Source organism: Mixophyes fleayi, chromosome 11 (genome assembly GCF_038048845.1).
Source record: "Mixophyes fleayi isolate aMixFle1 chromosome 11, aMixFle1.hap1, whole genome shotgun sequence".
Taxonomy (NCBI): Eukaryota; Metazoa; Chordata; class Amphibia; order Anura; family Limnodynastidae; genus Mixophyes; species Mixophyes fleayi.
The window spans coordinates 9,233,916-9,339,096 of NC_134412.1; the positions used below are offsets into that span (position 1 = coordinate 9,233,916).

The following is a 105,181-nucleotide window of genomic DNA, read 5'->3' on the forward strand; positions in this document are numbered from 1 at the left end:
AACTCCCCACTGTCACCCCCGGCAACCACCAACCACTCCCAACTGTCACTTCTCCTTCAAAAAATATATAGGTCAGTGTATAACTCTGCCCAGCAGGTGGCGCTGCAGCTTGGGGGTTTTTTTTTCACACACGCCACTAGGCATTTATATAGTACAAACTGAGGGTGGAGATGTTGCCTATAGCAACCAATCAGATTCTGGCTGTCATTTTATAGAATGTACTGAACAAATGATAACCAGAATCTGATTGGTTGCTATAGGCAACATCATCACTTTTTCAAACCCGCAGTTTAGTAAATATACCCCCAGGACAGACCAAGTACAAGCAATCATTGTGGTTCATTAGATATATTATTGCAATAGATTAATCCTTCATTGTAATTTACAAATTAACCCTCTCTTATATCGCCTGGTTAACTGATTTACCACATGTCAGTGTTGCTAGCAAAAACAGTTAACTCTTTGGTGTACGGAGTCACCAATCCACGGTTTATCGTACCGCTTGGCAGTGCCGATTTTATACAACCCAATTTACTGATTAACCCTTTGTCTAGCAATATCGGTCTAATATTTATTATAAATGCCAGCTTACCGGCTAACGATTTGATACCGAGACTACCATTGCCACTTAACCCTTTCCACGTGACTCTTTATCCTAGTCATTCAATCTTATAGATTAACCCTTTTGCTACAGACTAACAGTACTGAAAAAAATCCTTATTATGCAGTACAGATTAGAGAATACTTATTACCGACTTAATAAACTGCTTGGCAGCCCCAACCCCCTCTTATTAAACAGACAAGCGGACTGATTAACCATAGGCTACATATAGCAGCATTAGCAATTAACCCGTTACGTTGATATAGAGAAAAACAGTTCTTATTAAGCCTTTAATGCAGATTAATCCATTATTATAGAACAAGATATAACTAATTGACCATTTACAGCAGGGTCCAATTTGATAATCCTCTATTGCACGGTTGTTAGTTGTGCTTATACTTTATAATACGGATAAGATCCAGTGATTAACCCTGTATTATAGATTCCAGTGACAATGATTAACCCTTTGTACTACAGCCCTCCAATACCCCCCATAGCTGTTGTGCATAGTAGCCCCGATAAGACCTTTTTCATGCGAGCTGGAAGGACTCATTAACCTTTGATTATCCAACCAAAGAGTGTTGTTTAACCCTTTGCTATAGCTGCAGAAAATAAATATATATATTGCCAGTTACACAGCAACGCTCCTTAACCCTTTGTTGATCCTAGCATTATTAGTAAACAGTAAAGCTCATTACCCCTGGACACCGTCTACAATAGGACACTAATTACTGTGTGCACCTAATCTAGTTTTATCCTAATTTGCTTCATATCCTGTAACATCGTCAGGTAACCAGAGATGATCACAAAATACAGACATTTTGAAACAATGGTTCCATCTACAATACTGGCAAATAGCTGTGTGTGATGTGTGCTCAGGGGAGAGGGGATGGAGATGGCAGATTTAGACCTGACACATGACGGCACAAGTCTGCTCTCTCCCTGGGTATATGATGGAGAAGTGGAGACAGAGGATATAAGACGAGGGCGAGGAGAGGGATCAGCAGGGATCTGGAAGAGGAGAGAATTAGTGATGGAAGAGTGTCAGGGATAGATGGAGAGAAAGTGGCAGAGAGAGAGAGAGGGTCTGGGAGAGAGAGGGAGGGTCTGGGATAGAGAGAGAGAAGGTCTGGCAGAGTCTGGGAGAGAGAGGGTCTGGGGGAGTCTGTGAGAGGGAGAGAGAGGGTCTGGGAGAGAGAGAGAGAGAGAGAGAGGGTCTGGGGGAGAGAGAGGGTCTGAGAGAGAGAGAGGGTCTGGGAGAGAGAGAGAGGGTCTGGGAGAGATGGAGAGAAAGTGGCAGAGAGAGAGAGAGAGGGTCTGGGAGAGAGAGGGAGGGTCTGGGATAGAGAGAGAGAAGGTCTGGCAGAGTCTGGGAGAGAGAGGGTCTGGGAGAGTCTGTGAGAGGGAGAGAGAGGGTCTGGGAGAGAGAGAGAGAGGGTCTGGGGGAGAGAGAGGGTCTGAGAGAGAGAGAGGGTCTGGGAGAGAGGGAGAGAGAGAGGGTCTGGGAGAGAGAGAGAGGGTCTGGGAGAGAGAGAGAGAGAGAGAGGGAGAGGGTCTGGGGAGAGAGAGGGTCTGAGAGAGAGAGAGGGTCTGGGAGAGAGGGAGAGAGAGAGGGTCTGGGAGAGAGAGAGAGGGTCTGGGAGAGAGAGGGAGAGGGTCTGGGAGAGAGACAGGGTCTGAGAGAAAGAGAGAGAGAGGGGGAGTCTGGTAGACAGAGAGAGAGAGAGAGAGAGAGAGAGGGTCTGGGAGAGAGAGAGGGTCTGAGAGAGAGAGAGAGAGAGGGTCTGGGAGAGAGAGAGAGAGTGTCTGGGAGAGAGAGGGAGGGTCTGGGATAGAGAGAGAGAAGGTCTGGCAGAGTCTGGGAGAGAGAGGGTCTGGGGGAGTCTGTGAGAGGGAGAGAGAGGGTCTGGGAGAGAGAGAGAGAGAGAGGGTCTGAGAGAGAGAGAGGGTCTGGGAGAGAGGGAGAGAGAGAGGGTCTGGGAGAGAGAGAGAGAGGGTCTGGGAGAGAGAGAGAGAGAGGGAGAGGGTCTGGGAGAGAGACAGGGTCTGAGAGAAAGAGAGAGAGAGGGGGGGTCTGGGAGAAAGGGAGAGAGAGAGAGAGAGGGTCTGGGAGAGAGAGAGAGAGAGGGTCTGGGAGAGAGAGAGAGGGTCTGAGAGAGAGAGAGAGAGAGAGAGAGAGGGTCTAGGAGAGATAGAGAGGGGGGGTCTGGGAGAGAGAGAGGGTCTGGGAGAGAGAAAGAGAGAGGGTCTGGGAGAGAGAGAGAGAGAGGGTCTGGGAGAGATACCCTGGATCGGCTCACACACTAAGAGAACGCTCAGCCCACGTGGTATAAGCTTCATGGTCCAGTGACTAAGTGGATGGAATGCTGCCAGCACTCATGGGCTCCTGAGAACTCCTATGTGATATTTTTCGGTAACACCCGATACTTACACATCTTTGCTTAGTTCTTATATTGTTTATTTCATTTATTATTTTATTTAGCGAGGAATAAAGTCAATTTCTTGGTATATTGGTTTTTTTGACCTATTCCTAATCTTTTCATCTTGGCTTTATATTAGAATCATGTCCATGATGACCCCTGCCACATTTAGTGTCATCCATCCATACAGTCATCTCCTGTGCCACCTTTAGTGTCATCCATCCATCCAGTCATCTCCTGTGCCACCTTTAGTGTCATCCATCCATCCAGTCATCTCCTGTGCCACATTTAGTGTCATCCATCCATACAGTCATCTCCTGTGCCACCTTTAGTGTCATCCATCCATCCAGTCATCTCCTGTGCCACCTTTAGTGTCATCCATCCATCCAGTCATCTCCTGTGCCACCTTTAGTGTCATCCATCCATCCAGTCATCTCATGTGCCACATTTAGTGTCATCCATCCATACAGTCATCTCCTGTGCCACCTTTAGTGTCATCCATCCATCCATCCATCCAGTCATCTCCTGTGCCACCTTTAGTGTCATCCATCCATCCAGTCATCTCCTGTGCCACCTTTAGTGTCATCCATCCATCCATCCAGTCATCTCCTGTGCCACCTTTAGTGTCATCCATCCATCCAGTCATCTCCTGTGCCACATTTAGTGTCATCCATCCATCCAGTCATCTCCTGTGCCACATTTAGTGTCATCCATCCATACAGTCATCTCCTGTGCCACCTTTAGTGTCATCTATCCATACTGTTATCTCCTTTGCCACCTTTAGTGTCATCCATCCATCCAGTCATCTCCTGTGCCACCTTTAGTGTCATCCATCCATCCAGTCATCTCCTGTGCCACCTTTAGTGTCATCCATTCATACTGTCATCTCCTGTGCCACACTTAGTGTCATCCATCCATACTGTCATCTCCTGTGCCACCTTTAGTGTCATCTATCCATACTATTATCTCCTGTGCCACCTTTAGTGTCATCCATCCATACAGTCATCGCCTGTGCCACCTTTAGTGTCATCCATCCATACTGTCATCTCCTGTGCCACCTTTAGTGTCATCCATCCATCCAGTCATCTCCTGTGCCACCTTTAGTGTCATCCATCCATACAGTCATCTCCTTTGCCACACTTAGTGTCATCCATCCATACAGTCATCTCCTGTGCCACCTTTAGTGTCTTGCATTCATACTCTCATCTCCTGTGCCACCTTTATTGTCATTCATCTACTTTCCACCCATACATACCACCCTTTCTTGGTAGCTTACACCCCCAATACCTTCTCTTCCTTTGTCACCTTGCATTATCTCCTTTGTATAACCACTAGTCACCGGGCACTGCTGGATCTCAGCAGAGGTATTGTGCGATGTGTTAGCATCTGGGCTTTAATGCATCCGGATGCTCAGAAACTTTGGAAATTTTTGTAGCGCAGATCACTTATTAAACCATCTGTCATCTGGCTGTATCTATAAACCTGTACCAGCCACACACCTCATATAACATAACATTGTTGTGTGTGTATTCATTAGAAAACACATGTACCACGACCATGACACCTCAGACAGCAGATCCTGGCTGTCACTCTGTCTCAGCATCTCTCTCTCTCTCTCACGTCCTCCATGTGCCATACCTCCCACCGATGTCCCATTTTCCTGTGATCTCCTGCTCCTCTCATGTCTCTGATGGGATTTCCTCTCCCTGCCCCTCCTCTCGCATCCTTAAAACCCCATTGTGTGATGTCCTTCCATTGCATCCTGCGCTGGCCAGCACTGAGCTGCAGATCTCCACTTTCTCACACTTGGATTACAGAGCTCCAGAGCTGGCAATGAGCATGAAGATCCAGCAGCACTGCTGGGGTGATCTCACCAAATAGCACCACAGGTAAGAGGGTCCTGGCACCCCCCAGGCTGCCAGCACAATGCAACTGGGAACTTCACTCAGCCCTTTGTGGTACAATTATAATTAACCATTTCACTGCTAAAGTAACCTCAGTAGCCTCATGTCAGCTGTGTGATTCTGTCACTGAACAGGTTAATGTTCACTTACAGAATGTTTCTACTGAATTCAGATTTTATGACTTTTTGTCTATTGATTGTGGGGATTGCAAAAAGAAATCAGTGTATGATTTATTGTGTAAATGCATAAAATGATGATGCATCGTGAAGTTCATTTTGTCCATCGTTTCCTAAACACCATATTGTGACTAAATGACAACGTGCCAGTTTTAGGACTAGGAAGCGTCAATGACAGTAGTGTAGTATGGATTATAGTCATGCTGTGTGTGATGTCACACCTAGTTGAAAAATACTTTTCCTCTTTCATCGTTTGGCATAGAGCATGCTAGGAACACACCAGTTGTGTAGCACTGTTGAGTAGTTCAGTTGTGTAGTACAGTCGTGCAGCAGTAATGTTGTGTAGTACTGTTATCTAGTACTGTTGTAGATTCCATTTGTGCAGTGCAGTTGTGTAGTGCAGGTGTGTATTACAGTTGTGTATTTCTCTTGTATAGTGCTGTTGTGTAGTACAGTGGTGTAGCAGAGTTAGGTAGTACTATTGTGCAGTCCAATTGTGTAGTACTATTGTGCAGTACAGTTGTGTAGTAGGATTGTGTAGTGCTGTTGTGTAGCACTATTTTGCAGTACAGTTGTGTAGCACAGTTGTGTAGTACTGTTGTGTAGGACAGTGGTGTAGCAGCGTTATGTACTATTATTGTGCAGTACAATTGCGTAGTACTAATGTGTAGTACTGTTGTGCAATGCTGCTGTGTAGTGCAGTTGTGTGGCACAGTTGTGTAGTACTGTTGTGCAGCAGTACTGATATGTAGTACTGTTGTGCAGTGTAGTTGTGTAGTGTTGTTGTCTAGCATAGTTATGTAGTACTATTGTGCAGTACAGTTGTGTAGTAGGATTGTGTAGTGCTGTTGTGTAGTACTATTGTGCAGTACAGTTGTGTAGCACAGTTGTGTAGTACTGTTGTGTAGTGCAATTATGTAGTGATATTGTGTAGCACAGTTGTGTAGTACTGTTCTGTAGCACAGTTGTGTACTACTATTTTGAAGCACAGTTGTGCAGTACTGTTGTGTAGCACAGTTGTATAGTACTATTATGCATTAAATTTGTGTAGTACAGTTGTGTATTACTATTTTGTAGCACAGTTGTGTAGTACTGTTGTGTAGTGCAGTTGTGTAGCACAGTTGTGTACTACTATTTTGAAGCACAGTTGTGCAGTACTGTTGTGTAGTGCAGTTGTGTAGCACAGTTGTGTACTATTATTTTGTAGTACAGTTGTTTTGTACTATTGTGCAGTACAGTTGTGTAGCACAGTTGTGTATTACTATTTTGTAGCACAGTTGTGTAGTACCATCGTGCAGAACAGTTGTGTAGCACAGTTGTGTATTACTATTTTGTAGCACAGTTGTGTAGCACAGTTCTGTAGAATGTCTCTTTCATATGGAAGTAATAATTAGAGCCTGTGTTCTACTCTCATTTTCTACCGCTCGCGTAGTGACTATAATTAGTTTCCATGAACCAATTCCCTTTTAGGTTTGATTACGGCACTTTCTGTGGCATAGATATATTGTGATATTGTAGCTGTTAGTGGTTTGGCCAGGTCGCAACTTTTGGCTCTTCAGCTGTTGATTATAAAACAGAATCCTGGGACTTTTAGTTCTACAACAGATAGAGAGACAAACCCTGGTCTATACTGTTTGTGAGCTGAAGCCCAGCTGTATACGGACCTGTTATCATAGTTTCATTGTAACACTAGAAGGAATCACTACCTGATAGTAAGATTGCTTCATTCCACAGAAAGCTTTTTTCCTTGCAAATTATGGATTTATTTCATGATTGATCAATGCACCCTGAACTGTTTTACTGCTGACACCGGGATTGTTCTAAAGCTGAGTAACTGAAGAAATAATAATAGATTTTTTAAACTCTGGTGACAAAATCAAGGAGTAATAATATAATTATTGGGGAATAATAATTTAGCAGAATCTGGACAATTGTTCTAGGACATTGTTGTGTTATAATAGAGAATCTAAGATCACCATCGTATCACTCAGAACAATTTATCAGTACGTAGTACCAGCATATACATGAGTAAGCCCAACACATTTTCTTCCACAGGCTCATTTAATACTTTATATCACAGCTCAGGTGTTTTCTCCAAACAATGAATCAAACCAGTAACCTCAGCAAACTTTCAAATTGCACTATTTGGTGCTGAACATTTGTTCCTTCCTGAAAACGTTTTCCTTGTGATAAATTTTCTGCTTCAGATATAGAAAGTGACTGTCATTTCCAAGCATCGTAATTATAGCCATGGTAGGGCAAGGGGGGGACTATAAGTCCCACAAATCCCCCTCTCTTGGCCAGAATGCTGATAAAATTTGGATTAAAACTACAGCACTCTCTGGTACCATATATATCACCTTAACAGAAAACTATTATCAAGACACAGATTTTTAAAACCTTTTTTTTTTTGTATCTATACATATTATTTTTAGCTTTAATGCCATGCTTTAATTCCTTGGGGAAATATGGATTTTTTTTACAAAAAAATAATTTAAAGTTGACAAGTAAAAAACACATAAATGGGACAGTGGTTTCTTTGTGCTTTCAAATGATCTGTTAGTATGGCTGCCATTAATTGTGCCTGACGTTTACACACAACAGAGGCGTTTTCATGAGCTAAATCAATATCCCTGACCATGCAGTCTAATCAATCCGCTGTGAGCCAGTGACATCCCTGAGGCGTGAAGTACTTTATGGAGGCAGACATTTTGTGGGCTGGACCAATCGTCACCGAATTGCAGCCTATCAACTCACTAGGAACCAGTGACTCGCGTGAGCAATGGTTTAGGCCAAACAATGGCTACCTCCACTTTCTGTAGGTGATAGGTACTGCTTAGATGGTCACTGAGTGGACTTGCGGATTTGCAGAGGATGCTGGGATTTGTAGTTCAGCAAACAATGGAATTAGTTGTGCTATATAAATAGCAGCTGGTGCTGATGATGATGATGATGGAGTGCTGACAGCTACCTAGGTCCATTCTGTCTACTATCAAACCGTTCCTATAATTTAGATTGACATCAAGTTGAGTTTTCTCTGAGCTGTTCTTGGTTTCAAGCCCAACTTCCCTCCACTGAAAATCATCCTTACACTTCGCCGTTATCCGTACAGTACGTTGGTGTCTTGTAAATAAAGGGTAATAACTCTCCAGGCCAAATAAATGTGCTGGAAATCACACTGTCTGCGATCGACCCTTTCATTAATAGCTAATTGTAGCAGACATCGTGTAATGCTGACACCTCTGCAGGCGTCGGAGTGTAAGGGAAGTGTTTTGTGTTACAGAACCTCTCTCCGACCACAGGTCAGCGTGTGGTTGTCGCTACACTGCGTGATCAGACGCTGGGCAATAATATTGAATTGGCTTTCGCTTCCATCCTAAACAGGATAATTAGGTATTGTGGCAACATTCATGGGGCTTGTTAGGGGCATATTTTATAAGTCCGTTTGCGTGTTGTATCTTGCATGAACTAGCTCTGCGTGTGCTCATACACGGACCATAAGCCAATGAACGCAACTGCACGCAGTTCATGACTGGACACAAATGACACGACTGCCTATTCCTTGAAGGGCGGAATGGGGTTGGGAAGGAGCGGATGAATGTACGGATGAATGTACAGCAGCGGCGTGACGCAGCAGATGCGGCAGATTCAAGTCCTGGGTTTCTCGTAGGTACTCCTGGTTTTAACCCTATCATTTGCACCTGCTACAGGTCTTTGTATTAGAAACTACACGCATGCGTGCCGCTAGCTAGCACAGAACATGTCTATGCAGGTAAGATAGACTTTAAAAAACGCATTGTATGTACAATACGCCTTAAAAGAATCTTTATTTATGTATTTAACGCAAATAAAAAACAAATATTATATTTTTAAAATCAATGTTTTTATTAATGATTATATTGTTAAGAGTTGTTCATTTATTTTGAACAGACGCTTGTGCGTATTCTGCAGTCTGTTGTGTCTGTTCACATATGGCAAGTAGCGCTCAGGCAGAGCACAGATTCAAACTGAAATGTATCTTCGGATGCGCTTGGATTTGAATATAGTCGGAACTATGCTGAAATTACAAGGTGCGTGCAGGCTGCGTCTGAACATGAATTAGGGCCCATGTGTCATAAGTTTTATCACATATTACATATTACCATTTTCCCCGCCACTTCCACCGCTCCTTATGCTAAGGAGAGAACAGTGTGCACAGTCTAGACCAAATCGCGATCAAAAGTCATTTTTATGTAATACACATATAGTAGTCACTGCTTTTGTTAAATCAGCACTCGATATTGAAAAAAAAAAAATAGTAAATGATCTTGTCTTAAGAGAACAAATAATGACTATTGAAACGTCTCCTTTCCTTACAGCGCCGCAAAAAATCTAAACATTTTGCAAAAAACTTTTTAATAAAAGATGGCGTCAAATTGCATAGATGTTCATACATTTGGGGTAACCGCTGGATGAAAATAAGTAACGGCTGAACTAAAATAATCTATAAAAAGTCAGGTGGTCCGGTGCAGAGTGAGGACCATGCTAGTTTGTGCAGTGTATCTTGTGCAAAATCGCTCTGCGCATGCTCAGAAAGTGGGCACACAAATAGATTTGCGCCATTCGGCTATTTATGCCAACTCGTACCTGGAGAGGCGGGAGAGGGGTGTTCTAGCATGGGACGAGTACAGTAAGGGTGTTTTCACGCACTTGCGATCGGATGCAGACGTTTATACACCTGAGAACGCTGTATTATTTTAAGAGGTGCAAATAGCAGATAATGATGATGATGATGGTCTTCGGCACCAGCGAACTACGTGTCACTGGCAGTTTGCGATTGCACCGCTAACACTGATCTGTGCTTTCTTTGTCGCTCGGGGATATATTATGCAAGACAGGTAGTTGTGTCAGCTATATTAGATATGTTTTTTAAGTTTTATTGATATATAAAACGGTATAAGAGATAGTAAAATAGTAGCTGAAATCTCAGATCATTTCTACCGTCAATTGAATTCCCCCCTAACTGTGCTAACGTGTTTCAAGGTTCGTGTCCATTTTCAGATCTTCAAAAACACCCAATAATACCACCCTTCATCTGGGGTTTGCGGGCTTGAAGAACCAGCTGAAATGCTTCTGTCTAACACTAACCACTTACCTAATGCGCATTAAATAATTATTCCAGAACTATTCTGCACAAATGACTGAATAACAGAATGGAATATGTAAGTATCCTGTTCTTCTTATACTACCAAGTAAAGTTGAGATAAATGTCTCTGCAAAGCTTGAATTTCTACTGTTCCGATGCCAGCGAATCAGTTCCATAAAGGACAACCTGAAAGAGATTGGAATTCAGAACAAAATGACCTTTTTAAATGCCATTTTTTGACCAACAATTTAAAATGATGAATATAATACATTTACTTTTTTATGCCCTTCAAAGCATATTTTTAAGTGTCATTTTATTTGAACCAGTAATGTAAGATCTGTGCTCTCCCAAGATCAGGACTAGTTCTATCAATTATCATCTGAATTATCAGTTGGGAGATGGCGGAACGTGTCATCAGGGGGGAGGTTTGGAGAAAGGGATATGCTATAAGTGTTCCTTAGAATGCTAAATCCCGCACTACCAGCTTCTATCTTTAAAAGCTGATCTCACCTGTTATTGACAAGTACAATCAATAAATGCTAAATCCCTTTGAAAGTGAAGAAGTTCAGGCTTTATAACCTCACGCGTTTCTCTGTTATCAGCGTAGAATGTGGCATTATTTCCGAATAACAAGTAAACTAATTATAAATAAGTGGGTAAGTACGTTATCAATAGAGCAGCAGTAAGTGGATTATAAGTGCAAAATATAAAGGCCCACAATAGAGAAAAATGAAACATGTTATGTTGCTTTTCACGCTTCAAAGAGAGAACAAGATTGCTTTCATAAAGCTCTGAGTCTTTGATGTCTGAAATACAAAACAAATGTCCTTTTGTGCAGGTAAACATCCAGCGAAGATGAAATGAAGCTGCTGGTTATAGTGCTGTCTAGCACATGGGTTCATTTGCTAACACAGAAAATGCGGACGCTCTGTGCATTTTGACGCACTTGCACGCATAGCCCATACGTAGGTGCGCCCTTATATCCCGGACATGCCCCCATGCAAGGACATCGCGCAACTGTTTGCAGCATAGTGGGTTACAGATATAACTGAGCATAGTGGGACGTCCTGTCTACTATTGCTGCAACACTACCTCCTTTATTAATGGATGTTTGTTCCTTTTTTTGTCCTAAAATACTTTTCGGTCAGTCCTTGTTGTGCCTTTAGTAACTTATGAGAGTGAGGGGAAGCATGGACTGTCTATATTATTGTACATTTCAATGTTTTTATTGCATTGGTAGATTTGCATCTAGTAGTCCCCTTCACAGTATAGACAGATCTCCGACACCTTTGACGACTTGTAAATATCACGTTATTTGGCAGAGAGATAAAGGGCTCTCTGCGGCCACCCACTATTCCAGGAACACCCCGTAAACGAACATGCTCCACCACCCAGCAACTTATTATAATATCTAATTTTACAACACAGAATCTCAGTTTTGCTTGTAGGCACAGAGTGAAGGTCTTCCCTATGACTTGATTGGGACAGTTTCACCTACAAAACGAGCAAAATCTTACACCACTGTCACTACCTTCTTGACCTGCTAACAAATGCATGAACCTGTACAAATACAATATAGGATTGTTAATTCGGTTTGACTCATTCTCAATGCGTGCTGTTAAGGGATCATTAAAGCTCAATGTGAGTTCGGATTCTTGTTTTGCTTCTTATATCCTGAATGCCGGGCAACAAAATTAGAGTCAAAAACTGTTCAGTGCTCATGCCAGATTACTGTATGTATTCCAGTATCACCGGAACGTGTTATGGAGCTTGGAAGATGATTTCATCTGTGGTCATTCTCAGACCTCATTTACCAACATATCTGATAATGATCTAGTCAATTTTCACTGTGATATTGCTCCAGTTGTCCAATATATTGCAGCGTTCGAGGCCAGCGTAAAGGTAAATAGAATGGAATTACCAGGGAAGGGTGATGGCCAATCCATTAACAGGGACTTAAACATGTACAGGTTTCCTTTCTCCTAAGAAAAGATATCTCTAGCCGTAATGATTACATGAGGATAATTGGGATAATTTACAGTATTAATACAGGTACCGTTTATGGGGTCAGGAACCAATTTTTAACCACTGTGATCTGAATCACTCGAGCTATGTTTTCCCTTCTTCTACATCAACACAGCCAGAATTTAGGAAAGGTTTGCCTTGATGGACTGTTGTCTTTTTTTTTTAACCTTACTAATTATGTGACGCCTGTACTTGTTTTGCTTTTTGTTTTATTTTTATGTTATTTTAGGGGATTAAACACTTTCAGATGAATGTAATTTAATGATGGCATGCAGTGGGTGAAAAAACAACATGGAATAAAAATAGAAGCTATAAAACAATTAAGTTAAAGTTGCCTGAAGGTGAAAAATAATGGGTGTGTTGGATGGAGGACATATACAAGTGCACTATATAGTGGTTTGTGGTGCTTTTATTTATAGAACTTCCTGTTCAGCTTTTCTGTTTAACATATTTTTTAGATTTTTTTTTAATATTAATAGATCTGTAAAACTTTATTGTAAAGCCCTTGTATGTGGACAAAGCGGGCACATTAATCCCGTATATTCTCGTTTCCTATAGAAAAGCTGACAATTTCTGCTATACTCTTGCCCCCAGGTCTATGTGCTTTGCAGCAATTCATTAATATCAGGAACCATTACGCTTCTATTGTACTTCTTTCTCATTGAGAACGAGGCATTACAGGAATTATGAATCACTGCTTTATCCACAAGGATCGCATTACCCGGGAAGAATGGAGCCGATAATTTCATATTACGCAGATATTAGCAGTGGTCGGCTGCACAGAGAGTTTTATATAATCTAACAATTATTGAGCTATTTGTTTACAATTAAAATAAAAATGTTATAGTCATAATTAATTGGCAGACACAGCTTCCTATTAGCGAGTGGGAACACTGAATACAATTTGCTGGCAACAATTTATATACATTTGCAATGTTGGCTTACAGCTATAAAAAATAAAAAGTGGCTCGTTCATAAAATATGGCCTGTTAGGACTATTATGTTTTTCTTTTAAGGTGACCATAAATAAAATGTTGTTTCCGGTTTATATAAGCTCTTACTCATTGGTGTCAGAAAATCATGCTTCTGTAGGCATTTTTTTTATGCTGTATCACTGAGGAAACCACAAGTTACTGTGGAGAAACGCGTCAGGTTTTGATAATTTGGAGGTACAGGCGCCGTTGGGCTCATTGTCTTTTTTTCGTGGAATAAGAGAGATAAGTTTTGATGCAGCCATTTAAACTTGATTGCTGTGCCCTATCAAGATCAACTATTTATACTATGGACATCTGATTGAGACTTTCACCATATACCCATGATTACCACCTACAACCACACCACCCTGAACAAGTCCTATCTCGTCTGATCTTGGAAGATAAGCAGGGTTGGGCCTGGTTAGTACTTGGATGGGAGACCACCTGGGAACACCAGGTGCTGTAGACCGGGGAAAGAATATAGCCAACCACTGTCGCCCTTGGAGGCGAGATCGGAAGATACGTCACCCACAGAGCTGGGTAATAAGATGGCTGTCTTAGTGAGTATAATCCTAAATATGAGACAATCTGTGGACTGCTAATTCAGGATGGTAAGCTCACGCATACAATTGTAGGAGGGACTTATAGTTCCATAATTATTGGAAGCTATCGTTTTGTCCATGAGTTATAACTTGTTATATGGCACAGATTAAGAGTTAATCTCTATTGGACTGCTGATAAAGTTAAATAAACCTCTTTACTATCCACTATTTAATAGACTATTTTATCTCATGTGCACCATACAGTCAGAGACCATAGGCAAACTGAGGGGGGTTACCTAGTGCCTGGAAATCCCCCTCCAAGCCTGGGGCACTGCAATTAATTGAGGTGGCTGGACCCTGTTCCCGTTTTACACGGCTCTGCTTGAAAGGGAGCGCTATGTGCACCTAACAGTAGTGCACGTAGCATTGCCCGTGTATATTATGGGGATAGGAAGAGTTGGAGAGCAACCAAGCACTGTCTAAAATTATAGCCACGCCCCCATGCATGCTGGTCACGCCCACTGGCGGCGTTGTGTGGAAACTCCCCTCTACAAATCCTGCGTTTGTCCCTGGAAACTGTTATATTCAATACCTGCTTTTTTTCTCTTTTGTGTATTTGAGCTCTGAATTTTATTACTGCTTTTTCCTCCATTTTCCTATGAGCTATCCATAATTTGATTTATGGTTATATATATAATTGTTTTTTTAATAAAATGTTTTAATTAGAATATTATGTTGGTGGTGTATAATTGTCGCAGAGAATATATTTTTTCCGCTTCTATTCTATTCTAGTCTATTTATTTTCCAATAAGATTAATTACACAACAATCTCTATAAGACGCTGCTTAAGTTCTTCTCCCCGTCAATATAATGGTGCCTACAAATTTTACATATTTTATATGGTTTATGATATTATTATAAGGTTTAATTTTTGGTTAATCAGCGCCCAGGGATATTCTCCTTTGTGTGGATATAGTATTGCTATATTTTTTTTATGCTAGTAAAAGCATGTAAACTGGTATACACATATTGGTTCCAATGACCTCGTACCCGCTTGCGCCAGCAGTTGGGAGCGATGGTGGCACAGTTGCCTCCTGCGGTCGCTGTCTGCTCTATTTGCTTCGATTCACTGCAAGTGAACATGAGGGGGTTAATGGACAGTCCTCTATAACCCCCGACTGCAAGTGCTGGTGACCACTGCGCGTCAAACGCGTTAGGCTACAGTGTCATTGGCAATTTCCATACACCAGTAGCCAACCAGCCTAAGACACCCTTTACTTTATTTTGGTAATAAAATATACTAATACTGTTATAGGAGCATTTTGCAATTAATTAATTTAGGCTCAATCCAAAGTATGTCTATTGTGAAGTACAATGGGCTTGATACATGTTCGGACGTACGTCCAATTGCGTAGCATATCTTGTATGAAATAGCTCTGCGTGTGACTCAGCAATGAACACAAATTCACGTCTATTAAGCATCCTCCTGCAGAGATCAGCAATGTTGTACCTTTCTACAGTGTATCAAATATTACAAAGATGTTTGGTATTGCTGACCTAAAACTCCACAAGAAACTTCATCATCATCATCATCACCATTTATTTATATAGCGCCACTAATTCCGCAGTGCTGCACAGAGAACTCACTCACATCAGTCCCTGCCCCATTGGGGCTTACAGTCTAAACTTCCTAACACACAGACAGACTAGGGTCAATTTGTTAGTAGCCAATTAACCTACCAGTATGTTTTTGGAGTGTGGGAGGAAACCGGAGCACCCGGAGGAAACCCACGCAAACACGAGGAGAACATACAAACTCCACACAGATATGGCCATGGTCGGGAATTGAACTCATGACCCCAGTGCGGTACAGCAGAGTGCTAACCACTTAGCCACCGTGCTGCCCGAACTTAAATTTAAATGGCACCGTCAACTTCACACAGCGCAGGCGGACATTTTAAAAGCACCACGAATCATTACCACAAATATTCCATCTACAACATGGCTGCCTATAGTGTTGGCGATGGGACCACTTTAAATAAACCCCAATATTTCAAAAGTCATTTTTCATGTCACAAACCCCTTACAACTGTAATTCTATATGTGTCTGGGAACCAATCTGTCAGTGATACATAGTGCCGTCTGTGACTGAGGTGATCAGCTGGTGAACGTACCGGCAGCCATTTTAAAACTGACATAATTGTTAAGATCTACGAAGCCTCATGAAGAAATACCTGTAAAAATACCTCAGAGAGTGACTTTATTAGATGGAAATTACCCGATAATAATCCATATTCATGTTTCGCAGTGATATCATTTGGAGTTACGAACAAATATTTAACAAAATAAATGAATCATTTCTAGTATACTGCTAGTATCGTAAACATAAGTTATCAGTACAGTCCATGTTCTATAAAGAGAAAGGCAATGAGATTTATTTAGTCCTTTGGGGGTTGACAGCCAATAGATTCCTCATTGTCTGAATGTAAGAGATGGAGAGAGGTCAAATCTCTGTTGCTGTTGACCTTATGCTCTATCGGCGGGTCAATATCCCTCTTGGTTAGCCATTGTCTTATTCATGGAATACGCTATACATTATCGTATTAGAATGTCTTGTTAGAAACCTACGTTTTTATCATTTTCTGTCACATTAAGTCACAAGATTCCAGTTTCTCATATCTGATGACTGATCAGATCAGAAAATGAAAACAAAATGCAGTTGTCAGTGATTGAATGGCATATCTGCACACAAATCATTACATTTTATATGTTGAAGAATGGTTCTGCCTAGTCCTGCACATTTCATTGAATAAGAATGCTGATGACAGACATATATATCGAGAGAAGCTCTGGAAAACTAGTTGAAGTTTTCTGTTTTAAAAGCTGTCTTTCCACGTTGTGCGGCTCAAAGGAAGAACTTGCCTACAGGGTCCCTGGAGTGACTGGATAGAGTGGGTGGTCCTCCTTTCCTTTAGGCCGTTTCTGGTCTTCTGGCTACCCAGTCAGATAAATAGATAGCTTCTATAGCGCAGATATGAAAGGGTGAGACGGCTCATTGCCTGAAAAAAATCATGAAAGGCAACCCAAAGATCACTGACCTGTAAGCTGGGAGCACTTGCTTCTTGTAGTTATCGTTTTGTGCGGACTTGACACTTGGTTCTCCCATAAGTAGAAAATTAACCTTTGGATGTATAGTTAGAACTCAACAGGGATTTACTTTTTTTGTCTTTTTTTCTTATTTGTACTTTACACGATTATACTAGCTGCCGGCTAGTTTTACCCAGTTGCTGGACTTTGTCTCACGCTTAGTTCTGAGGCATCACAGCAACTTTATAACCTATAAGGCAAGCAAATTTGGAAGAGCAAGTAAACCTATTAATACATGATAGAAATGAGGTATTTATCTGAAAAGTGAGAAATTTTTCAAGGAAAAAAATTATCTTAGCACAAATCGTTGCCCTTATCCGCTCCCTTACTGATTATTGCAACTTTACTTTGTTTTATGCAGTGTTTATGTCGAATTGTTTCTGTTCACTTACAGTGGTTTTTATGATCCTTCCTTTTGGGATTTATCCATAAATAATGTACATTTCTTCTCTACCTTTTAAAATTTAATTTTTGCTTTTAATTGTGTCCTGAAACTATTGTCTACAACCAAGAATACAGGTTCCTGTGTTTCATAGTTTGTGATGACAATTCTAAACTTTGCAATTCATGCCTGTAAATCTGCATTCACAGAGGAAAGGATGCAATATATTGGATAATGAACGCTCTGCTGTACATTATACTTATATTAGAAGTCACCCAGAAGTCCTGATGCAGGACATAGAAATCCGAGGTGACTTATAATATCTCTAATAATTTACAGTAGGGGAATCCGTATTCTTTATAATACACATGTTTTTCTATTGAGCACTGAAGTCATGGTATCAGAACTTACCAATTATAAGCAATGGCATAGAAACTTATTAACATCACCTGTGTATTTTATACAGAATTATAAATCTTGGACGTGATTGGTGGTTAAATTAAGAACATTTAAGACATGGATTTGAGTGTGATTTTTTTTTTTAACTGTACAGAAATGGCGCAATTTCAATAATTAGGTAAAAAAAAAATACATATGTTTAGTTTTTACTTTTTTTTATCTTTTGCAGAAAGAAAAGTTATTTCGAGCCCAATCATAGGTAGTATGTCGAAAGATGATGGTCGAACTTAGGCCTTATCCTGATTTAGAGAAGATGGTAATGAAGATATATAGATTGCTGGTATTTGGACAGCAGTGTGAATCTGAATCTGCAGTAATGGGATAGTTTGAAACATGCCTTTGAGTGGTGTCTACATGTATGCAGTGGTAGACAAATGCCTATTAAGTATGGCATCACCATCTCTAGAATACCAACATTCTAGAACACTATAGCTAGAATCTGATTGGTTGCTATGGGCAACACTTCCACTTGTCCTGTTTAAAAGGTTTGATAAATCCCCCCTTCAGTGTCCAATGGTCACAAAAAGCATTTAGCCATCCCAGTTTCAAGGCAATGTTACAAAATAAGGAAAAAACAAATCTGTTGTGTAATGCATTGCACTCATTTATCAGTAATATCTGTTAATGTCTTTATTCTGAAAGTCACAGGATCTAGGCAACACACACAGTAATCCATAGCATTGATCGGAAATACTAATGCACTTGGGAGCTCATTTTAATTAATCACCTCAGTGCAAGCTTTATTGGTTTTTACTTGTATTGTGTTATTTATTTAATAGCAACTTTCCCCTTGAAGCTTAATAAGGACCAATACGATGACAGATCAATTAAAGTGATCACAGCAAGATAAACACTGTGCAGCTTGCCACAAAGGATCAAAGGATACAAATACGAGTGCCAAGAAAAAGTAAACTTACATTTATAATGTCCCAGAATATACAAAGCTTCTTCCTTACACAGAAGGGCAAATGATTTCAAAAACGTTTGTAATTTCCTTTAAGCTGCAATACGGTAGATGGGCAAATTGATTTGGTTGATTCTGAAATTCTGACAAATTTAAGAGACTAGCGAATGAATTCACAAAACGACCCTACTCACCAAAAATGTTGATAATAACAACACTGAGGGTGGGTACCAACTACAGTGTTTTCAGCCGATTATGGGGTCAATCGGATGATAAACTACCGGTAGGCTTGATATCACATTAGCACATTGTATCGTTGAACAAGATTTTTAAACCGGACTAAAAATCTCGTTCATCGCTGGAACAATGTTATTCCAATTCTGCAGTGTGTATACACTCGCAACCAACAGTGTCCATAGATCTCCATAAAGTTTACAGAGTCACCATCTTTTCAGCCGATGGTTATGACAGATGAAGAGTACAGATCTGAAGGCAAATCTTGTAAAACGTGTATAGTGTGTACACATGGATCGGCTGCTGATCGTGACCTTTTTTTTTCAATCAGTCGTTGGCAAAATCGTTAGAGATAACACATCGGGAAAAAAATACTGTAGTGTGTACCCATCCTTGCTGGAGAACCGGGCAATCCATCTCTGTTTTCAAAGTAGCCGTTCCACTTCTGGAACACTTACGGGAACTGCAGGAAATTTCCCACAGGGTCCAATTTTGTTAACCAATATCAAATGGATGCGGAGGGTTGTTGGGAGTGTGGGGTCCAATTACAAGCCATAATATTTTGATTGTGGCTTGTGATTGGTCCTCTCGCTCACACCCCCCAGGCTCCAGCTAACGGGAGGGACCACCATATTTTCCGATGTAGGAATTCAGCTTTAATGTCTAGATATTATGTTTAGTATTCCTGTGTAAACATCAGATCGCAATTAATAATATCGATGCATCCGGATATTCTGCAGTCAGGCAAAATCGATGGTGTCTGCAGGATTATTTCGGTCACAGTTCTGCACACCCCAAATAATTGTCCCTACCAGCGCTACAAATGATAAGGCAAGAAATGAAGGCAAATTGTAGGGTGACTAAGTAATGACTAATAATTAACTGAATAATAGCGTTGAACATAATGCTTTGGTTATCTCCAAGTAATTACATTAGGTTTTCATTATGGCCGTTGCTTGTAATTTGCATCCTCATTACCAATTATAACTGAACGTACTCAGCAATTTTGGGAGAGACGACTAGGACACACAGCTCTTTTCAAATGTGTCATTATAAGCATGAATAAACCGGCAGAATGCTGCAGTGTGCAAACGTTCCTATGTAACCGCTATTGTCAGACAAAGGTACACGCACCATCCTGCTTTTTGGAAGGGCCTTCATGCAGACAATCAGCCCCCCTCCGAGGGGCGCATGCAGGGGGTGTTTCTGGTTCTCCAGAAACCCCTCCCCTCCGCGAACGGATGGGCGCTAAACATTGCCCCTACACAGCAGCACTGTACTGTACAGCAGCCGCGGCTGCTGTACAATTCAGCATCGCCCAAATGGATGCGCGGTAGCATGCGCAGCAGCTCTATATATATATTTTTTTTGTGGTGGGTGGGGACCCCTTAAAAATCCTGCGTTTGCCCCTGCCTCCCTTGACCATTTGATGAATTTACCCTATGATAAGATTGCACATGCCGTAAAAACGTTGCTTCAATATCCGGCCTAACGTCTCTTTTCGACAACCCCCTTAATTAATTCTAACTTTCCTCTTTTCTCCTAAGACAGAGCTTGTATGAGTTTCATTTATGTCCTCATTAATTACTGAGAGTGAGAGGACGCCTTGACTGTCTTTATTTTATATGTCATATCCTATTTGTTGCTCTTTTACATGAATGACCTTTCACGTATGTACGTGTGACTGTGTGGTGCCATGCGGACTATGTAGTACGTAAGATAAAACTGGGTTCCCCAGGACAATATTGTCGCAGGAGAGAGCATTTTATTCAGCACATTATGTTTTCTCTCAAGCAAGCGGCCATCAGCCAATATAACAGGAAAGCCGCAGGCTGTAGAGGAAGCCGGCTTGGCAGGGAACACACTCAGGTGGTGAGTCAGACTGTCAGAGTAGTGAGTTCGCTCTGGGTTGGCATCCTCTATACCTCACGGGGACAGACCTAGACTTTATTTTTAGGGGGGGGGTGATTTAGCATAGTCATGCCCCCTTCATTCTGATTGGTTGGTCCCTGTTGGCCCTGACCCTGGTCCTGATTGGACCCGCCCTTTGATTAGTGTCTTGGCAATTTAAAAGGTATGCTTGTGCTGCTGGGCGGGGGCGATTGATCCGATCGCCGCCAACTGGATCCGCCACTGTTCACAGTCTCAGTTGCCCTGCTGTGCAAGTTAGAGGGACCCTGCCCCAGAGAGAGCATAGAGCTCTTTGAATAAAATGCACTCAAAAAAAATATTTACATGATAGGTCTCCTTTAACCATTTCTATAATATCTTACTGATTATTTCCAAATAACACAGACTCCTCCTGTAAAACACATTGGGAACACAACGTACCTCCTCAGTATTGTGTAAGCTTGCGATATCTTGCATGCATTTCATTAAATATTAATCCCCCCTCCCCCCAGGAATACTAAGGAGGTTCCTTCCAGCCATTCAGAGGAACTTTAAAGTATCATATTGATTCCTGTGTCGTTTAATTTATTGGTGCGTTACATTTCCATTCCAATTTGTTTGTTATCTGGACTGCCACAGGGACTGACCTCAGTGGGAACTAATGGATAATGATATCCCCAGATAGTGGCAATTTCACTTAAGCCGAGTGTTCAGTTGGAATACGGAATTCTGAGGTGTAATGTCAATAGGATGCAACAGTGCACGATGCATTGTGGGTAACAAGACATAGACGATAGCTCTAACTGCATAACGTCGGATTTAATATCATAATGCAACATGGTTGGTACAGAGGTATTTAATCAAAGTAATGCATTAATGTAAACCATTTTCATTTTATTCTGACATTAAAACATTTGGATTACAGTTCAAGATCATCTTTGCTCAAACTAAAAACATTCCGCTCAAGATTAATAAAAACTATATATTTAAAATACCAGTATTTCATAGTTGCCAAACATTCCTAATTTCCAGGGACAGACCCAGGCCATAAAGGGTAGTCCATGGAACTTTTAGTCCTAGGAAATACTCCTGTTTCATAATACTGACCAACTGTACAATAAAATGTCTAATATTCTGTATATTGAATGATATTTTCCTATCAGCTAAACTTTATATGGCCATATTTATTGAAGAGGAGTATTTAAAATGACAGAAAATTAAAATCTAACCAAGTGCAGCAAATATTATGATGAGGAATGTAGTGCAATAAGGTCTGCTGAATCTGCATTGTATGTGACGCACTTAGATCCACCGGCCCAGACAGGGGAGGAGGGGAGGGATGGCAAATTTTAGCTCGGGGGGCAAGACTCGACTCGTCAACCTATTTTAAAGGAAAAAAAGGCATGTGGCCCAGTGCCCCAGCCAAGGTAGCCCACTATGGGACCGGCTCAGGGGGCAGATTCCCCCCCTGCCCTCTAGCCTAGGCTGCCCCTGTGCCCAGCAGTATATAGCAGCTCTTTAAATTATTTTAAGATGAGGGCAACTATGGTATTTGAACATGCAAATATATTACATCTTAAACTGTACTAATTGCCTACACTCTGCGGAGATAGACATTTTGTAGTCTAAACCAATATTAATGGAAGACAGCCTATCCATTCAGTATGATATTACATTATATGGTATATTAGAATATATCAATGATGTCTCTGAAGCAGGTGCTTGTGCATTAATAACATTTTCATGGTCAAAACATTGAAATAGGGTCATACTCCGTTCTTGTCTTACATGGCACATAGATCCTAGTGAATTTATAGGCTGCCTTCCATGAATATTGGTACGGTCTACAAAATGGGGTGATGGGTAGACATTGTACCAAGTGGTTTAATGAAATACTTTTTATTTTAATCGCTGAGTTCACTTCTTTTCTGCTACAAAGGACCGTTTGCAGCTTTTCATCCTCTATACTCCCCTTGTTACATAGTTTGCAGAGGAGCTACTTAAACCCAGTATAGTTTAATATAAGTGACGTATTTGCAGTGCTTTGTTTACACACATATTTCATTCATCTCCAGCACAAAGGGGCAATCTGACAAATATCCCCTCCTCCACCCAGCTCAACCTCATTGTGTTGTGTAGCCCTCACAGAGAGGAAGGGAACTCTTGACAGGCCATCTACATTTCTGTCTTTGTTCCGAGATCTGTGCAACACTTTAAACCTAAACGGTTGCATAGACAGAAACCATCTAGCAATCCAGGCATTTCTGTCTTTGTTATTCTGCTTCCACTTTAGAGACGCTTGCTCGGCCGCTAAAATGAACTCGTAGGTAGTACTTGAGGCTGTCAACTGAGCATTTAATTGCCAGACATTCTCTTTCTACTACAGCCTGTTTTTGTTCTCTTGAGGACAATTTTCTACCAAGACAGAAGAGTAAAAGCTCCTCCTTTGCTATGGTTTGAGCCAAAACCGCCCTTAAGCCATTGTATGTGTTTCAAAACTGTTCTCTAAAGACTGGAGCAACTGAATTTGGCGTGGTATACTACAATGAACAAAGGTTTTAGAAGGCTCCCCCTTGTCTCACCAGCCCACTATAACACATGGGCTTCTAGCTTTCATCAAATATGTCACATCTGCTGCTCCAGGACCGAATTTTCGAGTAAATCTTTGGCAGTTACTCATGCCTGCAAATGCTCTTATGCTAGAGTTGTTAGTGCCAGTTTCTGACACCATCAATTTTGTCTAGTTGTGGTTTAACCACTCCACAACAAACCACATAAAACATAATACTGTGTTGCTGATCCAATCGTTGTTTTTACTGGATTAGCTGTAAAATCTGATTTATTTCAGGACCCCTTTTGTAAATGAATATCCCAGTTTTCACAGTAGACGCCATCTAATGTCATCTAAATATACAGCAGCATATCTGAGGTGTGATCATAAACGTTAATCCATAATCCTATGAAAACTATCCCGAGCCCCTTGTAATCCAAAAATCCAAAGGGCAAAGGTGTCTGTTGGATTATCTGTTACAGTGTAAGGAAACCAGTTTTTGGCTTCACACTTTCTCTTAGAAGGATCTTACTATATCCATTAGTTAGAATTAAGGTTCTGATGAATTTGGCTCTCTGCAGTTTATCTATTAACTCAGGATTCGGTTGAGTATGAAACTTAAATCATTATAAAATCTAGTAGTGCCATCTGGTCTAGGGACTAAGTTGTTGGTACTGGATCATCTACCGTTTGACTCTTCTATTATCCCTAGTTCTACCATCTTTTAGAATTCTCTACTAACCTCTTCTCTTTTTGCCTCAGGTATTCTATAAGGTTATTGATTAATTCATAAACCTGCCTCTGTAACAATGTTGTCGCTAATTTCAGTTGTCCTCTCTGGCTTATCAAACATCTCTGTTTCTTTTTAATTCTTTTATCAGTCTCTGCTACTGGCTTTGGAGTTAGCTCTTTGGAAAGCATGACCCCCACAAGCATTATCACTTGGCCAGGTTACATTGACCCCTAGTACTTCTTTTCCCACTGATCCTTAAGTCACAATGCATGAATGGCATACTAAACTATAGGTTTCCATAGTCTCAAGAAGTTAGTAGGGCAAATATGCTCATTATTCTTATGTTTGGGTTGTTTTATGTTATAATTGACTTCACCTACTCTTTCTTTGACCTCATATGGTTCCTGTCAGGGGGGGCAAACGCCTACTCTTGCAGGTTAGGAGAAGAACTTTCACTCTATGGTTTGGTTGGCTGGCCCGACGCAATTTTTTCTTTTGTAATACAATTCTGGAGCACTTTGAGCTTTCTCCATATGGGCTATTACAATAAGTGTGACTTGATTTATTCTATTCCTAATCTGATAAAAATGTTTAAATACATTTAGGACATAGCATGTTTCCTCTTCCCGTATGTCATTTACCAATTCTAAAATATATTTGGTTCCCAGAAGTAGAGGAACTGAAATGGAGCAAAGCCCATAACGATAATCAGAACGACCCAAGCGGCAAGCATCAGATAAAATAGATATACATCCCTGTCTTTCCTATCCTCATAAACTACCCTTCTTAGCATGGTCATGAGGGTTCGATTTAACCTCTCCACAAGACCATCACATTCTGGGTGATACACTGAAGTATGTACATCATAAAAATTCATAAGCCTGTAAACCTTCTATAATCCATATCTGAAAGGGTCGCCATACATATTCATTACCTGGGGACAGAGTCACATCAAATATGTTAACCATATCTACCAGCCTGAGGGAGAACAGATAGGAATATCTTGTCTTCCTAAGGTATTTATATTTCATGATATGTGTTTATGCAGCAGATCCTGTTCTGCTTATTGGATGTATTATTATATTTTTATGATGTGTCAAAGAAAAGATATATTATTTTATGAAATCCATAATATAAATGTGTTTTGAACAAAGTTCAGAAAACGGTTCATAATACAGATTAGCATGCACACAGAGCTTCTTCTAGTGACTTTACAATGAAGGGGGTAAGAAAAGCAAAATAATACTTAAAATACTAACCTGATGTCATTTATTGGGGGTCAATTTGTTATTAAAGATCTTTCTATGTTTCAACCTCCCCTGACACAATCACAGTTTCTGTTTTTATGTCTGTTTATTTTATGAAACTGTTTTGCAATAATATTACTGTAGGTCCTTTTGCTATTTTTTTATATACATTAACCATTGTGACTTTCTTTGCGATATTAAACTACATTTAATAGTGTTATGTCTTTGTGTTCTCAAAGAATTAATGTGCCAAGTTAGCTTGGTTGTTTATAAATATTATATTTAAGGCAGATTTAAATTGTGAGTGCAAATGTGAGTGAATTAACAAAAGACTTTCGCAGAGTCAGCTTTGGAACTAAACCTTAGTGGTGGCAAAACTGGGTAGGTAATACCCAGTGAGTTATACTTTTGGGGCAGTTTAATCAGACAGACCAGTAGGGCTTCTTTTGAGTACTCCTTTCTTACCCACTCATCCCACTTACTCAAGTAAGTCTTTTTGGGACAACTTCCTAAATTTGAAACACATTTCATGAGAATTAATAATAAAAATCCACTGGGAAGTAGTGACATCCCCGACTTCACTTCTTAATGAATTGATGGGCTACATCCTCACGAATCTTGGCTCAGGTCACAAAATGGCTGCAGTAAGCAAATAACAGGTGCGTTTTAATAATTCTGTAAGTTTCCACCTTGCTATTTTCCTCTGAAGGAGTGACACAGAAAGGCGTTAATTACCCATGAGCTAGGCCATCGTAAACCCAGCAAGACGATTTGGTGCTTTGTGTGAGTAATGAAAGACTCTACGGTCCACGGGGAGAATGAGCTTTAGGTATTCTGAGAGATCACTGCAATATTCCTATATATTGATTTACTACAGAAGCTTCTTCTTTACACAGCAAAGGCTTAAGATCTCACATGAAGGGGATTTGCCTGAACATTAGTAAATTATTAATACTGAAACCTGACTTGCAAGATCCAATCATCAGCAACTGCCGCCTCAATAGAAAATAATGTATTCCTTCTTTTCTTCCAGTATCTAATGGAGAGGCTATGTCTATATATAAATCTATATATCAATCTATATATATATATATATATATATATAATTTATTTTTATTTTTTTATTTTTTTAAAGAAATTGTTCCAATTAGTTTTCCTATTTATGGTACTATTTTAAATTCCGATTACATAAAGATAGCATTTACTTATTTTGGTAACTATAACATCACTTCCAGTTGTAGTCTAACATCTACCCCAACATTCTAATACGAGCAGCTATATTCATTGGTAACTATTACGACAACCCCAGATGTAGTTTTGCATCCTTACGCAAGGTTGTTTAAAACGGAATGTTGCGAGTTCTCGAAGAGAACGCCCACTTTGATGACATCATCGGCCTCTGCACACCCTTTACTACCTGTGAGTACTTTAAATAATCAGGCTCCTTATGTATGCACCTGCCTCATACCATTAGCCAGGGGCTCTCCCCCAAATGTTGCAATGTTACCCAACATTTCCGATCATGTGTATGGGCCGGTATGTATGTACCCTTTAATTCAAAATCCTGAATCCTCAGAAATGGATAAGTCTGTGCTGAATGTTGTTGAAATCTTACCTGTTTTCTTTGGTTTTTTTAAACATATATGGGCATCATAATATTGCACATTATACCTAAAAATTACCACATTTTACTGAACTGCATTTGATCATAATTCTCTTATCTAATAAATAGATCATTCTCACCAGGTGTATATATTGCAGATAAATACTCTTCATCATCATCAGCAACATTTATTTATATAGCGCCAACATATTCCGTAGCGCTTTACAATTGGGGACAAACACAGTAAACTAATAAACAAACTGGGTAAAACAGACAAAGAGATGAGAAGGCCCTGCTAGCAAGCTTACAAACTATGGGACAATGGGGGTTTGACACACAAGGTTAAGTCTACCTTTTGCATTTCGGCCCAGCCAGACTGCAAAGGTAAAAGTGACTCATGAGCTAAATGATCCTGTCACACAACAATGTTGGTCAAGGGGTGGTTGTCTTGTGTGAAATTGTGTAACGGATGGTAATAGGGTAATGTAGTGAGGTTAAGAGGGTGGTTGAGGAATATTATAAGCTTGTCTGAAGAGGTGGGTTTTCAGAGAACGCTTGAAAGTTTGTAGACCAGAGGAGAGTCTTATTGTGCTAGGGAGGGAATTCCATAGAGTGGTGCAGCCCAAAAAAAGTCCTGTAATCGTGAATGGGAGGACGTAATGAGGGTGGATGAGAGACACAGATCTTGTGCAGAACAGAGTTGCCGAGTTGGGAGATATTTTGAGACAAGAGAGGAGATGTATGTTGGTGCAGCTTTGTTGATGGCCTTGTAGGTTAGTAAAAGTATTTTAGATCTCACCCAATTGAAAAACTGATATTGCAGAGAAATATCTTACAATTATAATAATTAAATTAAATAATATTAATATAACAATTTGAACCTCCTACTTTTAATCTTACTGGGCCCTTCAGCATGTACTACAGTAATGTGTCAGTAAGAAGCAGTACAATTTTAAAATTTTCCGAAGTAAAGCAAATGCCCCAATCCAACAATGCGATATTGTAAACTGGTGTAAGTTAATACATATTACGCACTTTCAGAACAAATGAATACATCCTTCATACATGGAGTTTACGCATTAATTTCCAGGGATACCCAGCAGTCTATGGTAATTTATAGAAAGGATAAATGATTTTAAGCAATTAGGGACCTATTTATTAATTAACAGGTTTTTTGCCCCGTTAATTATCATCTGCTATCGCAACGATGTCAGATGACTTTTTGGCTCCATTTACCACTGAGTCATGTCTGGTCAGCGCATCTGATAGGAGGATCTCCCGGCGATGACTTTTTACTTATGAAGACTGCGGGGTTCAGTCTATACCGCGCATGCGTGACCTAGTGTTGCGCATGCGCAGAATCCATTTGTGGAAAATAGCGCAGGGGAGAGCAGCGAAGCATTCATAGAGGGATCCAAAGATCGCTCTCCTGCGAGGCTCTACCCATACGATTCAATAGATAACACCATCTTTAGATGGAGTTGGCCATCGGGGTCAAGCTCCAAAAAGCTAAGCTTGGGGGACTTGGTAAAATCACCCAGACTGCAGTCCCCATTGAGTATTACGGGGACTGCGGTTTAATGCGGTAATTTGCCTAGTGCAGGGTATATCTCTGTGATCTCCTGCGTTAGGATGTTCTTAAATGAACATTTTACTTAAAATTGCCTAAATCATGCGGACATAGTGTGTGTGCTCTGCCGAGGTGTAGTCATGTTCTCCACCTGTCTGCAGTAGATGAAGGGTTAACGCCAGCACATTATGGCTGAGGGACGCCTGCTCTTGCGCTTAAAAGTCCTTGAGCAGCTCCGGTGTAATCTTACCAAAGACAGAAGCATCCATCATCTCAGAGGGGTTTATTAACACAGAAGAGACAGCAATTGCTGGGAAATCACAGTCCCCGGGAGCAGATGAAGTGTACAGAATGTATAGTTATGTTATCAGTCCTGCAGGATGGTGCTGGGAGCCGGGTGTTATTGATCCGCAAGAGAAGATTTATACTAACACTATCACTGCCGTGTACTGCTGTATATGTGTATATCTATCTATCTGTATATCTGTATCTATCTATCTGTATCTATCTATCTATCTATCTGTATATCTATATATATCTATATCTGTATATGTGTATATCTATCTATCTGTATATCTATATCTGTATATCTATATCTATCTATCTGTATATCTATCTGTATATCTATATCTATCTATCTGTATATCTATATTTATGTATCTGTATATCTATATCTGTATATCTATATCTGTATATCTGTATATCTATATATCTGTATCTATCTGTATATCTATCTGTATATCTATATATCTATATCTGTATATGTGTATATCTATCTATCTGTATATCTATATCTGTATATCTATCTATCTGTATATCTGTATCTATATATCTGTATCTATCTATCTGTATATCTATATCTGTATATGTGTATATCTATCTATCTGTATATCTATATATGTATATCTATATCTATCTATCTGTATATCTATCTGTATATCTATATCTATCTATCTGTATATCTATATTTATGTATCTGTATATCTTTATCTGTATATCTATATCTGTATATCTATATCTATCTCTCTGTATCTATATCTATCTCTCTGTATCTATATCTATTTCTCTGTATCTAGATATCTCTGTATATATATCTCTCTGTACATCTATCTATCTGTATCTCTATGTATATATCTCTCTCGGTATATATATCTCTCTGTATATCTATATCTATCTATCTATCTGTATATCTATCTCTCTGTAAATCTATATCTGTATATCTGTATCTATCTATCTATCTATCTATCTATCTATCTATCTATCTATCTCTCTGTATCTATATCTCTCTGTATATCTATCTCTCTGTATATCTATCTCTGTATATCTATATCTGTATATCTGTATCTATCTATCTATCTATCTATCTATCTATCTATCTATCTATCTATCTATCTATCTATCTGTATATCTATTTCTCTGTATCTATATCTCTCTGTATATATATCTCTCTGTACATCTATCTATCTGTATCTCTATGTATATATCTCTCTCGGTATATCTATCTCTCTGTATATCTATATCTATCTATCTGTATATCTATCTCTCTGTATATCTATATCTGTATATCTGTATCTATCTATCTATCTATCTATCTATCTATCTGTATATCTATCTCTCTGTATATCTATATCTATCTATCTGTATATCTATCTCTCTGTATATCTATATCTATATCTATCTATCTATCTATCTATCTATCTATCTATCTATCTATCTATCTGTATATCTATCTCTCTGTATATCTATATCTATCGATCTATCTCTGTGGGGTCTATGTATCAAGCCTTTTTGACACTTAAAAGATACGGAATGTTTGCTAAATGACTATCGGAGGAGATTTCACAGAAATCTCTTGCGTTTAGGCTAATACCGTGCAGCATCACAGTCCCCATAGATTAATAAGGGGACTGCGCTGTTCTGCAATGCATCAAGCTTTGCTCAGCTGTGCATTGCGCAGACAGGTATCACCATCTCAGGATGGCGTCACCTGTCCTTTCCTATGAGGTCATGCTGGAGCCTCTCTGGCTTCGCAGAATCCGTTACAGTGTTAGTGCTGTGCTGAGCGCATGCGCACAGCATCCTCCTGTCACTGGCAGCGCTAAGCTGCTGGTGAAAAGGAAAAAAAGATTGCAGGATAGGGGTCATTTTGCCGGGGCCCCCAGAGAAGCCCCGGCATGGAGCATCTTAGCGGTGCGTAAATATCCATCACTGCGGTTTCCAGCGATACATATTTAGGAGAAGCGAATCTTATTGGTGTATAGACCCCACAGAGATAGATATCAGTGATAGCCTCCACATTTAATTATGAATTTACTTTTCATAGTCTGTAAATTATTTCTAATACACATCGGCTTGAAGAATGGCAGCATTTACCTATATATAATACATCCATGGGTGTCGACTCCAGATCTTTCTAAATGACATATTTATACAAATCGTTGATATATATTAAGCAATTCCCCATTTAAACATAGAAAAAAAATCTATATATTCAGCACCTGAGGTAACAAATTACCATTTAAAAGCAATTTCCAGAGGCTAATCGAATAGAGTTATCTCAGAAATCAATGAAAAAGACGTTACCCTAATGATATATATTGAATGTGAATGTATATGTAACAAATTCATCTATCGTCAGAAACAACTTAATGTCAAGTGCACATTTTCCTATATAAGTGCCTGTTTCTATTAGAGTGTATTACATGTATTATAATGGACTATATTACCTTTCTAAATAATTTGAAGCCTATTAAACGCTGATAATTACCGGCAATATACTTTCTACAGCAGTGCGCTGCATTTATCAGCAGAGACATGATGTGAGGAGGGGAATGGAGGCAGCAGGAAGCCACAGACTGAGAGTTATATAGTGGAATGATCAGGTTCCCCAGCAGCACAGAGTATATCAGGAGATGAGCAGTGTGTCAGTGAGGACAGGGCTGCATGTGACGGGGGCAGTGACATGATGTGAGGAGGGGAATGGAGGCAGCAGGAACCCACAGACTGAGAGTTATATAGAGGGAGGAGCAGGGTCCCCCAGTAGCACAGAGTATATCAGGAGATGAGTGATGTGCTAGTGAGGACAGGGCTGCATGTGACAGAGGCAGTGACATGATGTGAGGAGGAGAATGGAGGCAGCAGGAAGCCACAGACTGAGAGTTATATAGTGGAAGGAGCGGGGTCCCCAGCAGCACAGAGCATATCAGGAGATGAGTGATGTGTTAGTGAGGACAAGGCAACATGTGACAGGGTCTATTGATCTATAGCTCATTGTTTGTAAAAATTGCAAAAAAAATAACCGATGCAGTAACTTTAAAGTGAAAGTTAGTAATGCATGGAAACATAGATTTTCCGTAGGTATCGTTAAAAAAATTATTTTACATTTTGGTTCAAAAGATGCAGGCCTTTCCAAAACATCCTCTCCTCCCCTACCGTAGTCTGCACTCATCAGGCTTATACAACTGTCACAACCGAGGATAGAGATATCAGCTGAGACACCGTGAACCATGAAACCTATCCCCAGCAGCCTGAGAAGACAGTGGATGCCTCTGGTACCGAGACCTGCAATAAATCCTGGGAGATGCTGCTATAACTGACATGAAGCATGAGAACTACAGAGGGTGTAGGCCTATACAGATCGTAAATAATATTGAAAACATAAACGAGCATTCCAGACCTCTCACCTGTGCCGAATTCAGAGGGACAGTCCTGATTTTAGGGTTTTGTGCTGCTGTTCTGTCCGAGGACACATTTATCCTGCAAGTGTGAATGTTGGGGGAAGGGAGGTATGTAATGGGCAACTTAGTGATTTACAGCGCTAGGCAGCGCTCTTGGGGCGTGGCCACGGCCTCATTGCGATGTGACCACACCCCATTTTGCCGTGACCACGCCCCTACACTGCTGCCGGGGACAGACATGTTGGGAGGTCTACATTTTATAAGAGAGACAAAAGTAACATTTTGAAATCACTGAAGGGAGTCAGAAAGTGGGGTGTTCACCGTTCTGCCCAAACTGGTCTAGAAATCCCACAGAAGGTCGCACCAAATGTATTCACTGGGGAAATTGTCATGGGGGAATCAATAATTTTGTCTGCAGATCATAAACAAAATTGAGTGTAAACTAATTATATAGTTTATGTAGATATATTTAACATTTTCCCCAAGTTTTGAAGGTTGAAGGCGAGAAATACGGATTTAACCCTGTGCTGTTTCTCATTTATTTATCAGACAGTCGTGTGGAATGCCAGAACGCTTATAATATTGCGGGATACGGTAATATCTCACCGCGTTTGGGTCTCGCAAGTGTAGGGTTCTAACGACTGTGTGAAATAACGCAAAGATTAATCTTAGAAAAACTTGAAAAGTTTTAAGTGCCAGTTTGAACTGAAAGTTCCTGGGATACCAGACTATATCTTACCACCCTCTAATACAGTAAATGATGGGAAAAATTGGAATTTATAGGAGCTGAATCTCTCAGAACTGCGTCATTATCCGTTACTAGACGGAATCCCAGGATTAATCCAGAACAGGCAGTTCTAGCCAAAATGTCATGTTTGTTCTGGCTTGTCCTCAACGCATTTCACAGACCAGCCTAGTCTATAAATAACAGAGGAATTGGGGAAAGGCAGAAAAGGATGATTTATTTCCTTGGTTCAATCACATATGTGTCTTCTTGTGTGATCGATTGCTACCTAGTTTCTGTTACCCTATGGGGGGTAGTTATTTTTCAGTACTGGCTACTAAATTTGGAGCTACTCGTCCCCAACCTCCAAACCAACATTAGCTGACATATAATTATCACAATGTAAGTTTTTATATTTATGTTTTGATACTTTGTTTGCTTTTAACTTATTATGTTTGCTTATGTTTTTGTTATATATTTCATAAAGAATATCATAAAATGAAGGACTAAGAAGTCGACTTTATTATTATTATATTATTTTTTATCTTTTATTATTATTATTATTATTGTTGTTGTTGTTGTTATTACTTAGTAGTTTATATTTGTTGTTATTATCCTTTTTTGCTTCTTATGGTGACATTGATAAATGACTTTGACTTCTAATTATTTTGATGTATGTCTTTGAAAATCAGATTGTTCCCCTATATCTTTACCCTCCAGTGTTTCCCTTCACCTTCCATTATTTCAGATTTATAATATATGTCATTTTAGGGTCGAGAACTAGTGCATAATTGCACAGTGCCCGTGCTATTTCCTCGTCCTTGTCACAATTGAATGTGTAAGGGGAATATAATTACTAAACCATTTTAATATATTATATCTTTTATCTTTTAATATATATTTTTTTTACTTTGTACTTATGCTGCTGAGATAAATGTGCTTCTGAGTACATCAAAGTAAAGGGACGGGCCAACTAACATCATTTAGACGCCAGTCCAGCTTCCCTTTAACACGAGTGTTTATAATATGGCATTTAAATAAGAGGTACAAAAATGTACTTAGTTATGTTTTTTATTATTGTAAATGTGTGTTTCTCACAATGCAATAATAACACAAAGAATCATTTGCATGACATCTTTTCCTTTTGCACAATACCTAGTTAAATTAATTCAAATGTATCTCAGTACATGATGGCCCCAAAGCTGACAATCTCTCATACTAGAATTATCACTTTGCCTCTTGCTCTTCAGTCTCAGCTGTATCCTAAACCTAAAATGTGCACTTTTGGGGGGCAAACAGTGGTGGAAGTGTGCTGGTATATGGTGGTATGCTATGCCGCCACTTCTCCTACTGCTTTGCCTGTAAAACTACCAAATTCCATTCACCTGTATTTTCCATACCGCCACATATATTTACTAAACTGAGGGTTTGAAAAAGTGGAGATGTTGCCTATAGCAACCAATCAGATTCTAGCTGTTAGTTTGTAGAATGTTCTAAATAAATGATAACTAGAATCTGATTGGTTGCTATAGGCAACATCTCCACTTTTTCAAACCCGCAGTTTAGTAAATATACCCCCTTGGTGTCCTGACACTCAGCAAAACCAGCAGGTTACATTTTGGGAAAATTCCCTCAGGGTGCACTTATTACCTAAAAGTAATGGGGGGCAGAATATTGGAACTATGTGTTTTTTGACAAAATGTGCCCATTTTCCTTATACAAAGTAAAATAAAATAGTTATTTCAGCAAAATTATTCCTATCAAAAGAACAGCCTACCAACCCCCCAAAAATACAATATAACTAACTGCCCCCTGTGATACGGACACATGACAGAAATTAAACTCACGAGGCAGACAAAATGGAGGATGGCAATGACAGCCTTAAGTCAGAATTTCTCTATAGTAGGGAAATTGATATTTTCAGCACAATAAGTCCTTACACATCCGTGAATCCGCTCTGACCTATAGGAGATAAGATCCGTGTCTCCATACATCTCCCCTGACAACGATGCTTTTAGACATACAGTAGGTCAATTTTTATAACCGCGTTCTGCTTGAGCAATTTATCATATCCCAGTTTTAAAGGATTAGTCTCTTTTCTTTCATTAGAAAGACCTGTTTTCCACAGTGCTCCAGATCTGCGGAGTTATATGAATTACAGTCCCATCATGCAGTGCTGCGGTAATGAGTTATCGGAGCAGACACTTTAACTTGCTTCTCATTAACTTTTTTTCAATAACTTTTCCTCCTTTCAATATAACATAAGAAAAAGTAATTTAAAGTCTGCGTTGTCATTGGCAGTTTTCCCCTGATTTTGCAAATCAAATCGGTGGCAATTTATAACGCTATTAGTCTGAGCTATTGCTTATTGTAGTGTTTTTTTGTTGAGTGTGTTGTAAAACATGTCTGAGAAATGCTTTGCTCTAAAGTTATAGGGCTTGAGTCATTAAGTAAGGCAAAAAAATGAAAAAATGTTCTCTGGGACAAACCATGTTACAATGCAAGGGGTGCCAATTAGTTTATTATTTTGCAAATAAGTTAAATACTGTCTGTTTTTTCATCTAGCATACAAATACTTAATAGCTTTATTTGTACACTGAAATTTAAAGTTGATTTAGGACATGCCCTACCCCAACTATAAATCTGTCCCCACATTTTACATTTACCTCCCCTCCAATGCAACATGGTTTTGCCCAGGTACAAAGTTACTCCTTTTTTATGCTTTACTCTCCTTAATGGCCCATAAAGTTTAAGAGGGCCTGTCACCTATACACAGTGGAGGCAGCCATTTTGTGGCTAAGGCAGTGCAGTGGTCGTGACCAGCTTAATAGGCCCAGGAGACACACGCAAAATGTCACCCAGACTACAAGATGGCGGCCGTGCCCTTACACAGCGCACCTCCTGTCCTATTCTCCTCCGGCTATCCATGTTCTGATTGGTTCGTGTTCATACTGGGAAGCCACTAAGAGGAGGGACACCTGGGCAAAATATGAGAGAGCTGACATGTTCATGGAGCTCTAGTCAAACCATGAAATAAGGATCTTGCAATAACTGGATTGTCAGTTATTCTTAAATCTAGTTTTCAGTGGATCCAATAGTGCTGGCAATAGAGGGGTGTTAGAGTGACATTTCAAGTTCTCCCTTGACTTGAAAAAAATAGTAAATATATATATATATATATATATATTGTAACAAAAGGAGGCATTTAGCTGGCAATATGCAGAGAAAGCAGGGAAGTAAAGTAAAACATTGGCACAGTTATGTACCTAGGTGGAGATTAAACCAGGTAAAAACAGATGTGTAGTTTAAAATTGGTTTACTTACATGATTTAAAAGCTGCTTCCTCTCAGCAAGCAAACAGGGTGGGTCTGATAGTCTAAACAGAGCCAGGGATGGGCGTGTCCTTTTAAAGAGAAGGTGGGTGTGTCACCTGTCCATCAAGCTAGGCCTGTGGGAGGAGTGTCGGGTATAAAACCCTGCTTGTTTCATTGTTCAGGGAGATCAACGCTGGGATAGCTGGCTGATCTGGACAGAGAGCTGGACTATGTATAGTAAGCATTGAGGGTCTCCATAATTGCTGTGCAAGTATACGGTGTCAAAACATTATTACCATCCTGACAATAAAGAACCATAAAAAGGAAGTTGTACGCGTGTGCTTCTGCAGTAGCGGGCTCTTGCCACAATATATACAAAACATTTTTTAACAAAATAAATAAATAAATAAACAATGGAGGATGCAGATGTGTATTTAACTTGCAGTAGCCAGATTCAGCCATATTCTTGCTAATAATATTATTATTAATAATAATAATAATAATAATAATAATAATAATAATTGTCCAGCCTAGTCTTCTGAACCAACTTAGCTATTAAACATGTAAAATAAAATGTAATATATATGTGAAATGTTACTTTTTCATTTACATAAGGAAGATATAAAACCATTACATTTATATTTTAGTAAACACTTATCACAATAACGTCGCCATCCCCCAAAGCAATATCTCAGGACAGATTCTGGCTTTTGCAGAGTTGATCTTTGTAAGAAGATGGGAGAATTCAGCAACACAGCGACTAGCGAGATAACAATCTTATGCGATGCTTTGAAGAACATGGCTACAAATAGATGTGGGTGTTTATATGAGATCATCTAACACCAGCCCGGCAGTGGGGATCCGCGATTTCTCTCTCTCCACCATCTGCGACCATCTCGAAACCTTCTCTGTAAAGTGTTTGAAATCCCAAAGTATAATCCGATGTCCGCTGTATCCCACCGCTATAACAGATGGCTGTCTACAATTCACCTCAATGTTATACGCCAAGTAACGTTCACTCTATTTCCTTGCGTTATTATATATTAGGGCATATATTGATCAGTTGTCCTTCGCAATTACATATATGGCCCATGTATCTCATGTCTCTTAGACCAAGATGTCAAATTTAATGTCATACCTTCCAATAGATAATAGGAAAATTTGCCAACATTGTTATTATTGTTTCCGGGATGGAAAAAGTGGAGATGTTGCCTAAAGCAGCCAATCAGATTCTAGCTGTCATTTATGTAGTAATTCTTCTCTGCAACATTAAGGGGGAATTCAATTGTCCGCAAGTTTTTTCGTTTTCCCCGCAGCATTAAAAAAAAACCAAAATCTTCCGCGGGTTTTTAACTGCAATAGCGACCATTTTTAGTTAGCGCAGCGGAAAAACTCGTGCAATTCAATTGAAAAAGAGGAAACGCTGCCCCCGCCCGTTGATCATTGTGTTTACAAGTTTTTAGGGGAGTGAAGGGGAGTTTTAACGCGGTCATGTATAACACAAAAAAAAGGTTTTGCATACATTTCCATACATTAGATTGCATTACACATTGATAATATCTACATTACAGTATTTTCTTTGGCATATTTTTTAATTAAACTATTTTTTACCATAGAATCATCTATACCATGTCAAAACACATTACTACATTCATATTTGTACCAAAAACATACATAAATATAATTAATTAGTCATTTTATTTTATTTATTTTTTTATGTTTATTTTATTTCATTATTTTTTCACAAGAAAATAAACTTTTACATGTTAGGCATTAGTGATAAACATAAGTTTAACTTTTTTTCACATTATTACATGATTTCAAATACTTTTCAGTTTTTTTTTTATTTTTAACACACCCCGAAGAGATGCGAGATAAAACTGCATATTTTCCTGTTTAACGCGCCGCGTTAAAAACCAATTGAATGGCTTTCAACGCGGCTGCCTCTCACACACCCTATACTTTCAATAGACCTTCTACTGGAGCGCGAGAGGACCGTTTCATGAAAAAAACCTGAGTGTTAAAAATGGAATCGAATCGCGGGTAAAGTTAACCCGCTCGAAAATGATAAAAAAATAGCATTAAAATGACTCAACGCTGTAAAAAAACATCAACTCGCTGACAATTGAATTCCCCCCTAAGAGCTACCTGCTTTGCAGAGAGTGGCAACATTGTTGCAACAGGACAGAAAGTTCTCTGGGAACAAAGAGATGAGCTCAGACAATTATCTCTTCAAACGAAATTGATAGAATTCATGTGTTTTATCCATCTCAGAAGTAGATAGGTTGAAAACAATTGTTTTATATCTTATTTCTCAAACAAAAGGCAGCAGAAAAGTAAATTTTTTTTTTGTTTCATTATCAATTGGGCTATAAAAGTTTAACTAAAAAAATCTGTAGTCATTCAGAAACAAGTAGAGGTAGACAAGGCTGAGAGGAGTGCCCAGTGTCTGCTGTGAAGCACATAGCTTAAAATAGGCTTGCAGGTAGAAAGCAAAGCTCAATGTCTCCTGTAAGTGGTGTGCTCTGGAAATTAAACACTGTTACAAGCTTAATATAAGAACTTCACCCTGAAACATTGCAATGGGATTTTGCTGTTCAGTGCAACCCTGCACAGTAGACTTGGATAATTTAGCACGTCTAGCAAGTACCAGGACCATCTCCTAACGTTGATTCAGCTGTGGGATCGGGGCACCACCAGTGCAGAGCTTGCTCCGGAATGGCAGCAGGCAGATGGGAGTGCATCTGTATGCACAGGGAGACGAAGACTTTTGGAGGATGGCCTGGTGTCAAGAAGGCCAGCAAAGAAGCCACTTCTCTCCAGGAAAACATCAGGGACAGACTGATATTCTGCAAAAGGTACAGGGATTGGACTGCTGAGGACTGGGGTAAAGTTATTTTCTCTGATGAATCCCCTTTCAGATTGTTTAGGGCATCTGGAACAACGCTTGTCCGGAGAAGGAAAGGTGAACGCTACCATCAGTCCTGTGTCAGGCCAACAGTAAAGCATTCTGAGACCATTCATGTGTGGGGTTGCTTCTCAGCCAGGGGAGTGGGTTCACTCACAATTTTGCCTAAGAACACAGTCATGAATATAGAATGGTACCAAAACATCAACTTCTCCCAACCAAAAATTTTGGGTCCATGGCCAGGAAACTCCCCAGACCTTAATCCTATTGAGAACTTGTGGTCAATCCTTAAGAGACGGGTGGACAAACTCTGACAAACTTGATTAGGCAAGAATGGGCGGCCATCAGTCAGTATGTGGCCCAAAGGTTTATTGACAACACGCCAGGGAGGATTGCAGAGGTCTTCAAAAACATGGGTCAACACTGCAAATATTGACTCTCTGCATAAACTTAATGTAATTGTAAATAAAAGCCTTTGACACTCATAAAATGCTTGTAATTTTACTTCAGTATACCATAGACACATCTGACAATAAGGTCTAAAAACATTGAAGCAGCAAACTTTGGGAAAACCAATACTTGTGTCATTGTAAACACTTTTGCCCATGACTGTACTTAACGTTTAAGACAAACTGTTATTGTAAATATCCCTCTAATCCTATGGACCATTCAGCACCAAATGCACAGGAGAGGCTGTTTTGATGATTTAGTGGCTCAGTGAATAAAATCACTATACAGAACACCTGTTTGTGACTCACCGCATACAGAATGTCCCACTTTTCTGTGTCCTGTATCTAGTTCCTGTGGAATGAACGTGTCAGCGGGTTTGATAAATTCATCCACACTTTCCATGATGCTGTTAGTCCTAAGCTCAGCCCGCTGACCTTATACTGGCATCTGTTATGCTGTAACACTTCCCAGTACAGTCATTGGGATAGTGACTACTTAATGATGATTATAAATGTTATTTTCTAACTCAGCTTGTCTGCTAAGGTCTGATAAGTAGTACATTATTATGTTAAATTGTTCCCACTATCAAATAAATTGCTCCCACTAATAAATGAATATCTTACGCTCATAGAAAATGATTAGCATCCACCCTCACCATTAAATTAACCCACATTCAGTAATAGCCCTCCTTCCTGACACACTTACCTTCTTTCATCCAGCACTTTACATAGGAGGGGGGGTTTCCGGGCAACTGGAACCCCCCCCCCCCCTAAAGGTGCATCTGCTTTCATACTATGTTTGTAAACTAAAGTCTGTTTATGCTGATTTTTTCCATCAGTAGCAAAGCATGAGGGTTAAGAGGAGCAAAATTTTCGTAAATGTTCCGCGGAAAATTCGCCCCATCCCGCATTTTGTTGTGGACTTTTTCATGTTTATTAGCCAGAATTTGGAATTAAGTTTTCCTTGCGGAGTTCCACCTTTCATTTCCAGATCCATCCCAACCACAATGTGCGCTAAATTCAATTCACATTCATCATCACGACTCTATTCATACACTACAAATTCCGCAAAACCCGAGTGTACAAATACAGGGGCACATTTATCATTAATCGGCAAAAGTGAGAAATAGTTATCAATCCTTATCGCAAGGATAAGGATTGAACTAATTCTCACATTTATTAAAAAGGGAACACAGAAACAGCAGTTCCGAAAAACTGCTGTTTCTGTGATAGAAAAAAATCACACTTACCCCCCTCTTCGGACGCGCTGTCTCGGGATCTCCTCTTCGTTCCTCTTCTTCCTTCAATTGCGCATGTGCAGTGCACATGCGCACAAAGTCCCCACTCTGTCTCTGCAACTATCGTTGCAGAGAGAGCGCGCTGAGTGACAGGGAGGGATCATGTGATCCCTCCACACATGCGCTGTCCAGCTCTGCTCTTCGTAGCAGAGCTGACAGCAGTGGATTTCCTCAATTCGGATGAAGCTGGCGTACATTATCAAGACAAGTTCCCGAAAAAAATTTGCGGCCAGGAGCAGTCACCATACTGTTGAATGGTGACTGCTCGCAAAAACGATCAGGAGTGCAAAGCATCAGATATCCATGATATCTGCTGCGATGCACCTTTAATAAATTTGCGGAGGGCACATCGGGACTTTAATTCCACGGTAAGTGCACAATAGTGCACTACCGTGATTTGTTAAATATGCCCCACAGTGCGTAACGGGCGTTTGGCGGACAACTTTGCACCTCTGTGATAGCCCCTGTTCCTCCTTCCCCCCCCCCTTTGCTCACCTCTACCCCAGAGATATTTATAAAAAAAAAGTGCGCACTATAATTTATATACATGTCATAGTTTTACCATCATTTTCCACGGGCACATTAGAAGCAATCTTCCTTTCCCTACCAGTGACTTTCTATCTCTTATCGTTCCTTCTCTCGCCATTTAAGGATTCTTTGTGCTAATTGATTTATGCAAATTTATATCTTTGGAAGCAAAATTAACAGAACGCGCTGGTTCCCAGTGACAAGGAAACATGGTTAGGTGATGACAAGTCAGCCTGTAATGGGAAGTTGCTGATTTTAAATCATTTGCAAACATATTACCATCCGCCTGCAACGACAGATTGGTTCAGAGGACGTCAGGCTGCCAGCGGTTGATAATTACATTTATTGCATTTAGGTTGGAACTTGTCACCTGTTTAAAACCAGAAAAAAACCAAGTGGTGAGGACATCTGACGTCCTTTCCTCACCTCCGCGTTTAAAGTCTATAACTGCAGGCATGACGGCAACGTGTGACTGGAATAAGCTGTCTGTGACTGTGAAACATCATTTATACAATAATAGACATTCAAATACTATTACATTTCTGTACAAAATAACTATATAATCCTTCACTTCTGATGTGAGAAAATGTTATTCTGTAACATATCTCCTAAGTGTCCTGAATGGCGGACCTTAAAATGGGCAGAGTTTCGTTCCAAAGTGCGCGTTTGGGGGTGATCTGGGCGAGGTTTAAACAGATCGGGGCCTTGTTTTGTCCGAATTCTGCATGTCTCAATGTTGTTCTATCTCTGCACAAATACAAATGTCTTATCAGTAAATAATATTCCAGTGTTTTTTTCTGTACAGATATAAAATAGGAAAGCAAATTAAAAATGACATTGTATTACAAACCACCTGTGAGAATATAATTTGCAGCCAGTAACACCAATTATTCTGCGGCTCTAAACCAGGGGATGTGTGAGGGGATGAAAGAACAGCAGAAATTATTTTATGATTATCAGTTTTCTTCCTTGCTGTTTAATTCTTATTTCATATCCTGCTTTGTTAAATCTGACAGCTCTATACCTCAGTATGATACCATATACTGCCCTGTTACATCCTGTATCATGCTGTATCGATATTATGTATATCTACCAATATTCACAACTGAAATATCAGAACAAAAGAGGCCACTCCCCACTTCACCTAAGCCACACCCACATCCATTGGGGTCGGTTGGAAGGTATCTATTAGGACAGGGTTGGCTAACCTGTGACACTCCAGGTGTTGTGAAACTACAAGTCCCAGCATGCTTTGCCAATATATAGCAGCTTATTGCTGGAAGGGTATGCTAGGACTTGTAGTTTCACAACACCTGGGGGTAAATGTATCAAGCTGAGAGTTTGCCGGCGGGTTTGAAAAGTGGAGATGTTGCCTATAGCAACCAATCAGATTCTAGCTGTCATTTTGTAGAATGCACTAAATAAATGACAGCTAGAATCTGATTGGTTTTTCAAACTCGCCAGAAAACTCTCAGCTTGATACATTTACCCCCTGGAGTGTCACAGGTTATTCAACACTGTATTAGGATATGACTGACAAGTATAATTTTGCAATGGGACCTTGAAAGTTGTATTTATTCCCGTTCTTCCTACACCTAAAGCAGCCAGCCCTAGCGTTACCATCAATGGGATGATAATTTATTATTATTCTTATTATCCGCAGCCATAACAGATAAATGTGTTCTGAGTTTCAGTTTTGCTCTCCAGTACTTCCCCTCCCGACACGTTTCGGGTTAGTCTAATAAGGCGGAGTGCTTCTCTCCTCTGGCTGTGTTGCATAAATTTGTTTTACAACTTGATAATCACCCCCTTGGAGAAGACACAATTACACGAGGACCGGATTATCAGCTTCTCGCTGAAGTCCTGCTTTGTCTTAATGCTGTTCAAGCCCCATTTACAGCAATCAAAAATTGTGAGCGCTAATGTAAACCATCCCAGTTTGCGGTGGGAGTTATAATGATACTATGAGATATCCGACGAATGGAGAAAGGATTCGTGTTAACATGTCTGGGGAACATGTAGGAGCTGTTATGTGATGCCCTTGTCTAGCAGTAAAATTTACAGGAAACTGTATTAAAACGATGCCAGTTATGCCAATATAAGGCTAGGATATTGTCCTGATTGACGACTGAGAAGCCTGAATTTAAATACGGTGATGTTGGACTCTCCTGAACAAGTGTGCCGGCCCGCTGGAGCCACCTAATAATTGTTATGGTTTGGCCCAAGTCACCAACTGACCCGCCACAAGCTGTATACCAGACGCAGAGTTCAGGAAGAGTGTGGCCGCAGGACACATTATTGCGGTCTCCTTACTAACAATTGGGGTTCAGAGCAGGGAAGACATCCCCTAGCCGAAATTTAGGTTGGATTCAATAAATTGTAAGCCCCCGGTAGTCCTCTTTCCTCCTGTCTTCTTCTCCATTCCAAACTCGTTAGGATGTGCCTCCTTGTCCGTACTTCATTTACGCTTTATGTTTGTCCAGTATTTTCTTGTTTAGTTTAGTATTTTTGCTATGTTTTATGTATAACACGTGGTTCCCCATCGCACAGCACTGCAGTTAAGACCATGACTAGTGTTTTCTGTTTGCTGTCGATGAATTTAGCTCAGTGGGGGCTGGGTTGCCTTATTGTGCGGACGATGATATTGTTTTGCCAAATTTTGGGGGAATATACTATGATTCATGAATTAATCAGCCTGATTCGCCCGTCTCTAACCGTGGCCTCACCATGAAAAGTGTTGTTTTTTTTCAAGAGAATTGCGTAACACTTAAAAGGGCTGTTTCTGCTTCTAAGGTAACAGCTCAACTCTTTGATTCCAATATGGCGTGTAACAAGTTCACGTCAGTGGTGGAACTCTCATCATTGCAGGGGGGTGCAGCGGCTATATCGCCTGGCGGTGCAGTTGTCCCATCTATAATGATTCACCATTCCAGGGCCCGCCCTCTCTACTTCTGAGCATATGCAGAAACCGATGCATGCAAAGTGATGGGTAGGGTACATTATTCCAACACTGTAAATGTCGGCACTCAACATGCCGACATAAACATTTGGGCAAGCTAAGTGCCAACACTTGCATTGTGTAGAGAGGTGGACAATGTCGTAAGTGTGATTGGTAATATTCAAAATGTCGCCAGTCAAAATGACGACATTAAAGGACCAATGCCGATGGGTCCCGGGTATAGCCACTGGACCCGGCGGCATTGGTCTTTTAATGTCGTCATTGTGATTGGCGACATTGGTAATGTCGACAATTACACTGACAACATTGTCCACCTGTCTAAACAATAAAAGGGCCGACATTTACAGTGTCAGAACAATGGCGGCCACCGACAGTGATGCCCAGGTTGACGGGCCTTCACCAACATTTTACTAAGGGTGACCAATGATGGCATACTAAACCCTGGCTGCCCCATATTATTTACTGCAAGACAAATGGGCTGGATGAGAAAGGCAGAGTTTAGGAAACTTGCAGGTCTGCCCATAAACAGGGCCTCATATTGGGGTTCACTGATGGCAAACACGGGCACTATTAATGCACAAGTCAGAGTAAAGAGCCTGCACTTGACCCTTACCCATTGAACATGGCCCGCACTTAAACCGGTCTGCAACTCATCATAAGTGATCAAACCCACTCACACCCCTGAGCCTGCCGATGACATCATATTAAATTGCCATAATATTGAGTCTCCGACCTCTGTTTAGAGCCCCCAGCATTAGACTGGAGGCCATTACTGTAATTTATCCAAACTTGCCAAACTAATGGGTAAACCCGTGGATTGTGGATTGTGACAAAGGGAGTGGAGTGCCACAGCCCTCTAAGAGAGAAATCAGCTATTCTGTTGACAGCCTTCTGGTCAAAGCAGTACAGCTAAGTTCAGAGATAAAGAGTTTGAGGACATGAGTGTGACAAAATGGTGATAGAGTGTGATTTAACTTACATGTTTTTCGGAATGGTTTGAAGGTGTCTTTTTCCACAGCTACAGCAGGCTGACGGGGTGTGTCTGCATTGAAGAGGGATTACAGAGCACCTTCAGAGAATGTCTTTGTAAAGGCAAGGTGGGAGTGTCCCCTGTCAATCAACCTGGTTTGTGCTACTATGCATTGGGACTGGCGCCAAGTAGAGGCCGGTGCCCAGAGGTGGAGACTGGGACTAACCAGAATTAGGTTGCCTGGTGTCATCCTGACAAAGGTTTGCTGTGTTGTTGTGATATGAACAATAGAGCACCATTTATTTCAAGCAAGAAGCTGTCTGTGACTGATGGCTGCTGTGTGTGCATCACCAAGAGAGTGCCCATGTTCCAGGATGTGTCATTGGTGGGCACAGTAGGCAATTGCTAAAGGCATTTTGCTGATAGGGACATCATTTCGGTGCACATTTTCTACAATCGTTGTCCTGGAACATTGAACGTCCTCAAGAGTGCGACATGATCTCAGTATTCCTCTAGAACTGGCCTGGCCAAACTGTGACTCTCCCAATGCTGTCGTGGGTATCGACTGGCAGAGCGTGCTGGGGCTTGTAGGCTCATAACACCCGGAGAGCCACAAGTTGGCCAGTCCTGCTCTAGAAGCTTGAAATGGCCCATGCAGGCTGCCCACCGCAAAACGACTAATAAAAACTTTATCTGTCTTAACTTTACTTACACTTCACTGCCTATTGGTGGATAAGACATTATACGAGTTGTGTTCCTTAGAGATTTGTGCTGCTCCTACAGCTGAACTCATGCACTGAGCTGTAAGTTATCCGTGTAATTGACAGAATACTTTCTTCAGCTCCTCCGCTCTCTCGCTGTCATGCTACGATGCAGCAAACACACAGAGCTTGATCTTAATGCGTAGTGTCTGAGCTATGAGGTCCCCCTAAGGACTGTGACGGCGGCTGTCAGCTGCTCTCAGTTTTAACAAGTCCTGTTCGGGGCTAGAGTCGTCTAGTTCTATATCCTGTGCATGAATATGCCACGAATTGCTCAGCGACACTAATTGGAGCAGAAGGTCGGGAAACATCTGGATGGTGAAGTGGATGGGAAGACGCTGGGAACGAGGCAGCTGATTGAACAAGTTATCTCGGCAAAGAAATACGTTTTACGATGGCTTAACTGGTTCATTAACAAGCAGCAGATGGATACATGCTCACGAAGGATCTTTATGTTGCAATTAATGTTTTTTTTGCACCTTAATAGCATGACACATTTTTTGGGATCAGCTGGGAATAAGCATTTCTTGTTAGATTTAGGGGATGGCCACCCAAATAAAAGATTTTAAAGTAAATGCAGCACAGAAGAGGGGACGCTTTTTATTTGTATGTCATTGTGAAATGCTTGCGCTACTACACAGCCGACGTATCGTCTTTGGAAAGTGCGGTGGCTCAGTGGTTAGCACTTCTGCCTCACACCGCTGGGGTTGTGAGTTCGATTCCCAACTGTGTAGCAAGAGGAGTCGCCCACTTGGTGTGGTCACACCCCCTTCGGCAGCTGTTCCAGGGCCGGAAACTCCGATTGGCTGCCCTGCCTCCCCCTACATTGTATACGAGGAGTAGAGAAGGGGATCAGGACTAGCTGAGGTGTAGGTTAGTTGCCAGGACCTACAAGCAGTGGAGCCCACCATGGAATTTCCCGGTTGCCCTGGTGGGCCAGTCCCACACTGTCTAGATGGCACCTGTGCCCTGTGATCATTGATTGGACAGCTACAGGCCACAGTGACTTGTATCATGAATGGAGCAGGTGAAGGAGTATCTCTCCTGCCTCTACTCCATTCAGTGTTTTTATTACCGTACCCCTAATCCTTCCTCTATAATCAAGATTTGCTGACACTAGCAACCATAAACATAAAAGAAATATGGGTGGCCCGGGGCGACACTGATTAGCATCATTGCCTCACAGCTCTGGGACCAGGCCACAGTCTGTGTGGCATTTGTATCTTCTTCCCTCGTTGGCGTTGACTTTCTCTGAGCGCTCCGGTTTCCTCTCGTGCTCTAAGGACATACTGGTCGGCACCGAGGCAGAAACTGATGTGAATGTTCAAATATTGTCCTGCATAATATATTGGCACTATATAATTAAAGGATAGCAATTACGGACATCAGGACTCCTTCCTTACTTCACAAGATTCCAAGAATGTATCTCCTACAATGCACCACACTTTCTCCAGGGTGTATCTGGCAGCCACATTTGGGGACTATTAACAGACTCAGCTGCAAGTCACAAACAGACAGAGCTGTACGGTTCCTGCCATCCGCTCAGAAGGGTAAACACGTCATAAAAATATAAATTTGTTCAATGTGAGGTTGTTGTCCCTTTAATGGTACGGAATCTGAGCTCTGCTTAAGATTACAGAAATTCCGACCAACTTTTTATGCCGAGTGATTTTACATGCGATCGATGATCCGATCGCTCGGTCCATGGACTGCATACACACTAGACTTGTTTAGGACGATAAAGGGAATAGCGGACATCCCTTTAGCGACTTTTTACAGCCATGTTGTCGTATGCAATGACTGTAATTTCGTACTCACTGTTGTGGATTGGTCGGAAGTTTATACACACTACACAGCGGAAACGAGATTGGAACGAAAATATTAAACGGTACGACCAACCAAATTAGGCGATAATCATCCATTTGGGCAGACTTTCGACCATCGTGTCACTGTACACACTGACCCGACTTTCGTATGTCGGCTGTTTGAGACGATTATTGGACGAAAACAGTGTAGTGTGTACCCAGCTTAAGATAGTGTTCTAGGCTGAGCTTTGCTCGATATATACGATAGCTGAGGCCACTCCAAAATATTGTAGATTGTCACAATGACATAACAATATCTAATCAGTAACTTGATCCCAATAAACTATAGATATCCATGTATATAAGAATTCATTTAATTTTAACAGACTCAACAAAGAATTCTAAAGTGTATAAAGTTGAGACACTGGGCCCGAGTCATTAAGGAACGTATCTGCCACAAAAATCACTCTGCGCATACTCAGAATCGGACTATACGCAACAGAACGCAGCCAGGTCCAAGTCAGTTTTGAGCACAGTGACACTTACTATAGCCTATAATTCCAGGGAGGGGAATAGGCGGATGCTCGCAGGCAATATACAGTAAGGTCGTTCCTGTGCAGCTACATCCAAGTCAGACTCAGGTGCACAGGCAGAAGTACGCTGGTTTTCTGTCGTATCTCTTGCTCAAGCCAGAGGTCTAGTCTAAGTCCTGAGTCCTGGTTAAGTAAGTCGTGTATGCATGCTATAACATGTGTTTGCAATGAGGAGCAATTGTAAAAATGTCTGTTACGTACAGTAGACAATAAGGACTCCCTAATAAATTATTTTCTGGAAATAAACCAAAAAAAAATAATTTTTAAATGACTATAGTATTGAAATGTAATATTAATTGAATATATATATATTTTTTCTTTAAGATTTTATATTTCACATAGGTATTGTACGTATCCTGCAGTGTCTGGTCTAGTATCTGTTCCTTGTTGATTTCGGGGGTACGCAGAGCCGAGTTACGTGCAGTTTAAAACAAACATGGGCCTGATCATTAAGGAGAGTTAAGCAAAAGAAAGGAGTAACTTTGCACCTTGGCGAAACCATGTTGCATTGGAGGAGGGGGTAAATTTAAAATGTGGGGAGAGATTTATAGCTGGGGTAGGGTATGTTCAAGATCAGCTTTACATTTTAGTGTACAAATAAAGCTATCAAATATTTGTGTGCTACAGGAATAAAGAGCCAGTATTATCCTCATGTGCAAGATAAAAAAACTAATTTGCACCCCTTGCATTGTAACATGGATTGTTCAGGAGCAAAGTTACTCCTTTTTTTGCCTTACTTTCCTTAATGACTCAGGCCCACTATCTGCTGAAATAAATTGTATATAATTACTTCAATGCTACATTGTGCCAATTTACAGCAGAAAAAGACAAATATTAAGTCTATAAGTGGCATCTGACCAATTTGGCATATGCAAAACGCAGGCATTCCCTGTTAAACAATTATTGTTCTTCATTTTCATCTGCCAAATATATAAGGGCTTTTATTCTGCACTGAATGCCTGGACGGCTCTTGTTGTATTACTGAAACACACAAGTGCTGATTGCAGAACCAGCACGGCCAGTACAACCATCTGCGGGTCCTCTGCTGCCAGACTGAAGCTTCGGATGAGGTCTTCTATCATCCTGAGCCTAAGGGCAATGCCACCTGGTGCCAACCAGAATACCCGCTGAGGGCAGGTGCCGCAGGGCTTGTGTGTGTGTGTGTGTGTGTGTGTGTGTGGTTGTGTGTGTGTGTGTGTGTGTGCGCATGGGGATGGTAATAATTTCTGTATAATCTACTGAAACATTACTGAAAGTCTGGTTGTATGGATTTAATCATCATTAAATAATAATAATGGCATTGCATGTAATTAGAATGATTTATACAGATGAGATTTTAATGATGTGTCTTTTAATGCCGCCAACATTTTCAAAGCTTGGCATAATAAGGTCTGCGCAGCCACACCCACATCCTTATAAAGCCACGCCCCTCTGTGAGTCCGAGACTCAGAACCCCGGGACTGTTTGAAGGCATGTTGTATAGTGAAGGGTTGGAGGAGGGGAAAATCATAGTTGTCTACTCTGCCGGAATGTCCAGGAGGCTCCCGAATTTTTGGGAATTCTCCCGGGAGAGCAGGGCAACCTCCCGAATTCTGCCCACTTCGTTAGTAAAGTGAGTGGGGGTGGGGATAATTGTGTCATCCTGGTCCCTCCCTTGGCCCCATCCCCTGCTGTTATAGGCTGGAATTTGTAAAGTTTCACATTGGGGCGGGGCCTAAAGATGTGATTTGCATGGCCGCGCCCCCAGGATGCAGCACTGCTCTCCTGGAGATCTTGCTGCCAAAGTTTGCAAGTATGGGGAATACAAACATGGCCTAGGATTACATAAAAGTGAATTCCAGTCCTTATTGTGAGACACAGTAATAACCACGGAATGATTGTTTTGTACATGTATGTCTGCTGTTCAATTTTACCATTTAATTCACATTTTCACCTTTAAATCTGCCTTTGGTGCCCATGGCATTGTATGGGTGTTTGGAGGGAAAGGGAGGGGGCTAAGGGGCAGCCTAGCTCTTCACAGCACTAGGCATATCCTCGGGGGTTGGGCCACATCCACTTCATCATGTGCTTACGCCCCCCGTCCCGAGTCTGGGATTTCAAATGTTGGGTGGTATTCACGTATGAAATACACACATTACTCTGAAATCCTTTGGCTTTTAGTATGATGTTGTGTTCGTCAGGGCTGCCATTAAGGGGGTACGGCCAGTACAGCTGTAAGGGGCCCGGACAGACTATGGGGCCCAGACAGACACCTCCATCTGTCCGGGCCCTCTGGACTGTCCAGGCCCCTTAGTCTGACCGCCCAACCCCATATTCCTCCATAATGCAGTGACTCCCAGGAAGTGATTAGCAGGGAGCGCACAGCATGGTGACATCATCACTGCGTGCCACGCTCCCAGTTTATCAATGATTGGGAGCCACAGCATCGCATCATGAGCAAGGTAAATTAATTGGACATTTATTATGATATGGGAGTGGGAGCGGAACATTACTTATGATGCGGAGGGGGGACGGAATATTTATTATGATGGGGGATGGGGGGAGCGGAGCATTTTCTGTGATGGGATGGTAAGGGGGGAACGGAGCATTTACTGGGATGGGGAGGGGGTGAGTGGAACATTTACTATGATGAGGGAGGGGGGAATGTACTGTGCAGAGTGAGGGGGGTGCGCTGCCAGATTAATTAGTACTGGGCCCCACAGAGTATGATGCAGCGCTGGTGCTAGTATTGCAATATCTACAGTAGTTCAGTATTGATAAGTGACATATCACTCTTATTTGACTTGTAAATTCTGGCACAAACTACTGTGCAGCTGCTATGCAATTATTTCACATCTCTGCTCACTCACCATGCTAGTCATGTAAATACCGACACGTGACATTGTCATGCTGCATGGCTGCATTCAATTAGTTCAATTAGTTTACCGTATGTTTGTATTGTGCACACTGCAGGCATGAAGCCTGCACTTTATGTGTTCACAGGGTGATCTGAGGGAACCAGTACATATGACTGTATAATAGCTGGTCAAAGATTCTGCATCTTCCAGTAATGAACGTGAACAGAAGGAAACTGGATTACAGAGTGGAATTATGGGAGAATTATAAAATTGTGACTATAACTTTCACGCACATAATCCCTCCCTCCCGAGCCCTTGAGCCCCCGTTATTGTCGTCTTCCTCTTAGATGCAATTTGTACCTTATATTCTCTTTTGTAGACTTTATAAGTTGATATTAATGGAGGAGGAGTATTAAATATGCAACAAACATGTCCTAACGAAATTTGTTAAACGTGACTTGATGGGTATTCAAGTGCCCCAAAATCCGTAGGGACTCTCATGTTCATGATGGGCTAGAATGTGCCGATTCAGCAGCAAATTGTCTCTTTTGAAATGTTGCTAACTATGAACATGGCCGCCACCACTGTGACCTGTACAAAAAACAATAAATAATATTGATACATTTTTTTTCTTTTAAATAAAATAAATCTAAACTTTAATGACATCTGATCCCACACAACATACTACATAATTAAAATGCAGTTTTAGCTCATATTTTAGCATCGGGTCCTCTTTAAAAACAGACAATATATTCTAATACTACAGGGAACAATGTAATTTCGGCACGTTGCACAAACAGTACGTTATATTTTAATAAACAACCCCTTTAATATAATTACTTCAGAATAAATGCCATCCTCTATTACGTTTAATTATGTTTCCAGATGAAATAAATTAAATTGGCACGGATTCCAGGAGAATATGCATAAATATTTCACACTCAATGGATGTTAATTAAATGGGATTAGGTGCAGGATATTCTGATTTCAACCTGTAACTGATCTCTCTTCTGCTAAACAGTAATTCCTAAGAATATTCTTCAAGTGTAATTGTCTCCTCCAACACACCGTGGAGGCTGACATTTTGAGGGATGTACCAAAAATCCGTTTATCGACTCCCAAATAACTTCTGTTATCTCATGAGGCCTGAGGCAGTTTGTCATAAGTTCCTAGGCTGCAGTTGAGGCATCCCATCAAATGCTGAACACCTTGGCGCGTACCTTTAAGTACGCTGGATATACCATCTAGACACACTGGTGCCGAGACAAGGCATTTTGCTGCGCAATCCAGTGCACTTTGTAAATGGTCCATTCTTTTGCTGTTCTATAAACCGGACAACTTAGAACAGTATTTGGAAGCATTTGAGGTCAGTAAAGTATTTTTGTCACAAAACTATTCTTCATTGACAAGTACAACTAGAGGAAGAATAGATTTTGTTGACTGGAGCCCGGAAGCCTTTCAACAAACGATGTCCTTCTAACGCCATATCTGTATTCCCTGTCCAAATGGCCACACACATGGTAAAGGAAAGGCAAACATTTGGATATTCAGAAGTTGGAAAAAATATAAGCCTGGAGTTTTTGAGTTTACTTAAGCTGGGTACACACTACAGAATTTTCTACCAACTTTTTACGCCCGATCGATGGTCCGATCGCTCGGTCCATGGACTGCATACACACTAGTCTTGTTTTAGACGATAAAGGGAAGAACGGCCGTCCCGTTAGCGATTTTTTACAGCCATGTTGTCGTGAGCAATGATTGTCATTTCGCACTCACTGTCGTGGATCGGTCGGAAACTTATACACACTACACAACATAAACGAGATTGGAACGAAAATATTTAACAGTACGACCAACCAAATGAGGTGACAATCGTCCATTTGGGCAGACTTTCGACCATCGTGTCACTACACACACTAACCCGACTTTTGAACGAGCGGTCGTATGTCGGCAGGTTGAGCCAATTATTGGACGAAAATCCTGTAGTGTGCACCCAGCTTTAGATTGCCCCTATGAATCATTGTCGGCCAACATGTAATAAACATTCTATAGATCCTTCTAAGACTCAAAAGACCCAATTCTGGTCAGGGTCATTAACTCTCCCAGATGATGATGAGGATTACGTAAGAGACTAATCCTAACTCAGCACAAACAAAGGTTCAGTCCAACCCCACGTGGAGACCAATCACTGCTCATAAAAAGCTCAACCAAAAGGCTCAATCCCTACCTTTCATCCGTGTTATTGTTTTGTGCTGTTATGTACTTTTAGCCATTTTCTACATGATAAGATGATTTGTACATTTTATTTGTTATTTGCCCTATGGCTCAAAACATTTACACCTATCCAGCGGCGGACCGCAGTCTAGGGGGACTTGGGAGTGCGATCTGGCATTGCTTCCAGTGATGGAAAATGACCCTAAGGGGGGGTATTCAATTGACCGCAGGTTTTTTTTTTCCTGCAGCTTTAAAAAAAAAAAAAAATTACCCGCGGGTTTATAACTGCTATAGCGACCGTTTTTAGTTAACGCAGCGCGAAAACTTGTGCAATTCAATTGAAAAAGAGAGAACGCTGCCCCCATGCTTTATTCATTGTGTTTGCGAGTATATAGGGGAGTGAAGGGAGGTTTTAACGCTGTCATGTATAACACAAAAAAAAGGATTTGCATACATTTCCATACATTAGATTGCATTACACATTTGATAATATATACATTACAGTACTTTCTTTATCATATTTTTTTATTTAACTATTTTTTACTATAGAATCATCAATACACGTCAAAACACATTAGTACATACATATTTGTACCAAAAACATACATAAATATAATTAATTAGTCATTTTTATTGTTATTTTTTTTAATGGTTTTTTTTTTCCATAAGAAAATCAACTTTTTACATGTTAGGTATTACTGATAAACATAGTTTATCTTTTTTTTTCATTATTGCATGATTTCAAATACTTTTCTAAGGTTTTTTTATTTTTATCACACCCCCAAAGAGGTGCGAGATAAAACAGCATATTTGTCTGCTTAATGCGCCGCGTTAAAAAACAATTGAATAGATTTTAACGCGGCTGCCTCTCACACACCCTATACTTTCAATAGACCTTCTACTGGAGCGCGAGAGGACCGTTTCATGGAAAAAAAGTAGCGTTAAAAATGGAATTGAGTCGCGGGTAAAGTTAACCTGCTCGAAAATTATAAAAGAACAGCGTTAAAATGACTTAACGCGGTCTTAACAAAAAACTCACGGTCAATTGAATACCCCCCTTAGGGTTTAATAAAATGAAATATCTAAATTCCAAACAGAGGTTTTATCCTTTAACTATTTTCCAGAACGTTACAACAATCTTTTGACAAAGTAAAAGAAATAACAAACAGAAAAATAGAAACTAGAGAAGGCAGAATGACTGTAAAAGCTCAGACTATTATGTTTTCCAAATGTACTTGATACATGTGGGCTGACATTCTCCAACTCACAAGTAGAAATTATCGGCATTAATTCCTGCAGAAGGCAACAGAACACGGGATGGTTTGCAAATCATCTTATTCATTGGGGGATATGAATTGATGCACTCTGTGGAGTTGGCGTTTGAAGTATAGTATCTATCATAGACCTGATACTGCTATGTGACCCATTTACAGTATATTAGCATGCAAGATAAAAGACATAATGGCATATTCAAATTATTTTTCAAGCAGCTGGAATATGTAGGTAATGACATGTTAACACAATCCCCATTAGATGCCACAGAATCTCCAGGTAATATTCATATCTCACATACGTCTCTCCAGCACTTGGAGCCCTTAATCCTGCAAACATCTGCCCACTTACACACGTTCACGCTGCATAAAAATGCAATGTAGACGATTTCCAAACTTTTTAAATATCTAATGCGAGTAGGGAGAGGGTTCTCATGTAGCCATGATAGATTCTTGCAGTTAATTATTTACATTAGTTAATTATTTAAATTAATTAAATGTACAGACCCTTACTGCCTAATTCAAAAGTCTTGTAAGATTAATTAGCGCTGACTGAAATATCTTTTATTAAAAAGGAATTTGCAATAAAAAAAATACCCTTAAAGAGAAAGCATGGTTTGTTTTCCTTGTAGTTTTCTATATAGAATTTATAAGAATTCTATAAGAATTTGTTTAAATCTTTGTATTTATTTCCATGATGGTAGCTGCCATATTGCTTTCTCTGGCGTTTTTATACTAAAATATCACTCATAAAGGATATTACTAACACTGCACTTGGGTGAACCAATTGCAACCAATCATCTGTTATCTGTGTATAATTAAAGCAAGCGTTTGATTGGCTGCTATAGTTCAGTACAAAATATACACCTGCCTGTTAGTATATGGACCTTACACACTCCAGTGGACCAGCGCCCCCATTGACCAAATTATCACTGGAAAATGCAAAATATTTGCTATTGCAATAACCATTAAACAAAGAGGATGCAGTTCCACCAAAAACCACAAGGGAGTGCTGTTCTTGAACCTGTGTCTGTTTTGTTACATGTGTTGCTTTAGTGCAGACTTTTAAGACCTCGATCAGGACAATTATATCTATACAAGAAGCACAGGACAGTTCTACTCCAGAATGAGGTACTATGCACATACGATTGCATAAGCCTTTTAAAAAGTAGCCTAATAGTTACAAGAGAACAAGCTAGTACGTATGGATGGTGGGTGATTTTTGTTTTTGTGTTCAAGCCAGAAGGTAATTGAAGAAGAATATCAGGATACCAATGTGCAACAGTCTGTCCTGACATGCTGGGTTTATTGATCAGGTCTTCTCTCTGGTGGTTTTAATCTTGCTCGTTCCAGTTTTTCAGACACCTCATACATCAATACTCAGACAATTACCAAGCTGTAGCTGGTAGGATCATTGTGGCATTATTAGGAGAGTGAAGATAACACTATCGTACAGGTCATTAGTGGCTTCTCTGTAGATAAGGACGCCTAGTGGTTATCTTACATTACATTTCTATGTTTAGAAAATGGCACCGGCACAGGTGAAGTTTCTATAAATGGGTCAGCATTAAAAAAAAACTTAGTATTACAATAGTTTTTTTTCAAGCAAGTCTGGTTCTTTAGTTTCCTAAAAGTCAAACTTTGACGGACATAAGTTTAGTCGGGTTCTCTTCCATTGAGTTCTTTTGGCGCTCTCTTCTTTAGCTACAACCTGAGCCTATTGCGGTCTCCACCTTCATCTCCAAGTTGGGCTGGAATCCCAGCTGTCCATCAAGCCTATTTAAGGCACATTTGGGTGTGGCTCACAAGCCAGCCCTTGCTAGATGTAAACCCCTATACCTGGGAGGGGAGTGTATCTGATTTTAACTGCATTTTAATTGTGTTTAAAGCATATATAGGTCAGTGTAGGACCTGCATCTAATGAGGTGCCCTTGATGCAGGCTTAAATGTTTTGAACAAAATATGAACTAATACCTCCTGTTTTCATTTTGCTAGGCACATAGATATGCAGTGTTTAGGATAAGCGCTGACAACTGTCTTTTGGTTTTGGAAACCCAGATTAACGTAAAATCTCAAATCCACCACTCCTGATATGTAAGCGTTTGACCTCTCTGGTGTCAACATTGTAGATTTGTGTGTTCTCCTCTTAGGAATACATTTAAATGATGGTCTTCTCTAGCATGTAACATTAGGTGATCACACACGCCTGCATCTCATCCCATGGACGTCTTAACTTTTCAGTGTTGCAGTCCTTGCCTGGCACTTAGTTGTATGTTACGGGACAATCTTTCTGAACCTGAGATGCTATTATATTCAGACTGACAATCTTTGTACCGATCACTGCTTGTTTTGACTGAATTCTGTACTTCCTTGCTAGTAATATTATTGACCAAGACTTGGAGACTCACTTCGGCTTCCATTCCTGTTGTCTTCCTCATCTGTTCTATTAAGAGTCACATGGACTATGTGTTGTAAGATCTGAGGGCAACCAAGTACTATTGAGCCAACTTTCTCTAAGGGAACAGGGTTTGCTACAGGATTATACCGCAGGAGATGTTGTCTTAGTGTGGTGGTTGAGACTGATAGGATTTCCTTCCCTTACCTTGTCCTCCAGACACGATTCAGGTTCTTTTTTATTAGGACATCCGGTGGTCAGGAGATAAATACTTCAATGAGAGGGACAAGGATTGGTCAAATAACTTGGGTTTATTAATAATGCGGTAAAGATAATTTTGGTAAGCCACCGCGCCACTGACCCCTTCAACTCAATGGTAATGACAAAATATTTATTTGATCAACATAGAGCACAATAGCATTTAACATATAATAATAAATCAATTTTCAGGTAAATCACTTAACATTAATATTCAACTAAAACATTTGGTGCACCAATATTATCCCTGGTAACGTTACCATATTTTACACTCAGTCCTGGGTTGAACTGTGCACAGGAATTTAGTAGAAGTGGTGCACGTGGTTGGGGCCCATAAATTACTTTTTCACGCCAAATAAACTGATGATCTTTTGTATTACACGGTCTCTTTTGTGTGTATTCACAGACCTCTCTATTCTCTCTCCTCTCACACTGTTCTCAGTACATAGCTCAGTCTGTTTAGTGTGATGTCACAGATCTCTATACTGCTTATTTGTTTTCAGCACTTTCCTTGTTACTCACACCTCTCTGGCTCACTTCTTATTTTCTTCTCTCTCAGTCTATGCAGACACAGGGATCTCTCTCCCTCAGAAGTCTAGAACTTTCCTCTTCCCACTGCCTTCTGGGAGTTCACAGTTATTACCAAAGTTAGTGGACTTGTTGCTATGCCACACACTCCTCCTTCCTGTTACTCCCGGCAACCACCAACCACTCCCAACTATCACTTCTCCCTCAAGAAAATATATATATTTTTTTTTTAAATCTTTATAAACACTTTTAACAATTAACAAATTAAATTAACAAATTAAAAACATATAGATACACCCCAGGGTACTCAGATTTTGGGGCACCACATTAGGTGTTCCTGGATAAGGAAAGAGGGCTTCTGTAGTCATGTAGGGCTCAAAATTTCGCAGAATACCCTGTTAAGATATAATGTGCTCGGCCCTTAAACATTACCACATACTTTTCCTTGTATTTGAAGATGAATCAACTTCATACATTTTTCCGAGTTATAGATTTCAAGGGATAAGAACTATCAATGTCCCATGTAAACTTGAAGAAAGGCGGAACTTTGGGTAAAAGGTAGATACATCTCAAACACATAACAACTCAAATGGCTCATTACTCTGTAGTCAACCAGCTGTTGAAGAGATGCTAAATTACATTTTATAAGACTTTTGTAAGCCATCCTTTACTTATCTTTACTAAGACACTAAGATTTCCCAAAAATTGGTCTTTAATGATTACTGTCCAAAGCAGAGTTATAACTGTGACAGAAAGATGAGACAAAGGTGTCTGGGAAAAACCTCCCAAACTCTCTGAGTTTGCACAGTCCATAAAAACCACTAGATGATTCCTTTTAGATGCTACTACAAGTAAAATAGGTATTATTATTATTATTATCATTTATTTGTATAGTGACAGGGATTCCGTAGTGCCTAACATAGTAGTACAAATATAACATACATGAAAACTGTGAACATGACAACATGGCTACAGAGCAGAATAACAAACGCATGGATGCGAGGAACAAATCGCATGGCATACAAAACATTTCAGCATAAAACATGACAGGAAAGACTGAGACTGGACACTTAAGACATAAGGAAGAGGACTCTGTAATTTAGAGCTTACATTCTAGAGGGAGGGGGGAAGAGAGAGACAATATGAGCTAAAGGGACACTAAACTTTGTGGTCCAGGATTGTAGCAGAGGAGGTGGAGGCTGAACAGTCGAACTGGCAGAAGGGTGGTTTGAATTTGGTAATGATATTTGGCAGGGAGGGGAAGGGGAACACTGGAGGAGATGTAGGATTGGAGGGAGGAAATGAACAAGGGGCAGTGTGGAGAGACGTGGAAAGCAGTCAGTGTAGTGTGGGCAGAGGTACTTGGTAGTACAGATGAATAACATGGTGATACAGATGAATAGAGTAAACATATTGAGAAACAAAATAAGAGACAAGGTTTGCAAGTGGTTCATTAAATCAACAGTGATCTTATCCATGCTAGCAGGTCAGTAGGGAGGGTCAAGGTAGTGTACAAAGCAGGTGTTTGAGATGGAGGGTAGCAGGACTCCCTCTAGAGCGATGGATTTTGTCTTCCTGTAGAAGTGATATCGGAAGAGTGTCCTTCACCTTTTTACCTCCTGTTTAACTCCGGTACAACTCTAAATTATGCTATATCAATCTTATTCTTAGTTACAGGAAGTTATTACACCTAACCTTGTGTTTTAAGCTGACTCAGGAGATTGAATTTGTCCAATTCTCAAATTTCAAGATGCAGTGGAGGAAACTGGAATATGTAAGAGCCATGGAAAAATGTTGGTCTGTAAAGGAGTCCTTTCAAATCCAACAAGGTCCCCAAGCGTGACATCGCTCTGCAGTGCACAAGCTGTTGAACAGCACCCCCCACAGCCAGAAGAAAAGTCCTTATTGCCTTAGAGGGCTGAAAGAAAGGATGTCAAGGAATTGAATTCCCAAAATAATCAGCATTTCAATTAAAAAGTGTATTGGTTCAATAAGTGTTTGTGTAACAAATTAACCATTTACTCTTCAATGAGTTTGTAGAAGACATCCTTTTAATAAACGTTGCAGGGTGAACATCTCCAAGGCTTTGGAGCAGGATAATGTTATGTACAATCTCTGTGTGAGTTTATTTCCAGTCTATCCGATTAATTAAATGTTACGCCACATTCCGCTACCATTGCAAATACAATGAAGGTTGAATGTCTGCCTAATTAATTTAGAATGAAATGTGTTCTGAATTTAAGTGCAGATCATTTTTAAATATTTTTGTACAAATATGTTAACAATTCCCTAGATCAATATATGTAATTTGTTCTTTAAGATTATTAATCACTCCAGGCTCTGCACTCTGCAGCTGTAGATAAAAGTTCTCGTTTGAATTATTTTATCCTAATTGTACTATGTTTGTGTCTTTGCAGGGCGGGAGTGATTGTCCTCCACTCGCTTTGAATTTAAGATGAACACGTGCAAGTTCATGGACCAGGACATTGAAAGTAGAGGGATCAAGATGCCGAAACAAGCACAAAACACACCGGTTGTGGTTACAAACCGTACGATGGTGATAGCGGAACCAGAGAAAAGACGGCGGCAGAGGTACGTTGAGAAAGATGGAAAATGTAACGTTCACCATGGAAATGTCCGGGAAACATACAGGTATCTGACAGACATATTCACCACCCTGGTGGACCTCAAATGGAGATTTAACTTGCTGGTGTTCACTATGGTCTACACCACTACATGGATTTTCTTCGGATTTATTTGGTGGCTTATTGCCTACATCCGTGGAGACCTAGACCATATTGAGGATACAACATGGACGCCTTGTGTTGACAAGTTGAACGGTTTTGTATCTGCATTCCTCTTCTCCATTGAGACGGAAACCACCATAGGCTATGGATATAGGGTCATCACGGACAAGTGTCCAGAGGGAATTGTTCTCCTGCTGGTCCAGGCCATTCTTGGCTCCATAGTCAATGCTTTCATGGTGGGCTGCATGTTTGTCAAGATCTCCCAGCCAAAGAAGCGGGCAGAGACCCTTATGTTCTCCAATATGGCCGTTATCTCGGTGAGGGATGGGAAGCTATGTCTGATGTTCCGGGTTGGAGACCTGAGGAATTCTCATATTGTAGAAGCATCTATCAGAGCCAAACTGATCAAGTCTAAACAAACCAAGGAGGGAGAGTTTATCCCTCTCAACCAGACAGACCTTAATGTGGGTTTTGACACCGGAGACGACCGTCTGTTCCTCGTTTCTCCTCTAATTATCTGTCACGAGTTCAATGAGCAGAGTCCGTTCTGGGAGATTTCGAAGGATCAGCTAGGAAAAGAAGAGTTTGAGATTGTGGTCATTTTGGAAGGCATGGTAGAAGCCACAGGTGAGATAGTACGACCAACCAATTTATTGGATAGAATGAACAAAGTGTCTCGCTCCAGAAAATGATGGTGGTTTAGGGAACTTTGCTTGGATATTTATCCTTGTTTCACAACGAGAGCCATGTTTTACACTTACAGAGAGGTGATATTGTATGACTCTTGGTTCTTCATAACACTGTATATGCTATCTCCATATTGTGAGGACAAAGTGGGCAAGTTCACATAGCCTAATCATTAGTTTAGTAAATTAGATAGAAATCATCAGAAACCTCAGATATAGACAAGGCTGTACAAAGCCCTCTCTTCTGCTCCCATAAGCTTGTACATCATCTCGATTAGAGATGCTCACCGACCCCCGTGAACTGGTTTTGGTTTTGTTTTTGGACCTGGATTAGCTTCGTGTTTTGGTTTTGGCAAAACCGCCCTCGTGTGTTTTGGTTTTGGATTTTTTAGAAAAAATCCTAAAATTTGCTAAAATCACATAATTTTGCTCTTTTTTTGTCCCTACATTATTATTAACCTCAATAACACTAATTTCAAATCATTTGCAGTTAATTTAGACCACCTCACAGGTCACAATATTATTTTCATACACTTTCGGACAAATACTCCAGCGACCTGGCTGGATGGTAAGTGACAGAGCAATGACTCAAACACACGGCAGTTCTTAGCACATCTAGGACACATTGGCATACAGCAGTGGCAGAAAATAAAAATGGGGTCAAAACTCGCGAGATCCGACGATCTTTTTGCCTCGTTTTCAATTCCGAGGGCACGCGACAGTACCGAGCCGGCTTGGCTCGGTACTTGGATCCCCTAAGTTCTGCTGTGTTTGGTTCTCGAGGAACCGAGCCTGAGCATCTCTAATCTCGATGCTTTAGGACGTCTTTGGTAGTGTCTAGATGGAGGTCCTACTCTTGAGAGCCCCTTCCTAAGAGCTCTATGACCCCTGATGGTATCAGGCCTTCACAATGGAGGCCCAGTCTTCAGTTTAGGCCACATCATGTTGGGTTCATCCCCGCAGCATCATAACATCGTAGCATTTTCAGTTGGATAACACAATGACACATGAAACTCCCAGCACAGTTACTACTCTGTCTGGGCCTTCATTATGCAGGTCAGATTTAAATGTGAGATCCCACAGTTCAGAGAAATGGTGCCCTATGTGAGGGGCCCCTCAAAGCACCAGCTAAGAGAGATAAGTACATTTTTAAAGATTTTTTAAAAAGTGGAATTGTCCGTTAAAATAAACAGTTTCTCGTGTCTTTATAAGAGAATCCTTCCTTAGGGGCGATTCTAGGAAGTTGTACAGTAATGCAAAATCACCATTAAGGTTACACTGAGCAGTAGGAGTTCAAAACAAACATTTCTAGAGTGCAAATTCAAGTTTGCTACCCGCAAAGCCGAGCCCACTGGGGTAGTCTCCCCCAGGTCCTCTTCACAGCGACATTACTTTTCGACGGGTAATTTGGACTCATAACTCAGTCTCCTCTTCCTGTATAGAGAGCACTTAGGAGGTTTACCGTACAGACATAGCCCTCTCTTCTCATTATCATCATGCACTTAGTGGGATTGGTTGGGATTACCCTGAACCATCACAAAGTAATCAAAGAACATAAAAGAGATGGTGAAATAAATATTGAGATTACTATAGCACTACTGAACCTTGCTACTATCCCACCACGATTTTTGTCCCTAACTACTTGAATATATTAAATCTGGAGATGATTTAAACTTGTGTTTTACTGATAATTATTTGAGCAGAGATCTGGAGCCGTTCATATCAGAAATTCACTTCTGGATGACTATTAAAATCTACCAGCTGTAATTTGGCTTACCAATGCCATTAGCCACTAATTATTTATTGCTGCCAGAGGTACCCATTATTTATTACCTACTTTTATTGGGTAAATGTGTTGGGTTACTTAATATATTTGGAGAATAACACATGTATCTAACTACTATGGAAGATTGCTTAACCACTGCTTACCAGAGAATACTATCTACCAGGATATACTGTCATGTTCTAACTGATATTTTGTTAATAACTAATGTCATATACTAAAGGAACTTATCAGTTAACACTCTCATAATAGTTTATCGCATTGATTCTAAAAGTAAAGATTGGGTACTAACTACATTGTGACGGACAGTAACTAGTAGGAATAGATGACTCCTGATGACTATTTATTGCTAGAATACACCCTTATCTTAACCAATATGCAACCAAAACAACCAAAAGGCGTATCCATGCTCTGATCATCTCCCGTCTCGAACTACTGCAACCTCCTCCGACCTTTCACCATCTATCATTGCCGCAATAAAACTGACCTTCCTCTCTTGCTGCTCCATATCCACCGTACCCACTCTGCAAATCCCTGCACTGTCTCCCCATATCCTCCATATTACTCACTCTCAGCTATAAAGCCCTCAACAGCATCCTCCTTTCATGCATCTCAGCCTCATCTTCAAACACTCTCCCAAACACCCTCATAGATCTACCTCTGACCTGCACCTCATCTCCTCTCTTAATATCATCATCATCTATTTATTTATATAGCGCCACTGATTCTGCAGCGCTGTACAGAGAACTCACTCACATCAGTCCCTGCCCCATTGGAGCTTACAATCTAAATCCCCTAACATACACACAGACCGAGAGAGACTAAGGACCATATAGTAGCAGTCAATTAACCTACCAGTATGTTTTTGGAGTGTGGGAGGAAACCGGAGCACCCGGAGGAAACCCACGCAAACACGGGGAGAACATACAAACTCCACACAGATAAGGCCATGGTCGGGAATCAAACTCATGACCCCAGTGCTGTAAGGCAGAAGTGCTAACTACTAAGCCACCGTTAATATCCACCTCTCATTCCTTACAAGATTTCTCCCATGCCTCTACCACCTATGGAATGTCCTACTGGGCCTGATTAGAGTCTCCCCAAGCTTTCAAATATTTAAACACTTTCTGGAAACAAACCTCTAAACAAGAGTCTACTCTACTATCCCCGAATCTCTTATGAGCAGGACCCTCCTTACCCTTTGTTTTCACATCTGCACTTTTGTGTATTTTGAATCTTCCCTTTTTATGTATGCCCTGTTCTCTCGCTATCTGTCACTGAGGAGTACTGTGGAGCCTTATATATCAAGAACAATAATAATAATAAATAATACTATGGTTTGCTATGAAATGTAGACACCTAGATTGCTGTCGGCTACGCAGATCCCAGATTCATGGCGGTGTATTGGAGAATGAGAGCCATTTAGAATGTTGACTGATCAGAGATTCCTTTATTAAATGCGAAACACAAATACAAAATTCATTATAGAGCAACCTGACATAGTGTCCCCATCATGTTTAGAAAGCTCTGAATAAATAGGTCTTCCTATTCCTTTAAAGCATTGTTGATAAACATAGCACAAGTCATGCATAGTACTTCATAATATTAGTAAGCACAGCAATTATATTTATCTGTTATGAAAAGAAAACAACATCTGCACTAGAGCTGCTCACTGACCCCCGTGAAGTGGTTTTTGTTTTGGATCTGGATTAGCTTCGTGTTTTGGTTTTGGCAAAACCGCCATCGTGTGTTTTGGTTTTGGATTTTTTAGAAAAAATCCTAAAATATGCTAAAATCACATAATTTTGTACTTTTGTTGTTCCTACATTATTATTAACCTCAATAACACTAATTTCAAGACATTTGCAGTCAATTTAGACCACCTCACAGATCACAATATTATTTTCATACACTTTCGGACAAATACTGCAGCGACCTGGCTGGATGGTAAGCGACAGAGCAATGACACAAACAGACGGCAGTTCCTAGCACATCTAGGACACATTAGCACACAGCGGTGGCAGGAAAGAAAAATGGGGGTCCGCCCTCCCTCCCACCTCTCGCTATGTTGGATCTTAAAAAGTAATTCAAAACTCACAAGATCCGACGACGTCACAATGACGTTTTGCCTCGTTTTCAATTCCGAGGGCACACAACAGTGCCAAATCGGTTTGGCTCAGTACTCGGATCCCCTAAGTTCGGGTGTGTTCGGTTCTCGAGGAACCGAGCCTGAGCATCTCTAATCTGCACATACATCAAAACATCTACGTTGAGGTTTATATCACCCACACTAATGATTCGCAGACAACTGAACTTCCTTATTCTGTAAGAATCAAGGTGAAAATCTGTGGCTTGATGTTATCGTAGAGACTTGTCGATTTATTCCCATACATCAATCTCTCTAATAATTAAATTAGAAATGTATTAAACATCAATTTAACTCTTATCGTGCAAATATCCCTTACACTCCCTTATATTGTGCTTTGAAGCACAATACTTGAATATATTCTGCAGTCATACGTTTGTTTATTTCACTTTCATGTAACTATTTATCTTTTTGCACAGACAGGAAAATGATGACTACTACTGATTGTTAGCTTGTGGTGTCAAAGGAACATCTTGTAGATTGATGTTATTACCCATCATCATTTGAAGAAGGCAATTTATCTAGTTAAAAATTGCAGTGAAGTTTGTACTCCACACATCAGAAGCTAGATTTCTGTTTCAACACTGGCCTCTAGTGTACGCAATGGAAACTGCATTACTTCTGAAAATAGCGGGACTGGTTCATTAAGAAAAGTTAAGCAGAAGTAAGCAAGTAAGGCAAAACCATGTTGCATTGGAGGGGGAGGTAAATTTAAAATGTGGGGACAGATTTATATTTGGGGTAGGGCATGTCCTACATCAACTTTAAATTTTAGTGTACAAATAAGCTATCAAGTATTTGTGTGCTACATGAAAAAACAGACAGTATTTTCCTTATGTGCAAAATAATAAAATAATTTGCAACCCTTGCATTGCAACATGGTTTTGTCCAGAAAACTTGAGTAAAAAAACTTACTCAATTTTTTGCTTAACTTTACTTAATGAATCAGGCCCAGTGACAATATGCTATACGTGTAAATGTTTCAGAAGCTACTCAGAACCTATTACAATGCAACTGCGATCGTGGGAGTTTTTCCTTTCCTATAAACAGCAGACTACCTGTATTGAAGACCTGCCGTAGGACAGTTCCAAATTCCAGTCTCCCAAAAACAGACATTTTCTGAAAGTGGATTTTTTTGGGGTAGATCAGGTTCATGACCTAAAATGTACTGATTTTACAAAAGGGAAAGTTGACAAGTACGCTCCCTGAAATGGATGATAAGAGAAAAGCACAGCTTGTACTCGGCTAATATAAATTCAATGTCAAACATCTCAAGTTTTGTAAAAGTCTAAGAATTTTTAAATAAACATCTGTGAATGTTATAAGTGATGAATAGAGAGGAGCAAAAGTGTTGGTTATAGTTGGTGCACACAGCCATTATATTTTGAAATTGCCGTGTGTTGGACATGTAACCCTTTTTTTTTACATTAAAATTTTACTTTTATTTACAATTACAATAAAAAAAATGTTATTAATAAAACAGAGAAATATTTGTGTAATAAAATGATTTAAAATTGCTGTGTGCGCTTCACGATCTCTTTGTTATTTCAAGTTTCTCATTAATCTGGATCAGGAATTGTTGTAATTTTATTGTTTTTATGTGATCGTACAATATAAAGCGAACATGTTGACAACCTTCATTTTTGTTAATCGTAAATTTCCTGAAACGTCCAGACTATGAAGGGTTAACTACAGACAGATATTCCAGTCTGGAAATTTAGATTTAAAATGATTGATTGGCCCTTGAGAGTTTAAAAACCCAGCTCTTCACAACAACCGGTTTGCTTGGAAGACGAGATCCCGGCGAAACGCGTGTCACTTAAAAATAATAAAAATCATAGAATTGAGACGTTCATGAATGTGAGTTCCAAGCCCCCTAAATAACTAGGAGCGGCAATCACGTTCATCAGGGATATTTAAAGGGCTTGACACTATTAGGTACTATAATATAGGCTACACTCTATTAGAACATTATGGAAATTGATTAATGACACAACATATTTACAACAATTCCTTATCCAGATTTATGAGAAACTTGAAATAATAGCTGAACAACACGGCAGCTGCAACTGGTAACCCAGAGGCTCCAACCACCGGTTACACAGCTGAGCTCTACCTTCTCCACATCTCCCAATAACAGCTCTGCAGATTTCAAAGTAATTTTTTCAATCTAAAACTCATCTTGACTGGCCATCTAGCAAATTGGGAAAAAGTGTTTTATTTTGTTTTTAAAGATGTTTTTCTCTTTCTTTCCCTTTTTTCCCTCTCCCTTTCACTCTGTTTCTGTCTGCCTTTATCTCTCCAATTTAGTTTCCTTTTCTCTTTCCCTTTCACTCTCCGTTTCACTCTCTGTTTCTCTCTACTTTTCACTCTCTGTTTCACTCTCCCTTTCACTCTCCATCTTTCTCACCCTTTCTCACTATCCGTCTCTCTCTCTCCCTTTTTCCTCTGCCTTTCACTCTCCGTTTCTCTCTCCCTTTCATTCTCTGTCCCCTTCATTCTGTTTTTCTCTGCTTTTCACTCTCCGTTTCTCTCTCCCTTTCATTCTCTGTTTCTCTCTACTTTTCACTCTCCCTTTCACTCTCTGTTTCTCTCTGCTTTTCACTCTCCCTTTCACTCTCCATCTTTCTCACCCTTTCTCACTCTCCGTCTCTCTCTCCCTTTCTCTCTGCCTTTCACTCTCCGTTTCTCTCTCCCTTTCATTCTCTGTTTCTCTCTGCTTTTCACTCTCCCTTCAACTTTGTTTCTTTCTGCTTTTCACTCTCCCTTTCACTCTCCATCTCTCTCTCCCTTTCTCACTCTCCGTCTCTCTCTCTCCCTTTCATTCCCTGTCCCCTTCATTCTGTTTCTCTCTGCTTTTCACTCTCTGTTTCTCTCTCCCTTTCATTCTCTGTTTCTCTCTGCTTTTCACTCTCCTTTTCTCTCTCCCTTTCATTCACTTTTGCTCTCTGCTTTTCACTCTCCCTTTCACTCTCCATCTCTCTCTCCCTTTCTCACTCTCTGTCTCTCTCTCCCTTTTTCTCTCCCTTTCACTCTGTTTCTCTCACCCTTCAACTCAACCTTTCACTCTCCGTTTCTCTCTCTATCTCTCTCTCCCTTTCTCACTCTCCGTCGCTCTCTCCCCTTTTCTCTGCCTTTCACTCTCCGTTTCTCTCTCCCACACATTCTCTGTTTCTCTCTGCTTTTCACTCTCCCTTTCACTCTCCGTTTCTCTCTCCCATTAACTCTCCTTTTTAATATCCTTTTGTCCCGACTTTTCACACTTTCTGTCTAAATCCACTACCTTCCCACAGCAGCAGTCAGTGTGGCTTATATAGATTGTGCTACTCTGTAACTGGGATAGCAGTGGTAACTATGATCCATCTATTGGACAGGATGTTGACCAACCCCAGTGTAGAGGAGTCTTCCCCAACCAAGAGAACAACTGACACTTTAAAGGAAAAAATGTTTATTACTGGAGAGTAGAAAAACGAATAGAGGATTTTGTTTACATTCACTCTCAGAAGTGGTGGACGCAGACCTTGCAAATGTAGACCGTGAAGCAGAGTACCGACAACTGTATCTTTGAAGCTTTGTCTCTACTGCGTATAGGTTCTCTCTTGTCTGCTCCATTCCGACAGCTGATTGGTGCATCGACACAGCTTTTAATGCCCCTGCTCTCTGAAGGCCTCCTGATTGGCCAGAAGGGTTGGAGTGGCGGGAGACTCAATCCTACCACATGGGGGAGTTGTACAGCGTAAGCTGCTTTGTGTATGTAATGTTTCTACGGAGCAGGTTAACCCATGACATGCCAGGGGCAAACGCAGGATATGTAGAGAGAGGTTTCCACACCATGCCGCTAGTGGGTGTGACCAGCACGCATGGTGGCTATAATTTTAGACAGTGCTTGGCTGCTCTCCAGCTCTTCCTATCCCCATAATATACAAGGGCAATGCTGTGTGCACTACTGTTAGGTGCACGCAGCTCTCACTTTTCAAGCAGAGCCGTGTGAAGCGGGGGCAGGGTCCAGCAACCTCAATTATACAGCGCCCCAGGCTTGGAGGGGGGTTTCCAGGCACTAGAAACCCCTCCTCTTGGTTTGCCTATGCATGCCCAACAATATTAACACCTCATGCACTCATCACCAAAGTTATAACATCAAATACTATCAATATAATTTTTTATATAGTATCTTATCTCTTTACATTTTAATATCCTTATACACTAAATCTAGAGACTGGATAGGACTTAAAGGCATACAGGTGTGTTCCGCATTTCACATTTTGATATGATATGAAGCAGAATGGAACCAATAAAAGTAGAAGTTCAGGCAGATCAAAAACAAAAAAGCAGGAATTCCTCATGGGACATTTAAGGACTAATTCCAGTGGAGAAGTGTGCAAGACTCTGCAACCAAATACAGAATGTGGCAAATATTGAAAAATGTGCTAAGCTCTAGTCCTCGTTATCTATAATTATCTTACACTGACACCTAGTGGCTAAATGTCATATTGTCCAACTGAAATGTAATTTGTAAGTAACTGTTCCAACATACTAAATGCTAGCATTGAACAGGTGCAGCACAAGAGATAAAATGAACAAGACCCTTCCCTTCTGCCTAAATATTTAAAGGCCAAAGGCTCGTTCATTATATCTGTATATCAGACAGAGATTGAAAAACTCTGAAAACAGAGTATAAGTCCTGACTATACTCCAAGCTCATGCTATCAACTAACAGATCTGATTTTTCCTGCACAGATTTTATCAATGTAAAAAACCCTGACACAGCACCGTGTGTATAAGTGGCTTGTGTCAATCCAGTTGTTGCTATGAATAAATCACTCTCCAACACACACAACTGATTTCTGAATGGCTGGATAACTTTTGGTGTTAGTCAGGACCTGTTAGTCTGGTGAGAAGAGGACTGAACTAACAGTTGAATTTCAAAGGATCGTTATTGTGACTTAATATCACAGTGCGTCGCAAATATATGTAAGATACAGCGGAAATACAGCGCTACGTAATATGATTGCGCTATGTAAATCATTGATAATAAATAATCTTCCTTGATCTTTTTTTTGCAGGCATGACTTGTCAAGCTCGAAGCTCCTACGTGGAGAGAGAGGTTCTATGGGGCCACCGCTTCATGCCCGTCCTCACGCTGGAAGAAGGCTTCTATGAAGTAGACTACGATACGTTTCACAACACCGACGAGACGCCGACCCCCACGTGCAGCGCCAAAGAGCTGGCGGAGCTCAACGAGAAGGGCGAGGCCTTGCAGCTCATGTCCATCAACAGCAAAGGCAACCAGACGATGGACAGCGACCTGCAGGAAGGGTCAGAAGGAGAGGAGACTCCTGCGCTAACCAACGGGGATGTTAGTAAAATAAAGCTGGATGGCTGTGAGTGAACGGGGAGGAACATTATGATCGCTAAAGAAATAAACAGACTTTTGCCAGCAATATACTGACGTTGCCTCTCCCAGAATACTGCAGCGGGCAGTGTCTCTACGAGTTATATTAATGCTGCCGCAAGGACTTGCAGCGTTGGCCATATGAAGAAACTTCACTGTACCTGTCTTTTGAACACGGTGGAAACAGCCATATGTAGGCGATAACAATATTCATGAGATTGCTGTGCCTCGTGCCTCATGCCTCTGTGATTTCACTAGTTCTCAGTGAACTGACAAGCAGAATATAAATTCATCCCACAAAATGACTGCCTGGACTACGAAAAAAATTACTCTACACTGTGCCATGTAGCCACTCCATACACGTACAACTGTGTCAGAGGCCTTGTCAAGTCTACTGGGATATATACATCAACGTTATAGGAACAGTACCCATCACTCGTGTGCTTTATTTGGAGATTGTGCATATTGTTCAAGTTCATAATGTGAGCAACAAATGTCTTTATATGTGACTGGTTTTCAGGTTGGCCCCCAGCTTATGAGGGCCACAGGGGCAAGGAACAGCTTCTGTAAATACCCATTTCCCCTACAAGTATTTATATAAGGTGGGAGTATATCAGCAGGGTGACCACAAGTAATACGAATGAACACTCTATTAACCCTTACCAGCTGTATAAACTGCTTAACACCTACACTCCTTAAAGTGCTCCCATTGTCAACACATAGTGGAGGCAGCCATTTTATGGGCTGGACTATTGTTCATAAGAAGGCAGCCTATTAATACTCTAGAAACCAGTGACATCACTGAAACACTTTCAGGAACATTTATGAGACCCATAAGAAAGCGTCGTTACCCATAGCAACAATCAGATGATGTCATAGTAGTGTTCACCAAATGTGATTGCCGTAGGTAACAGTCATTTCCATGGCAATCATTACCATAAATATCTCGATGTAAGTGATGTCATTGGTTCCTAGTGAATTGATAGGCTCCACCGTCACGTGCACAAAATGGCTGCCTCCACTGAAGGTAACTTATGAATCGACCACTCCGCAGGGGAAAATGCAGCTTTGGATACACCTAGATTTATGCCAGATTAGGGGCATTTGTGGAGGAGCAGCAGTTTACACCGATAGTAGAGCAACTTGGTCAGGGCGAAGCATTCCTACGGAAGTATACGGAGGGAGGGGGGGGGCGCACCGCTACGGCTCATTTTGAGGATTAGTTCAGAAACAAGATTTGAGTTTATGGAGACAAATTATTGTACTGAGATAACAGCATAACTGGTGAAAATCATGTCTCATCCAATACTTTTAACTCATTTTGTTCCTTCATGTTTCACTTCGGCAGAGATATGCATTTCTAGGTGCCTTTCAATATAATAAAAGATTTCACACACAACAAATCGCCAATGCCCATGTCCCCACACTGTCATGATAAAGATAAGCCATACATGAGCTAGCGGAGGAGGTTGAACTTGCTGTTAAGTTTACATACTTGCCCAGCGCACCTCTCCGCACCCAAGTTGTACTTCTACTTAGTGGCAGCGTCTCCTCGGAGCGCAGAGGAGGAGCGTAGCTTGACGTGTACTGGGCGGCCCTTGCACCTGAAGCCAAGGCCTTTTTGAGAGGTTTTGCATTGGTATCAAAGTGCACGCCTCCTCTCCGGAACAACCTAAGCCAACTAAAAGTACTCCTCATTGTGCAGAGAGGTGGGAAAAGAATTCAAGGAACACGGTCATATCTACCAACATTCCAATTTTGGAATCGTGGCAAGGATGTGGGGGCCTAGACGTTTCCAACGAGGGCATGACTAATGTCTCTGTAGCGTTAGGACACCCCCAAACATCCCTGGAAAAGACAGTTGTACTCCCTCCCGCCCCTGCCCCATAGTGGTACAAGCGTGAGGACTCCCTGCCATAGAGAAAACCAATCCAAGGCTGTTCAGCGAGACTGGTTTCTCTGTGAAAGGTGCCACCCTCCCAAACAAAGCCACAATGAAAAGTAATTTCCTGACCTTGTTAGCTTTAAGGGCTGGAGTAATTAACAGTTTTAAAATAAAATTCCCAAAACCCTTGTTTACCATTTTATTGAATATAGAAGAAAAATCTTTCTTTATCCATCATAGTCCAAACGGGAAGAAAAAAAAAATAAAACAAAAAAACATTAAAATGGCCCACCTGTTAATTACAGCCAACCAATGGGAAATGACTAAAGCTGGGCGTAATCTTTCACTGCCAGCCAATCACAAGCATTGTCACAAGACATTGGCCTGAGCTAGTGATTGGCTGCTGGTAAAGAGGAGTCCCAGGGAATTACATCTTTGATCATTCTGCATTGGTTGTTTCTGTGCACTTTTTTGGGGGGTGGGGATTTTTCAGGGTTGTTTTTTTTTTACCATTTGGACTGTGACAGAGAGAAGAAAAGAAGATTATTTTGATATTTAATAAAGTGGTGAAGATGGTTTTGGGGAGTCTTATTAAACAAAACTTGAGCATTTTGTTTTTATTTTATTGTAATGGACAAGGGTCTTAGGCACGTTTTACTGTAAATACTGGGATGGCTAAGTTACCAGTTCAGGGGTCTCAATCTTGTTAAATACATCAGCCCCACAGTCCTAGTGACCTAGCGCATTTCGCCGCAAATTCTGGTAGCCTCTGGGAGGTTTAATATCCCCCCCTCCAATAGAGATATAAGTGCTGCATTGACCTATGTCTGACTTTCACTATAAAGGGGGAGCCCCGCAGGGGGGTGTCTCTGTTATAATGAATACCAGCTTAGGATTTCTAGCAATGATGCTAGATGAGGATTTAAGGAGGGAGCATGTTGCCCTTTTAGTTTCATATTGTGTATGAGAAGTGTGTTGTCTCATTAAAAGAATAGGATTAGACCTGATCTTATAACTGGTGCAGAATTCGGGACCTTTTGTGTACAAAATATGACCATGCACAGCTTAGAGCACCCATGAAAACACACCCTCCCTCTCGACCCCTCTATCTCATTACAGTAATATGGCTCCACAAACCTGCACACTTGTTCACAAACGACCTCCGCCGAATCCATTAGTGTTGGCGAGAGGAGACAAGTCAGAATATCATCGGACTCATTAGCGCCTTACATAGTAAAAGAATAAAACATATACGCATCACTGTTTTAGGGCTATACCACATCTTATAACTATCACTAATTAGGAGAACCCACTGGATCAATAAGTGGATACATTTCTGGGGTGACACTAATTGCATGCAAATATGGAAGGAATAATGGAAATGTTTAATTCCTATAAATCCCAAAATGGATATTCAAATATGGCAGCAAGACCTATATTCCCACCCTCAACCTTCCCAAACACCAATATACCTATCAACATAAAGCAAAACTAATGTATCAAGAAACGTAAAAGTGGGTCTGGTCATTAAGGTACAAAACGCCCCTGGAAATGAAGGTGTTTTTAGTTACCAAAAACCATCCAATTATTTTGACTACACCTCCAACCAGACATCTCAGGACTCACAACATTGTATCAACCTTAAATATCGATTGACATTACTTGGCTGACAAGGCGTGACCTTAATACTCATGTAACTATACATTTTTATTTTTCTAGTGTGGTCATTTTACAAACCATCAGTCACATTTGTATCGCTCTCTGCCTGTTGATGTTACACTACAAGAACATTGGATGATAGACAGGATACAGACCGATTCTACATGAAGAGGATTGTTATAGGCACAGCTGAAGCAACAGTGTCTCTTCCTCTATATCAGAGACACAACTTGTGCTGGTGCATTGGGAACCATTTACTCTCTAGTTTAGCATGGTTTTGCAAAGGAAGGTTGCGGCCAAACCGCAGGATCAGACTTTAACCAAATGTGTGGGTGCAGATTAGCATTTAAACACAAGATGGCAACAGAGCTCTGACTGGGTCCTTGGAGACTATGATAAGATGCAATGACTGAACAAGATAAGATTGTTGTTATACATCTACGTACCAGCCTGTCCGTTTCACCTATACTACACTGTGAATATAAATAAATTTGCTAAGCGCACATGAATTGTCCATCTTATGTATGTTAGTGCCAAGATCAAATAAATATTTAGTATATAATACATGCAAAATTGTCTGCAGTGCTCATTAAAGGGGCGGCTGGCCGGGGGAAAGAAATCACCAATGAATGGAGAGTTTAATACTGCATTAAAAGAACGATAATCTTAACTTTGTGTAAAGGCACTAAACTCTAATTTTCTCAGTTTAAACTCTGCAACAAACATAAGCAACCTGTGGATCTCCAGCGATTCTGCACTAGAGGGAGAAATATTGACTGTTCTTATTAAAAATGGTCTCCAGGAATATGAACACCCCCCAATTGTTTGGCAAAACAATGCCTTTTAAGCCATTGCTGCTTTAAATTTTCACTGCAAACTTGCCGATTTCCAGCAACTTGCAGAAATCGTCACTTTATACATTTACCCCCTGGAGGTAATTATCATCCGATGAAACAGATTTGCAACGTTTTTGTGTGTGCCTGCCCCTCATATAGAACTTGGCCTGCAATATTCAATTAAATGTAACCGTGTGCTATTTATACACCTAAAGCACTCTTATATATGTACCTTTGTGTAGCTTTACCCTACAATTGTTCTATAATGTGTCTTCATTGGCTGTGAGACACCATGAATATCTATAAGGGGATTACCCATAGAGGAAGGAGGTCCGAGACGCAAGAACAAGCTAGCCGTGTCAAGTAAAATATCATAATGATACAGTTCATAATTACACTCAGAAATGTAATTAAACCTTTTGAACAAGAGGAGTAGTCGGTTTACTTTACCAGCAACTTAAGCTAGGTACACACTGCAGGATTTTCAGCCAATAATTTGACAAAACAGCCGACATACGACCATATGGTCAGATATCGTGTGTGTACAGTGACACGATGATCTAAAGTCGTCCCAAAGTGCCGATCATAGTTTCATTTGGTTGGTCGTACCGTTTAATATTTTCCAATCAATCGCCTAACGATCATGTAGTGTGTATGCACTCATGCTGACGATCCCCAGAGTTCAGAGTTGGGCTCTTTTCAGCTGATGCTAGAGATGAATGTCAGAGTGAATAAATGTAGAGAGTGCTGTAGAAGGAATAATTCATTTGTTCTTTCTGAGACAGAATATTTTGTTTGAGTCACAGATGCTAATGAAATTCGTTAGGACATGTGGATAGCTATAATAAGGTTTAATCAGTGTGACAATGTGACAGTAGTGAATGACTATTGTGCAGTCATTCTCCAGACTAGAGGACCAGATGAAGAGCACAGATCTGAAGGTAAATCGTGTCAGTGTGTACGCATGAATGGCCAGACTGATTGGACCTTCAGTCGTAGGTATAATCGTTTGAGATAGCACGTTCTTCAGTGTGTACCCAGCTTTACAAATGGTCTATGCAGACATTGTACAATCCACTGAATTTAAAAAGGATTTGAATTCCTCCCAATGGAACCTGGAGATGATACTTAGGGGTATTTTTACTAAACTGCGGGTTTGACAAAGTGGAGATGTTGCCTATAGCAACCAATCAAATTCTAGCTGTCATTTTGTAGAATGTGCTAAATAAATGATAGCTGATAGGTTGTTATAGGCAACATCTCCACTTTCTCAAACCCAGTTTAGTAAATGTAGCCATGTAGGTCTATCCATGTCATTTGACAAAATGTCAATAATTTAAAAGGACTAAAAGGCATAGTTACTGCACTACTGAGGGCAAACTGTTGACACTAAGCAGATGAGATGGTGGCTTTGATCAAGCATAGACAGACAAATCTCCCCTGACATTGTCCGCTGAAGACGTCTGTTCAAGACGAAACGCGTTGGGCTCAGGTGCCAACAGATAATATATAACTGAAGTTTGAAGCCCCTAGAGTTATTCAGATAAGCTCTGAGTTTTGCACTATTTGGTATGAGGCCAGTCACATGAAATTGGTGGCTCTCACTTTATAATATGTACTTCGCCCTTAGGCCCCATTTCCTCATATTCATTTACAGATTAACTTTTTCACCTGGAGAAGCAAGAAGTGTATGTTTGAGAACAGCTGTCACCCTATCAGTCTTATTAAGGGAGTGCAATTCTATTTTTTGGTTTTTTTTATACATATTTAAATTACTTATATCGCTTAATATACATTGGCACCCACGTTGTTTTGAACCCAAAACAATATAAAGGTGGACTTATTGAATAAAAATAATTTAGCTTTGTCTGGATTGGCACTTCATCAATAAAATTACATTTTATATAGACCAAGTAGTATAACTACCCCACTTAACTAGATACTAGGCAAACAAACACGCCTCCCTCACGAGAGAAACACTCTTAATGAATTTGTTTTAGTTAGACAAACCTCCGACTTTGAGAACATACTTGTAATTGTAACATACCACACAAGTACCTAGTGTGTGACATTTAAGCTTATAGCAGGGGGCAGCACAGTGGCTAAGTGGTTAGCACTTCTGCCTCACAGCGCTGGGGTCATGAGTTCAATTCCCGACCATGGCCTTATCTGTGAGGAGTTTGTATGTTCTTCTCGTGTTTGCGTGGGTTTCCTCCGGGTGCTCCGGTTTCCTCCCACACTCCAAAAACATACTGGTTGGTTAATTGGCTGCTATCAAAATTGACCCAAGTCTCTCTCTCTCTCTCTCTCTCTCTCCCTACAGGCACAACCTGTAGACTTTGTTAAGCCCTGCCATACGGCATCATGAAGGTGAAACTAAATTATATACCCTGGCCTTCTCATAAGCACATCATAAGAGGTCACAAAACCAAGGAGCGAGAATTCGTTCTTTTCATTTTTTATTCACATAGAAATAGATTTACTAGGGAACAGATTCACATGGACAGTATCCAGCTGAAGCCTCAGGTCCAAACATAATTCATTTACGTTTAGAGGAATCGAGAAGAGTCCATTTTCATCACAGACATGTAGAACATTTTATATTTTGCTAGGAAACGTCCCAGCCTCTCTCTGCTCGTCCCACTTCTCCACCTACGGCAGACAAAGAAACACAAGTTTAATGTAAAAAACAAAACTAGAGAACATATCATATCTATCTATATCTGGCGGCCCAAGGGTAGACTGTCTATCACAAAACCCAATGGAAAGAATAGTTCCTTTACTTACTAAAGCCCTGCACAGGAGATTGGAGAGGGGCTGGGGGCATAGTAAGAAAGAAGGGGGATTTAAATAGTATTTTATGTTCACAGACCTTTAACAAATAAAAGCAAACATTACGTATTTTTTCCTATCATAATATAGCCACTGCTGCCCCTCTCCTCCCATTGTGCAGGTTATGGGCAGGAAGCCCTGCTGGAGTAACATGAAGAAATACAACAAATAATTATCGCTTTGTAACCATTTTCTCTCCACTTTCTATTTTGCACAAGACAAGCACGGACAATTCTGCATGAAAATGGATCACTGATCCCTTCAAACAAAGTTAGGGAGGCACATCTACATAAAGTAATTGTGGCTTCAGAAGGAGGCGCATATTATAATGGTTTGTTACCACAACTACACTCAAAAGATAAAAATGTACACTCACAAGCAAATACTATGCCGAGAGGTAATCTATTTGACAAAAAAATTGGGCAAAAATACAAGAAAAATTGACCTCAATGAATATAAACAAAATCAAATATAGTGCAAGCAGCAAAGAAATTCATATCTGACTAGTACAGAGATCCACAGTTACACCATGATATGTTTTCACTAGATCTGTGGCTTGCCTGGTATTTGATTATATTTTTTATACAGGTGATCTGCTACATTGGTCTTGTGTTCACCATTTTTGCATGACGTTGCTTATGGTGTACAATAGACCTACATTTCTGAATCCTATACCTGCAAGATCCCGCTGGTCACACAAGGCTGCAGTGTAAATCCTCTTGCACAGTAAATATGGTGGGAAAAACACCTACGTAGTGATCAACTAAACCAGCCCTAAACGTTACATCAAAGCAAAAAAAAATGCAGAACTCAAATGGAATTACCAGCAGCTGCAAGACTGACATCTGCAGGCAATCAGGCGGTACTACACCAACAATAGTGAAACGATCATTTAAAAAACATGCATTATCACTAGCATCTAATTACTGTATGCATGTGGTCTTCATCATGTAAATACTTTGACAGCACTAATCTAATGTAAGCAACGTTCAGTGTTTCACCGAGAACTAACAGAGATCAGACTCTTGAGTACAACTATTGGATGAAACAATGGTTCTAGGTGTCAACTGTGAGCATGCTGTACCTATAGCAACTCACTGATGGCTAAATAAAGTAAAAACGTGTGGGAACAATATGAACACATAATACCACTTACCCACGATGAGGGGCACATGGAGTTATAGATACGATAGTACCATTGACAAGGAGCCACGTCTTTCCCCTTGGCGTTCAGGGACTTCTCGCAGCGATGGAAATCTAAGCAGAGATACAGGATTACAGTTAGATACATTCCGTACAGTGCTCCCTCTTTATAAAGCCACCATGGCATACCACTAGGGATTTTTTCAGCATAACAGCTAATAAAAATGTATTCAGTCCACCTTGTGTCACCTTCTCTGTAACACTACCAATAACCCTGGGATGGAGCTGGGATCATGCACATCAGGTTAAACAGCACCACATTGCAGAATGATAGTGTGTTATGTTACACTCAAACAGTTGGGACTTTCATTGTTTTACTACCACAAGGAAAAAACACTAAATATACTGCACTTAGTATTTGCCATAGTAATGTTTATCAAACCTTCTAAATAAAATTAGGAGTGGTGGTGTTTCCCATAGCAACCATAATAGCTATCATTTGCAAGAATGTACTAGGTAAGAGTCTCAAAAAGGCACCATTTTAAGTGAAAACATAATGCTTTACGAAGCCTATTAGAACCATTGTTGGATTTATAAAAAAAGAATAAACCATGTAGGGTTTAATTATAACCCTAAAAAGTCAAAAACAAACAGCCACCCATCAGCATGTGTTATACAATGGAATATGTGTAAATTGTGCCCAAAATTTGTCCATGTTAATTTGGCTGGCTAACTCCAGCAACAATTGTAATTAATGGTGAATATACACTGATCAACCACAACATTAAATCCACCTGTCTAATATTGTGTAGTTCCCTCTCGTGCCGCCAAAACAGCTCTGACCCGTCGAGACAGACTCCACAAGACCTCTGAAGTGGTCCTGTGGCATCTGGCATCAAGACGTTGGCAGTAGATCCTTTTACGCCTGTAAGTTGTGAGGTGGGGCCTCCATGGTTCGGCCTTGTTTTTTCGGCACATCCCACAGATGCATTTGGAGGCCAGGTCAAAAACTTCAAATCTTTGCACTGTTCCTCAAACCTTTCCTGAACAATCTTTGTAATGTGGCAGGGTGCATTTTCCTGCAGAAAGAGGCCACTGCCATCAGGGAATACTGTTGCCATGAAAGTATGTACTTGGTCTGCAACAATGTTTAGGTAGGTGGTACGTGTCAAAGTAACATCCACATCAACGCCAGGACCCAAGGTTTCCCAGCAGAACATTGCCCAGAGCATCACACTGCCTCCGCCAGCTTGCCTTCTTTCCATAGTGTATCCTGGTGCCATCTCTTCCCCAAGTAGACAACGTACACGCACATTCACATGATGCAAAAGAAAATGTCATCCATCAGAGCAGGCCACCGTTCTTCTATTGCTCTATGGTCCAGATCTGACACTGACATGCCCATTATAGGTGTATGACAGTGGACAGGAGTCAGTATGGGCACTCTGACCAGTCTGCTCCGCAGCAAGCTGCATGGCACTGTGTGTTCCGACACCTTTCTATCATAGCCAGCAATAATTTTACAGCAATTTGTGCTACAGAAGTTCTTCTGTGGGATTGGACCAGACACTAGCCATTGCTCCCTACAAACATCAATGAGCCATGGCCGTCCATGACCCTGTCGCCGCTTCACCGTTTGTCCTTCCTTGGACCACTGTTGGTAGGTACTAAACACTGCATACTGGGAACACCCCACAAGACCTGCCGTTTTGGAGATGCTCTGACCCAGTCGTCCAGCCATCACAACATGGCCCTTGTCAAAGTCGCTCAGATCCTCACATCTGCCCGTTCTTTGGGCTTCCAACACATCAACTTCAAGAACTGACTGTTCACTTCCTGCCTAATATATCCCACCCCTTGTCAGGTGCCATTGTAATAAGGTAATTAATGTTATTCACTTCACTTGTCAGTGGTTTTAATGTAGTGGTTGATCATGTACATAGAAGGAAGATGAACAGGAATTTTACCCAGTAAACACTCTTCCCTGGATATCCAGCAGGTGGTGGTACACACCACAATCTCATGTGATGCTGGACTGTTTGCTAGGCTACAAAGTTACAGCTATTTAGTCTATTTGTGTAATAACGAGCTGTAAAATATACATGAATTACTGAAGTAACTAAATTTGCCCACCATGCCGTCTTTCACAGTTGTGCATTAGGTTCCATGTTAGGCGGGATTGGCTAATCTAAGTGGGCAGAGTCTGAGTGACGGCATTCGGTGTAATAATGCACTGTGGTGTCACAGTAACTAAATTGCTAAAAACTGAAATCCCAAAAGGACACTGTACTAAACTAACTTCATGGATCATATCTAAAACATGTCGGTTATTGGCCCTCTCTCTTATTTTGTCTACTGTGCTATATATACTCTGTAGCAGAGTGCATACAGCAGTTGCCCATCCTGAAGCTCCTAACATCTGCAGGGCTCCGACTATAACGAGTCCTCTGGCTTCGTCCAGCCTCCTCCATGCCCTGGGACTTGGGCAGCAATTTGCGCTACTCATTTCAATGATGGCGGGTTTGGGATACAGCAGACTCGAAATGAAGTAGAAGAAATTGCTTTTCACTATAGTTTTTTCTGATGACATTTCGGAAAGGGGAATTAGCCAAAGGCTGAGGACTTACTGTAGCAGACGTCAGGAACCACAGAACAGGTAGGTACTATCTAGCAGAGTGTATATAGCATGTGCTTAGACAGGACAGGGGATATATGTGCAAAATAGACCTTACACATAAAGAGAAGATGGGGCCTCTAAAAGCCTTGGAATCACATCAAGCCTCTTGACTTTGATGCTTTGCAACACAAATTTATAATAAAAGAAACTTTGCCACAACATGTTTATTTGGTGTTTTGCTAGTGTCAATGTATTCCTGTAATATGACATTCTGCTGTAGTAAAGACCACTCAGGACCTCTGTCAGCATGAGTCCTACACGCAATTTAGTATGTCACAAGCATATTTAGGGCTATACACCATCAACACTGATGAAAGTGCAACACTGCGTTAATATCAAGGCAACCAATCAGATGTTTACTTTCATCATCTAATCACAGCTTATTGCTGATTGGTTGCTATGGTTTATATGCAAATTTGTATTTATAAGAATGGCAGAGATGTAAATGTATAAAACAAAGAAAAAGCAAATACATATCTGGTGCATGCACCACAGCAGTGTTCTGAAAGGTGAATAAGGACACAGCTGTCCGGTTACAAGGTCACAGATAGCGTATGACTTACCCAGATAGTTCTGGTAGCAATGTTTGGTCTGGTTTTGATTTGGAAAACGAGCATCAAAGGGAGCAGTTTTATACTCGGCAATCTTCCTACTGATGTCTTCTGCCATTTTGCCTGCTGAAATTAATGGAAATATAATTAGACTGATTCATGTGTGACAAAGATATGATAAAGACCACAGTATGTTACTGTATCTATCAATTTCCTAAAAAGTCTGCTATATTACTACGCTATTATTTTTCTCTTTTAAAAGTACTATCCTTGCCATCGTTGCAGCACCAATGGATCAGGCAAGAAGGTGCTGTCTTAACATTCATAAACCTATATGTAAAAGTTTGTATGCAAACTTTATGTGTACACTGGATTAACTGGGTGCAGGTACCTGTCTGTGATATCAGTCATTTTCTGAACCAAGGGGCTATATGCAAAAGTCTTATCACAGAGAATTCTCATTTTGATATGTTTCTGAAACCAATGACGGTAACTCACCATTTTTCCATTGTGAGAAAACTTTTAGATTCTGCACATCCCTCATTACTTATAACTAATTCTAAACGCTCTCTTTCAAAGGACAGCCCATCCTCAGTTGTGAATGCACTTGCATCTAATGTTTTGCATCACAACTGCTCAAACAACTGTATACACATTTTATTAGGTCCCTGGCCTCTGAACATACATAAATCAACCTGTAAAGTACATGCTTATATTATACTGCCTTGCAGGTGTCGCTTCTGTAATTTACGATGTGTACTCACAGCAATCTTTTAGCGTTTCTTCTGACCAAGTCATTGTAAATGAACATAGTCTAAGTCAGTGGGTCCCAAACTTTCTTAGTTCGAGGCACCCTTCGGGTCCCATAATTTTTTCAAGGCACCCCTAAGCCAAAATAATTACCAAGTTGTCACCCGCCTTGCTTACCACCAGCCCTGGCCACAGCAACCCAGAGAGGTCACCGCGGCACCCAGTTTGGGAACCACTGGTCTAAGTTATAGTGCATCCCTAAAGTTTATGCCCATTTTACAACACTCCTGCCATTATTTTACTGGTTAAAAACAAGTCATTGGGTAGCACGGTGGCTCAGTGGTTAGCACTTCTGCCTCACAGCACTGGGGTCATGAGTTCGATTCCCGACCATGGTCTTATCTGTGTGGAGTTTGTATGTTCTCCCCGTGTTTACGTGGGTTTCCTCCGGGTGCTCTGGTTTCCTCCCACACTCCAAAAACATACTGGTAGGTTAATTGGCTGCAATTAAATTGCCTTTAGTCTCTCTCATTCTATGTCTGTGTGTGTTAGGGATTTAGATTGTAAGCTCCAATGGGGCAGGGACTCATGTGAATGAGATCACTGTGCAGCGCTGCAGAATTAGTGGCTCTATATAAATAAATAGTACAGTCACCCCTGGGGGGGCTACAGCTGGGGGAGGGGGTTGCACTACCACCCTATAAGAGAGAATGGTACAGTCACCCATGCTGGGTTGCACTACCACACAGTTAGAGGTGAAGCTGTAATTACCATTGGAATAGATCAGTCACACTGATGGGATACTGGTATATGTCAGCCCAGTGAAGTCTGGCTGTGAATGTAATATTATACATACACAAACCATGGCAGTGCCTCAGCCCGTCCCCCCCCATTGCTATTCATCTCCCTAATGTTATATCCCTCTCTCCCCAGGGCCACAGCCGCCACCTCCGGCCTCTCACCTCAAGCCCGCAGTCCTCACAGCCGTCTCAATGTCACTGCTTAGAGACCGGAAGTGCGGCTGAACCACCGGACATCCGGCCCACCAACTAAGGGCACGGCAGAAGGGCAACGTGCGTGCTGGGAGCCGGCTGCGTGCTGACGTCACGTCAGGACTAACCCGCTCGCCGCCAATGCGCGCGTCTTTCAGGAGAGGCGGGAGGGGAGGGGGGGAGTTGGGGAGCGTGGTGGCTGGCGGGGGAGGGGTTAAAGCGAGCTCGCTCTGTCATTGGCTGGCCGGCTGTTACTAGGGCGGCACGAGCGGCGGACATTTTGTATGTGAGGGATGTCACATAGGCAGAGGGCGGGAAGGGACGTTCGTCGGCCATATAGGGTTTCTGTCACTGGATATTAGCTGTATTAGTGGCTGAGGCTGTGATATGTTAGTACAGCACCACATGTGAACGTGTAAGATACAGTCCAGCCGTGTAAATCACCTCACATTACCACATACAAAGGGAAGTCTGGATATACTAAATTATTATCATTATTAATGCATGTGGGCTTGTAGCAATAAAGCCATGAATAGATATCAACTGTCCCTGTGACCCAAGTTTTACATTTATGTCCCTATTTTTCAATACCAGGATAACTGCACATTGGATGCAAAGATCAGTATCAGAATATTATAGGCTATTATGAATTTCACCTTACAATGCAAATACCTTATATACGTACCTGCTGGTATTGTTTTTGTCCGTTAGTAAACGAGAGTGCGATCGATTTGAGGTGTATATGTATTTTTTACTAACATTTGGAGGTCGCCATAAGCGTCCCCCCCCCCAATATGTTGATCTGCAGTAAATGCATCTGGATAGAACAGGACGCGCTTCGAAAACCCAGCGCTAATAAGAAATCCTAAAGGGTATAATGGAAACGGAAACAATGGTTTCTGTTATCAGACTTGTTTACAATACTGCGCATGTTACCGCGAACCGGAAAACTAATTCAATATGCCCCATAGTTTGTGGACTATATGTGAAAAAAATGAAAACGACCGGGTAAATGAGGGGACAACAAGCATTTTGAAAGCAAGGTCCTCCACACAGGTGTGAATCAAGTGGCAATTAAGCGGATAACATCCCAGCAGGGTCAGGATCATGTATAAAAATGCTGCTAGTCTGCACTTGTTGCCTATAATTATTATGGCTGCAAGAGGACGTCTCAGTGACTTTGAAAGAGTGGTGGTTGTTTAAAGGAGCTTTGGTGACCAAGACAGCCAGCTTACTAATGTCTCATTAAGACCGTTGTCTAAGGTGACGTCAGCACAGACCTTTGAGGAAAATATGTCATGAGCAAAGAGCAACAATTGTCTGAGTCGCACACTCCAGGATCGTTATATTTAAAATGCAAAGGAAAACAGGTGAGTAATTGCAGATCAATTAAATGCAGATTTCAACCTGTGGCATGAGCAGCTAATTTCATCAAAACAATCCAACAATAACTCCACAGAGCAGGATGCCATACATTGGCTGCAGCGCATAAACCAATTGACACACGCAATTGGCAATTCATGTTCTGCATGTTCGGTGGTGCAAAAAGCACAGGCTGTGGACTATCAAGCAGTGAAGTATTGGTGATATAATTAGAAGAATCATTCTCTATCAAGTTCTCAAGAAATGGATGAATGCATGTGTGGATGCCAACGAAAAGAACTTTACAGCTTAAAGCGCTTGTTCCTAATAGTTAATGTTCTGCTGGTTCCTGGGTGCATTTTCCTGGTATGGTTTTGGTGGAGTCATTCCCTTAGAAGGCAAGGTTAATGCTAATACTACTACTGATCATATTCATCCCATGTTGCAGCATTTCTTTCCTGACTGGTGGGGGTGTCTTCCTGAATGACAATGCCGCTAATCCACTGAGCACGTGTTGATGTTATTCATATGTTATGGCCTTCTCAGTTACCATATCTGAACCATATCAAGCATTCACGGGATATTTTTGAATGATAACCAAGACAGTTTTTTCCATCAACCAGGCATCAGTTGACTTTCTTGTGGAAGAATAATGCTACGTCCCTCCTGCAGAATTCCATACATAAGTAGACTCCATGCAATGGCACATACAGGCCACACTGGCAGTATGCTGCCCAATACCCTATTAAGTGACTTTGCATTGGTGTTTTCTTTTTTGTCTATTTCCAGCATAGCGCAGCACTGTACAATAATGGAGAACAGCTAGAACAATTCATGACTAACAAAATATTAATAGACACTGAAACTGATGGTGAAAGGGCTTCAGGGCGTCCAAAAATGTCTAGTAAGCGCCAGTTGATTCAGCTGCAGGATTAGGGCACCACCAGTGCTTGCTCAGGAACGTCAGCAGGCAGGTGTGAGTGCATCTGCATCTGCATGTACAGTGAGGCAAAGACTTTGGGAGGATGGTCTGGTGTCAAGAAGGCCAGAAAAGAAGCCACTTCTCTCCAGGAAAAACATCGGGGACAGACTGATATTCTGCAAAAGGTACAGGGATTGGACTGCTGAGGACTGGCGTAAAGTCATTTTCTCTGATGAACTCCCTTTCAGAGTGTTTGGGGCATCTGGAAAAATGCTTGTCCGGAGAAGGAAAGGTGAGCGCTACCATCAGAACTGTGTCATGCCAACAGTAAAACATTCTGAGACCATTCATTTGTTGGGTTGCTTCTCAGCCAAGGGAGTGGACTCATTCACAATTTTGCCTAAAGCAAAGCCATGAATAAAGAATGGTACCAAAACATCCTCCAAGAGCAACTTCTCCCAACCATCCAACAACAGTTTGGTGACACAAAATGCCTTTTCCAGCATGATGGAGCACCTTGTCATAAGGCAAAAGTGATAACTAAGTGGCTCGGAGATCCAAATATCGAAATCTTGGCCAGGAAACTCCCTGGACCTTAATCCCATTGAACACTTGTGGTCAATTCTCAAGAGGCGGGTGACAATCAAAAACTCACAAATTCTGACAAACTCCAAGCATTGATTAGGCCAGAATGGGCTGCCATCGGTCAGTATGTGGCCCAAAAGTTGATTGACAACATGCCAGGGAGAATTGCAGAGGTCTTCAAAAAGAAGGGTCAACACTGCAAATATTGACTCTTTGCATAAACTTAATGTAACTGTCAATAAAAGCCTTTAACACTTATGAAATGCTTGTAGTGTTACTTCAGTATACCAAAGCAGCATCTGACAAAAAGGTCTAAGAACACTGAAGCAGCAACTTTGTGAAAACCAATACTTGTGTCACTCTCAAAACTTTTGGCCATGACTGTACTGTGTCAGGTTGTGTAAGTTGTACATTCATAAACACGTAACTGGTTTTCAAAAGTTTAAATGATTTTGGGACACTGAATGCAACTGAATCAATCCTGGATCAATATAATTGGGAGCATCAAAGTTGACATAATTATTTTACCTTCTTAAATTAGTAACAGGTTGAGGTGAGCAAAATTATGAAAGTCTAGTTTTGCAGCAAAGAAGGCAATTGCACAGAGGTGCAAAATTTCAGGCATGTTTGTGATTACACAAATTTCATTGTCATGGCCCCCACATATGGCCACAGGGAAGGTATAAAAGGTAGTCAAATATGGACCCCTCCTATCAATCATTGCAAGTATTTTCAAATAATGCACCATTTCTTCTAAAAAAAATGTTGAAATTAAAGATCTCTTTCTATCCACATATTGTTTTCTTTGTTTAGCAGTGGAATAAAGCACAAAATGCAGTAAAAATGTAAAGTCGTAGCTTATTTCACACAGAAATACAAAAGTATTTGCACCTCTTTGGAAGTAATTAGAAATAATAGCAGGTGATTCTCCTTCACTTTGAAACTGAACTTACCTGTGGTGTGTAGCAAGTGCCTGCCACATAAAAATTACTCATTAAACAAGCTGGAGAATATGACTCATTTTCTTGTTTGGTTCTGCAAGGAGCATGGAGAGAAAAAACTAGAGCATTATCTGAAGTCAGACAAAATATTTTAGCCAAGCGTGGAAAATCTGAAGGCTACAAAACTCCAGAGATCTTGATGTTACCATTTCCACCTCGTAATGTTAGGAAATTTAAAGCCGATGGTACCGTAGCCAACCTCTTGGAATTGGACGCAAGAAAAAACTTGACTGGCGATTGCAGCGCAATATTGTTCGAATGGTGGTGAAAGTGCGTAGATCAGCTGCCAAACAGATTCAAATTGACGTCAGATTTAACATGCACCATCTGTCGCCAACTCAATGAATCGGGTTATATAGTTAAGGGCCCCACCGTTGACAGACATAAGAAAGTCCAAGTTTGCTACAAAAAACAACACCTGAACAAGCCAAATTCCTTCTCGGAGAATGTTCTCTGGACAAATTAAACCTTTTTGGTAAAGTACATCATCCTTATGTTTGCAGAAAGCAAAAGGAAGCTTTCAAAGAAAAGAACACGTTCTCTACAGTTAAATATGGTGGAAGTTCAATGATGTTTTGGGGATGCTGTTCTCCATCTGGCACTGGATATCTTGAACGTGTGAATGGCATCATTAAATCTGGAGATCATAAGGACATTTTGGAGCGCAATGTTGAACCCAGTGTCAGAAAGCTGAGTCTCCGTTGAAGGTAATGGGTCTTCCAGTAGGACAATGGCCCCAGACACTTCCAAAACCATCCATGAATGGTTCAAGAGAAGACGGTGGACTTTTCTGAAGTGGCCAGCAATGAGTCCAGATTTAAATCCCATATATCACCTAGAGCCGTAACTAGTGCTGTGCGAGAGGGTTGACCGCCCAGGGCGCAACGCTGAAGGGGGGTGTAGTTTATGAACAATTTAGCTTACTTTGGTTAAAATTGAGGGCTAAGGTGGACTAAAAGGCACTAAAAGTTTATGTTACGGCTCTGATATCACCTGTGAAGAGATCTTAAAACAGCAATTTTGAGAAGGAGGCACCCTTCAAATCTGGGAGAAATGGAGCAGCTTGTACAAGAAGAGTGGACCAATCTGCCAGTAGAGAGGTCCAGAAGCTCATTCATTGCTATAGACAGCTGCTGATTGCAGTTATTTTTTTCCACAGGCTGTGTTTTGAAATATTAAGGGGGGCATTCAAGTAGGTTTCCGGTCCGCGGTAACGTGTCGGAACGGGCCGCGAAGGCAATCCAGAGTACTACATTAACGTGGATTTTCCTGCGCACCCCATAGAGTTGCGAAGGAAAATCCGCGCTATTGCGGTGCCGTATTACCGTGAATACTGCGCACTTTTCACAGTAACGCGTGTTACCGCGGACCGGAAACCTAATTGAATATGCCCCTTAGTGTAGGGTGTCAATAATTTTATCAATGCCATTTCTTTTCATTTCCTGATTTAAAAAGATATAAAGTATTACATTCTGAATCAAAAACAAATTTTCTGTATATTAACAAAAAGAATTGTGGAGACTAAATTGGAGACTAGACTTGTCAATTTCAACTTATGTTTAGAGGAAAACGCAATATATGTAATAACAGTAGGGTGACGAGAGGAGCAAAAGTCTTTTGAGAAATATTCACCTTGTTCTGCATTTGGCTGTACAATTTTACACGCTTCCACGACAGAATTTGGCCTTAAATGGTACCAGTCCCATATCAACCACATACCGTAGCATAGTAGAAATGTTCACATTGCAAGTTGTTATTCTACAGAAATCTATCATCTGGTTATTGTATATTTATATATTTTTGATTATGTTTTGCATATAGGACTGTGTGTTCTTTATTTTTAGTCTTATCAACGGTCATCTTAACAGGGAAAGAAGATATGTGAATATATAATTTACCCAGGTGATAACAAGAAGACTTTTTCTAGCAAGCTAAAGAACAAGAACAGTCGGACAATTTTATTTACTAATTTAAATAAATGTAAGCTGTTTATCACTTCCTAACATAAACACATTTATAAGCAGAGGTAGACCATGTAGAAGCTAGATGATCTGTGCGGAGCCATAGACAGTCACACACAGTGTGAGCCCAGTGGCACCTGTTCTTTTGTTGTATTTTATATATTTTTTTCCCTTTTTTAAACTTTTTTCTTTTATTACTGGCTTGGGGGAGTGGTGATTCAGGGCCCAGGATTTATAAAACGGTTAACTATGGATATGGAAGTATTTGTATTTCATTATTTACATATCTCCAAACATTATTTTATATAGAAAATGTGTCTTTCATAGTTATTACTAACTCTGTCAAGACACTATTCTCTCGTGTATATTAAACTACAATACATTATATTGTGTATGAATAGGGTAATGTGACTTTTGCATTTATAACTAGACTGTCAAGCCCCATCTTTATTTATGCGCATTTTAACACCGGACGTAGAAATACTGCAGTGTGTTCAATTGGACTCATCTTGAGATACTTGCAAACTAAATTTTGCAACAGAAGTTTTCAGCATATGTCCAGGACACAAAATGCATGCGAACTCTAAATCAAGCCCTAAGTTGAAGATGGATATGATCATAAATCTTTCTGCTCCATACAAGAGCCCCAGGAAATTTGCATGTAGTGTAGATGATGTCATTGCAATTGAATATCCACCGATCTTGCTGTCTGAAGGCTGTATAAAGCCACAGCCCCAACTATAATGCATAAACAGATACTGAGAATATATACGGTATGTACTGTGCAATTGCTTAAGCTAGGTACACACTACAGAATTTTCCACCAACTTTTTATGCCCATCGATTTTACATGCAATTGATGTTCCGATCGCTCGGTCCATGGACTGCATATACACTAGCCTTGTTTAGGACAATAAAGGGAAGAGCGGACGTCCCTTAGCGACTTTTTATAGCCATGTTGTCGTGAGCAATGACTGTAATTTCGTACTCACTGTTGTGGATCGGTCGGAAGTTTATACACACTACACAACAGGAATGTGATTGGAACGAAAATATTAAACGGTACGACCAACCAAATGAGGCGACAATCATCCATTTGGACAGACTTTCGACCATCGTGTCACTACACACACTGACCCGACTTTTGAACGAGCGGTCGTATGTCGGCTGATTGAACCGATTATTGGACGAAAACCGTGTAGTGTGTACCCAGCTTTATTCATATAAAATAAGAACAGAATCAAAGAATTGTACCTAGGATGCAGGACAAGATAACTGGCACTGCTCCATTGCTTATGCTTCTAGAGATATTTCTAGGCAAATTGAATCCCAGGGCGTAACTTGAAAATACGCACCTAAACTACCTCTATAAGATAATGAGGAACAACGGGAGTATGGTTATACAAAACAGTGGCTTTGGCACAGACTGTGTGTGGCCAGAACGGAATCCTTGCACTCCTGTATGTTGTGCAATTTCATAAATGATCTTTACTGTGTAACAAAGCAGATGATGAATATGGACAGAGAAACGTAGAACGAGTAACTACTCTCCGCTTAGTGTATTGACCGTGAAACTTATCCCTGTGTGCATACTCTTTTTTTCCATGTTCGAGGTCATTCAGAGTATCTCCTTAGTTGTTACTAACTAAGGTAATGTTAAATTACATAATAATACAATGTCAGGTATGAGCAGTATGCTGGGAATTTTTTTTCCTTTACTCCCAAGTATCCAGAAAAATATATTCCATTACATGAATTGACGTGGTTTATCTTTTCACTTTTCAGCAATCAAATTCACACTTTCCATACCTTCGCTATGTTTAGCACTGTAGCAAAGGTCATTTAAGACAGAGCTTTTATTATTATTATACTAACGGGACGCTCTCACAGCTTGGTATGTATAACATTTAAATATCCTGCTAAAACATAGGTGTAATCAGTTGCATCTCACACATCCTTTGCTCTTTTTTCTTAAACAATTCCAAAGAACTAAAGGTTACTTCCCATGTCAGAAATCTCTGCTCCCAGGGGATGAAACTATGCATGCACTTAAACTGGGCAAAGCAGAAACAGCTAAGTGCTGTGGTGGGATTGCAAACTAAGCAGGCAACAATAAAAATGTGCATTTAAAATATTGTTTTTTCCTTTTACATGTAAGACCAAACTCTTTAAAGAAGTGTATCCCTCCACAATTAATATCTTTACTCCAACGCTCTAATGTAGACACACATGGCCGATCATCACTCTTCAATTTGGCCATACATCACTCTTGCTCACTCTCCCATCTACTGGGACCCGCCCTCTTCACTAGGGTGCATCAATGATGAGATTCACCACCAATCACAATTACAGCCAAACACCACACACCCCCGCACTTGCCTTTTGATCTCCCCTTCGGAATCTCTCAAGTTGGGAAGTAGTCCACACATGCGAGTTTCATGCTTTTAATTTAGTGGGCACACACGTGCCAATTTGCCAATATTGGTGACTAGGGCATACTTAAATGTTAACTCCAATTCAAAGGGAAAATTATAGAACAAAAACTATATATTTATATAAAAGTATGTGCAAGTAGAGTCATATATTTTGCACAGGTCATATTACCCTTTTTTTTTAATCTATTTTGATTTAGTCCCTCTTTCCATCTTAAACCGTTGTACATTTTCCATAAATTGTATCTTGAGGGCCTTCCTTCCTTTACTGCCATGTCACAAAGCACTGTAGTTCTGTGCCTGGGGAAGAAGTAGATTCCCCACCCGCATTGCCCACCGTCCGCAAGAACATGCTCATAATTGTAGTAAGGACAAGCCTCTGGATCGAGCACCGACCTCGTCATCTCAATGCCGCTGAGGAAAACACAGAACTTCTTCACAGCTGCATCTGGTTATTTTTTTTTTTGCTTTACAATGTTGGTCAAGAGGTGGTTGTATAACGGGTGGTAATAGAGTAATGTAGTGAGGTTAAGAGGGTGGTTGAGGAATATTATAAGCTTGTCTGAAGAGTGGGTTTTCAGAGAACGCTTGAAAGCTTGTAGACCAGAGGAGAGTCTTATTGTGCGAGGGAGAGAATTTCATAGAGTGGGTGCAGCCCGAAAAAAGTCCTGTAACCGGGAATGGGAGGATGTAATGAGTGTGGATGAGAGACGCAGATCTTGTGCAGAACGGAGTTGCCGAGTTGGGAGGTATTTTGAGACAAGAGAGGAGATGTATGTTGGTGCAGCTTTGTTGATGGCCTTGTAGGTTAGTAAAAGTATTTTATATTGGATTCGGTAGAAAACAGGCAACTACTACTACTAGCGGTTCCCCTTGCATTTTGAGGTCATTGGAGGTCAATAATGCAGACTCCTCCAATGCATTTGACCTGCGGTAAACTCATTGAAAGATGTGCTGGAAAAAAATCCAAACGCAATGCACCGCTAGTAAAACATGTAAAACTGTATAAATGAACACCTCCACTAGCTCCTCAGAGATTTTCATCCATGTTATATGTACACATGCATGTTCCTTACAAGTATTAACAATACACTGTATTGGGGCTTACTTCTGTTCAGGGTTTGTAGTAAGTTGTGTTGTATAATTCATTTGTATACGGAACTCTGAGGAAGACATGCACACACATCAGCACACCTCCAAACATTAACTATAGAAAATAAGACAACACAGGCATAAAGATGACCTGTAATATGTCAAACCAAGCACAATGTCTGATAATTTAAATAAAATTGATAGGATAATTATTGAACATGTTTGTAGTTGAAGCTGGATTTGGCCTAGTTTGACCACCCATGTGTGATCCTGGCATGTATACCTAGCAGGAAGATCAGCCCATGTGTGATCCTGGTCCTTATACCGAGCGGGAAGATCAGCCCATGTGTCATCCTGGTGCTCATAATGAGGAGGATTGGCCCATGTGTGATCCTGGTGCTCATACCGAACAGGAAGATCTGTGTGGTTGGTACAATAACAGTATGTTGGAATTCAGATACATTTTGTAGACAATAAAGGAGTATATTCATAAACATATATAGAGAAAACAAACTTAGGACAACTGGAAATGAAGGCGGGTGGGTTTTGGCATATGAAATAATCTGACATTGCTAAATAGTGATGTGAGCATTTTGAGTTCAGATAATGTAATTATTAATCTATTTATTGTTGTCTTGGCACTGAAAAGGTAACCTGAAATTCAGGAATGTTACTGTTTTTAATTTTTTGTATACCTAGTTAACAACCATAAATAATTAAAGAATAAATCTTTTAGATGATAAAGCATCTTCTGTGCTGTAAGAGTCCCAGAAGACATCAGACCCCGACCACGTAGAGCCTGATTTAGAGTAAGCCATAGAGTCCTAGAGCCCAGATCCTGTCTCTGTCATCCCATTGCTATTGCCCATATCTTCAAAGTTTTGACAGTCTAAAGCTGTGACAGCAGATACGGCTGATATAGGGGTCTATTTGCAACATACTCCAAATTGGAATCTACTTATTGGTGGGCGATTTTTCCAGAGACCCCTGCAACGAAGGGGATGAGAACAATAAATCCCGCCCACCATCCATGCAAGCATGCTCGCATTCCCATCAAAACAACTTCCCTATGCCACTGCCACTTCAGGGTCTGAGAATCGGGGGACTATTACAAGATATGATTTAGTGTGGGTGCCCATGATTTTATTTTTACAAAACTATTGTGTGTTCATAAATAATAAACCAGTTCTATTTAATATAATCTTATGTCTAAGTTCCAAACCAGTTATATTCATGTAAAACATATAAGTAAGGTGGGGCAACAGTAAAGGCATTAAAAGGAAATGCACTGTGAACATAGGTCTCAGAAATCTTTACTACATTTAACTTGGCTCCTGTGGAATGAATAAGGAAGAGCCTGCGAACTCTTCAATAAAGTGGAAACAGAGGAAGGACAGGGAGCACATCTTACCGGGAGGGGGCAGCAGAGTTTACACAATCACACAGATTCGTCTTACAATGTTCAGGATAGGTCATGAGCATGTGACATTAGCACTAAACTGCAGGGAATTATGGGAGAATACAGACACCTAGAACATGCGAGAAGCAGAATTAGTATTAAGATGATAATGATGGCAACAAAACTCAAACCATCTATTTTATTTTATACTCTTGTAGAAAGTTTTATTGTTAGGAACCCTTAATTCGTTCTCCACAATTTCTTAATTAGAATTACTCTTCACTTTGCATCCACCAGCAGAAAAGAGTGGAAGTCAAATTTAAAATTTTGTTTTCTAAATCCTGGGTTCTATATTAGTACTTAGCAATTAATTATTATACATGTATATTAATTAGAAATAACACCACACATAATTTGATGTGGAATTAGCACGATTTGTGCCTCAATAGATTTTTGTGGCTTTTTTTATCGACACATAATAAATGTATGTCTCTCAACTTGTCCATGATATGTGCGTGTTTGTGTGTATATATAGAGTCACAACTGCCGCAGGAAACTGAAATGTTGCAGATATAGACAACACTTTTGGAACCCAATATGGTGTTTCCATGGAAAATGTCACATGTTTGTTAACATCCAGTGACTATCATCATCAGCAGCAGCTATTTATATAACCAGCAAAAGAAGGGGTTCTTTACAGTAAGGGTAGTCAAGATATGGAATTCATTGCCAGGGAAGGTTGTGATGGCAAATTCAATAGAAATGTTTAAGAAAGGGTTAGACCAGTCAAACTTTTTCAGTTCAAGGCACCCTTAGGGTCTCCATAATTTTTTCAAGGCACCCTTAAGCCAAAATAATTACCAAGTAGTCCCCCACATTGCTTACCACTGGCCCTGGCCAGGGCAACCCAGGGTGGCTAGGCACACAGTTTGGGAACCACTGGGTTAAACAAATTTTTAGCGGAAAAGAGTATCCAGGGATACGACCGGTAATTAAAATGAAAGATAGTAGTGGATATAGGGTAAAAATAGGACTGCAATATTGGGTCGGGGAGGATTTTCACAATTGAAACAGATTCGCAGTTGCTTACTCTGGATCAATTTCAAATATAAGTGCAGGATCGTCGTAGATCCAAAATAGGTTGAACTTGATGGACTGGTGTCTTTTTTTCAACCTCATCAACTATGTTACTATTTATATAGTACCACTAACTGCAGTGCTGTACAGAGATTTCACTTACATCAGTCCCTGCCCCATTGGAGCTTACAGTCTAAATTCCCTAACACACACAAACACACACAGAGACTAAGGTCAATTTGACAGCAGCCAATTAAGATAAGCCATGGTTGGGAATCAAACTCATGACCCCAGCTGTGAGTCAAAAGTGCTAACTACTAAGCCACCGTGCTGCCCCCATATATATATACCAACATGATAATGGTTCAGATGTATGAGCTCAACATTTGTAATACCCCAATTGCCATATCATAGGTCTTAGTGGTCTAAATAAGAAATGAAGCCTGAAGCACTCACATGGTCTACACGGAGTCCCAATTATCGGACCCTGGAATAGTTGTGGACTATCAGAATGTAGATGTGGGTAGATAGATCTGGGTGGAGTTTGGTGGATTGTGGATGGGGCTTATTTTTTCATTAATCTTTTAAAATGTTGGCAGGTATGAACATTTTATCCACTGAACAAATTCCTGGGGTACTACCAAGTGCAGAGATCCCCATGGTACGATCTTCATAAATAATTAATAACTTTTCTTGATTCTACCAAAAGTTGTCTAATCATCTTCCCAAAGCAGAGGAACGACTGTAACCCAACATAGATTGTGACAAGTTATACAGCTGACATTTCAAGGTGAACAGTCTAAACCGACCAGGGTGACTTTGGCAGTAGCAGATTGTATTCCTTTGAATGGGAGCCTTTCGGAGGGTCAATTAAGGGGTTCATTTATGAGTAAGTTAAACATAGCAGCAAGATAGACAGACTTGTACTAACTGTGTCAAAGGTAATAAGTTATAAATACAGTGTGAAGTGGTGCTTGGTGTTCCCTCTTTGTGAAGTGATAAACATGACTTGCTAAGAACATTCTTTAACTTAACAGGGGATTGTATATCTCCTCTCCCAATACAAGTCTACGGAGAACATTAATGTGTCCGAAGCAAAGCAGTTGTGTTATCTGAAGATCAGATCTCACCTCATTCTCACTCTGTTCCGGTAATGAGCTCTAAATAAGTAGTTTGGAGTTTTCGGGACTTAATAAAAAATGTTACAGGCTGCCTACTCCCTGCAACAGGTGAGACCGTTTATCAAATGTCATAACATCAAAGTTAAGAGTACTGCATTGTACTGAGTCACTTTCTAAAGTGGAGCTAAATTTAACAATTGTCAACAATTATTTTAAAACTCCATGTGTCATCTATTTATACATCTCATATCTCCGGGGTCTGTAGACTGTTCAACCCATGCAAGGACACGTTTGCTGGCTACAGTGGAAGATAGTAAAATGAAGACAGAAAAGGGAAGTCTATATTAGAGATCTCGCTCAACTGATTAACTTATTTAACAATCAGTTCTGAACTAGCAGCCTTGGATAATCTCTTTACAATAAAGCAATGAGACAGCTCTGCTACCAAGTGGAAATTTGATGCTTAAACACAATTTTGCCAGTGCCTGTTAATGGGTTTTACTTAAAGTGTAAAATAAATATTGAGCTGCATAAAAAGAGCTATTAATACAATATTAATATGGGCTGACGCGATCGGGAATAGGATGTCCATGCCCATCAATGATGAAGTCGCTTTTGTTTATTCGATTTACTTACCCATGTTTAATGTAGCAGTTTGATCCAACTTAAAAAGAAGACCCTGTCTAAGCATTTTGGTGTCTAGGTATGTGTTGTGATTCATTAATAGTGGATTACTAATGGTTGGGATCTAACGTATTTTTTTTTTAGACGTCCTTTTGTTGTGATTCACACACTATATTGTTTTATATCTGAATTCGGACCATATTGGTGCAGTCATGAGGATTAACAATGTCAGCAGACTCCTCTCTCCAAACCCGGCACAGGAAAGTAATTGATACATGTTGTGCTTTATAAGGAGGTTTTAGGAGATGGAAAGTCTTAGACCTGAAGGAGCCACAAGACAAAACGCGTAAGGTGACCTCCCACACACTGTTTTAGTTTGGACTGTATTCTTAATATATATTGTGGACTTCACTGCGATGCTTCTTTCTGATTCCGAACCCAGGAACTGGCGTTCGTGGTATTTGAGATCTTCTAACTGCAGACAACCAATGTTTTTTATTGTTTAATAAAAAAAAGTATTTTCTACACATAAGTGTCCCTTTGTGGCCATTTAAGTCTCCTTTTCCTTCTTCTATTTTCAGTTATCCTTAGTTGAGTTAAGAGGCCTGGTGGTGATTCCATCAAAAATTGACCCTCAAATTGATTGGCATTTCATTACTGCTATAGAATAAGGCAATTTTATTCCAAAATAATGTGAGAAGTATTTTATTGGTTGAGCTGTTTGGTGTATTGAAATACTACACTATATTGCACTCTCCTTTTCCTGTTCTGTATTAATACAAATATATCCAAAGATTGTGTTGCCAAACTTTTTTATACTCGGGTGACAAGAGGGCATCCACTGAGACTGGAGGAACAACGATTTTATTACCAACGTAGAGATGGGCTTTTCACTGCGAGGGTAGTAAGACTGTGGGATTCACTGTTGGGTGAGGTAGCAATAGCGGAGTCTTTGGATGGGGTTAAAAATGGATTTAATGCCTTTCTTGCAAGAAATAGTATAATCAAGCAACTTTAGCAGTTGGGGTGATCCTGGGAGTATATATAATGGCCACATGGGGTCAGGAATTATTTATTTCTTGTTTGGTTAAATTTGCAGATCATTTGGGGGCTTTGTTTAGTTTTCGTCTGAATCAACATATCTAGGAATTATAATCGGTTGAACTTGATGGACTTGTGTCTTTTCTAACTTCTCTGACTATGCAACTATGTAATAACATTCACAAATATATATTTAAAAATTGGATAGAGACAGGATTAAAAATAGCTAGAAACATAATCACTTCCAGCCTGTCTAAAAAAGTAACATTTCCAATGTCTTCTACATCTAGAGTAAATTTGAACAATTACATCCAAAATAATTTTCTCATCCTAATTTTTTTCATCCCTTCTGTGTGATACAGCCTCCTCAACACATAATTATTTAGTAAACAAATCATTATGACAACAGTCTCTGGAAAAGACTAAATGTAAGAAAATTACCAAAACAGAGTCTCCTATAAAAAAATACGCTATTTAGAAGCAAAAGGGGAAATTAAGACTCTTATATCAGATACCTCAGATAAGACATATTTTCAATCTATTGAACCAAACATTAACCAACTCAGGAATGACACTACGTAACAAAGGACTTAACTTTGCACCCATGACCCAACCTAAAAAAAAATCAAATAATTATTGAACTTAATTTATTATAAAGCTAACACTGAAAAGACATTTTCTGAAAAACATATAACGAGTGATGTACAGATCTCTCGAATGTCTCAAAACATACATATTTTAAGGACACTACTTCCATTTTGGACCTTTTAAAAGATTTTATCTGGCATGATGTTTGTTCAATGACCATAGATATAGAATCCCTGAACAGGTCAGTTGAGCACAAAAAGGGGATATCACAGCCTGTGAATAGTTTCTTAGGAAAAGCAAATATATGACAACCAACCATGTACATTTTATATGTATCATTATGTGGTTTAATTTAACAAATAACTATTTTAAGTTTCTTGATTTTGTTTATCTACCAATCTGCGGAACAGCAATGGGGACAGTAATTGCCCCAAGTATGTGATTAACATATGGAATATAGGAGGCTCACCATATAATGGCTGGGTATATCAGTTAGATTTTTATGATAGGCAAGGTACTATGAAATTTCTAGATTTTATGGCACATATTCAAATAAATGATTATAGTCTTATATTTACCTCTAAGATTCATCCTGTACAAATTTAATTTTTAGACCTTGTACTGCTAAAAGGTACCTACAGAATAACCAGGTCATTACAAAATGCTATATTAAATCTGTTGACAATAATAATTATTTACATTATTCTAGCTGCCATCTTGAAATGTGGAAAAATAATATTCCTCTCAAGTTTACTCACATTAAAAGAAACTTTCATTTAAAAGAAGGCATTGACCCTCACTGTCAATAACATCACAGTTTTCTCATTCTCCCAAGCCTGCTGCCTTGGTGTCACACTTGACTCCACCCTCTGCTTTATTCCTCACATCCAGACTCTCTCCCAGTTCTGTTAACTCCATCTTAAAAACATTGCCAGAATACACCCTTGTCTTACTCAACATGCTACCAAAACTCTTATCCATTCTCTCATCATCTCCTGTTTTGACTATTGCAACCTTCTATCTGGCATTCCTGATACCCATATATCCACACTTCAATCTATCCTAAATGCTGCTGAAAGACTGATCTTCCTCTCTCACAGTTCCACACCTGCTGCACTTTGCAAATCGCTACACTGGCTTCCTGTGTCCTCTAGAATCAAATTCAATTTACTCACCCTTACCTACAAAGCCCTCAACAATACTACCCCTGCATACATCTCAAATCTCATATCAAAATACTCTCCCTCCTGCCCTTAGATCTACCTTTGACCTGCACCTTGTCTCGTCTCTTATAACCACATCTCACTCCCGCCTACAAGACTTCTCCCATGCTGCTCCTCGCTTATGGTAATCCCTATCACACTCAATCAGACTTTCCCACAGCCTTCAAATCTTTAGATGCTCTTTGAAAACCCATCTCTTTTTTAGAGAGTAATAGTGACGGTAATAGTGCGCGCGCCGCGTTACTTTGGCCAGTAACGCCAACAATTGAATATGCCCCATACTCTTCTATTGAGTTGTTTTCCTTAATAACTTAGCAACATATTATCTACAAGTTAACCCGTGCATGATACTCATGCATTCTAGTCAAATCAAGCTACTTAAGGTGTTAAAAAGGTTCTTGTCATGCATTTGGGCCATAGCCCAGGCCACCTCAGGGGAAGAGCGTTACTTCCCGACGTAAGCGCCCTTTTTTAACGTGGTTTTGTCCACATGTCACCACCTCATCATTCTTCTCCATCACCTCATCCTTCATTTTCATCGCCACATCTATCCAGATGTCTATCCAGACACAGGGATCTCTCTCAGCGGTCCTGAGTATCACACTCCTCTCGCTCTGTCACCCCCGGCAACCACCAACCACTCCCCACTGTCACCCCCAGCAACCACCAACCACTCCCAACTGTCACTTCTCCTTCAAGAAATATATATATATTTTTTTAAAATCTTTATAAACACTTTTAACAATTAACAAATTAAATTAACAAATTAAAAACATCTTAGTATACCAAATTTCAGCCCTTTCTGAATTTTTTTTCCACACACACAAAGAATTTAGTAGGTCAGTGTATAACTCCGCCCAGCAGGTGGTGCTGCAGCTTGGTTTTATTTTTTACACACACACACACACACACACACACACACAGACAGACTAACACACGCCACTAGGCATTTATATTATAGATTATTTTACACTAAATTTTATTATTCTTTTACATTTTGTTTTTCAGGAATGCAGTACACAATTTATGAAGCTGAAAACTGTATTTTATGGTTGGACCAACATAAAACTGGACACTCTTGTAATATTACATTCAATGTAAATACATCTAGTAGTTCTATAGTTTTCTGTTTGAATGGCACTGTGAAGTTGTGCGTTTATTTATGTACAATTTGTATTTTATTTAATTTATACCTATGTGTAGAATTTGCTATCACTCTGCAATATATTATTTATCACTGTTCAGTATAATTTATAACGGTTATACGTGTCGTTTTTATTTATCACTATTAATGATTTATTGTACTCATGGTGAAGTCCCCCTTTCCCACATGTTTTATTACATACAACACAGTCTTATGTTACTAATAATATACAAATGTCACAAACTTAGCACCTATTATGTAAGAGCTGACAAGTGCAGAAGTGTTGACATCCTACAATTAGACTCATAGTGCCTGATATTAAGTTTAACTCACATTGGGTCTTATTTAAGCCAAAAAAAGATGCCCATTAATATAGTGTATTTACACCCATATACTTTGTTTTCATGTTTGCATTTATTTTGTCTACCTTGTATGTCCCTCTTTTATGTATGTTCTGTTTTCTTTACTGTACGGTGCCGCAGAGCACTGTGGCAAATCTACGATTATAATATATGTAAAGAATTATCTTGAACCTTTAATTCATAATAACAATAATAAAACATAAAGATTAAATGGAAATATATTTTTATAATATAAGCCATGAAGTGACACATTACTAAATGTTTATTTTGGAATTCACTTGTAGAGCAAAACAAATGAAAATGATTGTTACTAAACATTGGAACATGCTTCCTGGCGATTCCATTCTAAGTTCAATCACTCCAGCCTAGTCCAGCGCAACCTTATATAAAACCCAGGAACTCTTACTGATTTATTAGTCCCCAACTATATGATCAATAACAAAAAGATAGGAATTTTGGTTGGTTGGGATCCAATAAATCCATAGGATTTTTTTTTCAAAGTGGGCAATGCGACATATTCAAATTTGTTGGCAGTGATTTAAAACTCTTTTCAGACTTGAGTAATTCACATAAATATAGTAGTTGCAGTACGAGTACATCAGTTATATCTGAAATGTTCTTGCAAACTTAAATATAGGCAAAACCAAAAGACAATTTAAAAGCACATATTAGAAATATCAAGAATTGGATGATGCCTATTCGGATATCGGGTTGTGAGTCTTAAAACTTTATCACCAATCAGATTCGAAGCACATATCTTAATTGAGCGAAGTATTGAATATGCCAACACCAAACTCTCCACGAAAAATGACTTAATGACTTATATGCAATAGACTAATTTTTATATTGTTTTATTTTTAGCATTCCATTTAACATTGTTTTAAGAGCAACGATTATTACCCTATTAGCAGTGGGTCTAGTATTTGTTAAATGATGTATTATTTTAGACACACTCTTCTATTGAGTTTTTTTCCTTAATAATTTAGCAACATATTATCTATTATTTTACACTAAATTATTATTCTTTTACAATTTATGAAGCTGAAAACTGTATTTTATGGTTGATCCAACATAAAATTGGACACTTGTAATATTACATTAAATGTAAAAACATCTGTAGTTTTCTGTCTGAATGGCACTGTTAAGTTGTGCGTTTATTTATATACAATTTGTATGTTATTTAATTTATACCTATGTGTAGAATTTGCAATCGCTCTGCAATATATTATTTATTTATCACTGTTCAAAACAATTTATTACAGTTATACGTGTTGTTTTTATTTATCACTATTAATGATTTATTACTCATTGTGAAGTCCCCTTTTCCCACACCCTTTATTACATACAACACAGTCTTATGTTACTAATAATATACAAACTTCACAAACTTAGCACCTATTACGTAAGCGCTGACAAGTGCAGAGGTGTTGACATTCTACAATTAGACTCATAATTCCTGATGTTGAGTTTAACCCAAAAGATGCCCATTAATATTTACACCCATATGCTGAGTTGTAGCATATGTACCAGGTTTACGTCAATATATGCGTCAATATATGCAAACGACCAGGTCATAAGCACAGGAAGTTTGTTAACATTTGTTTTGATAGTGGAAAACACATTCGCTATTAGGCTTGATATAATAAGGATCGAGCAGATATAATACTCCTTCTTGTGTACGAATGAAAGTAGAATTTGTTTTTAAAATACACCCACAAAACCCTACAATACATGTGCGATCAATGAAGAAAGCACCTATAAGCTTCAGAGGTGAGTTTGCAATCAAACAACCAGAATCATCATGTATTTGCACCTTCCTTCTAGCACCCGCAATAACTACAGATGTATCAGTGCTGGTCTGCATCAGTCGCATTTGTGTGAACACGCCTTTAAAGTACTGAGCCTACCTTAGACCGCTATTCTGCCTCTCCAGTCGTAAGAAGTGTCAGATTCGCACAAGTCTTCGTGCATTGTCTTTGTGGGCATGTGCAGTGCCAATCTATTTAAAGTCTGAGTCCGAGTTGTAGGAGCATTACTGCACATGCATGAAGCACAATAGGAGCACATCGACTGCTTAGTGGGACAGTTTGGAACAAATACAAATTGGACATAAGTAGCTTACTGACAATAAGCGGTTCCGCATTATACGCCACCAATAATAAGTCCTGTTATATTTTTCACCACTTTTTTTTATTTTCTTAAAGATTTTATTTTTGCAAGGGTCAATCAATGACGCAATGTGTTACAAAAGGTGTATGAATATATAGGTAATAAAACAAACAGCGTCCTCTAGAAAAAATAAACGGTATAAATATTGGCCAGATTTTATAATAAAGAGAAAAAGGAGAAACTAAAAAGAAAGAAATTAGACAAATGGAAGTGAAAATGAAGGGCGGTGTGGCAGGCCGCCTAAAGGTGAATGGAAAGAAGCAGTGGGGTAGAATATTGAAAAGAGGAGGGGAGAGATGGGAAGGGTGAGGTAGATGGTGAAGGTAAGGATCGAGGTGGATTGATGTTGAAGAATCATGTAACGAAAGGAATTTGAATTTGGAAGTATGAGGTCCACGGTGCCCACGCTTTATTAAATGATTTAGAGGTATCGCGGATGATACGTCATATATTCCATTTAATACGTATACCATATTCTGCTGACAATCGTCTGCAGTTTTGGCGCAAGGGGCTGCTTCCAATCAGTGGCAATTTGGCACAGAGCAGCAGAAACTATGTGACTGAACATCTTCATTTGATGTTTGGTAGCCAATGGAATCCCAAGAGGCAGGAGGAAAAACCTGGGAGAGTAGGGCATGTCAATTTGTAGTAGTTGTGATGCAAAGTTCCATCAAGAACGGGGCAAGTTTGGGGCATTGCCACCAAATATGGAGGAAGGACCCTTCCATCAAGCATCCTCTCCAGCATGTGCTGGACAAATCCGGGAAGATTTTTTTTGTAGTTTGATTGGGACCAAGTACCATCAATAAAAGTTTATAAGCGTTTTCACTAGAGATGGTCACTGACCCCCGTGTTTTGGTTTTGGATTCGGTTTTGGATCTGGATTACCGTCGTGTTTTGGTTTTGGTTTTGGTTTTGCAAAACTGCCATTGCGTGTTTTGGTTTTGGTTTTGATTTTGTTTGGTTTTGTTTTGCTATTTTTTTGGAAAATCCATGTTTTTGGGCCTAAATTAACCCAATTTA

At 40.2% G+C, this 105,181-nt stretch overlaps 2 protein-coding genes and 1 pseudogene across 4 annotated transcripts; 2 read left to right on the top strand and 1 right to left on the bottom strand.

The window, feature by feature from the left end:
- The first annotated feature begins 4,393 nt into the window (after nt 1-4,393).
- LOC142107872 (G protein-activated inward rectifier potassium channel 2-like) lies at nt 4,394-74,838 on the top strand. 2 transcript variants are annotated; one of them, XR_012680027.1, is made up of 4 exons: nt 4,394-4,910; nt 60,394-61,350; nt 70,402-71,212; nt 74,335-74,838. XR_012680027.1 is itself a non-coding variant. In XM_075191512.1 (3 exons), the coding sequence occupies exons 2-3, from the start codon at nt 60,432-60,434 to the stop codon at nt 70,725-70,727; spliced, it is 1,245 nt and encodes a 414-aa protein (XP_075047613.1). In that variant the 5' UTR covers nt 4,394-4,910; nt 60,394-60,431; the 3' UTR covers nt 70,728-72,504. The 2 variants fall into 2 exon arrangements, 1 of the variants encoding a protein (XP_075047613.1); XM_075191512.1 differs by lacking the exon at nt 74,335-74,838 and having other exon boundaries at nt 70,402-72,504.
- On the top strand, nt 13,576-13,694 carry LOC142108079 (5S ribosomal RNA; annotated as a pseudogene).
- A 2,714-nt stretch (nt 74,839-77,552) lies between the features above and the next one.
- COX6B1 (cytochrome c oxidase subunit 6B1) lies at nt 77,553-84,135 on the bottom strand. Of its 2 annotated transcripts, none has more exons than XM_075191680.1 (4): nt 84,026-84,135; nt 82,326-82,439; nt 79,099-79,199; nt 77,553-77,762 (listed from the first exon to the last, which is right to left on the bottom strand). In XM_075191680.1, the coding sequence occupies exons 2-4, from the start codon at nt 82,429-82,431 to the stop codon at nt 77,709-77,711; spliced, it is 261 nt and encodes an 86-aa protein (XP_075047781.1). In that variant the 5' UTR covers nt 82,432-82,439; nt 84,026-84,135; the 3' UTR covers nt 77,553-77,708. The 2 variants fall into 2 exon arrangements, with proteins under 2 accessions (XP_075047781.1, XP_075047782.1); XM_075191681.1 differs by having other exon boundaries at nt 82,326-82,436; nt 84,026-84,110.
- Between the last annotated feature and the right edge of the window lie 21,046 nt (nt 84,136-105,181).

Excerpts from the sequence above, each read along its gene's own strand:
- COX6B1 (XM_075191680.1), bottom strand. The coding sequence starts at position 82,431 with ATGGCAGAAGACATCAGTAGGAAGATTGCCGAGTATAAAACTGCTCCC. Across the intron at positions 79,200-82,325 it reads TTGCTACCAGAACTATCTGG|ATTTCCATCGCTGCGAGAAG; the intron begins GTAAGTCATACG and ends ATCTCTGCTTAG. Across the intron at positions 77,763-79,098 it reads CCATGTGCCCCTCATCGTGG|GTGGAGAAGTGGGACGAGCA; the intron begins GTAAGTGGTATT and ends TGTCTGCCGTAG.
- LOC142107872 (XM_075191512.1), top strand. The coding sequence starts at position 60,432 with ATGAACACGTGCAAGTTCATGGACCAGGACATTGAAAGTAGAGGGATC. Across the intron at positions 61,351-70,401 it reads AGGCATGGTAGAAGCCACAG|GCATGACTTGTCAAGCTCGA; the intron begins GTGAGATAGTAC and ends TTTTTTTTGCAG.